The sequence below is a fragment of the Poromitra crassiceps genome, assembly GCF_964638095.1.
Source record: "Poromitra crassiceps genome assembly, chromosome: 1".
In the NCBI taxonomy this organism is placed as follows: Eukaryota; Metazoa; Chordata; class Actinopteri; order Beryciformes; family Melamphaidae; genus Poromitra; species Poromitra crassiceps.
Window position 1 is genome coordinate 67223116 of NC_139623.1, and position 144179 is coordinate 67367294.

The 144179-nt window shown below is 44.9% G+C and overlaps 1 protein-coding gene across 1 annotated transcript; it reads right to left on the reverse strand.

The window, feature by feature from the left end:
• Positions 1-2871: 2871 nt before the first annotated feature.
• On the reverse strand, positions 2872-105822 carry cmtm7 (CKLF-like MARVEL transmembrane domain containing 7). Its single transcript, XM_083636791.1, has 5 exons — positions 105693-105822; positions 53103-53279; positions 24472-24570; positions 8919-9000; positions 2872-2983 (listed from the first exon to the last, which is right to left on the reverse strand). The coding sequence occupies exons 1-5, from the start codon at positions 105807-105809 to the stop codon at positions 2970-2972; spliced, it is 489 nt and encodes a 162-aa protein (XP_083492917.1). The 5' UTR covers positions 105810-105822; the 3' UTR covers positions 2872-2969.
• Positions 105823-144179: the final 38357 nt, after the last annotated feature.

Genomic DNA, 144179 nt, shown 5'->3' on the forward strand with positions numbered 1-144179 from the left:
AGAATATTTGGTGAATATATGATGCCAGGTTATCATATTTGAAAATTACTTCTATACTAAAATCCAATATACTTTTGTCCAGTAACCCCATATGAAATGGTCTAAGTATTGAGTAAAAGCCATGGATTAACTCAATGCTCAGTGTTGGCTGACACTAGGAAGCTGGAACATATTGGTGCATCCCTGGATACTGTGTTCCTTCAGGGAAAATAAGGCCACAGTCCAAATGTGAAGACAAGTGCAATATCATAAGTGTCACATTGGAGTATTTGGCATCTGAGCAACAGCGGGGCAGTTTTCACACTTGATCTGAAGAGAAACATCTCTGGCTATTCAGTTTCACAGAACCGGGATTCCCCATCTTCTAATGCGAGTTACTGACTTCATCACTACCCACACCCACTGATGATGAGGTTGACAGCCAGGTTTAAATAGTAGATTAGAAAGTAATAATAACAACAACAACAACAACAAGGTCTGTAGATTATCTTGAGTAAATGGGTCATGATTTCTGGAAAGAGACATTGCTGTTGAGTTTTTGAGCGGTTTTTGAGCACCACAAGCTGAGTGCCATCCAGTTCCACTGTATTCGAGAGAAGGTAGACATCTCTATGGCCGATATCTCCAAAAGTCGGCAACTCGCACCCAAACAATCTAGAGATGGATAGCACTAAGTACTAAGTAACTAAGTATTTTGGGGTATTTTGAGGAAAACTTCAATGGCAAAGAAAGAAGTCTAAATTTAAATAAAAAATATAAAGGCAATGACTTTTTTCATTCTGTCATGACCATGTCATTCATGATGTTGGAAGGTCAGCAGCTAGCTAACCAGCTTACCTAGCTAGCTATAGGCTGGTTTGGCTAGTTTGAACTTGAAGGTCAGCTAGGCTAGCTAGATGACCTAGATGATAGATTGTATTGTTTCAGTTAGCAGCAGATGGCTAGGCTTCAGAATTTTCCTTCTGTCTCTCTTACCTCGTCTTTTTCACTGGTCTTCAGTAAGATGTTACTCTAGCTTGAATAATGGTGGTTCATTGGCCCTACCCACTGAGGCTCAACTCAACCAATCCGATTGTTTCTGCTTCTGAGAAATGTTTGCAGAACTAAAAATTTCATTTAAATACAGTGTGCCTCCGCAAGCTATCACTGTTCTGGCTTCTGTTCAATAGCACAGATGCACTGATTGGCTTACATCTAAACACTTTTAAATTCGACTTGAGCATCGTTTAGAACCATTTTCGGGACGTACTTTCTGACTAAATAAAATATAGACTGAGGATAAGTTCAGGTTGCCGATAGCCATGCATGACACTGCGGTTCCCCTTACCCACTCTGTTCCTGTGACATTCAAGATACATTTCTAGTTGAAAAGGGACAGTGAATCAGATCCTGTCGAATGGTAATATATATAGTTACATCTAGACAGCAAACTAATGAATGCTGCATTGTCACCTTCAATACAGAACTTCCAGCAAAATTATATTCACAGCGGATACTCTGCTGCCTTCAGGTGTTGTCAGGAATATTGTAACTAAGAATTGTTGGACCCATGAAGAGTGCAGTGAAATTGTAATAATACTGGTAAATTTCCATAATTCCTACATTGCTCAACATGATATTTACAAGGCAGGCAGGTCTTTAGGGAAATGGCAGAGTATGGAAACTGTGTCAACAATTGCTGGTACAAATGTATAGCAACTTTTGTCTCATGAATGACAAGAAATGTTAATTACATGCCTCATGCACATTGTCTTTTCCTCATTCTGATGCTGTGGCACAAATAATCTCTGTAAAGTTTTTTGTTTTTGTCACAGGGTCCATTTTGCGATTATTTCCGATGGACCCCCAAGACGTATTTACGACTTGTGAACTGGAAAGTAGGAGCTTACGAGGAGCACTTGAAGGCAGCATGAGCACAATAAATACTCTGAAAGTTGAAGGTCCCTACAGTATCTACTGCAAAGCTTATGGTGACAATGTGATGGTTTGTGGGTGCAGTGCGGCTCCATCCAGACAGATGGAGTTAAGCTTACTTAAAGGTGCGACGTGTTTCATTTGACCATCAACAAATCATTACCATATGCATTTTGGGAAATGAAATGAAAGTTATTCTAATGTGGAGAAACACTAAATCTAACAATACTACTGTGTGAGATCGAGACCAATCGTCTCCAACATGGTCTCTACTGTGTGAGATGGAGACCAATCGTCTCCAACATGGTCTCTACTGTGTGAGATGGAGACCAATCGTCTCCAACATCTCGCTGGTTTACACTCATTGATCAGACCAGGTGTGCCCAACAGGTAGATCGTGGTCTACTGGTAGATCTCAGGCAATAAGTACTGCCAAAGAAATCCAACATGTACGTATACATTTGTTATGCATAAACTAAATCCCACTCATGTATAGCTAACTCAGTATCTACAGTATATATAACATTAGTAATACTCTTAAATGAATAATACTGTTAAAATGTATGTATTTGGGGGGACAAGGAGAAAAGAAGTAGCTTGCAACTAGTTTTGTTGTTTGTATGTAGCTCTCATCCTAAAGAAGTTTGGGCACCCCTGGATTAGACCAATGTAAAAACATCCATTTGATAATGATATATTGCTGAGTAAAATGGTAAACGTAGCATCTTTAGCATAAAAACGCATGTGATGACACCGACATCCTGCAGTTTCTGACAACATTCAGTATCAAAAGAAAAAGAAAGTCTGAAGCTATGCGTACTTGTTCACAATACGGTTGCTGCCGTAACACGCTCACACATCATTAACCGAGAGAGAGGTGCTGATGCAGGATGTTCTGTACTGAGTGACTGCTACTCTGATAGGCTCACGTTACCTCTGCAGTCTGTAATAATAATCCAATCAGTAATGATCCGGACGGTTGCTAGGCAGAAAATGACTGGGACACAGCAAGCTACAAAACACAGCCATCCGCTGACTTCACGTCTGATCCATTATTACACGGCCGCACCTGGAGAGAGGGAGAGAAGGAAGGAGGGAGAGAGATAGATAGAGAGAGGGAGATATAGAGAGGGGAGAGAGAGAGGGAGAGGGAGAGAGGGAAAGGGGAGAAAGAGAGAGAAGAACACAAGGTAAAATACTGAAGTAAAAATAATGTTTGTCATGTGACTCCTGCTCACTCACATGCCTTATTATGACTTAGAGGGAAACAGCATTTTCCCGGGCAGACACTCAAGGATGTATTACCAAATGGGCCTACCAGGCCCAGGGGCCCAAGAGCTCAGGTGGCCCATAACCCAGAGCCTCTTTGCAGGTCCACCGCGTATCTTGCTCGGGACAAATTGATCCCTCAGGCCCCCAACCCTTTATTTTTGACCAAATGTTCCATAGGTTTATGAACAATTAGAGGGTTATTTGGCTTTTTTTGCGTGTACCTGCACTGTAAATCATGTGTTATTGAAACAGGGTCCAGAATTAGCAGAAGCACCAGCCAAATGCTGGTAAAATAATTATGCAAGTGGCTGGTAGATTTGCTTCACTCCATAGAAAGAAGAGGAAGTCCGCACACTGTTGAAGCTCCAGCGACCACAGGTTTAATTAAAGCTCATACAACGTTTCATACAAGATTTGCTTCACTCACCATCCCAAACAAAACCGATGGTAATCTATTGAGTGGCCGGTAAAGTTTTAACATTCACTAGCCATTTAGCTGGTGGACAAAAAACTAAAAAAAAAACTCTCGTAACGGGACAAGCCCCGTCTTTTATTGTCACACGAACACCACAACACATGCATGCGGCCACAACACACTCATGCTGACGGTGGCCGGTGAAAAGTGTCCTCTGCATTTAACCCATCCAGGCATGTCCTTTCCTCCGGGGGGCAGGCCAGGAGCAGTGGTCGCTTTCTCGTACAGCGCCCGGGGACCAACTTCGGATGTTGTCGTCACTGGTCGGATGACGATGACGATCTGATCTTCTGCATGTTTTTAGTGGGGGGGTTATATACGGAGGAACCCCGTGGGGGAGCACGGGGAGAACATGCAAACTCTGCACAACCAGAAAGGCCCTTACGACGAGATACCCCACCTGGGCAGTAGGCACTGAAGATATGGGGGGGAACACAACCACAGCGCCCACAGTGTCCCAGTTGAGAATCGAACTCAGGACCTTCTGACTGTGAGGCGACAGCTCTACCACTGAGCCACCGTGCCAAGTTAAAGACCCTGGAAACCTAAATCCACAAAAACCTTCTAACTATTGTTAGGAATGATAGGGAGGGTTATTGTCCCTCTTCTCTTTTCTTCCTTGTTTCCTTTCCTAAACACTTGTGACTGGTTTTCATTGAGAAATGAGGTGTGGTTAAGCTGTGTGTTCATGTGATGTCATTGAGGTGCGCACGCAGCCACTGAAGCAGATTTATGAATGAACACTGCCCAGGTGTGTGCGCGCGGCAGATTTGAATGAATGCTCGAGACGCGACACCACGCCAGAGGACCGACACACTCACACACGTCTCTTTGGACCGATACACTTATTTATTGAGAACCAGCTTTTTGTTTTACATTGTGGATCCTTCCTAAAACAACTTAAACTGAACTGAAACGACAAAGACGGAGCTCGCCGCTCTGGAGAGCCAAGAGGGTGCTGGCGAGGCCTTGTCGGAGGTCCGCTAACATAGTCAGCTACATGACATCAATCTATTACGGTAAGCTGACCAACCTCTAGTGACTTTCTCGTTTGCAAACCAGTCCTGTTTTGTCTATTTCTGTCTCCTCTTTTCTCCTCTTTCACACACTCCAGGTTAGGACTAGCTTCGATAGCTAAATGGTACAAACACCTCTTGTCCCCTAGACTGCTAGTCCGTAACACTATGTAATTTAGGGTCTTATGTGACTAATTGTAAGCCTCAAAAAGTTTGAGACATTAGTTTCAACCCAAATCCTAAATATCGCCATTTCAATGTTTTTTCTTGAGGCAGGTTTGAATTGGGCGGTGCTTAAAGGCTTCAAACTTCCCACCTGTTGACGTCAACGGGCCGATCCAGTCAGTAAAGTAGCTTGATCCAGTCAGTAAAGTAGCTTGATCCAGTCAGTAAATTAGCTTGATCCAGTCAGTAAAGTAGCTTGCAGTTGATCCAGTCAGTAAAGTAGCTTGCAGTTTGATCCAGTCAGTAAAGTAGCTTGCAGTTTGATCCAGTCAGTAAAGTAGCTTGCAGTTTGATCCAGTCAGTAAAGTAGCTTGCAGTTTGATCCAGTCAGTAAAGTAGCTTGCAGTTTGATCCAGTCAGTAAAGTAGCTTGATCCAGTCAGTAAAGTAGCTTGATCCAGTCAGTAAAGTAGCTTGATCCAGTCAGTAAAGTAGCTTGCAGTTTGATCCAGTCAGTAAAGTAGCTTGCAGTTTGATCCAGTCAGTAAAGTAGCTTGATCCAGTCAGTAAAGTAGCTTGCAGTTTGATCCAGTCAGTAAAGTAGCTTGCAGTTTGATCCAGTCAGTAAAGTAGCTTGATCCAGTCAGTAAAGTAGCTTGCAGTTTGATCCAGTCAGTAAAGTAGCTTGCAGTTTGATCCAGTCAGTAAAGTAGCTTGATCCAGTCAGTAAAGTAGCTTGATCCAGTCAGTAAAGTAGCTTGATCCAGTCAGTAAAGTAGCTTGATCCAGTCAGTAAAGTAGCTTGATCCAGTCAGTAAAGTAGCTTGCAGTTTGATCCAGTCAGTAAAGTAGCTTGCAGTTTGATCCAGTCAGTAAAGTAGCTTGATCCAGTCAGTAAAGTAGCTTGATCCAGTCAGTAAAGTAGCTTGCAGTTTGATCCAGTCAGTAAAGTAGCTTGCAGTTTGATCCAGTCAGTAAAGTAGCTTGATCCAGTCAGTAAAGTAGCTTGCAGTTTGACCCAGTCAGTAAAGTAGCTTGCAGTTTGATCCAGTCAGTAAAGTAGCTTGCAGTTTGATCCAGTCAGTAAAGTAGCTTGCAGTTTGATCCAGATTGAATTAACTGCAATGCAGAATGCTAACAATGCTACTAAGCTACTTGAAGGAAACTTTAAAGGTCCCAATTCGTGCAGCTGTAACCTCTTAAAAACGTGTGTCTCTGGTCCATAAAACATGATTCTGGATTAATCTGTCGAAAATATAGCAACCCCGTTTGTTGTGACGGAGTTCTCACTTCCTCATCTCGTCGCTTCCCAAGAATGGCCTGTTTCTATAATATATTCAGAACTAACAGTTCCCATTGGCCGCTGAGGGAGAGCCCGCCCCAGGCTCCCAGCGGCCAATCAGATTAGCGTCTGTGGACCAGCACGCTAGGTTGCGAGTTATCGTTAACTTAACGGTACTACGCTAAAGAGGACATCTCAAAATGCCTAGACTTACCGAATGCACCTCTGCAGTTGCTGGATCACGTACAGTTGGCGTCGCTCCAGCTAGAAGTGTTAATTTTGTGGCTATAGACTAAATGGTGCAGGTAGCTTGTGTGAGAGAGACCCGCGCAGTATGCAGGAGGAAGCTAGTGACGTCCCAATTCCCCCAGATTCCCCTCTGGGCAAACGAAGCGTTTGGGGGTGTGGCTTGGAGGAGACTGCAAGGGGACGCTGGATAGGGACAAATCCAACTGTGGCAGTTCTGAGCGTGTGACCACTCATTACAGGGAGGGCTGACAGCAGTATATATGCATTTACAAGTAAAAACAGCTTTTGCACGGAATGGGACCTTTAAAGGAAACTGTTACCATGGAGCTACTATCACTCAACATTAGGGCATTCACGACTAGTGAATTTGACTAGTCGACTAGTGGTCCCTAAAGGTAGTCGGGTCTCTCGCCCCAATAAAAAGGCTCAACTCACGTCAAAAGGTCTCAAATACAAGCAGGCAGCCGGACTATTGAGATGCAGGCATAACTAATGTAGTAGGCGGGACCAACCTGGGGGTATGTGAAAAGCAGAGCCCTCAATTGGCTCTGAGAGGTTGTTTACAAATTAACCGCGATTTGATTGGACTAAACCCAGCATGCTTGTCTGAGCTGGAGATGCTGATCGACCTTTTCTGAACAAGCTTAATCAAGTTGATTCCCAAAGCATTTGGCAATAAATTAGTATAAACCAGCATGGCTGATGGCTGTTTTCCCTAATGTTATACTTACTTTTATAATACAGACAGGTCGAGGCTTCACAGGCTAATGTTTAGTTGTTTTTACACTTTTAATTTGAAGGTGAAAAAGGGAAATGGTACGTGTGAAATGATAGAATTGACAGACCAATGTCAATTCAATCTACTATCACACCATTTCCCCTTTCGGCCTTCAAATTAAAAGCGTGAAACCCAGCTAACAAAAATGTTGCATTATTCACAAACAAATGGGTAAGTCAATGCGAGAGTCATCAGTCATTCTTCCTTTTGAGTCTCGGGTCCGGACCCCCTATATCCACTGCAAGCCCGGCTAAATGGCTGCACGCGATCTACACGTTATCAATCACAATAAAAAAGTATTCACCACCGAGACAATGTTGTTGTCCAAAATGTTGGGTGCCATGGCACTCCCAACTAGTGTGTATTTTTTTTTTTTTTTTTTTTCAATAATATTTTTATTCAATTTTAAATTTTACAAGACAAGACAACGACAAAGACAAAAAACAAAAACAAAAAGACAGGGCAGCTTAAACACTTCACAAAGACATAGATGTGGACAACAATGAAGAAAAGGATGGACAGATGAATGAGAATACGATAAAATAAATTAAATTAAATTAGATGTACAAGGCAAAAGGCAGTACTCAGGTGGCAGTATCACTTCGGTTGAGGTATCCAATAGTCAGTGTCTCTGCTAGGTTAGGGTCGATATATTTCAGGTAGGGCTCCCGCACTTTATAAAAGACATCGGTTGTTGAGTGCAGCATACATGTCATGAACTCCAGGCATAAGCTGCATAATTATCTGGTGCCAGTTCCTCTTTGTTGGAGGTTTGTCTTTAATCCAAAATAAAAGAATATTTTTTCTAGCAGCAAAAGTTAATAAATTAAATAGCCGTTTGTGATGTTTATAAACGAGTTTCTTATGGGGAAGACCAAGAATAAGGCTGACGGGGTCTGGGTCCAACTCCACACCAAAGATGACACTCAACTGCTGCACTATGTCTGACCAGTATCGTTCTATCTTAGGACATGACCATATGCAGTGAGTGTAATCTCCCACCTCTATCTTACACTTAAGGCAGAGGGGAGACAGGCTAGCATTCATTTTATGACGAAGGCTGGGTGATATTTGCAATCTATGTATAATTCTTAGCTGCATCGACCACAGTCTGTTGCACACAGAAATTCTTTTGGCATTATCAAATATATCACACCAGTCCTCGTCATCAATCTCCACCTCAAGGTCCCTCTCCCATATCTGCTTGGTGGCCAGGGTGTTCAGAGTAGAGGTAGACCTTAATAAGCTATAAAGAAAACCAATAAAACCTTTACTTGGACCAAGTGAAAGTACCCTTTCGACCTCAGAGGCTTCTATATTTGTTGTTAATGTTGTACGCCGGAGTATGAAGTCCCTCACCTGCAGAAACCGAAAGAAATTTGGTGTGACAAATTATATTTTTGCCGTAACTGGTTAAAGGACATCAGGATCGGGCCATCAAATAAATCCCCTAAAACTAGTAGCCCCCTATCCTTCCAAGTGTTAAAACCAAGGTCACTAAGACCTGGAGGGAAGTCAGGGTTCCCCTGAATTGAAGTAAGAGGTGATGTTAGTTAGTGTGTAGTTTCTAATACCTAGCCCTTATTCACATGCCAGTCCCAAAGTTTAGAGCTAAAACACAGCCTTCTTCCGCTGTGTCATTTTGGGTTTCAACTGCTCCACAGCGCCGGCTGTATCGGTTTAGTGCTCAGTGGTTGTGAGGGTGTACTGCAATTTACAATTTTGAGCATCAGCTCCGGCATGGAGGACTTTAGAGAGTGAGACGTACCGGTCTGATGGGCGCCACAGGTCACCTGGTAAGACGTCCACAAACTGACCGCCAGCAGGAATGTAGCGATGAAGCCAAACACCTGCAACAGACAGCAGGCTTCACACTCATCTCATCATGACAACTAATCACATCTACTGTTTACAAACTCACTTTAAAGTTGAGCTGAAATGGCATTTTCAGGTGATCTGATTCCTTATCATGCCATATTCCCAGTGAAACAGGGTAGAAAGGCGGGACATAACATGTGGAGGAGTTTGATTAAACCATTGGAAAGTGGACGTGTCTAGGATCGGAGACTGGAGTTGACTGACTGAGTTGACGGAGTTAGTGCAGGCGAGTGATCTGTGCCTCAGAGCAGCACGAGACAGCAGCTGTCCACAAAATAATGTATTTTACCAAATACATGAAAACTACCGGTCACGTTTCAATAACAGTCTATGTACAAACACAATATAATGTAAATACAGCCCTGTGCACTGCGTGCTCCCTGGCTGGCTCACTGTGCCAAGGCCCAGAGCAGAGGACCAGGTGGGGGGCTCCCTCCAGGTGGAGAGCATCCTCCTCCTGGAGGGAGAGTGCTGGTTACCTGCCTTGAAGCGTCCGACGAGCCGCGGTAAATAACGATATTCCTCGAATTCGAGTTAACGACCCAGTTACACGTCCTTTGCATTTTACATTAAATGAAGACATTACCATTCATTTCATTTTGTATGTTACATACTTATTGGCTAAGTATATTAACATGTTAGGAGTTTGCTGCTGAAGATCGATGAGATCCATGCGTTAGCTGTTACAGCCAAAGTGGGTGTTTTCTGTTTGTCAGAAACCTGGCTTGATGCCAGTATTAGAGACTTGGAAATTATGATCAACAACTACTCCCTTGTTAGGAAAAAGCACAATGGGCGCGGGGGCGGTGTATGTGCCTTCATCAGATCCTTGAATTTAATGTAAGAAATGATTTAAATGATGACAATCTTGAAGCTGACCTCCCGACCAGAATAACTTTGTGGAAATTCTAGAAAATGTGTGCACAAGTTGCCATATTTTTTTAAAATTGTGAAGTAATTTTGTTGGGTGACGTGAATGTTGATGTATTACATCATAATGGTCCGCTTTATAAAGCCCTATCTAACTTTCTGAAGAGGCTTGGTCTTACACAGTTGATGAATGAACCAGCACGAATCAGTGAGCATAGTCAAACCGCTATTGATCTCATTATGGTGTCTGATGAATCTGAAATTTCTAAAAGTGGGGTCATTGTGTATGGAATCAGTGATTTTTTTTTACATATGGTACAAGGAAAGTCAGGAGGTCCCCTGTAAATTGCCATCATTCAATTAAAAGCAGAAGCCTTAGAAGGTATAATATTGATAACTTCAGGGATTTGCTCAGGAATATTGAGTATGATATAGATAGCTGTGATGTCGATGTAGCCTGGAATCATTTCCAGAGTAATTTTCTCCAGGTGTTAGAAGGTAAAATAGCTCCTCTAAAGAAGGTCAGGATCAAACAGAGAACTCAGCCCTGGATGAACACTGACATCCTGGACACCATTCATCTTAGAAATAAAGCATCGAGTGATTTTAGGAGAAGCAATGTGCCAGCCAGACCTTTTTATAGAATATACATTTTTGAGAAATAAAATACAAAGAATGGTAGATAAGGCTAAGAAGCTTCATTTTAGATTGAAGATAGAGGAACATAAAAATGACTCTGTGGTCAACCCTGAAGCTTTTAGGGCAGAGGTTCTCAAATGTTTTTCAGCCAAGGACCCCTTATAACAGGGATACTCAACTTGCTTTGCCCGGGGGCCACTTTCGTGAAATGATGGAAGGCCAGTTAATAAACAATCAATATAAATGTTTCTGTAGCGGATTGTAGGTTTTTGGGGTGTCAGCCGGAGTTTAGTCTGACAATGTTGTGCACACCGGATAGTTAGTTAGGTTAAGTTAGTTAGGTTAAGTACATACATAAGTGCCTGAGTAGCGAGCAGACGGTGGTATTTGACAATTTAGCAGCTAAATCATAGATTATTGAAAGATATTCCATATTCCAGACTGAAATGCTATAACAGAAGTGTGAGTATTGGCCAGAATGACATGAACATTTGGACACTTATTCAGCAGGTATCTTGCATGTTGCGTTCAGGTGCACTGTAAAAAAAATAAAAAAATAAATATATATATATATATATATATATATATATATATATATATATATATATATATATATATATATATATATATATATCATTGACCTATATATAATGGACCAACATAGCTCATTGACTTTGACACAGCAAAATGAAGCTCACTTCCGGATATTGTTGATTTCGTTTGATTGGTTGAATGGATTAATGCTACACGGAAGTACGAGGAGAAGGGGCGGCTGCCCCTAGCGGCTGCCGGGGGAGTTTCCGAATTTGCTCTGTCTCGCTTATCGCCGTAATGCATTATGGGTAGTCAGCTACTGTGGCTAATGTAGCCGCTAACGCTACTTACTTTACATTGCAGTAAAACGGCACTGAATGACCAAATTGATTTAACTTTTAACCATTTCGAGAAACACTGTTTCCATACGGACCCCCAGCGTTGGTTAGTTGTTTATAACGTGACTCTATTTAAAATGTTATAACGTACTCCGGTTTCTGTGCTGAATCCAATGGTCTGAATACAGAGAAGGCTTAAGGCTTTATCTAACGGTATAAATAACGTTAAATGGTCCGCCATGTTATGGACGTTAGATGTATGGTATCTATATAGTTACGTGTGTCTACTAACATTATTAAAATATCATAAAGTAACGCTATTTTCTGATAATTTGCTCAACTATACTTGCTACCTGATGCCTTGCGGCACATTGCTGCCTCTACCGGTCGGAAGTATTACTGTTCTTTTTATCTGATGTTTGTCGTCAATTTTCCTCGAAATGGGGCTATCATTTGGAAAACGGAGCGCGTTAGAGCATGAAAAAGACTTGAAATTGTTTTTTCAGACCACATACACTAATTTGGAAAGTGTTTATTTAATACATAGACCGAGAGAGAAGTTGTCTCCTTTCCCATATAGTTGAATGGTGATGTTCCTGGGAGTGCTACACAAGCTGCGACCCCCACTGGCCATTTGGAAATAATGCAATTTCCGCATTGGCGTCAAAAATAGGCAGGCTGAAATGCCCACTGATATATATATATATATATATATATATATATATTTTTTTTGCAATTCCATCGCGGGCCACACAGCGGGCTGCCAGTTGAGTATCACTGCCTTATAAGATAGAAAATATACCGGGGACCCCCTCATTCTGATTTGTGATTTTGGGCTCAGCTTTTTTCCACGGTAACGTGCTTGACATTTAAATGGATAGGTTTGTCAGATTAGAATGTAATCCATGAACCATTTTAGATTTAAAGCATAACATATTTTCATTGAACTATGAAGCTTTGGCACACAATCCCCCCCACCGCGAAAACTTTTCACGGACCCCCTGGCAAAGTGCCATGGACCCCCATTTGAGAACCACTGCTTTAGGGACTAAGGGAAAAATAACTTCGTTCAACAGCTTCCTGCTGGTACTGGAGAGTTTGGGGAACGGCAGGTAAAAAAGTATTATGAGTCTAAGGGAATGGTGGAGGGGCAGTTCTCTTTTACTCCGATAACTAATGAAACCACCATTAAATTGCTCAGGACACCTGGACACCAGTAAAGCCACTGGGTTAGATGCCATTCCAGCCAAGTTTTTGCAGGACGCGGCAGAGGTCATTGCACCTTATGTCACACACATTATCAACCTGTCAATTTCCCAACCTAAAGTCCCAGAGGAACCTAAAAAGGCCAGGGTGTCTGCTCTATATAAAAAAGGCAGTACGATCGAAGCAATTACAGGCCTTTGTCTATTTTAAGTGTATTAAAGGGGCCATATTATGCATTTCTTAATTTTGTATCATATATATATGTTGTTACAATCTTGGATGGTCATATTAAACATGGGCTAAGCTTCAAATAAATAGGTGAAGGTGTTTTAATGTTACCCCCATGAACCCCCCCCCCCCCGCCCCCCCATGAAGTCTCATAGACGAGAGGACATGGATCCACAGTTCTAGTGACGTCAGGTAAGACTTGTTACCATGGTGATGCCAACTTTGCCAAGCCTAGCCCGGGCCCGCGGCGCGCGCGCCCTGCCCCTCCCTTCCCTGTTCTGACATTCCAGTAGACTGCCGCGACAGTGTAATCACAAGGGATTTCTGCATTCTGGCCTTATTTCAATCTAGTATTAAACATACTATTGGTTAGGGCTGGGACGGATCAGAAAACCCATGGATCGGATCGCGTGACGGATTTTGAGCCACGGATCACGGATTTTTCGGATCAGCAAAAAAAAAAAAAAAAGGCTATATCAGATTTTTTCTCTCAAAATTAGATTTTCGATTTGAATTTTTAATACTATTATACTTCTCTAAATTATTATCCGTGATCCGTCCCAGCCCTACTATTGGTTCATGTTGGAATAAAAACACTGCTTGTATCGATAAATATGCACCATTACTACAACAAAATGAAAAAATAAATTTGAATAAGACGGAAATAACAACTTAAATCGAGCTCTGTTTAGAGGGGGGAAATCAGCGTCAGGCTGCCTGGAGGAAAACGGCACATCAAAAAAATCGTCACTCCTCACCTTTGAGAGTAAATCTGAAAGGCTGTGAGGACGCTGTGTTTGCTGCACAGCGTCTCCTCCGTCTCCCTCTCTCTCTCCCTCTCTGCACGATTGTGATCCTCTGTCTGGGCAGAGGTTTGCAAACACAAACTTTCACCCCGCTGCCTGCCTGGAGTATTTCGGAGGGTGGGGGTTCTTAAAGGGACAGGACGTAAAACGGAGCGTTTCAGACAGAGGGTGAACTGAAGGGGGCAGTGAGCGCCAATACAAGATAAACTAGAACGACCGCAACGCGGACTTATGCCTCTGCCATTAGTTCATTCTTGAGTCCAAATCGCCATTTGAGGCAAATTGGAAGAAATTCCGTCAAGGTGCTCCTGTGATGTTGCGTTACAGAGCTTGGAAATTGGGTGTGTGAGGTCACAGTGACCTTGAACTTTGACCACCAAAATGTAATCAGTTCATCCTTGAGTCCAAGTGGACGCTTGAGGCAAATTCGAAGAAATTCCATCAAGACAATCCTGAGATATCGCGTTAACAAGCTTGAAAATGGCATTTGAGAGGTCACAGTGACCTTGACCTTTGATCACCAAAATGTAATGTAAGTCGACGTTTGAGCCAAATTGGCAGAAATTCCATCAAGCCGTTCTTGAGATATCGCTTTAACGAACTTGGGAATGGCATTCGTGAGGTCACAGTGACCTTGACCTTTGACCACGAAAATCTAATCAGTTCATCCTTGAGTCCAAGTCGATGTTTGAGGCAAATTTGATGAAATTCCATGAAGGCATTTGTGAGATATCGCGTTAACAAGCTGGAAAATGGCGTTTGAGAGGTCACAGTGACCTTGACCTTTGACCACCAACATCGAATCAGTTCATCCTTGAGTGCAAGTCGATGTTTGAGACAAGTTTGATTAAATTCCGTCAAGGCATTCCTGAGATATCGCGTTAACAAGCTTGAAAATGGCGTTCGAGAGGTCAAAATGTTGAAAAAGACGACACTTTCACATTCTTTCCCGTTTTCAACCCAATGTGAGTGTTGGAGAAAAATATAAGTTCCATGCCATTTCCTAATCAATAAGCTATATTTGCATACACATAATTATGCTATAAATTAACATGACATGACATCTCACACATTATGACATGACATCTGACACATATAGATTCACCCATGGCAGAGGACTCATGCTCCTTTTGCTGAGACCTTGGTCAGTGCGTCATGTTCCATAACAACTGATACAGACAGGAGCCTGGACGACACACACACATTTCCAAAGTTCATCCCCCCTCCTCTCTGCTCTTCCTCCTTAGAGTATAAATCTATGTTAAACTGTCAGCCATTTGCTGAATATTTGACTCTGTACATTGATCAGATGGTACATTGAGATTCAGTCTCTCCTATAACACAGTGTATAGGAGAATGTTATGGTAATAAATATACGTTCATAAGTCAACTTCCTGGACTCCTGGCTTCAATTTATTTGGTTTAGATAGGCTATCAGCTGTTATATATACATTTAGCGGATGTAGAAAGATTAAGAAATTCCATTCTCTATCAGTTGGCGTCACGAACAGGATATCTACGGCAGAGCGGGTAAGTCTGAATTAACATCAAGATTAACATCAAGCTCAACATTGTGGTAATCTACCGCCCGCCTGGTCCGCTTGGTGACTTTCTGGACAAGCTGGACACCCTCCTCTCCGTCTTTCCTGAGGATGGTACTCCACTCATCCTTCTGGGAGACTTCAACATCCAGCCAGTAACCTTACAATCTCTCCCTTTCCTTAACTTCTTCTCATCCTTTGACCTTTACCTCTCTCAATCTCCTCCTACTCACAAAGCAGGGAATGTGCTTGACCTGGTCTTCACCAGATCCTGCTCCACCTCTAATCTCACTGTGACTCATCTTCCTGTATCCGACCACCACTTTATCACCTTCTCCCTTCCCATCCCCCTCCCCTCCTCCCACCCATCTCCCCCTCACTCTACCACCACCCGACGCAACCTAAAAACTCTCTCACCCGACTCCCTCTCTTCTACCGTCCTCTCCCTGCTTCCCCCTGCCGAGCAATTTGCTCTCCTGTCCACTGACGAGGCTTCCACCACTCTTCTCTCCTCTCTCTCCTCCGCTCTTGATTCTCTTTGCCCCCTCACCACTAAGCCTGCCCGATCTTCTCCCCCTTCTCCTTGGCTGACTGAATCACTGCGAACTTATCGAACTGAGCTTCGGGCAGCTGAGAGAAAATGGAGAAAATCACATCTCCCTGAAGATCTCTCTTCCTACCACCTTATCTACTCCAACTTCACCTCTGCTGTCTCTAAAGCAAATACCTCCTTCTTCATCTCTGAAATCCAGTCCTCTGCATCCAACCCCAGTAAACTGTTCTCCACCTTCTCCACGCTCCTCAACCCTCCCTCCCCTCCTCCCTCTCTGCTGATGATTTTGTAACCTTCTTTACTAAAAAGGTGGATGACATCAGCTCCTCCTTCCATCCTCCAGGCACCCTCACTAACACTCCCGACTCCAATCCTCCTCTCTGTCCTCTGGTCTTGTTCCACCTGCTCTAAAGACTGCAAGAGTCAAGCCTCTGCTTAAGAAACCCTCCCTTGACCCTACTGCTATTCACAACTACAGACCTGTCTCTCTTCTCTCATTCCTTTCCAAAACCCTCGAACGAGCAGCGTCCCGAACAACTTTCTCTCTATCTCTCCCAAAATGACCTCCTGGACCCTCTGCAGTCCGGTTTCAAGGCTTCTCACTCCACTGAGACAGCTCTTCTTGCTGTCACAGAGGCCCTTCACACTGCTAAGGCCTCATCCCTCTCCCCTGTTCTTGTCCTCCTGGACCTGTCTGCTGCCTTCGATACAGTCAACCACCAAATCCTTCTTTCCAGTCTGTCTGACCTCGGCATTTCAGGTTCTGCACTCTCCTGGTTTGCTTCCTACCTCTCGAACCGCTCATACCAGGTCTCTCTGGGAGACTTCAACATCCAGCCAGTAACCTTACAATCTCTGCCTTTCCTTAAAGGCCGGCTTTACCGTGGGGAATATGAATATATATTAAATCTCACGCCCCTAAGGTTTTCGAATCCGTTGAAATTTTTGAAATTGGTTGTTTCCCGCCAGAGATATCACCAGAAATCCACTCTGTGTGGAGGGGGGGGGGGGGGGGGGGGGGGGGGGGGGGGGTGGAGGGGAGGGGCGGGTGCGGGGACCCGAAATACTACATTTCCCACAATGCACTGGGCTCGCGTGGCCTTCGTTTCCATGCCCACCCCTCAGGCAATTGGCTGATATCAAACTCCAGTAGGTGGCGGTAATGCACATATATGTTTGCCAACCGCCATAAACCTCAAAGAAGAAGAAGAAAGCTTTGACAATAAAACAAGAGAACAAGAAAAAATCGAAAATAAATCGAAAATAAAATTGCACCAAATTGCACCAAATTTAAACCGATGTATATATGTCGGGAGATGTCTTCATAAAAAAAAATCCATGCATTTTAAGGCATTTTCGTAGGAGTTACGCGCATCTGATGTTGTAACTATTTTCTGTAAAAATGGGTAAAAATGGGTACATTGCTCAGCGTTGATTTCGTTACTTCAACTCACCTACTACTAGATGTAAAATTTGACGAGCTTTCCAATGCCGCCAGTCCCGTGTCTTTTGGTGCTTCCGTTCCAGAGATATGGTCTCTTGGCAAGGAGCTATGGAAAGCTAACCTAGCTACAGTATGCTATGCGGTGTGAACAAGATGGCTGCCTTTTGCTTTTCGTCGAGAGCTCTGAAGGGGCGTGGAGGACCTCTAGAGGCGGGACCATGGCTCACAAGACTTGTAGTTCATAGGCGCTCGAGTTCCGCAACGGGGAGGGAGGCCGGACGACGCGTAACGCGTCATCCGGCTTCCCTAAAATATGTGAGAGATGCCTGATAGGTCAGGCAGTGAAGCTCCAATTTCAAAAATTTCAACGGATTCTAAAACCTTAGGGGCGTGAGATTTAATATATATTCATATTCCCCACGGTAAAGCCGTCCTTTAACTTCTTCTCATCCTTTGACCTTTACCTCTCTCAATCTCCTCCTACTCACAAAGCAGGGAATGTGCTTGACCTGGTCTTCACCAGATCCTGCTCCACCTCTAATCTCACTGTGACTCATCTTCCTGTATCCGACCACCACTTTATCACCTTCTCCCTTCCCATCCCCCTCCCCTCCTCCCACCCATCTCCCCCTCACTCTATGACCACCCGACGCAACCTAAAAACTCTCTCACCCGACTCCCTCTCTTCTACCGTCCTCTCCCTGCTTCCCCCTGCCGAGCAATTTGCTCTCCTGTCCACTGACGAGGCTTCCACCACTCTTCTCTCCTCTCTCTCCTCCGCTCTTGATTCTCTTTGCGCCCTCACCACTTAGCCTGCCCAATCTTCTCCCCCTTCTTCTTGGCTGACTGAATCACTGCAAACTTATCGAACTGAGCTTCGGGCAGCTGAGAGAAAATGGAGAAAATCACATCTCCCTGAAGATCTCTCTTCCTACCACCTTATCTACTCCAACTTCACCTCTGCTGTCTCTAAAGCAAAAACCTCCTTCTTCATCTCTGCAATCCAGTCCTCTGCATCCAACCCCAGTAAACTGTTCTCCACCTTCTCCACGCTCCTCAACCCTCCCTCCCCTCCTCCCTCTCTGCTGATGATTTTGTAACCTTCTTTACTAAAAAGGTGGATGACATCAGCTCCTCCTTCCATCCTCCAGGCACCCTCACTAACACTCCCGACTCCAATCCTGCTCCTCGGCACCCTGTCCCTGGATTTCCTTCCTTCTCTCCCCTCTCTCCCGATGAAGTGCTTAAACTCATCAGCTCGAACCGAGCCACTTACTGCCCCCTCGATCCTATCCCTTCCTCTCTCCTCCAAACCATCTCACCTAACATATCTCCCTTCCTCACTACCTTCATTAACTCCTCTCTGTCCTCTGGTCTTGTTCCACCTGCTCTAAAGACTGCAAGAGTCAAGCCTTTGCTTAAGAAACCCTCCCTTGACCCTACTGCTATTCACAACTACAGACCTGTCTCTCTTCTCTCATTCCTTTCCAAAACCCTCGAACGAGCAGCGTCCGAACAACTTTCTATCTCTCCCAAAATGACCTCCTGGACCCTCTGCTCAAGGCTTCTCACTCCACTGAGACAGCTCTTCTTGCTGTCACAGAGGCCCTTCACACTGCTATGGCCTCATCCCTCTCCTCTGTTCTTGTCCTCCTTGACCTGTCTGCTGCCTTCGATACAGTCAACCACCAAATCCTTCTTTCCACTCTGTCTGACCTCGGCATTTCAGGTTCTGCACTCTCCTGGTTTGCTTCCTACCTCTCGAACCGCTCATACCAGGTCTCATGGAGAGGGTCCCTCTCCAGATCCTGTCCTCTTACCACCGGTGTCCCCCAGGGCTCAGTCCTGGGCCCCTTACTTTTCCTTCTCTAAAACAGATCTCTTGCCTATGTGATCTCTTCTCATGGCTTTTCTTATCACTGCTATGCTGATGACACCCAGCTTTTCTTTTCCTCCCCCCCCTCCGACACTCAAATCGAGGCTCGCATCTCTGCATGCCTCAAAGACATTGGCGACTGGATGTCTGCCCACCACCTCAAGCTCAACCTTGGTAAAACAGAGCTACTCTTCCTCCCAGGAAAAGACTGCCCTCTCGCAGATCTCTCCATCTCCATTGACAACACCACTGTACTTCCCTCCCAAACAGCTAAGAACCTTGGGGTGCTCCTTGACAACCAGCTGTCTTGCTCAGCCAACATAGCTGCTACAGCACGCTCCTGTAGGTTCTCTCTCTACAACATCCGCAAAATCCGTCCCTTTCTCACAAGAGAAGCGACTCAAATCCTGGTCCAGTCTCTTGTCTTCTCCCGCCTGGACTACTGCAACGTGCTCCTGGCCGGCCTACCTGCCACCGACATCCGACCGCTTCAGCTCATTCAGAACGCTGCAGCCCGTCTGGTATTCAACCAACCCAAATTCTCTCACGTCACTCCCCTCTTCCAGGAGCTCCACTGGCTTCCCATCTCGGCCCGCATCAAATTCAAGACACTGGTACTGGCCTACAGGGCAGTACACCAGTCAGCTCCCCTGTACCTGCAATCTATGGTCAGGTTCCAAACCTCTCAGCGTTCCCTTCGCTCCTCCACCAGTGCAGGTCGCCTCGCCCCTCCTTCGCTACGGGGGCTCAAAAGTCGCTCATCCTGATCTCGACTCTTCTCGTCCCTGGCACCTCAATGGTGGAACGAGCTTCCACCTTCGGTCAGGATGGCTGAATCACTGCCGATCTTTCGGAAAAGACTAAAGACTCACCTTTTCAGGCTCCATCTGGGCCCTTCTTGATCTAACTTCGTTCTCTCTCTTTCTTTATAAAAAAAAAAAAAACACACCGTAGTGTAACCGCTGTGGGGTTTAATGCTGCCGGTCAGACCACAGTGCCGTCACATGACAGACAGACAGACAGACAGACATAATAACACATATACTTTTCATTATGTATTCATAATTACCCACACCTTCTTAAACATCACATTTTCAAGGACTTTCCAGGTCTAATTGCTTCTAATTCAATGAGCCAACATGGCGGAGTTTTTATGACACTGATCAAGGTTCATTACAGTGTTACAACACTGAGACCGTTTAGAATGAGAACTAGCATGCTTTAGTTTACAGAAGCTTTGTCACTTGCTGTTTAAACTGCTTCATTCAACTTCAACGACTGCACAGTGCACGCACGTGACTGCACGCACGTGACAGCACGCACCTGACTACACGCACGTGACTGCACAGTGCACGCACGTGACTGTCGCACGTGACTGCACGCACGTGACTGCACAGTGCACGCACGTGACTGTCGCACGTGACTGCACGCACGTGACTGCACGCACGTGACTGCACAGTGCACGCACGTGACTGCACGCACGTGACTGCACGCACGTGACTGCACAGTGCACGCACGTGACTGCACGCACGTGACTGCACAGTGCACGCACGTGACTGCACAGTGCACGCACGTGACTGCACAGTGCACGCACGTGACTGCACGCACGTGACTGCACAGTGCACGCACGTGACTGCACGCACGTGACTGCACAGTGCACGCACGTGACTGCACGCACGTGACTGCACAGTGCACGCACGTGACTGCACGCACGTGACTGCACGCACGTGACTGCACAGTGCACGCACGTGACTGCACGCACGTGACTGCACAGTGCACGCACGTGACTGCACGCACGTGACTGCACAGTGCACGCACGTGACTGCACGCACGTGACTGCACAGTGCACGCACGTGATTGCACGCACGTGACTGCACAGTGCACGCACGTGACTGCACGCACGTGACTGCACAGTGCACGCACGTGACTGCACGCACGTGACTGCACAGTGCACGCACGTGATTGCACGCACGTGACTGCACAGTGCACGCACGTGACTGCACGCACGTGACTGCACGCACGTGACTGCACAGTGCACGCACGTGACTGCACGCACGTGACTGCACGCACGTGACTGCACGCACGTGACTGCACAGTGCACGCACGTGACTACACGCACGTGACTGCACGCACGTGACTGCACAGTGCACGCACGTGACTGTCGCACGTGACTGCACGCACGTGACTGCACAGTGCACGCACGTGACTGCACGCACGTGACTGTACGCACGTGACTGCACAGTGCACGCACGTGACTGCACGCACGTGACTGCACAGTGCACGCACGTGACTGCACGCACGTGACTGCACAGTGCACGCACGTGACTGCACAGTGCACGCACGTGACTGCACAGTGCACGCACGTGACTGCACGCACGTGACTGCACAGTGCACGCACGTGACTGCACAGTGCACGCACGTGACTGCACAGTGCACGCACGTGACTGCACGCACGTGACTGCACAGTGCACGCACGTGACTGCACAGTGCACGCACGTGACTGCACAGTGCACGCACGTGACTGCACAGTGCACGCACGTGACTGCACGCACGTGACTGCACGCACGTGACTGCACAGTGCACGCACGTGACTGCACGCACGTGACTGCACAGTGCACGCACGTGACTGCACGCACGTGACTGCACAGTGCACGCACGTGACTGCACGCACGTGACTGCACAGTGCACGCACGTGACTGTCGCACGTGACTGCACAGTGCACGCACATGACTGCACGCACGTGACTGCACAGTGCACGCACGTGACTGCACGCACGTGACTGCACGGTGACTGCACGCACGTGACTGCACGCACATGACTGCACAGACGTGACTGCACGCACGTGACTGCACAGTGCACGCACGTGACTGCACGCACGTGACTGCACAGTGCACGCACGTGACTGCACGCACGTGACTGCACGGTGACTGCACAGTGCATGCACGTGACTGCACGCACGTGACCGTACGCACGTGACTGCAAAGTGCACGCACGTGACTGCACGCACGTGACTGCACAGTGCACGCACGTGACTGCACGCACGTGACTGCACAGTGCACGCACGTGACTGCACGCACGTGACTGCACAGTGCACGCACGTGACTGCACGCACGTGACTGCACAGTGCACGCACGTGACTGCATGCACGTGACTGCACGGTGACTGCACGCACGTGACTGCACGGACGTGACTGCACGCACATGACTGCACGGACGTGACTGCACGCACGTGACTGCACAGTGCACGCACGTGACTGCACGCACGTGACTGCACGGTGACTGCACGCACGTGACTGCACGCACGTGACTGTCGCACGTGACTGCACGCACGTGACTGCACGGACGTGACTGCACGGACGTGACTGCACGGACGTGACTGCACGCACATGACTGCACGGACGTGACTGCACGCACGTGACTGCACAGTGCACGCACGTGACTGCACGCACGTGACTGTCGCACGTGACTGCACGCACGTGACTGCACGCACGTGACTGCACACACGTGACTGTCGCACGTTCTGAGGACAGGTGGACAGGTGAAACAAGGACGCACAGATGGCGGGAGACACATGCAGACAGCGCAACGTTGCCTATTTACTAACGTTGAGGGGCGGGAATATCAAAATGACTTGTATTTCTATTCTTGCACAAAATAGATCAATTCAAGCACTTTCAATGATCCATGTCTATTTTCAAAAGCTTTCAAGGTCTTGATTTTTTCTCTCAAAATCACAAACTTTCAAGGATTTCAAGGACCCGTGTGAACCCTGTAATTAATATGTTCTCGTGTTGTCTTATGTTTATTATTAATAAACACGTGACTGCACAGTGCACGCACGTGACTGCACGCACGTGACTGCACAGTGCACGCACGTGACTGCACGCACGTGACTGCACAGTGCACGCACGTGACTGCACGTGACTGCACGCACGTGACTGCACACACGTGACTGTCGCACGTTCTGAGGACAGGTGGACAGGTGAAACAAGGACGCACAGATGGCGGGAGACACATGCAGACAGCGCAACGTTGCCTATTTACTAACGTTGAGGGGCGGGAATATCAAAATGACTTGTATTTCTATTCTTGCACAAAATAGATCAATTCAAGCACTTTCAATGATCCATGTCTATTTTCAAAAGCTTTCAAGGTCTTGATTTTTTCTCTCAAAATCACAAACTTTCAAGGATTTCAAGGACCCGTGGGAACCCTGTAATTAATATGTTCTCGTGTTGTCTTATGTTTACAGAAGCTTTGTCACTTGCTGTTTAAACTGCTTCATTCAACTTCAACGACCCGTGGGAACCCTGTAATTAATATGTTCTCGTGTTGTCTTATGTTTATTATTAATAAACACGTGACTGCACAGTGCACGCACGTGACTGCACGCACGTGACTGCACAGTGCACGCACGTGACTGCACGCACGTGACTGCACAGTGCACGCACGTGACTGCACGTGACTGCACGCACGTGACTGCACACACGTGACTGTCGCACGTTCTGAGGACAGGTGGACAGGTGAAACAAGGACGCACAGATGGCGGGAGACACATGCAGACAGCGCAACGTTGCCTATTTACTAACGTTGAGGGGCGGGAATATCAAAATGACTTGTATTTCTATTCTTGCACAAAATAGATCAATTCAAGCACTTTCAATGATCCATGTCTATTTTCAAAAGCTTTCAAGGTCTTGATTTTTTCTCTCAAAATCACAAACTTTCAAGGATTTCAAGGACCCGTGGGAACCCTGTAATTAATATGTTCTCGTGTTGTCTTATGTTTATTATTAATATGTTTATTATTAATATGTTCTCGTGTTGCCTTATGTTGATTATTTGCTATATTGTCACTTCTCTTCTGCTTGACCTCTTGTGCCTCTCTACATTGTCCTGTGCCTCTCTGCATTGTCCTGACTTCCCTCCGGATCATTAAAGGAACACGCCAACATTTTGGGAGATTCGCCTATTTGCCGTCTTCCCGATAGTAAGACGATGCCCTTCTCTTCTCTGTGTATCTGGTAGAAAAATAGCGACTAGCTATATATAGCTTAGCACAATGAATGTTATTCAATGGTACTGGCTAGCTTACCCTCGTTAACGTGAGCAAAAACGTAAAAAGAAGGGGGAAAAAATCATTATGCTCACCTGGCATAATCCAAGTCTCCACAAGCCCTGAAAAGTTGACTTAAAAATACGCCCTGCTTTTAGCGGAGATCTTCGTTGCGATCTTCACATCGGCGCTCCACGATGGTGGCCAGCGGATACTGTAGCCTGTTATTTTTCTACTACACACACAGAGAAGAGAATGGCGTCTATCTTCGCTCTACTATCAGGAAGATGGCAAATAGTTAGTAATGTTGGCGGGTTCCTTTAAAGTGTCAGGTTGTCCCAGGTGTTACATACCGAGCCGGTCACCAGCGCTGACACACCCCAGCTCTTCACCGCCGCCACAATGGAGGCAATGAACACCAGCACCGTCCCCACAGCATAGTGCATGAACTCCTGTAACACACACACACACACACACACACACACACAGGCACACACACACACACACACACACACAGGCACACACACACACACACACACACACACACACACACACACACACACACACACACACACACACACAGGCACACACACAGGCACACACACACACAGACAGATATTAAGATTTAATGTAAATATCAATATTGAATCCTATTAACTCATTGAGTGCCAATGATGACTTTAGTCGTCAATTGCTTTAGTAACGTTGAGTGCCAATGACGACTAAAGTCGTCAATTGCGTTTTTTGACGGTGGGACGTGGATCAAAGCCAGATCCCTCTCCTGTAAAATTTTGGGGCATGTTGAATGTGTATAACCTATTTTACCGACCCATTAGGTGGTGACAGTGCTCTCCAGATTACAGAAAGGTCCGGAAAACAGCAGGAAAAACCCCCGTGATCAAAGAGAAACCGCTCATGCTGCAGCCAGAGCTTTTAGCGGAGGAATACGGTAGTTGTACGGTTGGGAGAAAAAGCAGTGCCGAATGAAACTGCTGTTTTGCGGAAAAGTAAAGCGCTGAAAATTGTCAAAATAGAGCGTGCATGTACACGGATATCGATTTGTTTAGGTGGGCGTTGTTTTAGGTGTTTTAGGTGGCTAAATTACGTTTTAGTTGTTGACCCCCCGTACTTACAGAGAAAATGCTGGTTTGGGTGCTGCTCTGAGTGCCGGGTCTCGTTCCACAATGCGCCCAGCCTGCAGACCACTGTACCTACTTCAGTTAGTGTATCGAACTAGCTGATAGGACCCCACTTCAAACAAACCGGACTATCCCTTTAAGTGCAATTCCTCAATATTTTCTTAGTAACAGTCTAATTTCTTACGAACTTCGGGGCGGGAGGCAGAAATCCTCCACTTCCCACAATGCACTGGGCTCATGGCCTTCTAAGTCCATGCCCAGCCCGCAGGCTTGGCCGGTGATTTTTAACATTCTTCACACAAACTTGCTACTACTCAGCTTTACTTAGTTTGTTCATCAAACGATAATGGCAAGGGTTAAAATGTGTAGTTAGCTCGTGCATGGCGAAGAAGAGGAGAGAAGCAGAGGAAACGGGCAAAGCACTTATTTCGCATTGTTTCCCAAAAGATCCAGAGCGCTGTAAAACATCACTACGGCTACCCTGGGTAGCTAGCATTAGCATAGCTAGCATAACGAGTCCCAAACTGTTAGGATGACGTCACCATTCCTACTATGATGTCATCGATCACTGATGATGTCACGATCCACCTGTGACCCACCTGTGTCTCCACCAAGTGTCTCAATCATGCCTTCCAATGGCCTCGCTGGTGATGTCATAACACATGTGATGTCATAACACAGGTGATGTCATATTCGAGTCTATAAGGGCCTGCTCCTGCAGGCCTTGGCCAGTGATTGATAAATTCTCATCAAGGGTCATACCAATCATACCAATCATACCATCGCAATCTCTGCAACCGTTCCCAAAACCTCGAACAGTGCAGCCCCAACCATCAAGTTCCACAACACCCCAGCTTCATCAACTACCCGCGAATAGGTCCACATGTCTTCCGACGACGACCCTGACAGTATCAATCACTCAGAAATGGATCTAGCGGGCAAATTTCTCACCCCAATCAAGGAGGAGGCCCCCAATCACTCTAAAGCGGATCCAGCGGACACACTTCCGCCAGTCAAGGAGGAGGCTCCCGAGACCCCAGTTTCCCCGCCGGCCACGTCAGGTGGTCCACCAGGCGACACCTCCCTGACAGCGCTGATTTCTGCTGTTTCTGAAATGCAACGGGGACAGGCGCTCTACGCGCACGTCCTTCGGGACGTGCTCGACGGCCAGACGAAGGCCGAAGATCGGCACGCCCTCCTGGCTGGCCAGGTGGCCCGTCTCGACGGGCTACGTCCCCAGGGCGTCATTCCGCAGTCCCCCCTGCTAGATGCTGCTGAGTATGGAGACGATTTCCAGGGGAGGCTCGCCGGTTTTCTGCGGGCCGAAGGCATGGCGGAGGAGGACCTCCGAAGAGTTTCCAGGGCGCCCACGCGCCCTGCTGCGCCCATGCCTGAACCCCACATTCCCTCGCCCACTAAGTACTCTGGGGACCCCAATTCTTGCCGTCAGTTCCTAACCCAGTGCCAGTTGGCGTTTAGCGCTCAGCCTATACGATATGCCGCCGAGGGGGCGAAGATAGCGTTCCTGGCCAACCTGTTGGAGGGCCCTCCGCTCAGGTTGTTCAATGCCCTCTTCGAGCAAGGCTCCCCACTTGCCTCATCTTTTGCTGCTTGCTCTGGCGAACTCCGGAGAGTTTATGATCTCCCGATGCAAGGCCAGCAGGCCGGTCAGCGCCTTACGAGGCTCCGTCAGGGAGGACTTTCAGTCCGTGAGTTTGTCAGCCAGTTTCGTAGCTTGGCAGTGGAGTCAGGTTGGAATGATAGCGCCCTGACCACGGCTTTTCAAAATGGGTTGAACAGTGAGGTTGGGAGGGAGATGGCTCTCCGGGGTGGGTCACTCCCCTTGGACGGGGCGATAGATTTGGCCATCGCTATTGCGGACCAAATCTCCCTGTGGCGAGCCAGCGCTCCACCTCAGTTTCCAGGGCCAGAGAGTCCCGGGTTGGTGAGAGCTGTGGAGGGGCTAAACAACCCCTTTGGGCAGAGTGCCCACGTGGGGCTGAAGGTCGATTTGGGACAGGCTGGGGTTATGAGTTTGGGCCAAGTTTGGGCCGAGGTCGAAAGGCTCAGGTCCATGATCACGGCCGGGGGAGCTCGGCCGGGCCAAGAGACACCCAACCGCCCCGCAGACGCCATCCCTCACCCCGCCCCCCCCGCCACCGCGGCCCTTGCCGCTGCCCCCCCCTCTCGATCGGGCAGAGACCCCCTCTCCCCTGAGGAAAGACAACGCCGTATCCGCGACAACCTCTGCCGTTATTGTGGTTTCCCGGACCATGTGGTCGAGAACTGCCCCATCCGCTTGAGAGGACGCAGGACACCAAAAGACTAGGCTCAGTAGCCGTTGGGCAGATGCTACTGAGCCAGACCGACTGCGCCCCTCTGCCCGTATCGTCGTTTGATTGCACCCTCTCGTGGCGGGGCCGGCCACTTGCCCTCCCAGCCTTCGTCGACTCAGGGGCGGAGGGGTGCTTCTTGGACCGCGGTATTGTTACTCGACTGGGCGTGGGGACCGCCCCACTTTCCCCCGCCCTTGAGGCCATAACCCTCGGGGGCCAGCGCTTCGCCCAGATTACTGAAAGAACCATGCCAGTTGACCTTCGCTTTTCTGGGAACCATCGGGAGACAATTCACTTCCACGTGACCGACTGTCCTAACACTCCCGTGGTCCTCGGCCGCCCCTGGTTAAACCTGCACAAACCCTTCCTCCAATGGTCCCCAGGCAAGGGCAAGGTGGTCTCGTGGAGCCCCTATTGCCATGCCAATTGCCTGGTCGCCGCGCTCTCTCCGGCCTCCCCTGCACCGGTGTCTGCTGCGGCTCCCCCGGATCTGTCGTCCGTTCCCATGGTTTACCATGATTTGGCCCCGGTGTTCGGGAAGGAGCATACGCTGTCCCTCCCTCCCCACCGGCCGTTTGATTGCCCTGTTGACCTTAAGGCCGGGGCAACCTTTCCCCGGAGCCGGCTATACAACCTCTCCCGCCCTGAGCAGGAGTCCATGAGGACCTACATCCGTGATTCCTTGGCGGCGGGCATCATTAGGCCCTCGTCGTCCCCGATGGCCGCTGGGTTTTTCTTTGTGGGGAAGAAGGATGGGACCCTCAGACCATGTATCGATTTCCGAGGGCTGAACGACATCACGGTGAAGAACACATATCCCCTGCCACTCATTAGCTCTGCCTTCCCACCCCTTCATGGCTCCAAGATATTCTCCAAACTTGATCTAAGGAATGCCTACCACCTTGTCCGCATTAGGGAGGGGGACGAGTGGAAGACGGCCTTCAACACTTCCCTTGGCCATTTTGAGTACCTGGTTATGCCTTTCGGGCTTACGAACGCCCCCGCCGTCTTTCAGGCTCTCATAAATGACATTCTGAGGGATATGATCGGCCTCTTCGTTTTTGTCTACTTGGATGACATCCTCATCTTCTCTCAGGATTTTGACGACCATCAACAACATGTCCGCCTAGTGCTCCAACGGCTGTTGGAGAACAGCCTCTTCGTCAAGGCTGAGAAGTGTGAATTTCATGCTTCCACTGTGTCCTTCCTCGGATATGTGATTGCCGAAGGTGAGTTACGCATGGATCCCGCCAAGGTCGCGGCTGTGGCGGATTGGCCTGAACCCTCTACCTTGAAACAGCTTCAATGGTTCCTTGGGTTTGCCAATTTTTATCGACGATTTGTCCGCAACTACGGCAGTGTGGCTTCCCCTCTTACCGCCCTCACCTCCACCTCTACTCCGTTTCGGTGGACCCCCCTGGCCAAGACTGCTTTTAGCGAGCTCAAACGCCGTTTCTCTACAGCTCCCGTGCTCTCCCAACCTGACCCAGAACTGCAGTTCATCGTTGAGGTTGATGCCTCAGAGACTGGAATTGGGGCTGTTCTCTCTCAACGCTCCCCTGGGGATCATAAGGTCCATCCTTGCGCCTTTTTCTCGTGTAAGCTTTCACCCGCTGAAGCCAATTATAACGTCGGCGATCGTGAGCTGCTGGCAGTCAAGTCAGCTCTTGAGGAGTGGCGCCATTGGCTGGAGGGTTCCAAGCTCCCGTTCGTCGTGTGGACGGACCACAAGAACCTGGCCTACATCCAGGCCGCTAAGAGATTGAATTCTCGGCAGGCCAGGTGGACCCTGTTTTTCGGGAGGTTCAACTTCACCCTAACTTACCGACCGGGTTCTAAGAACGTCAAGCCAGACGCCCTGTCCCGCCAATTCTCTGCTGACATACGGGCTGAGCCCGAACCCGTGTTGCCTGCGGCCTGTTTTGTAGCCGCGGTAACGTGGGAGATTGAATCGCGTGTCCGTCTAGCCCAACAGGGACAGCCTGACCAAAAGGGAGTCCCGCCGGGACGTCTATTCGTTCCTGACTCCGCCCGTTCTGAGGTTCTTCTGTGGGGCCACTCGACGCGGCTTACTTGTCACCCCGGGGTTAGACGGACCCTTGCCTTCATCCGCAGGCGCTTCTGGTGGCCCGCCATGGAGGGGGATACTAGGGAGTTCGTCGCCGCTTGCCCGGTCTGTGCCCGAAACAAGACTTCGACTAAACCCTCGTCAGGCCTTCTCCGCCCCCTTCCTATACCTCGTCGCCCTTGGTCTCATATGGCCATGGACTTTATAACCGGACTCCCCCCATTAGTCCAGGCAAAGTAGCGTTTTACGACAAACTAATTGTAAAAGAATTTTTTGCAGCTTAGATCATTTCTATGAGGTGTCCAGAACAACATACTAAAAGTCCTAAGAAATCCTAGTTGAGGAAATATGTTTAATTCTCATCAATCCAAGATGTGTGCCAGTAAGGCCAGACAACAATACACCCCAATGGGGCTATTTTTTTCCTTTACTCCTATCAAAATAAAACTTTATACAATGAAAGTATCCATGAAAAGTAACATTTTTTGTATTACAAGTTTCTTTGAAAATGAATTTGAATATGCAAATGAGCTATACACTAATCGAATATAGGCTACCCAAAATATACCGGCATAGGAGTAAAGGAAAAAATGAAGCCTATCACAATCAAACCTCACACAGTGAAAGTATACATGAAACGGAACTTTTTTGTTTTACAAGTTTCTTGGAAAAATCTATTTTAAATATGCAAATGAGCTCAACACTAGGCCTAATTGACTTGTCCAATAAGCCATAAAGTCACAAGTAAAACAGGGGCCAAATAACTAACACATTCATGTCTATTCAGTAAGTTAACCTATGCATAAACAAGATAAATTTGAAGTCACTTGCCACACTTACCTGGGTCACTTGCCACAAAAAGACTTATATTGACCTTAAGAATTGATTGCACAATCTTGCCTCCAGTTGCTTTCTAAATTATTATTTTTTATTTGCAAACAAGCCTAACCTAATGACATGACAGAAAGTCAGAATAGCCATCTTAGTCATTAGTAACGTGGTGAGATTACATTTTGGGCTGGTAGATTTACAAATAATTGGTATTGTTGGTAAGATTACGAGATAACAGGCAGAAGTCATTCTTTTTTTTTCTTCTTTTTTTTTTCTTTTTTCCCCCCAATTTTTTTTATCCCATTTTATTCCCCATTAGTGCTCACTTGATTTCTCAATCCTGGTTGCTACTCCATCCTCTGCCGATCTGGGGAGAACCGAGACTGGCTCCATGCTTCCTCCGAGACATGGGCAGTCAGCCAACCGCTTCTTTTCACCTGACAGAGGAAGCTTCACCGGTAGGACATAGCACGTGGGAGGTTCACGCTATTCCAACCAGTTCCCCTCCCTCTGAACAGGCGCCCTTAACGACCAGAGGAGGAACCACATTAGCAACCAGGATATTGCATGTTTTTGTGAAGGGGGTTCCTATACGAAGGAAACCCCCGGGAGGCACGGGGAGAACATGCAAACTCCACACAGAAAGGCCCTTTTGCCGACCCCACCCGGGCGGTGGGCACTCGAGGACATGCGGACGGGCACGCATTCCTTCAGCGTTCACCTCGTCCCCAGATGGGAATCGAACCCACGACCTTCGAGCTGTGAGGCGATAGTGCTTACCACTGCACCACCGTACTTCCCTAATGGCAGAAGTCATTCTTACCAACTAAACGATTCATTCTCACACAGAAGACAGATGAAAAACCAGATAGACACACTTTCCAGACATTCCAGCTCTTTAAATCATTTTGCCAGACACCAAAACTGCTTCTCTTTTTGTAGTAAGCAAGTATTTCAGACCAGGCGGGCCACACATCAGACTTCCACCGTTTGTAAAGTAGCTTTGCAGTGTTATGAGAAGCTAGCAACAGCAATATCTAGGCTAGAAACCCAATCGGAACATTTTAAGTTACCAACTCCTTTCTAACTAGACATTTTACTGTAGACACATTTTGCTTAAGGTCAAAACTACTTTTCATCTTGAAGTAGCATCGCATTGCCTTTTTGTGGCAAGTGACCCAGGTAAGTGTGGCAAGTGACTTCAAATTTATCTTGTTTATGCATAGGTTAACTTACTGAATAGACATGAATGTGTTAGTTATTTGGCCCCTGTTTTACTTGTGACTGTATGGCTTATTGGACAAGTCAATTAGGCCTAGTGTTGAGCTCATTTGCATATTTAAAATAGATTTTTCCAAGAAACTTGTAAAACAAAAAAGTTCCGTTTCATGTATACTTTCACTGTGTGAGGTTTGATTGTGATAGGCTTCATTTTTTCCTTTACTCCTATGCGGGTATATTTTGGGTAGCCTATATTCGATTAGTGTATAGCTCATTTGCATATTCAAATTCATTTTCAAAGAAACTTGTAATACAAAAAATGTTACTTTTCATGGGTACTTTCATTGTGTAAAGTTTCATTTTGATAGGAGTAAAGGGAAAAAATAGCCCCATTGGGGTGTATTGTTGTCTGGCCTTACTGGCACACATCTTGGATTGATGAGAATTAAACATATTTCCTCAACTAGGATTTCTTAGGACTTTTAGTATGTTGTTCTGGACACCTCATAGAAATGATCTAAGCTGCAAAAAATTCTTTTACAATTAGTTTGTTTTTTGGTTCCAAAATGAGTTACTTTGCCTGGACTACATCCGATGGGAACACCGTCATCTTGACCGTCATTGACCGATTCTCTAAGTGGGCTCATTTTATTCCACTTCCTAAGCTCCCGTCCTCCAAGGAGACGGCGGACCTCTTGGTTTTACACGTGTACCGGGCACATGGCATTCCGTCTGACATTGTGTCCGATCGGGGGCCCCAGTTCATTTCTCAGGTTTGGAAGGCCTTCTGTACGGCTCTTGGCACGACTGTCAGCCTCTCGTCGGGTTATCACCCGCAGACTAATGGCCAAGCCGAGAGGGTCAACCAGGAGTTGGAGACCATGCTGCGTTGCACCACAGCTGCTGACCCCTCCCACTGGAGTGCCCAGTTGCCGTGGGTTGAGTACGCCCACAACACGCACCCCAACGCCTCTTCCGGCATGTCTCCCTTTGAATGCTGCTTCGGTTTTCAGCCGCCCTTGTTCCCCTCCCAGGAGGAGGAGGTTGCGGTGCCTTCCATGCAGACACATTTGCGCCGTTGCCGTCGCACGTGGAAGAGGGCTCGCGCATCGCTATTACGTTCCTCTGCCAAGACGCAAGTCCAGGCTAACCGCCGCCGCACACCGGCCCCTGCCTATGCAGCGGGTCAGAGAGTGTGGCTCTCGTCTCGGAACGTTCCCTTGAAGGTTGAGTCAAGGAAGCTTGCGCCCCGTTTTATCGGGCCCTTTGTTATTGAGCGGGTTGTGAACCCTGCGGCTGTCCGCTTGGTTCTACCCGCTTCTCTCCGTCGCATCAACCATACTTTCCACGTATCCCAGGTCAAGCCGGTCCACTCTAGTCCCTTGTGCCCTCCTGCGGCGGCCCTCCCGCCACCTCGGTTAATCGACGACCACCCTGCCTACACGGTCCGGCGGCTGTTGGACAGGCGACGCAGGGGTCGTGGGTTTGAATACCTGGTGGATTGGGAGGGGTACGGCCCCGAGGAACGCAGTTGGGTTCCCCGCCGGTTCATCCTTGACGCTGCGCTCATTCGGGATTTCCTTGCGGCTGATCGGGCGCCGGGTGACGCCCGTTGAGGGGAGGGTACTGTTAGGATGACGTCACCATTCCTACTATGATGTCATCGATCACTGATGATGTCACGATCCACCTGTGACCCACCTGTGTCTCCACCAAGTGTCTCAATCATGCCTTCCAATGGCCTCGCTGGTGATGTCATAACACATGTGATGTCATAACACAGGTGATGTCATATTCGAGTCTATAAGGGCCTGCTCCTGCAGGCCTTGGCCAGTGATTGATAAATTCTCATCAAGGGTCATACCAATCATACCAATCATACCATCGCAATCTCTGCAACCGTTCCCAAAACCTCGAACAGTGCAGCCCCAACCATCAAGTTCCACAACACCCCAGCTTCATCAACTACCCGCGAATAGGTCCACATGTCTTCCGACGACGACCCTGACACGACCCTGACACGACCCAAACAGGCCCGGGGCTACATTACAGCTAGCTTGGACCTGAGAGTTTGCAGTCGCCATTTCAAAGAGGAGGACTATGAACGTTCTTTTCTAGCCACGGAGACAGCTCCAGCCCAGCTCAGAGTCGGAGAAGACTGAGGGAAGACTGCTTGCAATAAAAATCTACAGCTCTATGTCAATAACTGCAATGTACATATTTTATTCATTTTGATTTCGTTTTAAAATGCTTGATTTTACCTGTCTTGTTTTCAAGGTTATGGATATACTTGAATTTTAACAAACTCGAAAAGGGCTTAATTTGCAAGATAATCTGGTGTAAGTAACCCTTACAAATATATTTCTGGCTAAATTCTCTGTATGTGACTACGTAGGATTTGCAGGGGTGAAAATAGTCACCTTTAGGTGACCGTCACCTTTTTCATCCCAAAATGTGAGCATTTCTGAGTGGTTTTATGTATGCACTTGTCACATTTTCACTAGCCTCGCTGGCCAGCCTCCCCTCCCTACCTACATTTTCACTGCCTTTCCAGGACTTGGCATAGATCATGTTCATGGCACCAGAATTTTAATTTGTGAATTATAAATTTTATTTGTATTTCTTTTTATATCACTTACCACTGTGTCCTCATCTGTGGGGTGGGGTGTGCACTATGCAATCAGACCTCAAACAGACTGGAATTGATTAGCAAGTCAAGGATTTGAAATCATTCAAGTATGTTTTCATTCAGATGTGAATTCCATCCATAAGTAACACAATGACAGAATGTAGGACTATTTTGCTCATGGGTTTCATACACTTTCTGTGATAAAACGTCTAAAGCAAAAATCTTATCAGATGGGGTGCTCTGGAACATAATCTTATCAAATGGGGGTCAGTGGACTAATTTGGTCAGTTTAGGGGTCCTTGACATGAAAGGTTTGAGAACCACTGTCTTAGAAAATGAAGTATTTTGGGGATTGTAACACGCAGTAGGATTTCTATTACAAATTGATGTGTGATTTCTACTGGCATAAATCAAGACATTTTATAGGTTGGTGTGAAAATCAACAGCTCTGCATCCAATGTGTTTATACTTTGTTTTTACAACAGTAAAACATTTGTGTTTCTCTGTTGAACACAGTAGTAAGTATTGATGCAGGTGCAGAATGAATAGATGCCAGCAATAACTGCTCAAGACCTCAAATAATCTACTGCATCTAATGTAAATATCAACCTATTGGCTACAGTTTTTACAACCCCATACCGGCATGACTGATTAAAGTGGCAAATAACCAAAAGCAACATATATTTGAAATTTGAATACAAGTTCTGACAATAAACACTATGTAAAATGAAAAATGGATGTCCAAAAAGCGTAGTTCAAAGTTCAAAAGAGTTGTTCTAATCGGCATTGTCCAAGATGTAGCCAAAATGAAAAATGAATGCTCTTCTATGTCATGGATTGTTTGCTGGAAGGCATGGTATTGTCCAAGATGTAGCCTACAGAAAATGCAAAATGTATGCCTAGCTAATTCTAAGAGTTCAAATAGTTCTTCTATGTCATGGATTGTTTGGTGGAAGCCACGGTATTGTCCATCAGGTGAAGCGTACATGGCTCTAATCGCCTGCACAACACACGCTGGCAAAACAATACGACGATGCCTCCCAGGTCTCTCGCCCTGTAGAACCCACTCGAGGAAATGTCGATAGGCTGTCGGGTGACACTAGGCTCTTTCACACACAGATCGCGCAAAAATTGCCGTTTAGGAGTCCCGCAAAGCTCGCACCCTCGCCACAGAAATTGCTTTCACACAGCGCCAAGCAGCATGGCCACTTTCCCGTGCTGTGGTGTACTTTCAGGTGAAATCCCCTGCTCCCGGATTGGCGAGCGGAGGGATTTCCAGCTCCTCCTAGCCCAAATAAATATTTTCATAGGTTAGTGTAGCCTAGGCTACTGTATGATGAACGAATTAATTCAACAACAATACTTCCCTCCCTCCTTCTCCTAGTCCGCTGAGCTGGGAGAGGATAGGTGGGCGGACTCACCAAAAACGGGCTCCGCCGCCGCACTCGCAAGGTGGGCGGGCAGATCGATATGGTGTCCTACTAAAATTGAAACGATACACGACCGCCCGCATATCAAACAGCTGCAGTCTGCATAACGTTCGTCGGGGGAATAGTATGGGCTATAAATGCACATGACTAATAACATTAGTAGTTTTTGTAAGGGAATGCACAGAGCTGATTTCGAGAGGGAATAACCTGGTCTGAGTCAGACCAACTCGCCACAGACAGCTATAGCCCTCTGAAGCTTATTATTATATCCGTTAATTGTAGCCTACCTACTAATGTCAACATCGTTTGAGCATAAAGCCTAACCGCACGGAGCATTCCTCCTGGCGTCCCTGCAGTCATGATTGTATAGGCTACTTTTTTTACTTTCACTCCTGCACTTTTCTTGATCACATGAGGTGATTTCCCCTGTAATTTTTTTATGAATGAGCTGACCATTCCCACCTTTTCCGGCTCGCTGCGACGACCTTTCAAGTGGAGGCGGGTTGCCAGGTAACCCGGCGCTGTTACTACCTCCCGTCGCGGGACAAAAGGCGTAAAACAATTGTCCACCAAAGCGCATTCACGACTTTCACATCGGAGGCGCGAATCCTATTTTCCGTGCATTTTTCGGCTTTCAAGGCCGGTGTGAAAGAGCCTACTGTCTGCAAAAAAACAAACAAAGAAAAAACAATATTAGAACGGCAAGCCTATTTTCAGTGTAACATTTGGCGTTTGACGTTACATACAAATGTTCTGCTAAATAGTATTATGCAAAAAAAGATTGGTTATCATCATAATCTACTGCTAGCTATCAGGACTAACTTTACACAGACACCAAAACAGTATAGTAACGTATTGTTAGACGTATCATATCGCTATGAAAAACATCATCACATCATTATTTAATTTATTCCCAGACGCCACTCTTCTAAGACCAAAACAGTACAGTAATGTATTGTTACACATTCTGCTATTACAATACTTACTCGATGCTGCTGGCCTTGGCTGTCTCTTCCAGTTTATTTTCGGTCTCCTCAAAAAAGTCTCTAAAACCCAACGATCCATGTGTGGTCCAAAACTTTGATGCAACCTTACACATCCCTCTCGTTCCTCGGCATATTCAGCGACTTCTTCAAGAAGTCCTCTGTGAAATTCGCTGTAGCAGAGTGACTCCTCTTCTGTCTCCATCGGAGCACATTTGTGGCAGCGGCACGATGCAGAATTTGTCCCCGGCACGGGGAGGCTCGGGGCCGGGCTCTGGTTCGTCTCGGGCGGCCTGCTCAACTGCCTCTTCTTCTTCCATACGGCGCAATTCCTCTGCACTGTATTCTGGCTCATATAGCGTTAAGTAGCCCTGAATGTCACAGTTTATTAGCACACTTTGGAAATCGTCTTCATCCATATCAAACTCTTCAATTTCATCAGGAATAATTTTCCTTCAGCCATGGTTCAGTCGTAGTAGCTTTGCTTTAGCAGTGTGAGCTAAGTTAGCTAGCAGACCGATGCGGGCAGAAAAGATGGCTGACGGAGTGTTTTGATTTGGGAGCTGTGACGCCGCTCTCTCAGCGCGTGGAGCCCCCTAGAGGCGGGCACACACACAAAAGAGTTGTAGTTCTAATCTACAGCCCATGTGTAATGCACCGCTCTGACGCGGTCGTGACGTAAAACGCGTCAGAGCGGTGCATTGTGAATGTGAATGAAAAGGCAGTACAGCCAAGAGGGTTTACTGAGGGAAGGTAAAGGCTGCCCATCTACTCATACTACTGACATTGTAAGGATACAAATCTGGTTGAAAAGCAGTAAAGCCATCCTTTAAGAAGGTTTTGTGAATCCGGCCCCAGGTCATGATTTCTGGAAAGAGACTGTTGAGCTTTTCAAATGTATTCTCTTTTGGTGCTTTGAGCACCACAAGCCGAGTGCCATCCAGTTCCATTGTATTGTAGAGAAGGCAGACATCTCTACGACCGAGTTCAAATTGGCTAAGCGGGTGGGTGGCAGTGTCTGTGCGGCAGTATCAGTCACGAATGTCATGTCATCAGTGATGTCACTTGAGCAATTGTGATGTCATCAGTGATATCATCGGTGGTGTCTGTCTGTCTGTCAGTCACGATTTTGGGAGACTGTGGAGCGGGCGATTTCCATAACCGCAGCCATGGCACATCATCTCCAGAATCTCCAACCTAGTGTCTCCAAAATTCGGCAACTACTCACACCAAAATGATCTAATGGATAAATAGCACTGCAGGTAAGAGGAAAAATATGAATTTTTGATTTTGTGGTGAACTGTCCCTTAAATTCCTATAATCCAGCAATGAAAGCATCAAGCAAGTTCATGAAATCTGAAATGAGAAGAGGAACAGATTGAGCACATGAAGAGGCTGTGTGCAGAACGTGGGGGTGTCCAGGTCATGTCAGTTTGTCTCTAAGCACTTCACAGAGCGAGCCAAAGCACATCTAATTGATTAGTAATCAATCACAGGACAAGCTGCTCCATGCAGGCTGCAGCAGACTCAAACACAAGCAGACAAAACAAAACAAAGCACAACACAAAACACAACTAAACCAACCGGACTAAAACCACCGGGCTGGCCGATATCCAAAATTGTATATTACGATAGAGCACAGTGCTCGATGGTCCGACTCCGTGCCGCTGTGTGCGCACTACGTGAACAGTTGTGCAGCACATGCATGTTCATTTGACCAGCACAGAATCTGCCGGTCGGCGGTCAGCTGAAAACCGTCCAATTCCAGTCACCTGCTGGCCAGTTGGTGCATCTCTAATCACAACAATATTTGTAATATTCCTATGATATTGCCTGCCTATAGTTTCAGACTATGGGGACTTGGAGAGTGAGAGAGAGAAGACTTGATATTGCCTGCCTATCGTTTAAGACTATGATATTGCCTGCCTATTAGGGCTGGGCGATTAATCGCTTGATTGATACCTGATGCAGCATTTGCGTGTATATCCCTCATTTGTGTGTGTATCCCTTTAAGACGGTCTTAAAGGGATACACACACAAATGCTGCATCAGGTATCAATGGGTTAAACCGGGCATGTCACTCTGAGGTGTTTTGGTTGTCAGGAGTACGGGCATGTCACTCTGAGGTGTTTTGTTGTCAGGACAACCAAAACACCTCAGAGTCATGCCCGTACTCCTGACAACCAAAACACCTCAGAGTCATGCCCGTACTCCTGACAACCAAAACACCTCAGAGTCATGCCCGTACTCCTGACAACCAAAACACCTCAGAGTCATGCCCGTACTCCTGACAACCAAAACACCTCAGAGTGACATGCCCGTACTCCTGACAACCAAAACACCTCAGAGTCATGCCCGTACTCCTGACAACCAAAACACCTCAGAGTCATGCCCGTACTCCTGACAACCAAAACACCTCAGAGTCATGCCCGTACTCCTGACAACCAAAACACCTCAGAGTGACATGTCCGTACTCCTGACAACCAAAACACCTCAGAGTGACATGCCCGTACTCCTGACAACCAAAACACCTCAGAGTCATGCCCGTACTCCTGACAACCAAAACACCTCAGAGTCATGCCCGTACTCCTGACAACCAAAACACCTCAGAGTCATGCCCGTACTCCTGACAACCAAAACACCTCAGAGTAATGCCCGTACTCCTGACAACTAAAAAAAACACCTCAGAGTGACATGTCCGTACTCCTGACAACCAAAACACCTCAGAGTCATGCCCATACTCCTGACAACCAAAACATCTCAGAGTCATGCCCGTACTCTTGACAACCAAAACACCTCAGAGTCATGCCCGTACTCCTGACAACCAAAACACCTCAGAGTGACATGCCCGTACTCCTGACAACCAAAACACCTCAGAGTGACATGTCCGTACTCCTGACAACCAAAACACCTCAGAGTCATGCCCGTACTCCTGACAACCAAAACACCTCAGAGTGACATGTCCGTACTCCTGACAACCAAAACACCTCAGAGTCATGCCCGTACTACTGACAACCAAAACACCTCAGAGTCATGCCCGTACTCCTGACAACCAAAACACCTCAGAGTCATGCCCGTACTCCTAACAACCAAAACACCTCAGAGTGACATGCCCGTACTCCTGACAACCAAAACACCTCAGAGTCATGCCCGTACTCCTGACAACCAAAACACCTCAGAGTGACATGCCCGTACTCCTGACAACCAAAACACCTCAGAGTCATGCCCGTACTCCTGACAACCAAAACACCTCAGAGTGACATGCCCGTACTCCTGACAACCAAAACACCTCAGAGTGATATGTCTGTACTCCTGACAACCAAAACACCTCAGAGTCATGCCCGTACTCCTGACAACCAAAACACCTCAGAGTCATGCCCGTACTCCTGACAACCAAAACACCTCAGAGTGACATGCCCGTACCCCTGACAACCAAAACACCTCAGAGTGACATGCCCGTACTCCTGACAACCAAAACACCTCAGAGTGACATGTCCGTACTCCTGACAACCAAAACACCTCAGAGTGATATGTCCGTACTCCTGACAACCAAAACACCTCAGAGTCATGCCCGTACTCCTGACAACCAAAACACCTCAGAGTCATGCCCGTACTCCTGACAACCAAAACACCTCAGAGTGACATGCCCGTACCCCTGACAACCAAAACACCTCAGAGTCATGCCCGTACTCCTGACAACCAAAACACCTCAGAGTGACATGCCCGTACTCCTGACAACCAAAACACCTCAGAGCCATGCCCGTACTCCTGACAACCAAAACACCTCAGAGTGACATGCCCGTACTCCTGACAACCAAAACACCTCAGAGTGACATGTCCGTACTCCTGACAACCAAAACACCTCAGAGTCATGCCCGTACTCCTGACAACCAAAACACCTCAGAGTGACATGTCCGTACTCCTGACAACCAAAACACCTCAGAGTCATGCCCGTACTCCTGACAACCAAAACACCTCAGAGTCATGCCCGTACTCCTGACAACCAAAACACCTCAGAGTCATGCCCGTACTCCTAACAACCAAAACACCTCAGAGTGACATGCCCGTACTCCTGACAACCAAAACAACTCAGAGTCATGCCCGTACTCCTGACAACCAAAACACCTCAGAGTGACATGCCCGTACTCCTGACAACCAAAACACCTCAGAGTGACATGTCCGTACTCCTGACAACCAAAACACCTCAGAGTCATGCCCGTACTCCTGACAACCAAAACACCTCAGAGTCATGCCCGTACTCCTGACAACCAAAACACCTCAGAGTCATGCCCGTACTCCTAACAACCAAAACACCTCAGAGTGACATGCCCGTACTCCTGACAACCAAAACACCTCAGAGTCATGCCCGTACTCCTGACAACCAAAACACCTCAGAGTCATGCCCGTACTCCTAACAACCAAAACACCTCAGAGTGACATGCCCGTACTCCTGACAACCAAAACACCTCAGAGTCATGCCCGTACTCCTGACAACCAAAACACCTCAGAGTGACATGCCCGTACTCCTGACAACCAAAACACCTCAGAGTCATGCCCGTACTCCTGACAACCAAAACACCTCAGAGTGACATGCCCGTACTCCTGACAACCAAAACACCTCAGAGTGACATGTCCGTACTCCTGACAACCAAAACACCTCAGAGTCATGCCCGTACTCCTGACAACCAAAACACCTCAGAGTGACATGTCCGTACTCCTGACAACCAAAACACCTCAGAGTCATGCCCGTACTCCTGACAACCAAAACACCTCAGAGTCATGCCCGTACTCCTGACAACCAAAACACCTCAGAGTCATGCCCGTACTCCTAACAACCAAAACACCTCAGAGTGACATGCCCGTACTAGGGGTCGACCGATATCAGTTTTTCAGGGCCGATACCGATATCGATTATCGGTAATCAAAATGACCGATAGCCGATATTTGGAACCGATATACATTTGCAGCAAAAATTAAAATCTTGGTGTCAAAATGTAGAATAGCACAAACTCCAACACAAAAACTTGTTGAAATGCATAAGTATCATGTTTATTAGACAACTTGAACCAAGTCAATTCTATGCTATATGCATATTGGTTGAAATAAAGAATTCTGATTCAGAACTTTTCAACTTCACATTATCTTAACAAAAAGTGCAGGGAGTTCACACAGCAGCATTTCTTATAATAAAGTTAACAGAAAATATTAATAAATAAACAAAATAGCTCCCTGAAGCTTTATTTTTTTTAAGTAAATAAAAAAACAAATTCAAGTTTGTACTTACTACTTAGTAACTATTGCAAAGTCATTTTGCTGAACCGAATAGTCAGTGACACCTTTTCAAGCAAATTGAACATCAACACACTGTGCAAACTTTACAACATGGACATGTAGAATAGACAGGCACTACTCTTAAAACAAAAAAGGCACAGAGCTCACAGCAGCATTTCTTCTACATTTAACTGAACATTTGAATAAATAAAGAAAAATTGCTCCCTGAAGTTTTTTTTTAAAGCTAATATTGCACATCAGCAGCACTGTGCTGCAAACTTAACATGTAGGCTATCTTAAAACAAAAAAGGCATGGCGCTCCCAGCAGCATTTATCAAGTTAACTGATGAAAAATGAAAAAATACGCACATCACTTTGAGGGGTGCTGGGTTACAAATACAGTAGAAATAATGATAGAACCCGCACACACTTGAGCTCTAAAGACTTGAGGTAAGATGACCTGATGAAGAGATGAGGCGCGAAATGCTGTCAGATTTTTAAGAAGTAAAGCATTCTTTAGTGCGGGTTCTATCATTATTTCTATTATCAAGTTAACTGAAGATTTGAATAAAACAAAAATAGCTCCCTGAAGTGTTATTCATTTTTAAGCAAATTACACATTAGCACTGTGCAAACTTTACAACATGTAGCCTACATGTCTTAAAACAAAAAGGGCACAGAGCTCCCAGCAGCATTTGTTGTTAACTGACAATTTTAACAAGCTCCCTGAGGATGTTTTATTTAAAACAAAGTAATATATAAAGTCAAAACTAATAATACTTTAATTTGTAGCACTTTGTGCAACTATCACAGTCATTTACTCAGCTCAATAGACTATCTTAATCTTTTACTTTTTTTAAAGCAAATTGCACATCATAACTTTGCCTTGTTGCTGTGCAGACTACAGGATTTTAGTGAAGATTAACCCCTCAGAGTTCTAGCCTAGCTACAAAAAAAATACAATAGAGTATAGGGGTGGGGGGGGGTTGAAGACATTGACACGGTCACAATCTGTCACAATCAAATATGCAAATAATCTAAATTCAGAAATGTTTTTTTCTATAAAAGAGCCAGGTGCAGAACAGGTGGAGAGGCTGAAGGAAATGTACTTTTCAGGGCAACGAATAGGGCCACCTCTCTAGTGGGTCTGGATTGAATACCTGTCCTTGAAAATGTAAGGTCACAAATGTATGTATCTGTGTGTTATATCAGTAACCAATGTTAATGTGAATGAGGGCTAAGCTCAAGTCTGAATTTTGAGTCTGAATTAATAGTCCCAATTCAGCAGCACGACATTGTGGTGCAGAAAGCAGAGTTTCTCTGCGTGCTCTCCAGTGAGACGGCTTCTGTTCTTCTCATAAATTGCAGCGACTTCACTGAAGACACGCTCACTCGGAACAGATGAGGGTGGTGCACAAAGAAACTTTCTTGCTTGTGTGGCAAGGAGCTTGAAGCGCCCTTCATTCTTTCTCCACCACTGGAGTGGATCCCCCCCCTTACGCCTGTCGATCACTGGCTCCTTGAGGTACTGATGTAACTCCTCCTCAATGCAGATGCGGGGGCTGGTCTGCGGCTCACCGATGTGGGGTGCCAGCAGAGAACTGAACATCTCATCAATCCGGCTACGATGACGAGGCGTCTGTTCTCTCCTTTGCCTTTTGGGGGTTTGCTCTTCCTCACTGGCCTCTTCTGAGGCAGCCTGCTCTCCCACACTGGCTCCCTCTGTAGCAGCTCGCTCGTCCTGCCTGGTCTCTTCTGTGGCACCTTCCACCTCCTCTTTCAGCCATTCTTTGGCCTTTGTCAGTGTAGCATCAGAGGAGAATGTATGACTCTTATATCGAGGATCTAAGAGGCATGCCAGCACCACAGTCTTCGTTTCTTCAATTTTTGAGAAACGCTTGATCAGGCTCTCCCTCATGACTTGCCTGAGCGTTCTGATGCCTTGAGTCGTGGGCCCTTCATCTTCAAGTAGCATCTTCAGCACGGTCAGACAGGGAATGATGCAGGAAGCTGATGACTCGTTATGGCTCACCTCTAGTGTCACTTCCTCGATTGGGAGGAGCGTTTCCACCAGATTGGACACAATGTCCCACTGGTGAACAGTAGGAGACGTAAATCCTTCATGGTCGCCAACGTAGATGTTAAGAGCACGTTTTTGCTCAAGAACTCTTTGCAGCATGTGGAGCGTTGAGTTCCACCTTGTCGGAACTGCCTGGATTAGTTGGTGTTGTGGCAGGCCCATGGCCTTCTGGATGTCACTCAAACGCTGCTTGGCAAGGATCGAGTGGTGGAAATGGGTGACACACTTCTTTAGTATCGCTAGGAGATCTATGACGGCTCTTTGACTTGACAGACCATCATTCACTACAAGTTGCAATGAGTGGGCTGTGCAGCTGAGGTGTGGAACTTCAGCGAGCCTCATTCCTTTCACCATATTTGCTCCACTGTCTCGAAGCACAAGTGCTACGCGGTCTTTGTTTATTTTCCAATCTTCAAGCATGGTAAGGAATGACTCACGGATATACTCCCCGGTGTGGGATCCATGCATCGCTGTTGTATTCAAAACAACCTGATTTCTGCTCCATTCATTGTCGATAAAGTGGCATGTTAGACTCATCAGCGACTCTGTTGATCCAGACCAGCAGTCTGTAGTGAAGGCGAGTGAGTGGCCAGCATTCTCTGGTCGGATGAGGGCTCTTATCTTTTCCACAACCTTGGCGTGAAGATCATACAGCTTTACAGTGCGGTAATGTTTCTCACTTTTCAGTGAATATCGTGGTTCCGCTGCAGCCATGAGGCGTTTAAAGCCAGCATCCTGGACCACTGTGAAAGGTTGGTTGTCAGTGACGATCATCTCTATAATTAGTTTATCCAAATTTATAGATCTCGCATCAGAATTTGGCCACTTTTTTTGTTTCAGAAACATCTCTTCGATTGTAGGCTGAGATGGAGGCGTCTCCTCCTGAGATTCTTTTTCCTTCTGCTGTGTGGCGGTTCCAAACAAGGCATAGTGATGAATTCTAAGATGGGACCACAGGTTTGACGTATTGGCATTTTTTAGGGCTCCTCCCATGCTGACGGCCGTTTGCAGGTATTGCAGATTGCCTTCCCTGGTGTCGGTTGGGTGTAATGGTCCCATACTGCACTTGTGGTTTTTTTCTTTCCTTTATCCATCTGCAATGAGGATTTAGAGAGAGTTACAGATGTGTCACACACACACGTCATACAGTTTGTCACTCAGTCGTTCAGACAGACAAGAGCATATAGACAGCATATAGGCTATGTCAGCCTGCCCCCACTTTTAGCTCAATTCAGTTGGCTTTATTGATATGAAGGTTTACAATGGTGTGTGTGTGTGTGTGTGTGTGTGTGTGTGTGTGTGTGTGTGTGTGTGTGTGTGTGCGTGCGTGCTTTGGCTGACATTGTAAACCTTCATATCAATAAAGCCAACTGAATTGAGCTAAAAGTGGGGGCAGGCTGACATAGCCTAATGATTATACTTCATTTAAGACAGTCTCTATTTTATATTGGTGAGAAAAGTAAAAATCAACAAATATATCCTCCAAACTGTATTTATTTGTTTATTCACGTTTCCAAAACATAAATAGCAATGTACAAGATTACACTTTCACACATCACGGTCGCCCAATTTTACAGAATGGATTTTTGTAACACATATCTCAAGTCAATGACGAGCTACAGGCTCCAAAAAATAAGTTAATCTTATCCCAGGTGACCTAACGTTACAAGCCGGGACAGAACAGGGACGAGGGTTAACGTTACGTTATTATATAATAACGTTTGCTCCGAGTTAAAACGGTGCATGTGCCTGATAGCTAGCATGTTACTAGTAAGCTAGCTAGCATGCTAATAGCAAGCTATCAGGCACACGCACCGTTTCAACTCGGAGCAAACGTTATTATATAATAACGTAACGTTAACCCTCGTCCCTGTTCTGTCCCGGCTTGTAACGTTAGGTCACCTGGGATAAGATTAACTTATTTTTTGGATTAGTTTAGGTAAAGATTAGGTTGTACTTTTCATAATGATCTGGCTAGATCTAACGTGTCTGACTGATAGCAGAGGACGTTTTTCAGCAAAGGGATTACATGTCAGGAAAACAGCCATTGGTAAGTAAAATAATGTTTCTGTTTTATTGTAATGTAACGGGAGCTCATTGTCTCCGTTGTCTAACATTAAGGGATGAAAGTAAAAACATTACCGCGGCCCGGAAAACACAAACGCTTGCGGTTGAGTGAGATTAAAAGCCAGCCGGGGCATTTAGCATTTAGCTGAGCGAGAAGCGCCCGGCTAGAGGAGTAACGTTATGGCCAGTAAAATGCCACGAACCCATAACGATAAAATACGTTACAGCTGCACTGGCACCATGTTACTCCCAAGATATAACGTTAACTATCAACCAACAAAGTGCATTGTTGGATTTTCAATGAAACTGCGCAGTGGAATGGTTTCGCGTTAACTCGTCATACAAGTAGCCTACAACATATGATTGTAGGATGTAGGGTTGTTGCAATGTTAGCGTAGAGGATTTTGATGTTTATTATTCACTTGGGCATGATCATATACCATACCTTAAAGTGCTCCGCTCGCTCTGGAGCTGTCCTTCTCTGCTGTGCAAAACGTGGTGGATGTAATGCTGTCTGTGGCTCGCTCAGTGCAGACCATGGTGCAGACTCAGAGTAGCCATTGTTGTTTCTTCCTTGTTGACTGTTCCTTGTTGAGTGTTGATAGGCTGAGCCTCCTGACGTTTAACCAATCAGAAAGTCCTATTTGCGGGAGTCAGGGCCCTGCTGCAGTGTCACTATGTTTTTGTGAAGAGGGGGAAAGAGGCTCCTCCCGGGTGGAGCAAAGCCATTTTAGCGCATTTTGAAATTAATTTATTATATCGGCAATTTGCCAATGAAAATGCCGATACAGATAATCGGCAAAATGATGAATATCGGCCATAATAATCGGCCAAACCGATAATCGGTCGACCCCTAGCCCGTACTCCTGACAACCAAAACACCTCAGAGTCATGCCCGTACTCCTGACAACCAAAACACCTCAGAGTGACATGCCCGTACTCCTGACAACCAAAACACCTCAGAGTGACATGTCCGTACTCCTGACAACCAAAACACCTCAGAGTCATGCCCGTACTCCTGACAACCAAAACACCTCAGAGTGACATGTCCGTACTCCTGACAACCAAAACACCTCAGAGTCATGCCCGTACTCCTGACAACCAAAACACCTCAGAGTCATGCCCGTACTCCTGACAACCAAAACACCTCAGAGTCATGCCCGTACTCCTAACAACCAAAACACCTCAGAGTGACATGCCCGTACTCCTGACAACCAAAACACCTCAGAGTCATGCCCGTACTCCTGACAACCAAAACACCTCAGAGTGACATGCCCGTACTCCTGACAACCAAAACACCTCAGAGTCATGCCCGTACTCCTGACAACCAAAACACCTCAGAGTGACATGCCCGTACTCCTGACAACCAAAACACCTCAGAGTGATATGTCCGTACTCCTGACAACCAAAACACCTCAGAGTCATGCCCGTACTCCTGACAACCAAAACACCTCAGAGTCATGCCCGTACTCCTGACAACCAAAACACCTCAGAGTGACATGCCCGTACCCCTGACAACCAAAACACCTCAGAGTGACATGCCCGTACTCCTGACAACCAAAACACCTCAGAGTGACATGTCCGTACTCCTGACAACCAAAACACCTCAGAGTGATATGTCCGTACTCCTGACAACCAAAACACCTCAGAGTCATGCCCGTACTCCTGACAACCAAAACACCTCAGAGTCATGCCCGTACTCCTGACAACCAAAACACCTCAGAGTGACATGCCTGTACTCCTGACAACCAAAACACCTCAGAGTCATGCCCGTACTCCTGACAACCAAAACACCTCAGAGTCATGCCCGTACTCCTGACAACCAAAACACCTCAGAGTCATGCCCGTACTCCTGACAACCAAAACACCTCAGAGTGACATGTCCGTACTCCTGACAACCAAAACACCTCAGAGTGACATGCCCGTACTCCTGACAACCAAAACACCTCAGAGTCATGCCCGTACTCCTGACAACCAAAACACCTCAGAGTCATGCCCGTACTCCTGACAACCAAAACACCTCAGTCATGCCCGTACTTCTGACAACCAAAACACCTCAGAGTCATGCCCGTACTCCTGACAACCAAAACACCTCAGAGTCATGCCCGTACTCCTGACAACCAAAACACCTCAGAGTCATGCCCGTACTCCTGACAACCAAAACACCTCAGAGTGACATGCCCGTACCCCTGACAACCAAAACACCTCAGAGTCATGCCCGTACTCCTGACAACCAAAACACCTCAGAGTGACATGCCCGTACTCCTGACAACCAAAACACCTCAGAGTCATGCCCGTACTCCTGACAACCAAAACACCTCAGAGTCATGCCCGTACTCCTGACAACCAAAACACCTCAGAGTGACATGTCCGTACTCCTGACAACCAAAACACCTCAGAGTGACATGCCCGTACTCCTGGCAACCAAAACACCTCAGAGTCATGCCCGTACTCCTGACAACCAAAACACCTCAGAGTCATGCCCGTACTCCTGACAACCAAAACACCTCAGAGTCATGCCCGTACTCCTGACAACCAAAACACCTCAGAGTCATGCCCGTACTCCTGACAACCAAAACACCTCAGAGTGACATGTCCGTACTCCTGACAACCAAAACACCTCAGAGTCATGCCCGTACTCCTGACAACCAAAACATCTCAGAGTCATGCCCGTACTCCTGACAACCAAAACACCTCAGAGTCATGCCCGTACTCCTGACAACCAAAACACCTCAGAGTCATGCCCGTACTCCTGACAACCAAAACACCTCAGAGTCATGCCCGTACTCCTAACAACCAAAACCCCTCAGAGTGACATGCCCGTACTCCTGACAACCAAAACACCTCAGAGTCATGCCCGTACTCCTGACAACCAAAACACCTCAGAGTGACATGCCCATACTCCTGACAACCAAAACACCTCAGAGTCATGCCCGTACTCCTGACAACCAAAACACCTCAGAGTGACATGCCCGTACTCCTGACAACCAAAACACCTCAGAGTGACATGCCCGTACTCCTGACAACCAAAACACCTCAGAGTCATGCCCGTACTCCTGACAACCAAAACACCTCAGAGTGACATGCCCGTACTCCTGACAACCAAAACACCTCAGAGTCATGCCCGTACTCCTGACAACCAAAACACCTCAGAGGGACTCTCTGAAAGGGCCTCACTCTGTAAGACACATAATCCATTCACACTCTCGGTGTCAACTCTACTTCAAACGTCAAACACATACTCCTACTCACCTCCTTCCTCCCGTCCCTAAATCTCATCATTCTTCTTGCCTCTCATACACCTTCCACTTCCAGAAATTCTTCAGCATCTGTATATATAAATCAGCGTCAACTACTCCTCTCTTCCTGGCTACCGACCCAAGTGGGAAACATTATTAACCGCGGTCTTCAGATTGGAAGGCAAACACCTTAGCCATCAAGCCACAAGCCCAAACCACAACTTCAGCTGAACATTTTTCATATTTATTACTTATTATGACCAACCCCTAACCCTAACCAAGTTGTTTTACTTGCCAACATCATTAAAAGAAAAACAAAAAGTCAATGGAACATGTTTGAAGAGTTGTCATGGCGATTCCTCTGTTCCCCTTCATCCCGACAGGAGCACAGCCTTCTTCAGGGCGCAAGGTATTCTGGGTATTGCCGTCACATTGGTAGACTTAGAAGCTCCCTCAGAGTGCGGGGCACTGGCGGTGATGGCCGTCATGAAATCCCCACCCTGATTGTTGACATGGTGACTTGGTGACTTGTGGCCAATCCCATTTCTTATTTTGACCCCTGGGTTTTGATGCCCCACACTTTGCCCCTTGCCCTTCAAAATGGAGCAACAAGGGGTAGGGTTTGGAATCAATTACCTAGGAAATGGGACACCATTACAATACATCATCTTTTTTGCCAAACTGGGATAATATAATAATAATAAGATAATAATGCGCGCAGAGGGCGCAGTGGAAAACTTACTGAGTGGGGCTTTAATATGAGAAGACTTTAATCTCAGATTTCTGACTTTAATCTAAACTTTTTTCTTTTTCAAAATTCTGACATTATGGAAGAATTCTGACTTTAATCTCAGAACATTGTTATCAGAGTTGTGATTCCCCCCCCCCCCCATTTCCCCCCTCCAGAATTCTGACATTAAACTCAGAATTTTAACTTTATTTTCAGAATTCTAACTTTATTCTCAGAATCCAAAGGGATGTTAACGATTAACCGATAGTCTGTTAACTGCCGTTAAGAATGTAACCGATTAAAATTAATTAACTGTTTTGACCGACGTTGTTATCACCTCAATGTCCAGAGCTTACACTGTGTTATTCCACCAGTCCAGCAGAGGGCATCTCACCCAAACAATAGAAGGAGCGGTCACGTGAGGAAGTAGTCACATGATCGGTGGACTGGAGAGATTCAGGAAACAAACAGACTGAGAGACCAGATAGCAAGATGAGCGCGCTAGTGCTAGCAACAAAAGAGAAAAACGCAGCCCAGTGTAGGGCTGGGCGATAAAACGATGTCGAAAATTTTCACGAAAAAAACGGCCACGATAACGATGATAAATTTATGAGCTGTAATTTTGATAAAAATATTTTCAGTGTTGCGTTCAAAACCCCTCAGAAACATGACCGCAGCTTAGCACAGCAATGCTTATTGTGAATAACGTGTCATTTTTGGGGGGTATTTGAAGGCAACACTGAGTGGAACCAATGGCATCAATGGAAAATAAACCATGTGATGCACGCGTTTGCGGAAGAATCCCTTCTGCTCAGAGCCTCGCAGTCGGCTGGCTGAGTTGCTGTTACTAACCAGTTAGAGCCTGGCCTGGCAAGAGTAACATAAACAGATGGATTTGTACACGCGTGAGATAAAGCTGCAGCAGACAGTAGTTCTGGTTATGGGTAGCGGTAGCTGGCTGTCATGAATGCTATCAAATTAGCATCTACATCGCGTTAGCTAACGCTAACGTTAGCTTACGCGCTAACGTTAATATCTTCATACTTGACAATCTTGCTAACGTTATGCTATCTGTTAGACCATCTATAGCAGCTATCCGAATAACATTACACATCTATGGTTTAAACAGTCTTTGCTTCCTTTATCAAACCAACAGCAGCTAACTATAGCTGCATAATCAACAGCCTTGGACCAAGACGTTCATTGCATTAATTTAATGCAATGAACGTAATTAATGCAATGAACGTAACGTTGCATTATGTTGTTTTAATGATTAAAACAACATAATGCAATACACACAACAGAATAAGCACACCAAAGACCAGTGGGATAAGGGAAAACAAGTAACAAGCATAGAACAATTATAATAAGATGAAAATGCAAATGGATCAAGTTACATTAAAAAGCCATAAGTGAATAGTATGGACAAACAGATGACTAAATAAAGGGTTATCATTTAATGACAACAATAGCCAATGAGCTGCATTGAGCCTCTCTCATGAGAATACTTTGAATTGAATTCAACTTAATTGTAACCGGTCAGAGATTAATAGAGTCGTATCTTATACATTCTATATCGCTCTGCATTGAATTTTAATTGTGCCCCTAAAATTCTTCATGTGCTTTTTATGTGCAATTAGTATTATTGATAAATTTATATCGTGATAAATATCGACATCGATCGATATAAGAAAACATATCGTGATAAAAAAAATTGCCATATCGCCCAGGCCTAGCCCAGTGTGGGAGCATTTCATGCTAACAGGCGAAAATGCCAAGTGTACCTCGTCAATGATATACCACGTTAAAACTCAGCACCCGACAATTGCATTGCCAGGCGAAGATGGAACATCGTCCTCCCAGCAAACTATCATATCTCTAATTGCCAAGAGAAGCTGTAGTGATGTCCGAGCAGAGAAAATAACACAGAAGATTTGCTTTATGGTGGAAAAGGACATGCTGCCGTGGTGGAGGGAAAGGGATTTTGCGAGCTACTTGGCTTGATTGAACCAGGCTATAGTGTCCCGTCAAGAGGCACAATAACTACCCGTATTGAGAAGCGGTACATGAAACATAAAGACGGGCTTAAGGAGCAGCTACGTTCAGCCGACAAGGTGGATATACTGTAACAACTGATTGTTGGACGGCTTTAACCACCGAGAGTTACATCACTGTAACATGCCACCACATCAACGAAAAGTGGGAATTGAAGTAAGTGAAAGAGAAGAGACGTGCTTTTTTCGGGGGTGAGGGACAACATTCATGTTTTTTTTTTACGTTAATGATTAACTGGTTAATTGATCGTTAAGGTCCGCAACTAACGGTTAAGGAAAATGCATGAAATTCCCATCCCTAGTTGCTACACCTTCTTCAACATAAAATTCAAGGACTTTTCAAGGACTTTCAAGGCCCAATTCCCCAAATTCAAGGACCCAACACAGCATAGTTTGAGACACGGTTAATTACTGTTACAAGACTGAGAATTTTTATCATGAGAACTAGCAGAAGCTCACAGACATTTAAAAGAGAGAGGCTTGAATTTGTAAACACTTCTCAACTGTGCTGTTAGTTGCAATTTTAAATAGCAGAAATCCACCGACTGCAACGGTTGTTAGAAAATAATTTGTTTTCACTTGTAGAGAGCTGGAGGCGGAGCAAAATTTGACGGAGTTGGCTCCTTCGTATGATGAAAAACCGTAAATTCAAGCACTTTCAATGACCCATCTCTATTTTTTATCTTTCAAATTCACAAACTTTCAAGGATTTCAAGGACCCGTGGGAACCCTGCACCCTACGTCTGATGCCAAAAAGAATCGGGACACCCTACCCCTACACGTGAACGCACAAAGAGAGTTAAGGGCTAAGTGGAAGGGGTGTATTTGGGATTGGGCCTTGGTGACTTGTTGAGGTGTTGACTTGTTGACATGGTGACACAGTGACTTGTTGACTCGTCGACTCACCGTCAGAGGCCAGTTGATGCAGACGATCTTGCTCTGCACCCTGAACAGGTGCATGAGGAAGAAGATGAGGAAGGCGATGAGGAACCAGAGCGTGACCACGTGGAAGAACTGGAAGGCGGCCCAGCTGGGCCAGCCGCGCACACAGGCCACACACAGGAAAGCTATGAGCAAGGCCACCTGAGACACACACACACACATGAAGGCAATGAGTAGTGCAACCTGGGAAATACACACACAGCCACACACAGCAGAAAGACTTTAAAGGAACATTTTGGGAGATTTGCCTATTTGCCATCTTCCTGATAGTAAGACGAGAAGATGATGGCCTCTTCTCTGTGTGTGCAGTAGAAAAATAATTCAATCATGAGAGACTAGTAGAAAGATTAACAAGCTTTAATGATACAACAAATTCATTTTGGCCTATGACGCCATGATATGATGACGCTCTCCTGAGTAGGTATGTCATGAGAACCGATACTTCGGTACCAAGTCGATACCAACATTCTGAAAACGTGACGGTACTCGCTTTCCTCCAATACCCAAAGTACCGACGGGAACCGAGGAGGCAAATCTGGTTGCTTCATTTGTGTTGTTTTTGGGCTGTAAATCAGCAGTTATCTGGCAACTTTTTTTTTTTTTTTTTAAGACTCGCAGCCGTGAACACGTGACTACCTACCCACACACTACACACAGGAGAACAACATGCAACATGGCGGCGGCACCCGCATCTGCTTCTTCAACAACTGCAGCGACAGCTGCCCCTCCATTAGTTGCCAAGAAAAACACCAAAAGTCGGGGATGGAAGTACTTTAGATTCGAGGCTGATGAGCATGGATTAATAATTGAACCCAATAAACCTGTATGCAAACGCTGCCGGAGCAGTTTCCAGACGAAAGGGGGAAACACATCCAACTTAGCGAAGCATCTAAAAGACCGACATCCAGACCTCTACAAAGATTTCAAGGTGAGTGCGTTTCATTTCAACGTAACGTAACGTGTTGTCATTGCCCATCTATTAATAACGTTACCTAAGCTAACGTTAAACAACCCTGAAATAATAAGATTTCAAGGTGAGTGCGTTTCATTTCAACGTAACGTAACTTGACAACGTGTTAACACATGTTGTCATTGTCCATCTATTAATAACGTTACCTAAGGTAATGTTAAACAAGCCTGAACTAATAAGTTATCAAACGTTTTGTTTGAGAAGGAAGGCTGGCATTGCTGTTTAGTTGTGTGTGTGTGTGTGCGCGGTTGGAATAGGCTACCGTTCACTCTGTCAAAAAAAACGATAAAAAAAAAACGTTTTAAATGTCACCACTCCATGTCAGTAAACTACTGCTTGCACTGTGTGTGTGTGTGTGTGTGTGTGTGTGTGTGTGTTGTTTTTATAGTCATTAAGCTGTAGCCTACCTTCTAAATTAAATATATATTTTCTTTCACAGTATGAGCCAGAGGAGGACTTGGACCAGGAGGACAGGGCCGGCCAGGGCAAAGCCAGCAACAGCCACAGCAGCAGCAACAGCCAACAATAACGGAGGCTTTTCTGAAGCTCAAAAAATATGACCATGACTCACATGAAGCACGGAAATTAGATAGGGCAGTTGCTGAATTCATATGCATGGACAAAGTTCCTATCTACACCGTAGAAAAGCATGGATTCCAGAAAATGCTTGAAAAGTTCAACCCCAGATATGAGCTACCATGTAGGAATTACTTCATGTATTACTCTACCCTAACTTTCAAAAAACATGTAAAAAAGGTTGCTAACACAATTAAGTTCAACCTTCAAAACTTTAAACAAATCAGACCTTATCTGACAGTAGGGGCCGCCAAATCTTATCTCCAATGTATGATACTATCACATATTGAGTACTGCTTCACAAACTGGTCTTGCACAGGAGTAACGATCCTCAAACCCATTGAACAGTTATATAAAAGTGCACTGAAGGTTTTTGACAGAAAACCCTACTCATATCACCACTGTAACATCCTCAGTAAGTATCATTTTCTAAGTTTTGTCAACTTTAAAGTTTTTAAACAGGTTGGTATTGTCTATAAGACCTTACATGGACTTTGCCCGCCCCCCCTGAGGGAATTCATAAAACGGAAGCCTGACACAGGACTCAACACTCGGGCTTTCGCCAGAGGGGACTGTGTAGTACCACACCGGACAACTGCCTTCGGCAAAAACACCCTCTCAGTCCAGGGCTGCCAAATCTGGAATTCGCTACCTCAAACTATAAGAAACTGTCTGTCATTCCCATCTTTCAAACACAACGTAAAAAAATGGATTTTAAATAGCCAAATCTGCGACCATGTGTAAATTGTACTGTAGTGCTCTTGTTTTGCTTGCTCTGTTATGCTTCTTGTTTTTGTTTTGTCTTGTCTTATTAACCTAGTTTAGTTCATTTTGGTTTACTTTAGTTTCTGATCCGTTTTGGTTTTGTTATTGCTCATGTTGTTTTTTGTATCGTTCTGTTTAGTTCTGTCCTGGTGCTGCCTCTGTCGTTTTTCTGTCTCTCTGTGGGGACTACGGATGTAATTTAGCATTCTTGCTAACTCCGGCTTATTTACGTTGCCTTGTGTAATGTTCATGAATATGCACTGTCCCGTCCAAATAAACAAATAAAGTAAATAAAGTAAATGTACACAGATCCCCAAACTCTACACTGAAACTAGAAACCTCATCACCACACAGTATTGTATTTTCTTTACTTTAAGGCTACATGCCACTTGTTCTGTTTAAACGCACACAGTATTGTTTGTTTTAAATAATGAAGGCTACACATCACTTCAAATGGTTCTAATAAAGGAGTGTATGTTGAACTACATGGGATTTGTCGCTTTGTTTTTATTTTTACCGTGGTATCGAAAAGAATCGAGTATCGTGGAATTTCACTGGTATCGGCATCGACTACTACATTTCTGGTATCGTGACATCCCTACTCCTGAGATGATGAGAGGGCATCGTCAGTGAAGAATAGGAAATCCCCCATAGGGAGTTCTTCAATCAGGAGTCATGACGATGGTGGTGGTCAGGGAAGGTGGGGCGAAAACAACTGCATCAGCGATGATGATCAGCAACTGAGAATGACACATGGTGGATACACAGCACATAGCAAACACAGTAAAACATGGACTCTGATATACTACGCTGATTAGGTGATTGGATCAGCAGGAAAGGAATAGCTTGGGCTGATTGGTTATTGCCACATGAGGGGAAGCAGCGTGGAAAACTGTGAATAGATGAGGAGACAGCCTAACAATGAATGGGTTATACCTCAAAGAAAGGGGGCGTGCACTGAGATATGAACTGAACTGGGCGTCAGCTGCTGAGTAGCCTTCATTATTGAAAAAAGTCCAAGACATTATTAGGCTACAGTACCCGCCGGCCACCATCGTGCAGCACCTGGCTACAGTGCAGATTTCAGCTACAAATGTGGTGTAAATGACGTCTTTTCAAACTTTGATTGCAAATGCCAGGACAGATGAAAGGATTCATCGATTCGATTCTTCAGCCAATCTCCTGCAGTGAGAAACTTTCCGACAAAGACATTTACAACACAAGGCTGGATTACGCTGCTATGTGGCCAGAATGTAAAGACATTGCTGCTATGGCTGTTAATCATGCATTAGTGTTGCTGGCCAGACTCCCCTCCCTTCAGCCTCCCCTCCCTTCCGTGAGATGAGTCTGGTGGCGCAGGTCTCCATAGTGGGATTGCGATGGGTGGTGCTTGGTGGCAGTGCCCTTGGAAAATAGTTTCCAACAATCCAACTTGCCATTTTCAGCGTGTAGCAACGAGCTAGCGTGTAGGTTTCTGCCGTTAGCTTGCTAGCTAGTTAGCATTGTTGTTTTCACTGAGGCGGCAGGGGACTATAGAGACACTGCGGAGCGTGTCATCATTCAGAAACCATGCCCAAAACGGGGGGAAACAACCCCCCCCCCCCCCCGCTCTGCCAATCCTGCCAGTCTCCTCTGTCGCGTGCAGGGTCGCGTGTTGCACACAAAAATCGTATATACGGAAGATGAACACTCCACTTACTTTCTTGACAGCTAGATCCCAGAGGTGCGAACAAGTCATTGTTTTGCAAGTCACAAGTCAGTCGCAAGTCTTTGCACACAAGTCTCGAGTCAAGTCCCAAGTCAGGACAGGCAAGTCTCGAGTCAAGTCCCAAGTCAGGACAGGCAAGTCTCGAGTCAAGTCCCAAGTCAAGACAGGCAAGTCTCGAGTCAAGTCCCAAGTCAGGACAGGCAAGTCTCGAGTCAAGTCCCAAGTCAAGACAGGCAAGTCCCGAGTCAAGTCCCAAGTCAGGACAGACAAGTCTCGAGTCAAGTCCCAAGTCAAGACAGGCAAGTCTCGAGTCAAGTCCCAAGTCAGGACAGGCAAGTCTCGAGTCAAGTCCCAAGTCAACCCACATGGAAAGAATCTATATGAACATATATGCAACTATATGCAACCTATATGCAACCTATATGCAGCATATATGAGCATATAGGCCATATATATGCCGCATATAGGTTGCATATAGGCCAGATTTAGGTGCATATATGCGCATATAGGCCACATTTATGCTGCATATAGGTTGCATATAGGCCAGATTCAGGTGCATATAAGTGCATATACCGGGCATATAGGTCTCCTATAGCTTCTTTATATCCACATATAGGTACTATATGTGCACATACTAGGGATGGGCATTTCTAGCAAAAACACTATTCGAAATTCGCTGGCCAAATTCGAATTTAATTCGAAATTCGAAAATAAAAATAAAAATGTAAAAAAAAAAAAATTTTTTTTTTTTTTTTTGTGAGTGAAATGTTGCATTGTCTCCCCTGATTCTAAGTCTACGGCTTTATTAATTAATATAAAAAGCTTCTGCTGTGGATTTTTAGCTCAAACAAGCATTGCACCACTGAAGTAAAGAACATGTTACATGACATTGACATTTTCGAAAATAAAAAACAGTTTTGATTATTAAATATATAATATATAATATAAATCATTAAATATTTAGTAGGCTCAGGTCTGAGTGCCAAAGGGGTGCCAAAGTCACCCCCTCTCCCTCTTCATGGGATTTCATCCGCCATTCATTTTTCCATAAACCTTGCTTAAAATGCTTATAAAAATTGTTTTACTTGCTCAAACCAAGCGATTTGACTATACTTAGAATCAGGGGAGACAATGCAACATTTCACTCAAAATTTTTTTTATTTTATTTTTTTCGAATTTCGAATTTCGAATTTCAATAATAAAAGTCGACCTTCACTGAAAAAAGTGTTACTTTGGATCAAAGTAAAAAAATTACGTCAACTTGTTACGGCTAAATTTTTTAGTTTTTCTCAAATTAAAAAATTAAACTCGACCAAAGCAAATATTTCTTGTAATATTAAATTAAAAATTTTTTTTTGAACCAATGAAAGTTTTCAATTTTCATGAAATCACAATTTTTACTTTCAATTTCTCCCCCGCTTTGGATCAACTTATATTTTTTACCCTGACTTGAGCCAAAATCTTACACTACTACAAAGTAATATTTCCACTTTATGAAAAATTAATGAAATTACTTTCCTCTAAATTGAAAAATTAAAGTTGGTTGAAATTATAAAAACACACACAGACAAAGCTCAATTCTGAAGATTTATTATGGCACCTTTTCACATAGAGTCAAACATACACACATTCACATGTCCTTTTTTATAACAAATGTCTCCCTTTGAGGTATTCAGAGGTTAAAGTGCTATCAGAAGCAAAACAAAAGTACAATTTTAAGTTGTATCACAAAGAGAAAAAAAGTGTTCAGTTCACACTCAAATGACGTTGTACATTTATACAGGGGTGGGCACGGTTTCCGGAGATACGGACCCCTCTAACCTCTCCCAGACCCTAACTCTAGACCTAACCTCTCCCCAGACCTAGGGCTGTGAATCTTCACTGACCTCACAATTCGATTACGATTAATCTGTCAACGATTCGATTCGATTAAACGATGCATCACGATGCATTGCGATGCATCTTAAATCGATGCATCACTTTTTCCGCAATACATGATTTATTTTTTCTTACTTTCTTTTTTCTCACTGTGTGGCTACTTTTAAAATAAAAGTGCATTTGGAATTGCATTGTATTATGATCCATAATTGAAATAAACAACTGCATGTACTTACATTCTATTTTATTTGATTAAAAAAAAATGAAAAAAATAATAATAATCGATTTTTGATATTTGTTAATCGATGCAGAATCGTGCACGTCCGCATCGCGATGCATCTTATAATCGATTATTTTTGACACCCCTACCCAGACCCTAACCTAAAATCTCTGGAAACCATGCCCACCGTTGTTTAAACGTACGTTACCATTTTATAATGTTGGAGCCGAAATTGTAACATAGCAACGTTGGTCCAAAACTTACCCCGCTAGCCGGGTGCTTCTGGCTCATACGAGCGCATTAGCGCCCGGCGAACGTCACGCATTTCCCATTTTACACTGTGCCATTTTCACGTCTAGGTCTAAATGCCGGCTCCTACCTGAGTCTTCACGTGAAGTGAAGACTCTATCCGATGCAAAACATCCTCTTCTTTTAATGACACCTAGTTGTTGCATCCAAATTGTTGCATAAAATCCACTTTTCTGTCTCTCAAAAACCGAAAAGCATTTATCTGGAGCACCTCGAGCAACCCGGAAGTCGTTGTTCCGGGTTGCTTCAGATCAGAGAAGAAGAAGAAGCGGTGCTCCAGATAAATGCTTTTCGGTTTTTGAGAGACAGAAAAGTGGATTTTATGCAACAATTTGGATGCAACAACTAGGTGTCATTAAAAGAAGAGGATGTTTTACATCGGATAGCGTCTTCACGTGAAGACTCAGGTAGGAGCCAGCATTTAGACCTAGACGTGAAAATGGCACAGTGTAAAATGGGAAATGCGTTACGTTCGCCGGGCGCTAATGCGCTCGTATGAGCCAGAAGCGCCCGGCTAGCGGGGTAAGTCCAAAACATTGCTATTTTAAAATTGTCTGTGAGACTGTTAGAACATTGCAACATCACTGCCTTTGCATTAAAGACATTTTCCACATTTTTTTCAAGGCAAAACAGCAGTGTGAGCATTTTATCAACTAGTTATCTCACGCGCTCGATTCCTGCGGCCTTGCCCTGGCTGCTCCTTAATGTCACTGATGACATCATCACTGATATCAGTCAGCCCGTGATGTCACTCATGAATTTATGACATCACTGATGATGTCATCAGTCACTCATTAAATATGACATCACTGATGATGTCATTGATGATGTCATCAATGCTGGGATTTATGACATCTTGATGATGAGACAAACAAAGAGTCCGAGCTCCCATTTATGTACTGATGATGATACTGATGACTATCATCCCCCCCCCCCACAAATTCTCCCTCTCTACTTGCTACAGATAAAACATATCTGATGTGATCAGATGTGGTCTGATCTCACTCACTCTTGCAGCTTAACACTGAGGTTCTGTAGCCTTCGGCTCATTTGTCGACTTTCAATGTCCAAGAAGAGTTTTTCGAAGGCCTCAAATGTGTACTTGAGTTCATCAGGATAGGCTACGTTGAGTGTGTAAATGAGTCCAAGCAGCATGGCACAAGCCAAGGCAACAGAGGACAACTCACTGAGGACCTCCACACCGTCGATCACAATACCGATGTCCTTTAGAGGGGAGAGCACGTCGCCATCACGGATGACAAAGATTGCCATGGGTGTGCCTTCAAGTTCTGCCTCTGCCTCTTCCCGTTGCACAGCCTGAAAGACAATTAACTTTAGTATTTTGTGTGTGTGTGTGTGTGTGTGTGTGCAGAAGAGAGGGACAGAGAAAACATGGAGTGGACAGATAGATGACATTCCTACACATTTCCAATACAAATAATTCATACCTTTTCCAGACCTTGATTAGTCTGATTTTGTCTGGTGTTCAATATGATACATGCAGATAGAAATCTTGCCCCAGCTAACAAGGTCATATCATTCCATAGATTGTTCTTCACAGCCATCAAAATGTGACAGATTATTTGCAGGGTTCCAGATTATAAACACAATATTTTTCTGGGCAGAGCCTATGTTCTTGACTGGCAGTGATGATGGTGGATATTTGATATAAAGCTTGCCGACAGCATCCCTCAGTTAAAGTTGATGCCAGTGATGTCATTTGTGCATAAATGACATCACTGGTCCACAACTTAGGAGAATTCTGTTTTTTAGACACCATGACCTTATTTCCATCTTAAAATATGATCTTAAACTCACCCAGATAACTTTGGTTTCATTCAGATCATCCGGTAAGATATTGAGCCGTGAGTAACAGGCAAAAACGGGGCATCTAGATCTAGATCAACGATCTAGCATTACCTTGCTTCACCCCTGGCTCTGCTGTCTGTCACATTCATAGCAGTTCCTCACCCTCCCACTCCATACATTATTCCAAACTGGCTCAAATAAATACACGCTGCCATTGAATTCATCGTCCATAATCTCGAGACCAGATATTATCAGCCAGCGGCGTTTCGAGATTATGGACTCACGGCTCAATATCTTCCCGGACGATCCGAATGAAACCAAAGGTATTTGGGTGAGTTTAAAGGGATAGTTCAGTTTGTTTGAAGTGGGGTCCTATAGGTACTTGCATAATGTTATGCATAATAATGGCGTAAGTGAAATGGGTAAATCACTCTGGAACCATGTCGCACAGTCTATCGAGATCCAGCACTCTCAATGCATCAGGCTGAGCCGTTGCCCTGCAGCTTTGAGGGTCAGTAAGTAAAACATAATTTAGCCACCTAAAATAACACCCACATAAACAAATCAATATCAGTGTACATGTACCCTCTATTTTGACATTTTTCTGCGTTTTAATTTACCATCAAACAGCCGTCTCCTCTCATTTGGCACTACATTTGATCTGCACCGCACAACTACCGTATTCCTATGCCTGCACAGCGCCGCGGAGTAATCCAGTCCCGCGGCGCTAAGAATGCAGTAGTTGTGCGGTGCAGAGAAAATGTAGTGCTAAATGAGAGGGGCTGTTTGACGGTAAAGTGCTGAAAAATGTCAAAATAGAGCATGCATGTACACTGATATTGATTTGTTTAGGCTGTGTGTTATTTTAGGTGGCTAAGTTACGTTTTAGTTACTGGCCCCCAAAGCTACAGGGAAACAGCTCTGAGCCTGATGCATTGAGAGTGCTGGATCTCCAAACACGGTGTGTGATGGGTCCAGAGTGCTTTACCCAGTACACTGACTGTATGCAAGTACATCATAGGACCCCACTTCAAGCAAACCCAACTATCCCTTTAACCCTAGAACACTAACGTGATTTAAAGTCACACCATCACTAACGTCGGGTGTATTTCACCCGATGCAATATACCCCATAAAACATACTTCTCATCAAAATATCTTAAAGTACAACAATACATGGCAAATTGAGGTACTCTTCTTTTGTTTTTAAATGTGAAATATCACAAAAAACACAAGAAAGTTTATTATGGGGGACACTATAAAAAATATGTCAAATTCGGGAAAAATGAGGTAATTGTTATAAATAAATAAAAAACCCAAAAAAACAGGAGCTCCCAACTTCTCCTTCGGTCCACCCATTCATGGGACTTGTGTGGTGAAAAAAAAAAAAAAGTCACCACAATACCATTGTAACTAACCCGAAGATATTTTACCCTCTATCACTAACGTCGGGTGAAAATCACCCGAACACGTAGCCGGTAGAAAAAACCATGAATGGGAGCAGGGAAACAAACCTACATTCAATGACGTCAGTGAGCATCCTGAAGGTACCTAAGGACCCGCCCACCTCAGACAGCAGCAAGACAATGAAAATCACGTGAATTCATTTGTCCGTGTGAAAATCACCCGACGTTAGTGTTCTAGGGTTAAGATCATATTTTAAGCTGGAAAAAAGTCTGGGTGTCTAAAAAACCAGAATTCTCCTTTACCTCAAATCAACTCTCAATAACTGTCAAACTCAATTAATGTCTGCAAAACTATTTACAGTTTTCAGATGTGTGAGATTATGTGCAAAATAACTGCATTGTTTTTTGTGGAGTGTCCATTTAACAGCAAACAGCCTGATCTGAGTGCATTGCCACGGTTTGCTGTCTCACCTCGTACTCTTTGATCAGTTCCTTCACGTCTTCCCCCAGGTACATCACCAGACTCTTCACTCGTCTGATGTTCATGTCGAGGCTCTATAGCAACACACACACACACACACACAGCAAAATATAAATATATCAGATGTCCACGCACCGGCGACCTAACATACAGAAATCAGAAATTGAAAACGTATGCATACCTGATCCAAAGTTTTAAGAACATCAGCGGTTTTCACCCGGAATGCTCCACCTTTGCTCCTGATCACCTGGAGAAGCTGGCTGCTCAATTTATCCAAATTGGCAAAGAAGCGTGCTTGTAGAGGTACCGTTGTGATCCGTAGGAATTCAGCGTTGATCTGAAATATATAAATTACACAACACATTTTGAGTTAGACAGCCACTCTGGAAAACACATCATACATTTACAGCACACACGGAACCCTGATTATGAGCTTCCTATTGCTAGCTACGGCCCCTTTTCCTAGCCCCGCACCATCCCGTGACCTGGTCAGCATCATCATCATCACTCAGTATCCACTGTGACATCATCCTTGATGTCATAAATCCCACTGTGACATCAGTGATGTCATAAATCTGACATCAGTGATGCTGGTCTAATTTGCCACACAGCAGCCGAGCTGTGAATGCAAGCTGCAGGGCCAGCTGAGCGAGCTGCAGGACGGGCGAGACCGTGCAGCGGGCGAGCCTAGGAATCAAATGTGTGTAGCGTGCGAGATCCCTAGTAAATGTTATTAACCTTTTTCACAGCAGCCATTTTGTGTGTAAAAGCACCAATCAAACATTCTCCAATATGGGGGGGGGGGGGGCATGGGTGTGACGTACCTTGTGAGCAGTAAAGTAGGCTGGGATAGGCGACCGGTTGAACAGTTGCAGTGTTCTTGTTACGTGCATCAGAACCGGGCTTCTACCAAAGTCCAACTGGGGATTTGAACCTGCACCGTTCAACCCTGTCCAATAGACGATAAGGCCACCTCCTTGGGGAGAGGAGAGCAGGTAGTTGGGGGTTTCAATGGGAGGATACGTGTGTGTGTGTGTGTGTGTGTGGGGGGAGGGGGCGCGCACGCGTGCCTCCGTGTGACGTACCTTGTGAGCAGTAAAGTAGGCTGGGATAGGAGACTGGTTGAGCAGTTGCAGAGTTCTTGTTACGTGCGTCAGAACCGGGCTTCTACCAAAGTCCAACTGGGGATTTGAACCTGCACCGTTGGACACTGTCCAATAGACGATAAGACCACCTCCTGAGGAGAGGAGAGCGGGTAGTTGGGGGTTTCAATGGGAGGATACGTGTGTGTGTGTGTGTGTGTGTGTGTGTGTGTGTGTGGGGGGGGAGGGGGCACGCGCGCGTGCCTCCGTGCATGGGTGTGACGTACCTTGTGAGCAGTAAAGTAGGCTGGGATAGGCGACCGGTTGAACAGTTGCAGTGTTCTTGTTAACGTGCGTCAGAACCGGGCTTCTACCAAAGTCCAACTGGGGATTTGAACCTGCACCGTTGGACCCTGTCCAATAGATGATAAGACCACCTCCTGGAGAGGAGAGCAGAGGAGAGGATTCACCAAATACCCACAACCAATACTGAAACCCATAATACCAACCTACACCATAATGCCAAAACACACAGGGCTCTATTGTCGCAAAAGCGGTAATTTAGAGTTTGCACTTGTTTTGCTGCTAGTTTAACACCAGCGCAATGCAATTTAAGAGCGTGCACAAACGCATGTGGCTTCCCCCTGCCGCACTATTAGCTCTACGCCCGTTATAAATGATTATCTAAGCAGGTGTGTCAGCGCATTCAGGACACCATTTATTTTACGCGCTGCGCAGCGCAGTCCAGGGGAATTCCTTTGGGATTTGTCATTACGCACAGAGGTGCCACACCAGGACATCCAATTCTGCTTCTAAAATTGGGTAACCAACAGATTATTCAGTGAGGCAATCAACTATAATTCACTGAAAAACAATTATCACACCGCAAAGAGGGGTTAATGGAAAATGAATTGAGGAAACGTGGATATTGTAGCTACTTGCAATATTCACCTTCACCTATCCCATAAACCCGAGGGTCATTGGGGCACCACAGACGATCAGCCCGATTTTTGTATAGCCTACAGCAGCCAATATTTTAATATCTTAAGTTGATCTCAGGGCTCTTATTTTATTTTACTGTAGATTATTTTATTTTATTCTGGTTAATTTTTGTAGACATCCCTTTAATCCTTGAAGTCCGATTTTTGTATAGCCTACAGCAGCTAATATTTTGAGGTGATCTCAACAAAGCCCGGGCGTTTATTTGATTTTACAATAGTTTGTTTTTTATTTATTTATTCTGGCTTATTTATTTGTGAAATCGCTGTAATTTATTTGATGTGATTACTTGATTATTGGATATTGGACATCATTGTTCGTTTGAATAAAAACAAAATAATTGAAGTCAGACTCCTGGCCTCTTTCTCATTGTTGCGCAGTGGGACCCCCCCCCCCCCCTTTCTCCAAACAGCAGGTGAAATTGTGTGAGGTTAACCTGGTGTAGCACGCTGTAGCATGCAGGCAGGCAGGAATGCTGGTGTTGGTCAGTCTGGCCTGCTGTTCATATGGTTGACCAAGAAAACACCTTTGAAAGTGCAACACTGGAGTCTCACTCTCCACCACAACCTCAGGTACCACACACCTATGATAAAGAGAGAGAGGGAGAGAGAGAATTAAATACATCTATTAATAATATGCTTATTCATAAATCACAATGGTAATTGCATAGCTTCATGCAACCTGAAGTCAAGCAAATCTAATTAGAACTGATTCGTAAATTTACCAAGACAGTGATTGCCATGATTTAGTCAGATTACCGTTGCCCTCCTCTGAACGATGGTGGAGGTGAAATTCAGAGCGTCTCCTCTTGTCTCACTATACTCTGTTTGCGCTCAGACCGGAAAATGTCTTACTTGTAACCAGTGCAGAGGTGCTAAGATTGAGGGTATGTTTCTTCATACAAAATACAAAAATATACAATAACTAAAACAAAAAGTTTACCAAATAGAAAGTAAAGAATCTGTTTTGGGTGTTGAAGGAATACAATAAACATGATGTACTCTTATCAGAAAATCATGTAGATCAAGTATGTGGCCCTAATGTGTAAATTAGGGGTCCTTGATATTCAAAAGATTGAGAATTGTGGCCTAGATCAGAGCTGGTTGGAGGGCCTTGGGTCAAAATCCATGTGTGAAATTACATTAAAATGTTTTTAACCTTTATTTATTCAGGGGAGTCTCACAGAGAAATGCTCTTTTTCATGAGTGCCCTGTTCACATTGACACACACATTCACACCTGGAAGCTGACCAGTTCAAACACAGTCTGATCTTCTGGCCAGTGAGCAGCTCCACTGGAGCGTTTGGGTTTAAAGGCCTTGCCAAGGGCATCTCAGTGGTGGGAATGAGGGAGGGCCAATTGCTTTATTATACAGAGACAATTTACATTCTAAATCTAAAATGTTTTTTCAAAATAAAAAAATATATACTCTTGGATCGGTTTAACAGTTGTATTAGTTAGATTTAGAGTTGGTTGAAATTATAACAAAGGCCATTTTCAAAAGGGAAGACAACTTTCTGACTGAAATGCTCCAACAGCCATGCTTTCCCCATGCCAAAATGTGGCCAAACTCTGGAGTATTTACCCACCTTGCAGACAAGCTAGTTTGACATGGTTGATAGCAATGGATTCATTCACTCCTAGTTTCAGATGATATAAGTATAATTTTGTTAGCTTTAAAAAAAAATAGCCCACTAGAGCCTTTGGAATACAGTCATCAAGCCACATTTTTCTTTGATCATAAAAGCCCGATGCCCAGGCCTATATCAGCTAAATCTAATAGCAATACAACTCACATGTGGCTACAGTTTGTATGTTCACGTTTCAAAAGAATACTAATGAAATTAGAATGTCCCACCCTGTGGTGAAAACTCGCCAACAGTCTTAACATTAGGTGCCTATTGTGTAGCTAACATGTAGGTTAGCTCAATGGCTAACTACAATGTTGCTATCAGACTGGTCTGGCGCCGTTTGTTGAACTAAACCTACGTTATCTAACAGGTTGACTAACGTTAATTTGTAACGCTAAGCCACATTAAAATCACATCTCGTTATATATCTTACCTCTGCGGATTTATCAGTGAAGTGAGGCAGATATAACTAGCTACTGCCTCGCGCTAGCCCAATAGTGAACTAGCTAGCTACAGGGAGCTACCATGCCAAAATACAATGCAAGATTATGCTATCAGACTGGTCTGGCGCCGTTTGAACTAAAGTTACGTTAGCTAACAGGTTGACTAACGTTAATTTGTAACGCTAAGCCACATTAAAATCACATTTCGTTATATATATATATCTTACCTCAGCGGATTTATCAGTGAAGTGAGGCAGATATACTAGCTACTGCCTCGCGCTAGCCCAATAGCGAACTAGCTAGCTGCAGGGAGCTACCATGCCAAAATACAATGCAACATTATGCTATCAGACTGGTCTGGCGCCGTTTGTTGAACTAAACTTACGTTAGCTAACAGGTTTACTAACGTTAATTTGTATCGCTAAGTCACATTAAAATCACATCTCGTTATATATCTTACCTGTTTATCAGTGAGGCGGATAACTGCTGCTGGCTGCTCCCAGTCTGAAGAGACGGGATGCGGGTTGTGGGCCGCAAACAAGATGGAGGACATTCTAAAAATTTCCTCCACTGTGATTGGTTAAACGTCAGTAGTCACGTGACTTTGCCAAATACTGCATGAGAGCAGAAATAGTATTTGATAGAAAGTTAGTGATGTACTTTACAGCAAGGGGGGCCTGATGTACTTTTGATAAAAGTATACACTGTACCTTAGACCAAAGAAAAGACAGAAACATAGTTATATTGGGTCAGATCAAATATAAATTACTCCTTGCATGAATGGAAGCCCATGTTCAATTATTACAGTGTTGATAATAACAACGATTATTCGAAAATTCGAAATTCGATGCCCATCCCTAGCACATACAGGGCATATATGTCTCCTATATAGCTTCTTTATATACACATAAAGGCCCTATATGTTCATAATACAGGTCATATAGGTCTCACTTCTTTATATCCACATATAGGCCATATATGTACACAATACAAGGTATATGCCTCCTATATAGGTCATTTACAAATCTGTTTGTATACACTGTGTCATAATCCATATATAGCTCATGTCATACATGAAGTCCAGGTCATATTTCTATTCTCAAGGCAACATCTACATATTTGTCCAAAGTCTCTTACAGAAAAAACTAATTTCACGCAATAACATAATAATGATAATGCATGTGAACATGTGAAATTCATGTGTTATTTTGTCACATGATAACATGAAAATAACATGAGACAGAATTTGGACATGTGGAATGTGTTAGATCAACACAATGGTAGTCAAGTTTGATCCTATATACACTTAATTGACTCATTAACACTACGGTAGCTGATTAGCACCACCTCATGTATAGCCTTTAAATAGAGGTATGTCTTCCTGTTGGTGTATGACACTGATGATGATCTTGTGATCGTAACGTTTGCCAGCACTTTATTATTTATGCACTGACAGGGCTCGACATTAACGGCTGCCCGGTTGCCCCGGGCAACCCAAAAAAAAATTGGGCAACCATTTCTTGGCCTTTGGTTGCCCCAGGGGCAACCACGTTTTAACATGCAAAAAAATATGTACAGCAACAAACAGCAAAATATACACCAAATAAATATGTTTTAATACTTGTTGTGAGTGACATATAGCCTATGTGATATTTTATTGCTGTTACAATCGGACCGATGTTACTAATTACCAGTCGGAACCTACTTGATGCATGCTGCACGTGCGGTGTGTTTAAGGAGTACTGACTTGGACAGGTGATTAACGGGATTCCTTGTCTAATTAACGTTACACGCGATGCAACAAACGCACATTTCCCAGTGTCTCTGCCACGGGATTCCTCGTCTAATTAACGTTACACGCGACGCAACAAATGCACATTTCCCAGTGTCTCTCTGCCACGGGATTCCTCGTCTAAATTAACGTTACACGCGACGCAACAAACGCACATTTCCCAGTGTCTCTGCCATCACACTGGATATCAACACTAGCGGGAGATTTCTCCCCCTCCAGCAAATATACATGAATGTTAGGGCCGTAACGAACATGAACATGAACATCTTACCGAGAGGGAGAGAGCTATAGCTAACAGCTAAGCTAAGTATAACTAGCGTGTTAGCTAGTTCTAGTCTGAAAAGCATGTAAACAGCGGTGAGATTAGTGAGAGTCTGTAAAAGGAGGAGAGACCTGCGAGTGCTTCTGCAGAACTAGTGCATGTTGTGTACAGCGGGTAATGAGCCGCTGTTATGAAGATTAAAGCGAGATTCATGGAGTTGAGAGCAGACAAACACTTGCAGCTGCATCCTCTCCAGTCCTGCACATGACGCCTTCAGGAGCCGTCGGTAAACCACGCGCGTGTGGCTTTGAGTGACTGTAATGTTTCACAACAAAATAAATAACCTGTCTCAAACAATGACTGATATCACAGGATGTAGTGACGAGTGCAATGTACATGGGTATATAATTTGTAAAGAGTGTAAAGAGAAATATTGTATTAAAGGATGGGTTTTCCGTGGGGAATATGAATATATATTAAATCTCATGCCCCTAAGGTTTTCGAATCCGTTGAAATTTTTGAAATTGGATATTCACTGCCATGCCTATCAAGCATCTATCACATTATTTCCATGTCGCTCTGACGCAAAACGCGTCAGAGCGACACCCCCCGCCTTGCGGAAGTCGTGCACCTATGAACTACAACTGTTGTTGGCCATGGTCCCGCCTCTAGAGGTCCTCCACGCCCCTTCAGAGGCCTTGACAAAAACAAAAAGGCAGCCATCTTTTTCAACCGCCTAGCCTGCTGTAGCTAATATTAGCTTCCCATAGTTCCTTGGAAAGAGACCATATCTCGGGAACGGAAGCACTAATAGACACGGGACTGGCGGCATTGGAAAGATCGTCAAATTTTACATCTAGTAGTAGGTGGGTTGAAGTAACGAAATCAATGCTGAGCAATGTACCCGTTTTTACACATTTTTACAGAAAATAGTTACAACATCAGATGCGCGTAACTCCTACGAAAATGCCTTAAAATGCATGAAAAAATTTTTATGAAGACATCTCCCGACATATATACTACCGTTTACATTTGGTGCAATTTGGAGGCAATTTTATTTTCAATTTATTTCTTCTTCTTTGTATCTTTTATTGTCGAAGCCTTCTTCTTCTTCTTCTTTGAGTTTTATGGCGGTTGGCAAACATATATGTGCATTACCGCCACCTACTGGAGTTTGATATCAGCCAAATGCCTGAGGGGTGGGCATGAAAACGAAGGCCACGCGAGCCCAGTGCATTGTGGGAAATGTAGTATTTCGAGTCCCCGCACCCGCACCTCCCCCCCACCACCCCCCCCCCCCCCCCACACACAGAGTGGATTTCGGTTGATATCTCTGTGAGTAAACCACCAATTTCAAAAATTTCAACGGATTCGAAAACCTTAGGGGCGTGAGATTTAATATATATTCATATTCCCCACGGAAAACCCATCCTTTAAGAGATACATAGAGATAGCCTACATCAGTGGTTTCCAAACTTTTCGTGTCCAAGGCACACCAAATGGCACTACAAAATCTCAAGGCACACCTATATAGCCTAAGTCTATCTGTGCAAAATAGCCTCTATTACTCTTATCACTCCAAATGTTTTTTATTTACTAATGTCAAATAAAATTTGACAAAATATATTACTCTAGGAATTCATTTGAAACTTTGCAAAATTACTACATCAAAGCAGAAACACACCCACTTTTTGCATAGTTTTACAATTTGCAATTGCAATAATGCAAAATCCCAAGGCACACCTGGACTTGTCCTAAGCCACCAGTGTGCCTAGTAGGCACACCATTTGGGAACCACTGGCCTACATTATGGTGTTGTTCTAACAGAGAGACATTCAGTTAATATGGCGTTATTCTTCTAACACAGAAACATTCAGTTAGTTATTCTTCTAATACAGAAACATTCAGTTAATATGGTGGTCTTCTAACACCAGAGAGACACATTTCAAAAGGTGTCCTTCAATCCCACAGTGACTGTTAAGGGTGTTACTAAACCTTGAATTTGTGAATGAAATTACACAAATGTATTATTATTATTATTATTATTATTATCATTATTACTACTACTACACCCGCTGCGCGCACTGAATAGGCCTATTATACTATATACTATAGACTATTATACTTACTTTTCTGTCACATCGTCATTATTAAGCCGGCTTATGACTGCATAGTATCTTAATTATTCAAAATATAAGGCGACTAAAAATGGCAACCATATTTTTATTTGGGCAACCATATTTTTATTCGGGCAACCAAAAGCTCTTGCCAGGTTGCCCCTCCGGCAACCACTTTTAAAAGTTAACGTTGAGCCCTGACTGAGCACTTTTGCACTTTTTATAGCATGGTTAAATAAAAGAAAAATATTTTTCTATCCTCTGCCTAAGGAGTTTTTCCTTCTCTTCATCTTGTGGTGTGCGAGTCTTCCCATACTCGTTCATACATTCACCCCCCACATCTACCTGAGCATTTCACTGTGGTTAATGAATTTGAAGACAAAGTCAACACACACACACACACACACACACACACACACACACACACACACACACACACACACCATGTTAATTTATAATTTTAATTTGTGGTTGTAATCTACTCATGTGAGTAGATTAGTAGTGGAAAGAGTGTCACAAAGTCTAATTTGATTGTACACATGTGAGAAACTATTCACATGTGAAAGTGCAGTGTGTCATAAAGTCACATGTGAAAGTTCATTTTCACAGGCGTACTTTTACTTATACACAGAGTGCTCTGTACTTTTTGCCCGCATACTTGCGGGCAAATTCACTTAATTCACTACTTGTACGGCAATCTAATCCCAACCTGTGAGAGGCAGCATTGTGCCGCTAGGCGTCATCTGCCGGAAATTCAACAAAAACACAGACGAAGAAGAAGTTTGACTCTGCGCGCCTACTTCCTTTATCTAACGTTAGCTAGTAGCTACATCTACAGTCTGAGTACAGCCAGTCTCAGTCTCGACATGGATATGGATCTAATTTTCGTGTCGGTAAGTCTAACTATTTTTTACTAACCTTGTCAATATAAGTTAGCGTTACTTATGGGTCAAGAGTTGGGGAGAAATCAGAAATGGACGGAAAACAAGTCATCAACACAGGCCGAACACTGTTCTGTGTTCGGGCCTTGTAATTTAGCTCTGAAAATCGGCTCTGAATTTACAGTTTTCGCCCAGCTAACCAAAATAATCCTGCCTGACTGCGTAATGTAATGATGGATATTAGCTATGGTAACCTTAGTCAGTGACAGATATGTACAAAAATGGTTAAATTATGAATTAAATGAATGCTAACGTTAGGCGCGCTAATTCGTTAGCGCGCCTAACGTTAAACTATAATTAGCTGGATAAGTTACATAAAAAAGTAGTTTTGGCACTCAATAAACATCATCAGTCATGAGCCATTGTTTGTTGGCATTCAGGGGAATGTATTGCAGCGGACACACTCATTTTTACAGCATGTATTATGTTGTAAAGATGGCGAGCTCATGTAGCTAGCTAAATAAGCTAAGTCATCAATGAATGCACACAATGAGAGCTGTAGCCTACTGTATGTATAGGGAGCCAAAGTGGTACAGTGCTATAGTACCAGAGATTTTCATCCGCCATTTATTTACCCATAGACATTTTGTAAAATGCTTATAAAAAATAGTTTGACTTGGTCAAATCAAATGGTTCAGCTATATTTAGAATTGGGGGGAGACGTACAGAACATTTCGCTCAGACAAAAAAAAAAAGACTTGAAGAAATATTAAATACAATTTTTTTTTAACGTTTTGGTCCAAGTGAAATGTGGGATTTTGCTCTTATGACCTCACTGATGACATAATCAGTGGGACTCTCATGACATGACTGATGTCACAGCTGCTTTTATGACATCACTGATGACATCATGACCACTTATGACATCACTGATTATGCCACAATGCCTCTGACATAATTGATGATGTCACAATTTATGACATCACTGATGATGTCATCAGTGGTACTACCAACATCAATATAGGTTTTGTTGTATGGTAATATGACATAAAGGTTTGTATTGAAATTTGTAAAAATTAGGGCTGTGGCGATTCACTTATCTCCCGATTCGATACTATCACGATTCTTGGGTGCCGATTCGATTTATATTGCGATTCTTAAGTATTGCGATTCTACGATTATTGCGATTCCTAAGTATTGCGATTCTACGATTATTGCGATTCGATATTACGATTTATTGCGATTTTTGTTTATTTTTTCTTTTATTTTTTTCAGTTTGTTTGCTTTTTTACACTAGATTAGAACATGGGAAAAGTTGAATCATACACTAGAGACTGTATATTATATATCATGAGTAGGGCTGGGCGATATAGTTAAAAACAGGGGCGGACTGGGATCATAATTCAGGCCGGGCATTAGATACCAAGCAGGCCAGGCCGATATGGGCCGACGCGCGTGAAATTTGGGCCGTTTGAAGCCCAATTTGGGCCGTTTGAAGCCAGATTTGGGCCGTTTGAAGTCCAATTTTACAATGAGATGCACCCACTTTAACCCTGACGTGTAATTATTACTTCAGACTAACTAATAAAGTAATAAAACCACTAGTAAACCAGTAGGTGGCGCCTGGCCTGCTGTTCAGTGAGTGGCCTGACTGCAAGCACACACAAAAAAAAAAAAAAAAAAAATTTGCGATTATCGATTCTGGAATAAAAGATTGATTAAAAAAATCGTGACATTAAAAATCGCGATACTTAGGTGAATCGATTTTTCCCCCCACCCCTAGTAAAAATGTTTCCCCTCCTAATTCTTTCTGGCCTTGCGCGGGTCTGTACAATTGTAGGGGAAACACTGGACTGTTTCAGATTCTTGATCACTTCCATATTATGTTATTGTGCTTGGTTGCTACTACTACTTTGTAGAATAATGGTTACTCGTCCCCCCAGATAATTTTGCCTTTTCTAGTCTTCTGCTTATTGTCTTATCTTATCTCTTGTCTTGTAATATTTTCCATTAGATTATTACAACATGCACTGCTGTCCTGCAATGTCTGCCCTGTATCTTGGAGATGTTGCGGAGAGTTCTTCCTCAGCTGCTCTGTAAGTAGTAGTAGCCACAATGCCTCTGACATAATTGATGTCACAATTTATGACATCACTGATGATGTCATCAGTGGTACTACCAACATCAAGTTTTGTTGTATGGTAATATGCCATAAAGGTTTGTATTGAAATTTGTAAAAACGTTTCCCCTCCTAATTTTTCTGGCCTTGCGGGGGTGCTCTTTGGCGTGGCTTGTAGGGGAAACACTGGTGTTGTTTCAGATTCTTGATCACTTCCATATTATGTTAGTGTGCTTGGTTGCTTCAACTAGGGCTAGGCCTACAGCTGCCACTACTACTTTGTAGAATAATGGTTACTCCCCCCCCCAGATAATTTTGCCTTTTCTAGTCTGCTTATTGTCTTATCTTGTCTTGTCATATTTTCCATTAGACCCAAGATATGGAACTACATTTATATCATTATTCGAGCGCTCAATCAAACATAACCACGAGCGTATTATATTGTTTCACTCGCGCAATCTGACATCCCGCGCGCACAAAGACGAGGAGAGAAAAGCACAGCGCGTATTTTGCTCTACCACGCGCGCAGACTGCTGTTGCCCTCCCTCCCTCTCCCTCTCTCTCCCCCCTCGTGGCTGAGCTCTGCGCGCGCAGACTATCTCTCTCCTCCGCCCCCGTGGTCGAGTTCTACGCGCTCGCTTGGAGTTGGTTGAATTCTACGCGCTCGTGTTGGACTTTTGACAATTGTGGGCGGAAACCAAGGCAGGCCTCTGGCCCTCTATGATTGGCCACTTTCAACGCCGACCCACCCCCTTAAAAAAAAAAAAAAAACTTTATTGCACCAAGGAGCCTTACACTGGTATTCAGAATACTTTGGCTATTAGGCTACCAGTTTAATCTAAATTTTCACAATCACAAACATGCCAGGGGGATTAATGGTTGATAATAATGACGACAAAAATAAAGAAAATTAATTGTTATCTTGCAAACACGGACCTCCTCCGGCCTTGATGACAGCTTCCATCACAGACAGGAAGCTTGGAGAGTCTGAGCATCATAGGTCAGAGAGCAACCGATTGAAGAGGGAGCTGGAGCAGCATTCATGGGGTACGCTAAGTGAACAAAATTATATTTGCGAGATGATGTTAGGTTGTTTTAACATTGCATATTGGTTTGCATGCAACTAATGTTAGGCTAGCTGTTGAAAACTGCTAACTTAATGTAGCTAACGTTAGCTAACGTTAACCATATCTCTGCTCTCGGATAAGTTAGCTAACGTTATTTTAGCTCTATAACTGGCTGATGCAAGCCAGGTTGGTTGCTTGTTATGTTCATTTTCTATATCTAAGGTTATACTAACTGTGATGCCTCCTCCATCACAGCGTGTTTCAGAGAAAAGTTATCAGTCTGGTTCTGTAGCTATAAGTTCAGCTAACGTACCAACTCGCTTCCAAGCGGCTAACCTAACTTAACGTTAAGCAACTAGCTAATGTGTTGGTGTTTGTTTCAATCAGATTTATTCCCATTGCCTATCAGCAAATAAGATGTTTACATGCATCTGTTTATGTGTTGGTTATTTGGGGTCTGACTCGCAACAGTAGCCTACTACTGTTTAGCCTTTCTGATGCTATTGCATGGTTAAATCAATTATTCTTTATGGGGGTAAAAGTTGGTAGCCGCAGTGCTAAGTGGTACTTTGGAAATTTGGTTTGATAGTGTACTTGGTCTGAAAAGTTTGGGAACCTCTGCTAGACAACATGACTGGTTTACAAGTATACATGATGTATGAAAATGTTATAAGGTGATGGGTGAACAAACTATCTAACTAACAACATACATACTTTCTCTGTCTTTGCTCGTCAGACCACTTGCCCGGTGCTCAGAGGGCAGACAGTCCAGTCGAATAACACAATTCAGGCTTATCATAATTATCACGGATTCACAGAGGGCTGGAGGGCACGGCTTCCTCTCCAGCCAACACAGAGAGCAGTCAACAGGTACCAGCTGTGCCAGGCTGATATAAAGGTACATTGATAAATCATTATGTCGAGCAGCACAGCAAGAATAAAAACTGTAGTTATAAACAGGACAGAGGAAACTCTTGTGGAAATATTTTTTAGACAAATTCATGGATAGCCTACATGTTTCGGGAGCTGCTACAGATGACAGCCTGTGTCTGCTGCGGACCCCCCTCACCCACAGGGTACCACCCTTGCAGACCTCCTGTGCCCAGACATCTTTTATACAATCCAGCATAGCTCTGCTAAATTTAATATTTTTTATCAGCAGGGTTGGTGTGAAACACTTTGGGAGCAAACATTGTATTGTATTGTATTTTGTATTATGTATTGTATATATTTTGTATGACTGCAACAGATGCAAAAATAATTTCCGAAAGGACAATAATAAATCTAATCTAATTTACCAAGCTAATAAAGGGATCTATTGCTTGTAAGATGACATACCAATATTTAGTCATGTTACCAAGAGGTTGAAACACAGCCAATCAATCGTGTTGGTAGACAGGAAAAATCTATCAATACACTACCCGGACGCCCCTAAAATATAATCTATCTAATGTAATGTAATTTCACACAACTTTTATTTTTGGCCATCCAGATCATTTTTGTGCCCTTCATAGAAAGGAATTTGGGCACCTCTGTTGTAGGCAGTGTAACATGCATCTTCAACTGGTGAAACAATAATTGATGAAAATGTTAATATAGTCCATTGCACTCTGTTCATTGCATAAAAAACATAGGTTGATATATTCATCTAATGCTGAAAGCCAAAACCTTTTGGAAGAACTGATTATGTCACGGGGTGACAAGGGAGATGTGGTGTGCTCCATGAAGCCGTGCAGTTTGAATGGGTTGTTGACTGACGACAAGCCGGACGGTGATTGTGTGTGCGCCTCTGTGCTCTTCTCCACTTAGCGTGACGGTGTCTCCACCTCCACCTGCCGTGAGGACCGTGGGAGGACAGACGAGACGAGACGGCGATGTGATACGCTCTAAAACGATAAGTAAAAGGAAGGTAACCCAGCCGTCCACATCTGTATGAATGGGTTGTTGACTGCTGACAAGCCGGACGGTGATTGTGTGTGCGCCTCTGTGCTCTCCTCCACTCAGCGTGACGGCGTCTCCACCTCCACCTGCCGTGAGGACCGTGGGCGGACTGTCATAGCCCCTGCCGGGAGGATTGTGGAAGGACAGACGGGACGACGAGACGGCGGCTTGGTACGCGCAGAGAACTGCACGGAGCGGTGGCAGCAAGCCACGGGCGGAGCTACAGGGTCACGGAGGGACCTTGCCCTTTCCCCAGACTCAGACTGGAGCGAGCCCATCGACTGTGCCTGAGGGGGAGAAACCACTCAGCTGCTCAATAGGCTTTTTAACCCTTTTTATCTTTAACTACTGACTGGCCAGTAGCAGGTTTTAATTATTGTTTTTGTACACCCTTTTAGATTATTTTGTAATAAATCATTTTATACCTTAAAGTTACCTGCCTCTTGTGTCTGTGTTGTTGTGGCCCGGGGATTCCTGATACAAACCTGTGACGTAATTTGGCGTTGGTCGGCAGGATCCCTTTACCACACTTCACAGTGCAAGATGGCAGATACTGAGCAAGAGAACGAAGGCTTAGCTGGGCCAGCTGTTGCCCCCACGATGGCCATGCCATGGTTCATGGCTTTACCTTTTATACCAAAATTTTCAGGAAAAGATGGTGATTTCAAATTTGGAGTATGGGTGGAACAAATGGAGTCTATGCTGAGGGCACAGGGCCTAGACACCCAGCAAAAAGTTGATTTTCTGCTTTGGGGATCACAAAAAGAAAAGTGATGCTACTAGAACCAAACCAGCGGGGGTCCTCTACAGCCATTTTAAAATGATTTATTACAAAATAATCTAAAAGGGTGTACAAAAACAATAATTAAAACCTGCTACTGGCCAGTCAGTAGTTAAAGATAAAAAGGGTTAAAAAGCCTATTGAGCAGCTGAGTGGTTTCTCCCCCTCAGGCACAGTCGATGGGCTCGCTCCAGTCTGAGTCTGGGGAAAGGGCAAGGTCCCTCCGTGACCCTGTAGCTCCGCCCGTGGCTCGCTGCCACCGCTCCGTGCAGTTCTCTGCGCGTACCAAGCCGCCGTCTCGTCGTCCCGTCTGTCCTTCCACAATCCTCCCGGCAGGGGCTATGACAGTCCGCCCACGGTCCTCACGGCAGGTGGAGGTGGAGACACCGTCACGCTAAGTGGAGAAGAGCACAGAGGCGCACACACAATCACCGTCCGGCTTGTCGTCAGTCAACAACCTATTCATACAGATGTGAACGGCTGGGTTACGTTCCTTTTACTTATCGTTTTAAAGCGTATCACATCGCCGTCTCCGTTCCTCCAGTGGCCGCACTAAACAGGTTTGGCGCATAGTAGAAACAAAGTCAAACTTGATAAGGCACAGCACACAATTGCCTTAAATAATACACAGCACACCATAAGATTATATGAAACAGCACACAATACAGAGTCACACAAAATAATAAACAAACTGCACGGCTTCATGGAGCACACCACATCTCCCTTGTCACCCCGTGACAATTACATCACATGATATGCTATAAATATGGAATGATGACTAAAAGTGGTATTTTACTGTCTTGTTAACTGTCAGGATATTCACGAGCCGGACATCGACTGGGGCGTTGACGTTGCAGCTGACTGGAGAAGATGGTGACGTGGAGCAACGATGGACGTTGCAGCTGACATGGTGTGCTGGTGGTCCCTGAATTTGACGGTCCATTGAACGAACACCAGCTAGCAGAGGTTTAGTTGCTGATTGAGCAAAATGATGCAGACGCTGACACCAGGAACCTTTACCTCCTATGTCGTGAATATGTGGAAGCTGCTTTGTCAGATGTTTGATGATTTGTTAAGCAAATGACCCATGTCTAATTGTCAAAAACTTTCAAGGCCTTAATTTTCTCTTCCTCAAATTCAAAAAGTTTCAAGGACCCGTGGGCCCTGAGCCATTTCTAAGTGCTACCCATCTACAAAATAAATAACATTATATACAGTATATATATATATTATCAAGGACATGTATTTTTTATTTTAATTTTGAAACACTCAGACATTTAAAAGAACAAAAATGTCCCATTAAAACTGCAATTTTTGATCCAACTGCCATTACAACATACTGTAAATCATGCAGTCTGTTATGTTGGAGTCCCATTCGGGACTCTTGAAACTATTTTACATCAGATAGTGTCATCTCTTGTTTGGCATATGGAACAAACAATCTTAAATTGCTGAGTTATAAATTTGTTTGTCTTTGAGGAAGTGTCATTTTGGTACAATACCCAACAATGACAGTAGGTGGCAGCAGGTTAGCTGTCAGCATAAACAAGAAGGCATGTCAGACTAACGTTAGTATACCCAGGCTGTGCAGTAAATGCTATGCTATGCTTCAGTTAGATTATAACATCTATGTACATAGATAACAAAGAATGTTTCCTGTGAATGCTCTATGTTTATGTATCTGTCCCTATAGAAATAAACTTTTCAATCAATCAATTTCATCTGTTGAACCATAATTTGTTCCAAAAGGAATTAAATCGTAACGTTAATTAAAATGCCACAGAAACATTAGCTAATCAACACAGAGGTGCAAAGATCGGTTCATCAGATAATTTCCCCTGTATAACACTTAACACAACAATATGTCTGACTACGGATAAATCAGATGATGACGATATGTAATGGAACACAACACAGCTCAAGAATTTCACACGTGTTGTACATCGAGACGAGCATCTTGTAGCTATCTTGCAGATAGCTATTCCTTCAAGTTTAATGATCTCTTGTCTTCATTCACAGTATTGTCTAGCCAACAAATTATATTGTGTGATACTGTAGCTCTCACAAGCATATTGTACTCGTTTCTGTATACTTCTGTCCGATATTTGGAGCTGTTACTCTAGAAATTGGCCATTATTTATTTGGGAATGTCTCTCACCTCATATTGTTGTGAACGGCATTTTTTTTTACGTGTGGCTTGCCTTCCATAGCAACTAACCAAGGGAGCAGGACTTAGCGAAGGGTGAATTGTAATGTCTAATGGCTCTCATGTATAAAAATACAAATACATTTTTCCTATGAGTCAATGCAGCAGCCTAACGTTGTCTTGTCTGTTCATTTAACTAACTTTTTTTTATCAGACAATGCAATGATGACACATCACCTGTCGCTGGATGTATATTAACCTGCTGGAACGACGACAGAACATGAACATTGCAAGTGGCTACTATCATAAATTGCTTTACTACAAACTGCCCTTAACCGTTGGCATGGTGATGGTCACATTACTGGGATCTGCAACACAGATTTGTTGATCCCAATTTTATTTGTTAGGGCAATGGTTCTCAAATTGGGGTCAGGAGGCTCCCAGGGGGTCATTAAGGATGTTCTAGGGGTCCCCAGCAAAAAAGGGGAATACTGTATTCTTAGGTTTTGAGGAGGTAGGCTACTATTGGAATGGTACTTCAGGTATTGCTAGCCTTTCAATCTAATTGGTATGCTTTTTAAGGCATAGTCACTTTAGATGAATTCATACAGAATACATATCTAAATACTTTCTAACTACTGTAGCCTACTGGATGAATTAGAAACTGTAACATGTGCTTAAGAAACTTTATAAGACTATAAAGATCAGACTCTCCAAGCTTCCTGTCTGTGATGGAAGCTGTCATCAAGGCCGGAGGAGGTCCGTGTTTACAAGATAACAATTAATTTTCTTTATTTTTGTCGTCATTATTATCAACCATTAATCCCCCTGGCATGTTTGTGATTGTGATACCAGTGTAAGGCTAACCTGACGCTGCCAGATGGATGTAAGTTCGTTCACATTTGTTTCACAAGGTGGATTGTGAATTTGTGGAACAATGCCGCCCCCGTCTGGTGGAGTCAGGCTAGTGTAAGGCTCCTTGGTGCAATAAAGTTATTTTTTTAAGGGGGTGGGTCGGCGTTGAAAGTGGCCAATCATTAGAGGGCCAGAGGCCTGCCTTGGTTTCCGCCCACAATTGTCAAAAGTCCAACGCGAGCTCGTAGAAAACAACCAGGGGGGGGGGGCAACAGCAGTCTACGCGCTCGTGTTGGAGTTTACTCCAATGCGAGCGCGTAGAACTTGACCACGGGGGCGGAGAGAGAGAGGGTCTGCGCGCGCAGAGCTCAGCAAAATACGCTCTATGCTTTTCTGTCCTCGCTCGTACAGTGTTTGTGCGCGCGGGATGTCAGATTGCGCGAGTGTGAGTATGCATTTGCGCGTGTGAAACAATATAATACGCTCGTGCCATTTTGATATAAATCTGTCTCCATACAAGACATCACCACAACACACACTGCTGTCCTGCAATGTCTGCCCTGTATCTTGGAGATGTTCCGGAGAGTTCTTCCTCAGCTGCTCTGTAAGTATAGTCATTCATAATGATCACATTATGTGCATCGTACACTGTACATCAGGACTTTGTCAGATCTCAGCTTCAGTTCAGTTTTCAGGAGCAAAAAACAGACTATCAGAAGTAATACACTGGAACACTCATTCAGTCTGCACATTTGTTACAGGTGGTGACTGACGTTTCGGCAGGTGTCTGTCTCCCTCAAATCTTTTGCTACTACTACTTTGTAGAATAATGGTTACTCGCCCCCCCCCCCCCCCCCAAGATAATTTTGCCTTTTCTAGTCTTCTACTTATTGTCTTATCTTGTCTCTTGTCTTGTCATATTCTCCATTAGACCCAAGACATCACCACAACACACACTGCTGTCCTGCAATGTCTGCCCTGTATTTTAGAGATGTTCCGGAGAGTTTTTCCTCAGCTGCTCTGTAAGTATAGTCATTCATAATGAACTCACACGGGGGGGGGGGGGGGGTTAACTCCCCGCGGGGTTGATTAACAATAAGCCATGTGACACTGGAATCTGCCATGGAATCTTTTGTTTGATTCTCTCTGTCTCAGACAAGGATCAGGCTGAAGCTGACATGGTTGAGCACAAGGAGGAACTAGTTGAGGGGGGAGAAAGGCGCTGAGGAGGGCATGGACCTGGACCACGGCCCCTCCACCGTGCCGGTACCTGCACCCGACGAGCCGCCACGGGTCAAAAGAAAATGAGGGCGACCCCCGAAGAACCCCCACAAACCTCCCCCCACCAAGTCTGGCAGGGTGACTACCGTCAAGCCCTCCACTATTCATGGTTCGTACAAAGTCTTGAAAGTTTTGAAAATGCTTAAATTTAACAGTCATGTGTTCAAGGTTAGGAATATGCTTGACTTTGAAATTGAATATGCTCCTTGAAAAGTGCTTGATATTCAACATAATCTGATGTTTCATCTACACAGTCACTCAGTGAACCAAAAATATTTTAATAGCTGAAATTAAACGATCCTGTCATCATTTTATTGTCTCCTGGCTACTCTTTGGCATAACCTTCGTTCTTTCGAATCCCACATAGGTTACGCCAAACCCCACATAGGTTACGCTAAAACCACGACCGCAAAGCGTCCTGCCTGTATTTGGCCAGTCGACAGGAAAGTATCGCGGGACTTCACGAGACTTGGTGACCTAGATCACGTTTGAGGTAATTTGATCCCTGTAGTGGATCCCTGTGCACTCCAGGAAACAGCCTGGGGTGAAATATTACTCTGCTGGATGTAGACTGATCTGATTACGGCGATATTTGGCGAAAACGGGAAGAAAAATAGCTATTTAGATGCAGGAAATACAGGCTTCCACTTGGCCCCAAATCAACTCTATTTTACGACTGACTTGGACGATATTGATCTCAAAACAACGCTAGGACGCCCAGAAACGCCGCAGACATCGCTAGGTGAGTGGCCAAATCTTAATTAATGCCAGGAAATGGCTCCAGGTTCAAAATAACCGAAATTCTCCTTTAAGACAAATTCACTTGTTTTTATTATGCTGATTGAAGAAATTGTGTCTTATTGTAAGCTTTTTTGAACTAATTATGCATCTTAGATTTAAGATAGAAATTCTCAAAGTCAGCTTAATCAAGAAACCAAAAACGCAATTTAAGGAAATATTTCTTAAATAACACAGTTTTCATGGCTTGTATTAAGCAGAACTTGCTTAAATTTAAGCATTTTTGTCTAGTTTTAAGGCCCAGTATGGTCTTTCAGTGGCTAGAATTTTTTGCTAGTTTTTAAGAATTCTAGTCAAGCAAAATTTGCTCACCCCATTGGCAGAATTTTTTGCTTGATATAAGAAAATTTTAACCTGACGCTGCCAGATGGACGGTATAGCTCCACATAGGTTTCACTAAACCAGTCGATCTGGGTTTGAAGTCACCAGACCCGCTGACGGAGGCGGGCACTTTGTCCAAGCTACTTGGCAGGTGATTGGATGACCCATCTGTCTATCACCGCTGGTGGGTGTTAACTTCAACCAATCAGATCGCGGAAGGTGCCTGTGGATGATCTCCGTGGTATTCATTGATTGAGTCCTCGCGGTCGTAAAGTCACCTTCGAAGCATTTAGTTAGATTATAACGAACTAGTTGTGTGGCTTAGCCTTCCCAAATGTTGAGGGTCGTTTTTTAGAATTTAATACATAGAATTAGGGAACATTACATTCAATTTCATTCAGACTGCCTGTCACTTCCGCGATGTTGACGAGTGAAAAGAACTACAAAGACCATGTACCCACTACTTGCCCAGACGAGCCTGCCCGCCTACGGCCGCCGCTGATTCGTCGGCCCGGCATGGCTCGACCAATCATCTTAAACTGCCTGTGCGGGTCCAGACCGTCACGGAGAACCAAATGAAATGTGAGTTCACGTGACGGGCGGTTTACCAGGCTAAGAAAATTTGTCTAGATTTAAGAATATTTTGCTTGTTTTAAGTAGGGCTGTTTTTGCAGTGTACATTTTGTGTTTTAAATTTATGTATGTAGCTATGGATTTTAGTAATGTATATAGGTGATATACTGTATAGGTAACATATAGGTTTCTTTGCATGTAGGTTTATATATATACTTATATGTCATATATGCACCTATACTATATGTTGCATACATAAAATTTGCCATTTTCCTATATTATATGTACATATATGTACATATAGGTTTCCCATATATGGTGCATACATAAAATTGGCCGATTTCCTATATTATATGTACATATAGGTACATATATGTACCTATACATATAGGTACATATATGTACATATAATATAGGAAATCGGCCAATTTTATGTATGCACCATATATGGGAAAACTATATGTGGCCCTATATTAAAACATATAGGGTACATATAGATTCTTTCCATGTGGGAAGACAGGCAAGTCTTGAGTCAAGTCCCAAGTGAGGACAGGCAAGTCTCGAGTCAAGTCCCAAGTCAGGACAGACAAGTCTTGAGTCAAGTCCCAAGTCAAGACAGGCAAGTCTCGAGTCAAGTCCCAAGTCAAGACAGGCAAGTCTCGAGTCAAGTCACAAGTCAACACTCACAAGTCACAAGTCAAGTCCAAGTCATAAACTTTTAGTTTAGAGTCTTAAACAAGTCATAATGTGCTCTTCACCAAATGCACTGCTATTTTAACAAGAGTAGCCTAATTACATTTACTCAAGTCATGAATGCTTTTAAAATTAGTATTTTTTTAAACAAGTTTGTTGACATTGCACTTTCATAGTTTCATACTTTCAGTCATTATGTTTTATGTTGAAATGAAATAAAAAGATGAATGTCAAAATATAGGATATATAATGCGCACAGCGCACGGCACCCATTCTCTTTCTTTCCCCCTTCCCCACCTCTCCTTGTCTGTTCTTTCCTCCCCCACATTTCCCATTCCCTACCCACCTCCTCCCTCTCCCTGCTCTCTCCTCCCCCACATGCCCCCGCTCTCCCTCCCCCCTCCCTTCTCCTGCTCTCTCCTATTTCCCCATTCCCCTGCTCCTTCCCCACCTCCTATACTCCCCAACATTTCCCATTCCCTCCTCACCTCATCACTTTCCTGCTCTCTCCTCTCTCACATTCCCCCTGCTCTCCCTCCCTTCTCCTGCTCTCTCCTCCACTCTATCCTATATCTCTATATTTTCTATATTTCTTTATCAATTGTTCAATGTGTTATCATTACTACTGTAATTTGCTACTGTTGTGTCAGCTAGAATTAGCTAGACATATTCTCTGTGAAGCCCTCTGGGACATGCTTGTGAATTAGGGCTATACAAATAAACTTGACTTGACTTGGCTGTAGCTAAAAAGAGAAAGAAAAGCGTCTCACAGATGAGACGACGTTCACTGCAGCACTGAAACATACTTCACTTTACTGAACCAGTGTCAAGTCAGTCAGAATGTAAGTAGGTCACCCGCTTGACCTCTTTCAAAATAAAACCCTTGTTGTAACGTTACATTAATTTTAATTGTGAGTAATGCTTTACAGCCACAGTTTCACTCCATATGTAGCCTAATCCTAACTAGGGATGGGCATTTCTAGCAAAAACACTATTCGAAATTCGCTGGCCAAATTCGAATTTAATTCGAAATTAAAAATAAAAATGTAAAAAAAAAAAAAATTTTATTTTTATTTTTTTGTGAGTGAAATGTTGCATTGTCTTCCCTGATTCTAAGTCTACGGCTTTATTAATTAATATAAAAAGCTTCTGCTGTGGATTTTTAGCTCAAACAAGCATTGCACCACTGAAGTAAAGAACATGTTACATGACATTGACATTTTCGAAAATAAAAAACAGTTTTGACAATCATGAGTGGTTCATTAAATATTTAGTAGGCTCAGGTCTGAGTGCCAAAGGGGTGCCAAAGTCACCCCCTCTCCCTCTTCATGGGATTTCATCCGCCATTCATTTTTCCATAAACCTTGCTTAAAATGCTTATAAAAATTGTTTTACTTGCTCAAACCAAGCGATTTGACTATACTTAGAATCAGGGGAGACAATGCAACATTTCACTCAAAAAAAAAAAAAAAATTCGAATTTCGAATTTCAATAATAAAAGTCGACCTTGATAATAACAACGATTATTCGAAAATTCGAAATTCGATGCCCATCCCTAATCCTAACATCTACATGTTGATACAAGGTTTGCTGCTTTGTTTGTTGAAACACACCTTTTTCCTCCAACGTGGATCAGTAAGGCTTTTTACTTGTTTAAATTACATTATTTTGAAAGTTTTATCCGGAAGTTTCTATTTCCTTTTGGCTGGCCTGACAGCCGTGGGAGAAGGGAGGGTGAAGAGAGCTCCCGCAGCTGCGGAGAAACTGAACGGGTCTACAAAAACAGGCTCACCGCAAAACTGATTTTATTCTTATGCAAATTACGAGATGCATGTAACACAATGGGCAATTATCGAGGTAAGAGAGGTTGAAAAGTTGACTCCCGCGCAGTTGTAATTAGCAACGTTCACTGTAGCCTACGTTCATTGCTCAGCTGAATGAGAACAGTAGTGGATTCCCTCCGTGGTGTCTGTATTGATTGTCTCATCTTGTGAACGGCAGGCTTGCTGTAGCGAGTGGATTATTAGTGTCTTTAATCTTTGGGTTTGGAGGAAGGTATCAAGTCTTTTCTTTTTTTTGTGATCAATTATTTTTTATTGCAGTTCAACATTTTCCATCATACAGTTACACATACATTCTTATCACCCCCCCTTTCCCGGCGGCTGTAGAGCAGGGGAGGGCTTATCCCAGTTGCCTGTTTCCGTGCAGCCAGACTCCTCTCCCAGAAGGGAGGGGAGTTCATTTTGAACTGACTGAATGGTATATTTTTACTTTATTTTTTTACTTTATTTCACTTAAGACCTAAATTGTATACATACATACAAAGATCAAATAAATGACAGATTGTTTATTTTTCTAGTCCACGGAAATTGCAAGAATATTCAATGTCAATTCTAAATCTTTAAAGCATTTTTGCTGGATATATTTTTATATTAATCATTATTACTCATATTTTTCCAAGTACAATGGCAGTAAAGTATTGCATCCATTTAACCCAGTACGCCTGGAATCTGCTTACCTACAACTTTAAGGAAAAGGTCAAGGTCCTCGGCCTAGGATCAAAATTGGCGGCGACCTCAAACTATCCTATCAGAGAAAAGATAACATTTTCTTGGAAATGGAAGGTCAGATCGCGATGCCTATAAAGGAGTGTATTTTTTCACCACGAATCCAATGCCGGAGTTACGGTTGCGGCGATATGTCTGCCCAGCCTGCAGGACTACAGGAGAGAGATAGAGGACAGGAGATACGTCCACCCTGCCTGCAGGACTACAGGAGAGAGATAGAGGACAGGAGATACGTCCACCCTGCCTGCAGGACTACAGGAGAGAGATAGAGGACAGGAGATACGTCCACCCTGCCTGCAGGACTACAGGAGAGAGATAGAGGACAGGAGATACATCCACCCTGCCTGCAGGACTACAGGAGAGAGATAGAGGACAGGAGATACGTCCTCCCTGCCTGCAGGACTACAGGAGAGAGATAGAGGACAGGAGATACGTCCACCCTGCCTGCAGGACTACAGGAGAGAGATAGAGGACAGGAGATATGTCTGCCCTGCCTGCAGGACTACAGGAGAGAGATAGAGGACAGGAGATATGTCTGCCCTGCCTGCAGGACTACAGGAGAGAGATAGAGGACAGGAGATACGTCCGCCCTGCCTGCAGGACTACAGGAGAGAGATAGAGGACAGGAGATACGTCCGCCCTGCCTGCAGGACTACAGGAGAGAGATAGAGGACAGGAGATACGTCCTCCCTGCCTGCAGGACTACAGGAGAGAGATAGAGGACAGGAGATACGTCCACCCTGCCTGCAGGACTACAGGAGAGAGATAGAGGACAGGAGATACGTCCTCCCTGCCTGCAGGACTACAGGAGAGAGATAGAGGACAGGAGATATGTCCTCCCTGCCTGCAGGACTACAGGAGAGAGATAGAGGACAGGAGATATGTCTGCCCTGCCTGCAGGACTACAGGAGAGAGATAGAGGACAGGAGATGTCTGCCCTGCCTGCAGGACTACAGGAGAGAGATAGAGGACAGGAGATATGTCTGCCCTGCCTGCAGGACTACAGGAGAGAGATAGAGGACAGGAGATATGTCTGCCCTGCCTGCAGGACTACAGGAGAGAGACAGAGGACAGTGGGGGGTGGAGGGTTTCAAGTCACTGACCAAACACTCTTATTTCGATTGCTGTCAGAATATAGAGCCATTTAACACTTATTGGAACACAAAAGCATCACTGAATGCAGCTTTAACTGTCTCAACCTCAGCTTTAACAGTCTCAGCGTAACTATCTGAGCACATTTTAACAATTCCCCCACTTTCTCTTGTTCAATGAGAGAAGTATAGCCCAGCTGGCCCAGCCTGGTAGAACCATCCTGATAACGTTATCTCACTATCAGTGGGCGGGAGTACTTGCCTTGACAGACAACTCCTTCAGCCAATCAGTGTCGCCACATGCAGTCCAAAATAATCCATCCATCTCAGAAGAACGACGAAAACATATTTTCCGGCAATAAACTCCTGGTGCATAGTGTTCGTGTTTAATTGTTGTTATTGAGTCTATTTCTGCAAGAACTGCACTTATGGCTGTGTTTACCTCATTGATCTTTCTGGAAATGGGAGACGCCATTACTGTTCTTGCAGCAGCTGAGCGGCGGCCCTGATTGGCTGAGTAGCATCACATGGGTTGCCAGTGGCGACCCTGATTGGCTGAGTAGCATCACATGCGATTATCAATGCATGCAATTGGTCTGTGAGGCTGGTGAACTAGTAACAAAGTCTAGAAATGCTGTGCCAGTTAAAATTGAAACGCTCCATCAAACTTTAATAATTCTCAATGATTTATCAGTTATAGGTCTGAGTCCGCATAGGACAGACTCTGGGTCCGGACCCGGACCGCGCTCCGCCATTTGGTGATGCCTGCCCTGCCCTAGTCTATAAGCACAGACAAAAGTACATAGAGAGCCAAAGTGAACGTCACTTCCTGCCTTTCTCTATGCCAGCGTCTGAAGAAATATGAATGGTGGTGAACGGCGAGAGACGATACTTATTTTGATCCCAGCAATAAAGTAAAAAGAAAACTGGAGCAGCTCGGACCATTTAGCTCAGGAGGTAGAGCGGGTCGGCCAATGACGCAAGGGTTGGCGGTTCGATCCCCGCTCCCTCCCAGCTGCTGTCGCTGTGTCCCTGGGCAAGACACTTAACCCTCCTTGCTCCCGATGATGTGTAGGCACCCTGCGTGGCAGCCTGCCGCCATCGGTGTATGAATGGGTGAATGTAGACTATCTACTGGTTGTAAAGCGCTTTGGATAAAAGCGCTATATAAATGCAGGCCATTTACCATTTACCAATGACTGTGTTCCACCAATAATGAGCTGTGAGGTGCAGCAATTTCACATGGGACAGCCCCACACCCCCCCCCCCCCCCCCACCATCTGCTCACATGGGACAGCCCCACACACACACCCCCACTATCTGTTCACATGGGACAGCCCCACACCCCCCCCCCCCACCATCTGTTCACATGGGACAGCCCCAGAATTCGAAATTTTGAATTTGAATTGCTCTTTTTGAATTCGAAATTTTGAATTTTGAAATTGAATTGCTCTATTTGAATTCGAATTTTTTCATTTTGAAATTGAATTGCTCTATTTGAATTTGAATTGCTCTATTTGAATTCGAATTTTTTCATTTTGAAATTGAATTGCTGTTTTTTATTTTGAAATTTTTATTTTTTAATGTGAGTTGAAAAACTGAATCTGAATAGCATAATTTTAAACTGAATTTATTTGCTTTGAAATTATTCAGTTTCCACATTCCTATTCCAAAATTCAATTCAAGATTTTCAGAATCTTGTGTTCAAAAATTTCAACATGTGTGTGCGCCATCCGGGTCCTCAAGGAGGAAGAGGAGGAAGGAGGAAGAGCAATCGAGCGCTGATTGACCTAACTCCTTTTTGGCCGAGGCACCACACACTAGGGATGTCAATTTTCGGTTAATTTCACTTTCGATTAACCGACGCTAATAATCGATTAACCTATCGGTTAATTCATAATTTTTTAATATTATTATTATTATTATTTTTTTTGTCTATTTACTCAATGAGCTCATGCCCAAACAAGGCGTGTCTATTTAGATGCTGAAATGTTAATGCTTTTTGTGTTAGAATTTCTAACACAAAAAGCATTAACAAGCATTAACAAAAAGCATCAACATTTCAACACAAATTATTTTTGTGTTAGAATTTCTAACACAAAAAGCATTAACATTTCAGCATCTAAATAGACACGCCTTGTTTGGGCATGAGCTCATTGAGTAAATAGACAAAAAAAAAAAATATTAACTGATAGACCGACAGCAATAACCGAACAACGACGTTAGCGACGGTTAATCGAAGAACGGTTAACCGTTGACATCCCTACCACACACCCACTCCCGCTAGAACTATTTGGTCTTGTTGTATTCAGGTTCGCTACAATCATAGAAGACCACTTTGAGTTGAACAAGGATGTTTATACAGTATGTGTCCCAATTCAGGTGCTGCAGTCCACCAAGGCTGCGGTCTACAAAGGTCTGTCCTCCGCGGACCAGTCAGGGGAGTGCGCAGCCTTGAGACTGAGCGAAACGAGACGGTCTAGCCTACTACTCCTGTGTCTAGCTGTTCACGCCCCCACAATGGTTTCCTTAGCAACCAGTTGACAGTGCGAGCGAATCTGGGAATCCCATCTCCCGCACCGGACTGTCTCAAAAGTTTAAGGCACGAACAGAAAGCCTAATAACATGGAGCCAGAGCAAATTGTTTTGCTAATCATTTTGTTTTATTTTATGGAAGAGTTGGAGCTTCACCGCCGCCGCATGTTTCTCAGGCTGGGAGAGGATGAGCAGGTAAAACCCTTCTAAACCGATGGGAGCGCCGGCGCTCCCAAATACCATGCCCTGTTCTCAGTACCGTAACTCCTAGACCGTTTGAGCTATCGACAAAATCTCGACGGTTCTAGAAAGAGGAGAAGCTGCGCTTTCTCCCCATATACATGACATTACGGTAATCCGTTGGGAACATACGTCAGCAGCGCGACAAACAAACAGGGAAGTGAAATCTGAAAAAAGCCGGCGCTCCCAAATACCATGCCCTGTTCACAGTACCGTAACTCCTAGACCGTTTGTGCTATCAGAGAAATCTCGACGGTTCTAGAAAGAGAAGAAGCTGCGCTTTCTCCCCATATAGACGGTTTTCACCAGAGGGCAACCCCACAGCACTTCCTTTTTCTCAGCATTCGGCAAACTGTAGAAATATTCACTCGACATCGTTACTTTTGTTTTCGCTGCTGAGCTGTATAGACGGTTTTCACGGAATGGTCAGTCCTGCACTTGAATGTTTTTTTTTCTTTTATGTCCATAGCAAACACTGCAACAGGAAGTGAGCGGGGGTTCAATTTAGAATGTTTTTGTTGTCAAGTTAAAACCGTCTATACATGACATTACAGTAATCCATTGGGAACATACGTCAGCAGCGCAACAAACAGGGAAGTGAAATCAGAAAAAGACGAGAGAGAGAAAAGAAAGTCACACGGTGTATTTTTTGGAACAACTCCCAGACATTTATCAGTTTTATTCGTTTTATTTCAGTGTTTGTCCGTTGTCTTTCAGTGTTTTGTGTAGTCTTTTTTTTAGTCTCAACATGTCGAAGCGTTCAATCAGAACGACCAAGCGACCACGGAGATTCAGTCACAGTGAAGAAGACGCCACGCCATTGTAAGTACTGTGAAATACTTTTCAGTAAATATACAGTGGATATTGACTTCACTCAAACAAAAACTTTCAACTTTATTGAAATAATACTTCTCAATATCATGACCTAGCATGAGTAATAACAATATGTATAGTAAATACAGAGGTGGATAGGCTATCCAAGGTGCGCCTTTACGCATGCACTTTCCCTCTGCAGCTCTGAATTTACTTGGGGTAACCCCCACTATATTCTTGTGTGCAACATTACCTTTTTTTTCAATATGATATGCAGTAATTATTTTATTTTCATCTAAAAGTTGTGAACATTTTTTTATGACTCCCATCACTGATCAGTGGGACAGAAATAGCTGGTGTATTTTACTAGGGATGATTGATTTATGATGATGATGTCACAGTGGGATTTAGGACATCACTGATGATGTCACAGTGGGATTTATGACATCACAGATGATTTCACAGTGGGATTTATGACATCACAGTGGGACAGAGAAACAAACAGAGCCCCAGCTCCCATCACTGATCAGTGGGACAAAAATAGCTGGTGTGGGTAGGTGGATATCATGCAGTCAATTACATTTATATTTTATCTTATCTTATGTCTATATTTTTAGGGTGCCTTGACTGCCTTCTGCTGACCAGGGGGATCCAGAGCCAGCTGATGAAGAACCAGGCCCTCCCTGGAAGTGTGATGTGTGCACTGTGGACCTGTGTCCAGGCAGGAACTGTTTCAAGGAATACCACCAAGGAAAAGGCCAGAACACATCTGGAAATTAGGAAAGACAATAAAAAGGCCAGGGAGCTCACAGACTTTGTTGGACATTGTAAATAGTTTGTATAGTTCAAATTTTCAGTTCCCAAAAAAAAAAAAAAAAAAAAAAAAAGTTTCAATTTCAGTGTACATGTACATGTGTACCTGTAAATGTGAAATCACAGTTTGTGCAAAAGAAAGCACAAAAAGTGATTGTGCCTGATGAGGAAAAAGAAGCAGAAGAACCTCTTTCCAGAAGCATGGGGGGCAAAAACTTTACTGACAGTTGGATAACAAGTTCATTTTCCAATTCAAATTGTGTAAATCTTTATATCTGTGGAATTATATTGCTTTCTATACTAAAGGCCTGTCAAATCCAATTCCGTTTTTTGTTTTTCTTCCCTCTAAACTGTTATTACACACTCAAGACATACTGTGAAATGTAAATAACTCCAGATAATGGAAGTTGAACTGATTCTGAAAAAAGGGGCAAAAGCACTTACTCCAAAAACATTTTCGGACTCTTTTACAGCCAAAACAACTAAATATTTCCAGGCGGACTTTATCAGGCTTAGCTTTAGAAGGGTTAAGCTGTGTCACTTACTTTTAGCTTTCTAAATGTTTACGTGGTTAATATGGCTAATGTCAGTTCATTTTTCATTTCATATAGCCTAAGCCTAACCTTACAGGGTTTTTGCTATAGATAGCCTAGACTAGGCCTTAGATAGATAGCTAGCCTCCCTCTCAAAGCCCATGGGAGAAAGTGACATGGCATATCGTATCTTGCTATTGTTTAACATGTTTTTCTTCTCCTTTCCCCCCAGACCAGACCCCTATATGCACCCCAAACACCACCCAAGATGATGCCCCACTAGAAGACATTTTATGCCAGATTTATTTATATGTACATATTTTATAAATTGGTTCACTTTTTCAGTATCCCCCTCCATTAGATGTGATGCATTATTTATTTCTACATGTTTGAATAACTATTTAGAGGACAAAATAAATTATTACTACCACTGTTGTCATGCTCTGTCTAGTGAAGTCTCAGGGCTTAACAGTTTGTGTTGCCCAAGTTCAGGTTATAATCATCAGATCAACTACTCATAAGGACATCAGGGAAGCATAGAGGGATCTGGACTCCTAGGACAGGATTGACAATTCTGTGAAAACAGTCTATAAAAACACTCTTATCTGCAAGACTCAAATAGAAAGAGAAAACTGTCCATACATATTCTGGAGCCAAAGCTTTTTCCAATGCACGTTTGCATTCATATGCAGTGAAGATCTAGTAACTATGACAGTATATTCAGATCTATATAAACTGTAAAACCTGCTTGACATACTTTTCCCACAGGCCTGCTATTGGAGACAGTAAATATGAATGTGTTTTCTGTTAAATGATCTCTTTGCACCATAACATTGTTGTGCCGTGTAAAAAGAAAGAAAAAAGATTTTCTTAAACAAAATATTTATTATATAACAAACTGTACATGTACGAAATAATCTATACATGGATAAAAAAAACATTCATGAAAACAGAACAAAACCTGAATGTGCAAAACCAAGGTAAACAAGCAGACATTCATGTCGCTATGATGATTCAGCAGAATAATAACAAAAAGAACAATACGAACAATAATACTAACATAAATATATATATTATTTTACTTTTCAATTAGTCTTTCTAAGAGAGCAAAGAAGCGGCCGGCTCTCTCCTTCGGAGTCTCATGTCGTCCATAGGCAGCTCCAGCATCTCGTCCTTCTTTGCTTTCTTTGGTGGCCCTGGCTCACACGCTCCTGTCTCTCCTTCCTCCTCCTCCTCTTCCTCCACTGCTGTACCTGGCCCTTTCTTTTTGGCCCAAGAAACAAACAAAAGGCAGCAGATATCAGAGTTGTCAACAAAACAAAGGTTTGTATCCCTAGTGGCTATTTCAGTTATGTGCTTTGTATAGGTAAGTAATTAAAACTGACTGATTATCCTGTAGCTCACATGTGTCAAACTCAAGGCCCGGGGGCCAAATCCAGCCCTTGTGTGTAGAAGCATCTACTGCAATTGCAAGTATCACTGCAATAAGCGATACCAATACAATACTCACATTTAAAAGTGAATTGCCCCTGGTCTGTTCTTTAATCTTGTTCTCTGCCATAATCCTTACTCTGGAGAGAGGAGAGAGGACTATTACTGTTAAGAACACACAAGCTGACAGACTATTGATTATGATGTAATGTGCTATGAGAATGCAGCAATGCATGCAGTATGAACATTTTGAATATAAGTGATAGTTCTATAATTCTTAGTATAAATATAAGATGTAGCCTATAAGATAATGGTACAGCAGCAGTACAGCCCTATACATTCAGCAGATTATTATTTACACAAGTTATTTATTTGTTTTATAAAACTTGCTTTCTTGTCTTTAAAGTCCCTGGAAACCAAAATCCACAAAAACGTTCTAACTATGTTATTTAGGGTCTTATGTTAGTAATTGTCTGCCTCCGAAATTATTATACATTACTTTCAACCCAAACCTTAAAATCGACACTTTTCTACAAGATTCTACAAGGTACTTCCTCATTGAAGAGAGCAGTGCGCGAGGTGCTAAAATGCAGGAGCTTATGACGTCATAAGCTCTATATAACCTTTGTACACGCGCGCAACCCGCCCTACTGTGTGTGTGTGTGTGTGAGTAACCTCGCGTCACCAGGCTGTGTCGAGCGCTATGCTGCTCTCTCTCTCTCTCACTAGTCGCGAGAGAGAGAGCGAGAGCGAGAGCAAGAGAGAGAGAGGCATAGCGCACACACAGCACACACAAGTGGGAGGGAGACAGAGAGCGAGCGCTGTGGGGGCAAAGAACGGACGGAGATCTCTTCTCCTCTCAGCAACGCGCGAACACACACACACACACTCTCTCTTCCTCTCTCTCTCTCTATCTAGAGAGAAATTTCCCTGCTGCAGACGGGACACACCCACACAGTCCGCGGGAGAAAATACACTCTAAAAAATAATTGATTCTCATGAGTTTTGCCACGACTGTCAAACCTAAATTTATATACTTTGCAACGTTCATCATCGTTCAAATTTGGCTGGTGGCTTATTAACATAGGGTCCTGTGATGTGATTAACTCAAAATGCTAAATAATAATAAAATATTTCTGGTTTCCAGGGACTTTAAGTATTGTATCTATACAGTAAATAGTGCAGGTCTCCATGCACTGCGCATTCCACAACAAAAGAACATCGCCAGCTCAGATTGTTCATTTGTTTTGTTTTCTCCAGATAGTCCCGTATTCTGGTTTAACACGCTTTCTCTAAATTGGCCCAGTTGGCGTTGTAGGCGCTGGTAGATGCGTTCCATAACACAGTCAGAATGTAGGCTATTCTGTTGCACACTGAATGTATTCTGTTACGCACTGTTAATGCGTTAATTGTAGCAATATAAGTTCATATCAGCTTGTAGCGTACGAATCGGGAGCTGTAACAGCGATCAAAGCGGCTGGATCAGGTGAGCTGGCGCTGCCCAATTACGCACAGGGGGGAGACCACAGCTTCAATGCGTAGATGAAATATCATCAAAGTTGCCAATTGATTTGTACTGCCACCACCCACGGCTCAACGGGCGTTTCTGCACTCCTCCAGTTTGCCCATGACATTATTCAGGTGTTTGTTGTTTTTCTTCCTTGGGAAGAACCGTGGTGGGTCCCATAATAACGCATCGCAGTAGCACTCTTCTTCATGCTGTCGTAAATAATAACGCACAAAACACCCCTTGGAGAAGTGTGGGAACGCCGCGTTTCCCCGCGTTACATTAGCTACACCTATGCCCGCCTCCACACACACACACACCCTGGAAAACTTTACACGAATTTGAATCACCAACATCGGCAAAGGCAGCATGACCGTGGTATGAAATTAAATGGGGCTTTACAGTCGCAGTGAGCAGACCCGGCGGCGCTGGATAGCCAGCTAGGGCTGTGTTACATGGACCAAGCAACCCGGGAGACAAGCCTCTTTGACGGCCGTCAGCAGCGGTTACTCCCGCTGCACGGAGAGTGACATGGCAGTCTAGTGGAATGCTCACGAGCCAAGCCCTGCAGCTCTTTACAACAGAAACACGTCACATTTTTTCACAATACTGACAAATATGAGATCTACAATAATCTAAGCGTCGGTTAATCACCTCTAAAGTTGACAGAAGTGCATTTAGTAAGGAATTTGCAAACGAGAATTGTAAGATCTTACCTGTTGCCTGTACGAAAAAATGGCGGCGATTTCAGATTGCTCTTCCTCCTTCCTCCTCTTCCTCCTTGAGGACCCGGATGGCGCACACACATGTTGAAATTTTTGAACACAAGATTCTGAAAATTTTGAATTGAATTTTGAAATAGGAATGTGGAAACTGAATAATTTCAAAGCAAATAAATTCAGTTTAAAATTATGCTATTCAGATTCAGTTTTTCAATTCACATTAAAAAATAAAAATTTCAAAATAAAAAACAGCAATTCAATTTCAAAATGAAAAAATTTGAATTCAAATAGAGCAATTCAATTTCAAAATGAAAAAATTCGAATTCAAATAGAGCAATTCAATTTCAAAATGAAAAATTTCTAATTCAAAAAGAGCAATTCAAATTCAAAATTCAAAATTTCGAATTCAAGTTGAGCAATTCGAATTCAATTTGAGGTGGCACATAAATCAGCCCATACATAACCACTATCCCAGAATATGATTGCATGTTTGATTGTCCAATAATCACTGTTTTATGGAGTTGGAGAAAGAGTTGAGAGATATGATGTTCCTTAGATCTGTGGGTATAGTGTTCCAGGTATGTGCTGCTCTGTAGCAAAAGGCTGACTGCCCAAAGCTACTTCTCCTATGTGCTATTTTACAATCCCCTCTGGTAGAGGCTCTGCTAGATTAGTTTTGGTTTTGTGTAATGAATTCATTGAGCAGAGAGGGGGGGTGCAGACCATGAAAAATGTTATACACAAATAACATATCTGCAAGTTTGATCATGTTCCCAATTTAATAAATCATGTTTAACAAAAATTGTACAGTGATGATAAATTTGACTTTTTCTCCAATGTTTTCAAAGCCTGCTTATAGAGTGTTTCCTACCCGTCTGTGTTCAGCTGGTAAATAAGTGATTCATGTGTGAGAGAATCATGGTGTTGATGTACCACTTTGAAGCCTCAGTAGTTAAATTATCCCTAATGTTTTTTTTTTGCCAGGTTAAATATGATGCAACTTTTCATACAACTTTTTTAACTTTAAATGTAAGCTGGGAGTCAATTATGATATGCCTAAATATTTTACATTATCAATTAATTTAGGGTTATTTCAGTAATACCAATTTTGCTTGTATTATGTATATGATATTAAAGAGATTGTCAGAGAACTAATGCTGTAAATTGTACAAGCAAACCTCTAACCTTGTGCATTATTAAAAATATTAATGTTTACATTAAGAATTGACCCCCAAAGCAGTTACTTAATGTACTTTTTACTTAACATGACCAACACACTACAGTCAATGCAGTGGGGAGATAAGTGCTTTGTTTAGAGCAGTGGAGAGATAAGTGCTTTCTTTAGAGCAGTGTTAGGGTTAGGGTTAGGGTTAGTGTGTGTAAACAACAACTTTAGATTTTAAATCGAGATGCATTACATTACATTACGTCATTTGGCAGACGCTTTTATCCAAAGCGACTTACAATAACACATTTTTTGTCAGCAATAGAGCAATCAACTATAGAGCACAGTCTATGACAACGACAACTTCTGAAGGAACAGTGGTACAAGTTTAGGTTAGTGGTACAAGTTTAGGTTAGGTTTTTTTTTTTTTTTTTTTTTTAAAGAAAGAGAGAGAACGAAGTTAGAACAAGAAGGGCCCAGATGGAGCCTGAAAAGGTGAGTCTTTAGTCTTTTCCGAAAGATCGGCAGTGATTCAGCCGTCCTGACCGAAGGTGGAAGCTCGTTCCACCATTGAGGTGCCAGGGACGAGAAGAGTCGAGATCGGGATGAGCGACTTTTGAGCCCCCGTAGCGAAGGAGGGGCGAGGCGACCTGCACTGGTGGAGGACTGAAGGGAGCGCTGAGAGGTTTGGAACCTGACCATAGATTGCAGGTACAGGGGAGCTGACTGGTGTACTGCCCTGTAGGCCAGTACCAGTGTCTTGAATTTGATGCGGGCCGAGATGGGAAGCCAGTGGAGCTCCTGGAAGAGGGGAGTGACGTGAGAGAATTTGGGTTGGTTGAATACCAGACGGGCTGCAGCTTTTTGAATGAGCTGAAGCGGTCGGATGTCGGTGGCAGGTAGGCCGGCCAGGAGCACGTTGCAGTAGTCCAGGCGGGAGGAGACAAGAGACTGGACCAGGAGTTGAGTCGCTTCTCTTGTGAGAAAGGGACGGATTTTGCGGATGTTGTAGAGAGAGAACCTACAGGAGCGTGCTGTAGCAGCTATGTTGGCTGAGCAAGACAGCTGGTTGTCAAGGAGCACCCCAAGGTTCTTAGCTGTTTGGGAGGGAAGTACAGTGGTGTTGTCAATGGAGATGGAGAGATCTGCGAGAGGGCAGTCTTTTCCTGGGAGGAAGAGTAGCTCTGTTTTACCAAGGTTGAGATTGAGGTGGTGGGCAGACATCCAGTCGCCAATGTCTTTGAGGCATGCAGAGATGCGAGCCTCGATTTGAGTGTCGGAGGGGGGGAAGGAAAGGAAAAGCTGGGTGTCATCAGCATAGCAGTGATAAGAAAAGCCATGAGAAGAGATCACATAGGCAAGAGATCTGATATAGAGAAGGAAAAGGGGCCCAGGACTGAGCCCTGGGGGACACCGGTGGTAAGAGGACAGGATCTGGAGAGGGACCCTCTCCATGAGACCTGGTATGAGCGGTTCGAGAGGTAGGAAGCAAACCAGGAGAGTGCAGAACCTGAAATGCCGAGGTCAGACAGAGTGGAAAGAAGGATTTGGTGGTTGACTGTATCGAAGGCAGCAGACAGGTCAAGGAGGACAAGAACAAAGGAGAGGGATGAGGCCTTAGCAGTGTGAAGGGCCTCTGTGACAGCAAGAAGAGCTGTCTCAGTGGAGTGAGAAGCCTTGAAACCGGACTGCAGAGGATCCAGGAGGTCATTTTGGGAGAGATAGCGAGAAAGTTGTTCGGATGCTGCTCGTTCGAGGGTTTTGGAAAGGAATGAGAGAAGAGAGACAGGTCTGTAGTTGTGAATAGCAGTAGGGTCAAGGGAGGGTTTCTTAAGCAGAGGCTTGACTCTTGCAGTCTTTAGAGCAGGTGGACCAAGACCAGAGGACAGAGAGGAGTTAATGAAGGTAGTGAGGAAGGGAGATATGTTAGGTGAGATGGTTTGGAGGAGAGAGGAAGGGATAGGATCGAGGGGGCAGTAAGTGGCTCGGTTCGAGCTGATGAGTTTAAGCACTTCATCGGGAGAGAGGGGAGAGAAGGAAGGAAATCCAGGGACAGGGGGCCGAGGAGCAGGATTGGAGTCGGGAGTGTTAGTGAGGGTGCCTGGAGGATGGAAGGAGGAGCTGATGTCATCCACCTTTTTAGTAAAGAAGGTTACAAAATCATCAGCAGAGAGGGAGGAGGGGGGGGGGAGAGGGAGGGTTGAGGAGCGTGGAGAAGGTGGAGAACAGTTTACTGGGGTTGGATGCAGAGGACTGGATTTCAGAGATGAAGAAGGAGGTTTTTGCTTTGGAGACAGCAGAGGTGAAGTTGGAGTGGATAAGGTGGTAGGAAGAGAGATCTTCAGGGAGATGTGATTTTCTCCATTTTCTCTCAGCTGCCCGAAGCTCAGCCAAGGAGAAGGGGGAGAAGATCGGGCAGGCTTAGTGGTGAGTGGGCAAAGAGAATCAAGAGCGGAGGAGAGAGAGGAGAGAAGAGTGGTGGAAGCCTCTGGACAGGAGAGCAAATTGCTCGGCAGGGGGAAGCAGGGAGAGGACGGTAGAAGAGAGGGAGTCGGGTGAGAGAGTTTTTAGGTTGCGTCGGGTGGTGGTAGAGTGAGGGGGAGATGGGTGGGAGGAGGGGAGGGGGATGGGAAGGGAGAAGCTGATAAAGTGGTGGTCGGATACAGGAAGAGGAGTCACAGTGAGATTAGAGGTGGAGCAGGATCTGGTGAAGACCAGGTCAAGCACATTCCCTGCTTTGTGAGTAGGAGGAGATTGAGAGAGGTAAAGGAGATGCAAGGTAAAGGAGATGCAAGACTCACAGGGTTAAAGCTTCAAGTTCAAGCATCCATGGGGGAAAAAAATAAAAGATTGATCTCGGGATTTTATGAATCGATATTGGATCATTCAAATGAACATTGATTCGATTAAAAAAAAAAAGTTTGACACCATGGAGTTTGGAATTTAAAAATCGAATTACAGTAGCTGACATACACCATGAATTGCAAAACAATTGGTGAACATGTAAACTAGATGTAGACAGAAGTAAATGAAGTGTAATTAAATGACACATTGTTAGATAGAACATGACACATAGAACATGTAATGTTCTACATTAAAGGAGCATAAAGTTGTTGTGATTTATATCGCCCTCTACAGGCAAACAGCAGGAACTACAACACTAGCTGTGTTTCCATTACAGTTTTTCGCAAAATAATTGCGATATTTCTACAACTTCGTCAAAGTACAATTGCGACTTGTAGGCGTTTCCATTGAAGTTGAGTTTGGTCTGACGGCGCGCACACCTGAATGCAATTCCCGGCCATTACCAGCAGCTGCCACAGTGATTACGCATGGGGATCTGTCCCATATCCTGTCCCCTGCATGCTCAAATCCAACCAATGGTCAATGCAAATCACAACATGAAGTTAGAACGCATATAAACGAGCCTGATTATCAATTCAAAAGAAAATGAGTGGCAACATGTTGCTGGCTGCGGTGAATGCAGTGAGCGCGACAGAGGAAAAAAGGTAGCCTAATACAACTGGTCCGATTTAGAGATGGAGGGGGGAAAAGGCTGATTTGGTGCAATAATCGGAATGTCGTGTATTCAGGGCCCGAAATTAGAGCCCGCCACCCGCCAATGGCGGGCATATTTTAGCTTTGGCGTGTTAGGTTTGGCGTCTCTCCGCCACGTGGCGGGTCGCAAAATAGTCGTCATGTAATATTAAAACTGTGTGTAGCCGCCTGTGTCCACCAAGCGTCTTTTTCCGACTGTTAAACGCTGGGAGTGCGCTGCGGAGCACTGATCCCAGCCACAATATACAAGGAAGCAGTCTGAAATTAACGTTAGTTCAGTGCAGTAGTATACTGTAACACGAGTGCTTCCTGAGGCTGTTCCATTCTGGCTCTCCCGTATAAGCTACCAAACGTGCCTCTGGAATGAAATGCAGTCTCAATTTAGCGGAGGTAAATTGACAGCCGAACGTCGGGCGAATCAATCAATCAATGAATCAATCGCACTTGTTGCCGACACTACTCGTATGATACAGTATATATGAGGAGATAATAGTTATCATGTGTGTTTTGGTGCGCAGCTGGCTAATAGGCTACCAAACATGACTGGAGTGGAATGGAATGCAGTCGTCAATTTAGCGGAGGTAAAAAGCATCTTTTAACCTCTGCTAAATTGACAGCCTACATCGGGCGAATTAATCAATGAATCAATCGCTCGCACTTGTTGCCGACACCACTCGTATGATACAGTATATATGAGGAGATAATAGTTATGTGTGTTTTGGTGCGCAGCTGGCTAATACGAGTGCTTTGTGAGGCTGTTTCATTCTGGCTCTGCCTTATATAGGCTACCAAACATGACTGGAGTGGAATGGAATGCAGTCGTCACTTTAGCGGAGGTAAAAAGCGTCTTTTAACCTCTGCCAGCCTACATCGGGCGAATTAATCAATGAATCAATCGCTCGTGCTTGTTGCCGAGCTATGATGAGGAGATGAATCAAAATGCTTACCCACCAATAAAGCCGAAGCGGAGCGGAGAACGAGTGCAGGAGAGCTAACGCAGGTGCCAGGTGTGAGTGGGAGAGAAAGGTGTGTAGCCCAAGTTGTGCGCTGTGCACTGAGACTGTCGCAGTTATTACTTTTAGCTGCGTTGTTTTTTTTACAACAATTTAAGCTCAAGATTGACTTGACATGTATTGAGTAATCAATCATCAATCAATATATTAAAATAATTTGCTTCAAATTTTACTCTGGCCTCTTATTTAAGTGTGTATTCTTCAACGTAATACCTTATCTACTTGAAATGTACTGAAATTTTTTTATATATATGGATATATGTGACACAAAAATGCGTTTTTTTTTTTGGCCGGTAAGAAATATGCTTGGCGGGTAGATGTTTTCCATCTACCCGCCACTGGCCGGTGGGTCAAAAAGTTAATTTCTGGCCCTGCGTGTATTATAATTATAACATTGCACCTGAAACGTGTGTAATGTATTACTCACAGTCACTGTATTCACTTCAGTCAGGAGCACGTACCGCACCGGTGTGTGCTTTTCATCCCCTCATCTCGCCGCTGTGCTTAATGCGCGCTCACAGGCAGCCTGTCACCATGGACCGATTTCTGCCATTAAACATTATCTATTTTCCCCGGCTCCGCTTTTGCACAACACTCGTCTTTCTGCTAGGTAACGTTGCATCAAAGTTTTCCACTTGCTGCGGAGGTTTTGCCACGGCTTATCGAACCCTTTCTCCCTCATTTTACTTTAATTTTCCGCTCCTTTTCCAAAGGAGAAGATGGGTCACATGCCGTGCAAATGCGGAAAATGTGTTTCCATTACACTTTTGCGATAAACTGCTATATCGACACATCTGAAAAACCACCTCATGAGAGCGCAAAAACTTTTTGCGATATTTGGGAGGTTTTTCGAAATTTACGTGTTTCCATTACCCAATTTCTATTGCGATATTTAGATTTTGCGCATTTCTGAGGGTAATGGAAACACGACTACAGACAGAGTGGCTGGCCTCACGTATTGTGTGTATTTGTACGTATGTACTATGTATCTGATATGACTAATCCACCATTGCATTTAGTCACCATGTTAGATGCAGGAGTTGCCGACACACATTCATTGTAAAGCACGCACGGAGAAGTTGTACTATAAATACAATTATACAATTTAATAAACAAAACTCTGGTTTACTTTTCCATATGAACAAAATAATATCAAACACAGGATCGACAAACTAGGATATTTTCTCTTATAAGTGATGCGATGCGGTCGGAAAACTGTAGCTCTCCACTGTCTAACCAACCTGTCCCACATTTCATTCATTAACTTAAGGTACTACAGAGGGGAGGAGCGTCACCAACGTCACACCCCAGTCATCATCAGGTAAGTATGTCAGGTAACTATTAATTTCAATATCAATTTCAATCCAGGTAAGTCAGTAAGTCAGCCTGTGCTGTATTGAGGACAGGAAAAGTGCCGACAGGAACCTTGGGAGTTTGAGTATTTCATGACATGTTTTACTTCCCAGGTGCGCTGGATTTGCGTTGATCACTGACAGCTGCCGTCTCCGTGTGACTGCATGTGTTGTTTGCTCGCCGCGTGCAAGCGGTGCACCATGTTAGTAAGATCAAACACACCTTGCTGTAAATTCAGTGCAGGCTGTGCAAAGACTGCTTCTAAACGGTTGTTTCACGCAAGCAGTATCATTTTAACAGCGCCAGTGTTCCGGCTAAATTACTGGCTTGAGTAGGCGGACGATCATATCTTCGGATCTGCAATCGGAGGTGGGATACGGGTAGGAGAGCTTTTTGAACAGCCTTGTCCACCTATTGAGGATTCTAACACTGTGTGGCGCCGCTTTACTGTACGAGAATATCTCGGAGTACAGTATAAAGCGGCGTCACTCACGTTAGTCAATGTTTTCTGCAGCAAGAAATCCCCATTGCCAGCTGGCAAGCCTCGTTAAGGCTCCCCATGTGCTTCTCCATGGATGCGTGCTTACAGAAAAAAAGAATCTGTAGTTCAAACAGCCACCCTCGAGCAGAACATCATTCTAACATTCAGTTTGGTCTCAAAATGACACGTTTTGCATCATTCTTACCCGGAAGTGCCTGGAATAAACTGTAGAGCGAGGAAGAGAAGGTAAACACAGACTATCTGCATATATACTGACATTGTAATGATACAAAGCAGGTTAGAAAGTCGGCAAAGCCTTCCTTTAAAGCTTCAGTAGGCAGTTTTAAACAACATCATCAATGGAATGGTAACCATAGCAACATAGCAGATAATAGAACATGAATGACCTTGTTTGTGTGCTGTGATTGTGGTTGTTGATGTTTTTTTGTCAGACCTAGAACCAATGACATAGTATTGCCTACTGCAACTTTAACTATATAGGCTATGGGAAAATCAAGCATAGGCTATTAGAAAACACAAACAACAACCATTAATTGCAGCGGTTGTCCTTAAAAGGAAACACCCTTCCTTCTGCCCCTGTCCTCATGTAACCTACATCAGCTTGACACACCCCACTCTCATCCAGTCCCAGCTAACGTTAGCCTTCAACACTGTTTACATGCCACAACTTCACCTCCCTGCAGACACAGATACGTGTTGTCCTCTGCAGCCAACGGTTAGTTAGTGAACGTTAGAGCCTGAAGTGGACCGTTAGCGGTTAGCCCCCTGCAGGCAGCCAGAGTGGACCGTTAGCTGGACCGTTAGCTCACCATCTGTCCTATCTTCAACAGCCCGGGGATGGTTCGGGTGTAGCCCAGGTTGAGGAAGCCGTCCGAGCCCGTGCCCGGGGTGGTGGTTGTTGTTGTTGTGACGACAGTGTGCGACATGGTGATGGCTGTAAACAACACCCTTTACTGATGTGTGTGTATGTGTGGTTAGGATTTACAGCAGTAACAAGTTACACTAAAACTGCAGAGCAGCAGCGTCCACGAGCTCATCTGACCAGCGTCAAGTCACACACCGTAAGCTACGAGACTTCCGGTTACTGGTTTCAAAATAAAAGCTCGCAATAGAACAGCAACTTTATGACAAGTAATGTTTCGTACAATTGAGATGGGCAGTATTTTAAATACATGTATTTAAAAGCAGTGTGCGACATGGTGATGGCTGTAAACAACACCTTTTACTGTGTTGATTTTAAATACATGTATTTAAAATACGTATTTCAAATATATTTGTGTATTTTGTAATTTCTATTTGGCTGGACCCGAGAAAAATAAGATGTAATTTGTATCAAAATACTTTCAGACCTTGTATTTTACATAAAATACTTTTTTCTTTAATTTTATGTGATTTTATTGTCAAATTGACACATTTTTAACATTGACACCGGTTTAAACTGTGGAGGAAAAAAACGCAATGTGACATGTCACTTCTACTCTGCTTCTGATTGTCTTACCTCAGAACAAACTCAACCACACATCAGAGGCCGAGTACGGTGGGTCTTGAGTCAGACTTCACATCACTTCTTCGTCTAAACTAGTATGACGCCTTGTATTGGTGGAAATTCCCCCAGAGATAAATAACGAATATAAATTGATAATTTAGATATTGCATGCACTGGCCTATCTACAAATGAAATGGTTTACTGCATATTCAAACCAGTGTATCATATTAGAGAGACACAACTAATTATCTTCTTTAATTAAAATTTGCTGTGTGTGGCGGTGTGTGGCGTCAGTGTGGGTCACGATTGTGATGTCATCAGTGATGTCACTTGAGCAATTGTGATGTCATCAGTGATTTCATTCGAGCAATTGTGATGTCATCAGTGATGTAACTTGAGCAACTTTGATGTAGTATGAGCCAATGGTGGAAAGTTGCATGATGGCGCCTAGGTAGGTGGGTGGGCGGTGTCTCTCTGTCTGTCAGTCATGATTTTGGGAGCCCGTGGAACCGGCGATTTCCATAACTGCAGCCATGGCGCATCATCTCCAGGGATACTGTTATGTCAAATATCTATTGCTAAACATGGTCAAAGTTCCAAAACTTGAGGTTAACATGTAGAAAATGCTGCCTGTAAGTCAAAAGCCCTCACAGAAGGTGATTAACAGCTGAAGTGAGGGAAAAATTAGCTGTGCTGAAAAACAGCTAAAACTGAAATTGAAGAACTGTAGTGTGTTAGGGTACAGAAAGGAGAATACTGTCACAGAGGACTAAAGAGACGATTTACCATCTAAAGAAACCAGAAAATTTCACATTTGAGAAGCTGGAATCAGAGAACTAGGACATTTTTCCTTAAAAAAATGGCTCAAAATGATTAATAGATCATCAAAATAAGCAATTAATGTAATATTTGGCAATGAATCGATCAATTGACTAATTGTTGCAGCTCTTTATCAGTTTTTATAAAATGTATTTTTATGTATTTTCAAAATACAAAATACGTATTTATATTTCAAATACATTTTTCAGACCAGTATTTTGTATTTGTATTGTGATACACTTTTTTGAGCAAGTATTTGTAATTTGTATCAAAATACTTTATGATGTATTTTTGCCCATCTCTGCGTACAAACGCTATGGTACAAACATAAAGACACAAGAGCATATTAGAGAAAACATGTATTTCATGTAAAGAATATAGAAAGAATTAAATAAAGAATACACTTTTTTTTTTTACCCGGTAAAGTCCATTTCACTTAGACATCGTTGTTGAAACATGTCATACATTGTCACAATGTGATAACATGTTTAAATGGGCCAAAAAGCTACTAACCCCCATGGATATTACTGGATACATTTCCATATGTTATAATAAGATAATTCAGGAACAATTAATAATAATCATTTAAAAAGTAATAATATAAAAGACAACCCTCATAATGCAATAATTTATGTTAATGTAATAAACTAGTCGATATCAGGTTTTTTACAGTTTCATGGATATAAGGGGACATTTTAAGTTTTCAAGTTTTTACATTATCTGTCAAGGATTACATCATTATATGACATTTATTGTCATTATTATCACATTATTATTATTATTATTATTATTATTATTATTATAGGCCTACAGGAATCTAACATAGGAGTCTCATCACAGGTCCAGTTTGGGATTATTCTAGTCACTTGAATGTGCAACAGGTTGTATGAGCAATGTCTCAAGTCAGAAGTAGGAGTTTGCAAATTGCACAGAGCGCTTGAAGGCGGCATCAGCCATCGCTTCCATTCGCTTGGTATAGATTTGTGTTACTCCACCCAATCTGGGAACCCAGAGTCTATCAGTTTGACTAAATAATTCTGGGTGCCAAGATTTTAGGGCTACTTCTCCTAAACTACAATTGTTTTGTATGGGTATAGTAGCTTTTATTTTGAAGGACAAATAATGTAACTTCTTTTCTCTTTGTGGTTCACTGACTGAGTCGATGCAACCGTTTTTCAGGAGGTGTGGTTCTGAGATTTGTCAGGAAACAGTAGCTTTCATAGAGCCTCATAGAAACAGAGACAACAGGATTGTTCAGTCATCAGTCTGCAGTCTGATACAGCAGCTTCACCACAGGCAGCACACTGTGGGAACTGGGAAGAATACAAAACACAATGTCAATGGAGTTAAAGATCTATACAATATGGGGGGGGGGGGGGGGGGGGATTGCAGTATCTTGGCCAACTACAGGACTTAGCTCAAGTCCCTACGACAAATCATATCATACTGTGTGTGTGTGTGTGTGTGTGTGTGTGTGTGTGTGTGTGTGTGTGTGTGTGTGTGTGTGTGTGTGTGTGTGTGTGTGTGGATGGGGGGGGGGGGGGGTGGCTGGTGGGGGTGTGTGTGTATGTGGGCGGGGGGGTGTATGTCAGGTATATGATAGGGTTAGGGTTAGGGTTATATATATATATATATATATATATATATACATATATATATATATATATATATATATACACATAGGGTGACTTCAGGTTGTATGGGACACTTTTTGAATTTCCGCCTTAGACGAGAGAGAGAGAGAGAGAGAGAGAGACTGTTTCTGACAGTCAAACTATGATTGACATCGGTAATAAATAATAATTAGTAATTATTATTATTATTATTATTTTATTTTATTTTTTGATAGATGACTCCATCAACATGACAGCTTTTAAAGCAGATCTCTGGCTCCACCTTGTGGGAAGAATAAAAAATATAGATTCAAGATTCAAGATTCAAGATTTTTATTGTCACTCTGTGGTACAAGTATCACGTGTGAAATTCTTGTGCTGTGGACTCCGTTTACAACATAGTACAAATATAACCGGGCATATGAGTGCAAAAACAACAAGAGACACATCAAGCAATAAAGCAGTAGAGTGATAAGACAAGTCAGAGACAGTGGCATATTCACTGCACATAGGTGCACATGTCATGTGCATACTTTAGACGTGCTTAAACATTTTAAATTCGACGTATTTGACGTACAGGTGCAAATAGCATATACCTAATTAAACATACAATTAAACATTAGACATACATAATGGTAGCAGCTACAGTACCGTACAGTACAGCTACTACACTATTTGTGTATGTTAAGGAGTCTCGTGGCCTGTGGGAAGAAACTGTCCCTCAAGCGATTTGTGCGTGCTTTTGGGACCCTGTATCTCCTCCCTGAGGGTAACAGGGAGAACAGGCTGTTGTGGGGATGGTTTGTGTCTTTGATGATCTTCAGGGACCTCCTGAGGCACCGCTGGTTATACAGTTCCTGCAGTTCTGGCAGCTCACATCCTGTTACGTGCTGGGCCGCGCGTCTCACTCTTCGTAGCGCCCTGCGGTCCATGGTGGTACAGTTCCCGTACCAGGTGGTGAAGCAGCCAGTCAGCAGGCTTTCAATGGTGCCTCTGTAGAAGTCCCTAAGGATTTCTGGCCTTAGCCCAAATTTCTTCAGGCGCCTGAGTCTGTGTAGTCGCTGTTGGGCCTTTTTGACAACAGTGGGGGTGTGACCGGCCCAAGTCAGGTCCTGGTGGATGTTGACTCCCAGGTACTTGAAGCTGTCCACCCTTTCCACCACTGTGCCGTTGATGGTGATTGGGGGGTGTGCGCCCCCCCCCCTCCTGTAGTCTACAATGATCTCCTTGGTCTTGGAGACGTTCAGAGAGAGGTGGTTGTCCTGGCACCATTGTTCCAGGGCCCCCACCTCCTCTCTGTAGGCCGTCTCGTCGCCCCCCGAGATCAGCCCCACGACTGCTGTATCGTCTGCAAACTTCACGATGGTGTTCGAAGTTTGAGTCGCCACGCAGTCGTGGGTGTAGAGGTCGTACCAGAAGGGGCTGGAGACGCACCCCTGGGGCGCTCCTATGCTGATGGTCAGTGGGGAGGAGGTGAGGTTGCCCACCCTCACCACCTGGCGGCGATCTGTCAGGAAATCCAGGATCCAGTCGCACATTGCTGTGTTTAGTCCCAGATCCTTGAGCTTGCGTACCAGCCTGGATGGTACTATGGTGTTGAATGCTGAGCTGTAGTCCACGAACAGCATTCTTACATAGGTGTCCTTCCCCTCCAGGTGGGAGAGGGCGGTGTGGAGCACATGTGCTACTGTATCCGCTGTGCTCCTGTTGGGGCGGTATGCAAATTGTAGCGGGTCGTGGTCCGGGGGGAGTGTGGGGCGGATCTGTGATATAACCAGCTTTTCAAAGCACTTGCTGGCTATTGGCGTGAGGGCTATTGGGTGCCAGTCATTGAGGCTGGTCACTTTCTGCTGCTTGGGAATGGGGATGATTGTTGCTGCTTTGAAGCAGGAGGGAACTTGTCGGAGGGAGAGAGACTGGTTGAAAATGTCTGTGAATACGCCTGCCAGCTGGTGGGCGCAGGCCTTGAGGACCCGCCTGGGGATGCCGTCCGGGCCGGCCGCCTTGCGTGGGTTGATACGCAGGAACGACCGGCGCACCTCATCCTCAGTGATGGTGAGAGGGCGGTCTGGATCTGTGGGGGGTGGGAGGTGGCAGGTGAAAGCCCATGCTTGGAGTAAGCCTTTGTTCACACCATAGGCAGAACATAGGCAGAACTGAAGCTTGAGGCAGGCTCAAGGTGAACTGACGCTTAACCGTTCACACAAGAAGCCTTCTCTCCTCGGCGCGTCTTGAACCCGCCAACTCGGCCCTGCACCGGGTGCATTGACGGAATGCCCCGTCTCCATCCATAGCTGGCAGGTGGGTCTGGGACACAGCCTTTACAGCAGGAGAGAGCTCGCTAACGCGTCCAGGAGGCGAGCATGGCACGCTACTAAACGGGCCGGGTATCGTTGCTTCGGCAATGGCTAGCAACCTAGCTTAACGTTAGCTAGCATACAGTTGGTAAGGCTAGCGTCACACGGGCCCTGCTAACAAGGGAAGCTAGGCTAACACAAGGCGAACCTCGCCCAAGCTAGTAATGTAGCTAAAACACAGTGAACACCCCAGCCAGGGGAACACAACCAAGCTAGCTAAGCTAGCGTAACAACCCAGCTAGTCAAGCCGCGTGGCCCGACTAGCACATAACTGCTAAGACTAGCAGACAAGCATGAGGAAAAGATACTCTTAGCTTTTGCAGCAGGTCCTGCCATTCTTGGCGAAGAGAAGAAACTCACACCGCAGTCTTGTCCGCCTTCTCCTGATCGTTGACGGAACAGGTAAGACGGGGGTAGCTACTGGTTAAGAGCTAACAAGCTAGCAGTGGTCTCAGAAGAGGACAGTCTACCAGGGTTGCTGGAAAGGCAAAGAGTGATACATGTTGGCTATTGGCGGGGACGTGACCCCAGTCACGGGGGCGAAGCGGGTAGCCGCGTCATAGCCAAAGCCAAGACGCCTTCAGGCATAATGGGTGGTTTTATAGTGGTCAATTTTTGAGAAAATTGACATTTTTATCCAGTGAGTTCGCTGCGAGAAGCAGCTTGGCATAGTGTGAGAATCCGAAGTTCGAAACAAAGTAAAACGCATCTGTCACCAACAATAAAACAGAAATTAATAGGAATGGTAATAGGAATTAGGAATTTGGATAAATAAACAAACTGTTATAAATTAACAGAGTAAACAATTAAGGATAACTAAAGAGAGAAAATAAGACTAACAGAATAAAACATAAGGCTTACGTGCTACTTGTGCTCTCTGGCCGCCCCATGCAAAGATGTGATTGAGGGGAGTGCAGACTCTAAATAATGAGTGAGGGAACCCAGGTGGGGCAATCAGGGAAGGGACCAACAGGTGAACATCATAACTAATCATTGAGGTGTAAAGCTAAAGAAATAAGTGAGAGAAAGGAAGTGAACCAAGTGAGGAGGGGAAGTGGAAAAGTAAAATATGTAAAGTAAAAGCTGATAATTCATAACAGCCGCCCCTGTATTTCTGATTAGAAATATAAAGAAAGAAGAAGACAACTCATAATTAGATAGTGTCCTCAGGAAGGGCCGGAAGCGGAATCAGGTGAGCCACAGGCCTGGTATAGGATTTGTCCTGAACTGTAACTTCGGCGGTCCTGATGCGGCCATCTTTACTCAGCAGGAGGCGGGTAACCTTTCCAACAGGCCAAAGGGAGCTGGGAATCAACAATCATTACGATTGTGTTCAACTGCAGGTCTGGTTTGTCCCTTTGCCATTTGTTCCTTGGTTGAAGGGATGGCAAGTAAGATTTGGTAAAATGTTTCCAAAAATGATCAGACAAGATCTGTGCATGGCGCCAGCTTCTTTGACCGAGGAGATCAGAGTCGGGGTAGGACACGAGAGGGAGCGATGCATCATGTCGTCCCATAATGAGAAGGTTTGGGGTGACTGGATCGACATCTGCAACATCGGAAGATACATAGCCAAGGGGCTTTGAATTGAGAATACCTTCAGTTTCCGTTAGCACTGTTCTCAAAACCTCTTCAGTGACCATTTGTGCACCAATGGTCGTTTTCAGAGAGTTCTTTAACGTGCGTATCTCTCGTTCCCAGATGCCGCCAAAGTGGGGTGCTTGGGGGGGATTGAAACGGAAGTTGATTTTTCGTGTTGCCAGCATTTGTTGGAGAGTGGGGCAAAGATTGTTGAAAGCATCCTGAAATTCGTTGTTTCCTCCTTTGAAGTTTGTTCCTTGATCACATAAGATCTCAGATGGCGTTCCTCTCCGAGAAGTGAAGCGTCGAAGAGCCATAAGGAAAGAGTCTGTATCCATGTTATTGAGGAGCTCAAGATGTACACATTGTGTTGTGAGACATTTGAATATTATTCCCCACCTCTTTTCAGATCTGCGTCCAATTTTGACATGGTATGGTCCAAAACAGTCAATTCCTGTGGAGTAGAAGGGAGGCTTGAGTAACCTGAGGCAAGCAGCAGGCAAATCCGCCATCTTTGGAATGATGGGCTTTGCTCTCCATTTTTGACATGTAACACAGTTATGTTGATGTTGGCATACTGCTGGTCGTCCTCTCAAGATCCAGAATTTCCGTCGAATCTCAGCAAAGAGTGTTTCTGAGCCAGGGTGGTGCAACTTGTCATCATAGTCCTGGATGATCAGTTTTACCACAGGGTGCGTTGGATCGAGCACAATTGGATGGATTGACTCAGATTCCAGCTGCTGACTTTGCCGCAATCGACCTCCAACATGAATGAGTCCAGAAGTGCTGTGTCAGGGTAAAATAATTGATTGACTGCTTATTAATTGATTGTTGATTATTGTAGACTCTGTTTAATTATGAGCTAGTTGACATGCATGGATAAATTCTGAGGCACTCAACTAATTTAGCTGGGAAGCAGTTTGTTATGTTTAAAAGGCAAACCCAGCTGGAGAGGAGTGGATAACGTAGTATATTGTCTTCCTGGTGTAGAGAAGATTTTGTTTTAGTTTGTTGTAAGAACCAGGGTTTTATTTTGTCTCCATGGGAAATATCCTGTGGGATTGAACCAGTCACCAGTCATCTGAGCCAGGGGGCTGGGCTGACTATATCTGACATGAAATGTTTATGTTCGGCGCACAATGATTTTGATGTTGTGACACTCTGCAGAGTCCTGAGGATTGAAATAAACAAATCTTTATTCATTACAAACGAGCAACTAATTTATTGGTGCATCAACAAGGCATTTCATTTTAATTTTCCACAACAACTTGGGGGCTCTGCCCGGGATTGTAATCTTTTCGCTGGACCGGGCTGTAAGCGGGGAGTCGACTGATTGATCATCTCCTGTTGTCAGGACCTCGAACCTCGACTTAGCTTACGAGTGGAGGGGTCGGCCCGCCCACGCAGCCCTGCCCGGTGACTGAGATCTACAAAAAAAAATCCGGTGAGAAGTGTGGAATGCATTGTTGTTGATTGACCAATTATGCAAAATTTTATTTAGCTGAATACTGTTATACAATTGGTTTTAAAACATAGACAATTGTAATTTCTGCTAAAAGCTACAGGTCTGGGGGATGATGTGCGGATAACGGATGTAACTTCTGCCTGGGCAATCTTTTGCCTTTGAGGGGAGTGCGATGTATCCTGGGGATGCTCGCGTGAGATAATATTAGATAAAACTCACTATTGCCGTTTCGGATATACTCACTGCCTAGAGGGTGAGGCGATGCGTTAGGTTAGAGCGCACGCGTAAGTGGAGCTTACTAGAGCCGACTCGTTTTATGCACGGTAGCGAGAGATAAACCGGCCTGTTGATCGACGGACAACAGTAAGACGCGGGTTGAAAGGTATTACTTTAGCGTCTAAAACTGCAGTATAAAGGGATAAAAAAACACATACCCAGACCTGAGTTCTGTGATAGGAGGTATAAAATTCACAAAACCTACATTTATTTGGGTTTTAAGGTTTCATAAGTGTTTGAATAAGCCGGCCGGCAAGATAAGAGGGTGTGTTTATTTGTTTTGCAAATCCATGGTGGGTCTACTGTTTGTTTTGAGCGCCGTGGTCTACCACACACACACACACACACACACACACACACACACACACACACACACACCTACACACACACCTACACACACACACACACACACACACACACACACACACACACACACACACACACACACACACACACACACACACCTACACACACACACACACACACACACACACACACCTGTACCAACATTTCCACATTTGGAGCCACATATGTAGACTGTATAACAGCTATGGTCTAACTTGTCATTAAAAAAAAAAAGAAAAAAAAGAGAGGAAACAGAAATAATAATCTTCCCTATATTGCTGTTAAAGCCAAAAGCAATACAACACGATACATACATTTATTTTGTTATTTCATTATACATTGTTGTCCTGAACACTTTCTTACTACAAAGTGTATACATCTACATACATATACATATTTCTGTGTATTGTATGAGGACAGCTAATTTCCGCTAGTGTCTTTTATTGTGTCTTTGAAGGACTCTGTCTGGACTCGGCCACGCCACACCCCAGCAGTAGCAGACCGAGATGAAGCAGTTCCCCAGGGTCAGACAGCTGCGCCGCGAGCGGAGGCAGATGCGTCGGTACAAGTCGCACAGCCACCAGTGGATGCAAAACCCCCCGGTCCACGAAAGCCAAGTCCGTTTTTTCCCTCATGATGCAGAACTCCTCTGGACAGAGGGCATGAGGCTTCAAAATGAGGAAGGTGTCAGAGACCAAGCAGAACTTCTCCAGATTATGGAGAGCATGATGAAGACGGGCATGCGACTTCTTGTTCGCCTCACTGAGACTTTCAAGCGAGTGAATGCCTTGCACGAGGAAATGTTGATATTCCTCCACAACAGCAACATGCAGCAGAGCGATGGCAGGGGCCGAGGGAGAGGCAGAGATGAACAGTTTGGTGGCAGGGGTCGACAGCAGAGAGAGCGACGTCCGCGCCTAGCACGTGACCAATGCGCTCTGTGTGGCCGCTATGGGCATTGGAAAAATGAGTGTCCCGATGCCCCGAATGGACAGTTCGAGACACCAAGGGGACAATTCCAACCTGGACAGTACCAACAGCAACAAGGAGGATTCATGCCAAACGAATCCAACTGACTGGAAGGGGGTGTGGCGCTGTGCCGGGGACAGAGAGAGGGCCTTCACTGCATGGACACAAGCAGGAAAGTGTAAACACACACACGCACACGCTTACACGCTACAGCTGTTCAAAATACAATAGATAGGCTTGAGAAAGTATACACAACACACACAGTACACTGCACAGCTGTTTAAAATACAATAGGTTGAAAAAAAAAAAAAAAAAAAAATCATGCAAACCACCAACTGACTCATACATTATGTATAAAGGCAGCGCCCACAAGGCATTGCCACAGGTGCGGCTCCTGGTGGACGGTGAGACGATACAGTTTTTGGTGGATTCAGGGGCATCCGAGAGTGTAATTTGTCATAAAGCTCTGTCTAAAAAACCAGCTCTGAGTGGGCGATGGGTGAAATCAATTACTGCTTCAGGTAATATTGTGGATGAAAATTACACTGTGCCACTGCAGTGTGTCGACGAGACTCAAGGGAAGATAAAACATTCTTTCCTGTACTCGTCCAGTTGCCCCATAAATTTGTTGGGGAGAGATCTGATAATTCGTTTGGGCATCTGTTTAATCTCCACACCTGAAGGCATACAGTTAAAAAGATTGACAGAGCTGGATTTAAATGCAAATTACACAATGGTGAAACAGGACCCTATGATTCCATTGTTCATCTACCAGTGGAAAATTGATAATTCCACCTCAGCCGGCAAAGTGAATACTGATTTAATCAGTAAGGCCAAAAGCTAGGTGTCAACCAGGAGCCCAGCTGGCGAAAACTGACAACTTGCACTGCATTGCACATGTACACACAGGTCCAGATGAAACATTTGAACTGCAAAACAGTGATGAGAAGGAGGAACTCAAGGAGGAACTCACACTGAAAACAATGTTTTGGACATCTAGTCGATGTGCGATTTCGGTTTCGTTAACGGAACCTAAGCCGCACACCGACCAAAGGAAACAGTCACACAATGATAACTGTCTTTATGATGTAAAATATTCCTTTCCCCACGTGGCCCTAGCCAAAGCGGCTGTGGTTTGCTATCAGGCCTGATAACACCAATGTTTTTAAACAAACCTTTGGTGCAGTGGTGCACGCTGATAAGGCTGTATCATTAGCAACCACAGGCGCAGGAGAAGTCATTTCAATGACAAAGGGCAAGAGTATGGTCAAATGTGACATATCGACAATTTTTGAACTTTCTGAGGTTGTGTTTCTAGGTCATGTGATCACCCAAAATGGCAAATCTTTATCGCTGTTACGACCCGGCCTAGGGGTCACCAGGCGCAACATGAAATCATGGACCCCCTCCTTCCCAGCTCCCAAACAATCAGCCAACACAGTGTTAAAGCCCAAAGAAAGGTGATTTATTGTCACACTTTGGGAAAAATACGTCAGGGAGGGCACGCAGGCCAAAACAATAAACATAAGAAATAAAATACTAATTCAATAACCTTACCAAAAATAAACCAAAGACATGAATCTTACCTGCCTATCATAAGAAAAACAGGAGAAAAGATGTCAAACAAAAGTGGCCACCCACCCCTACACTCCCAGGGCTTTTTCAATCAAAAGTATCTAAAGTCCATAACAATAAGTGAGCACCAAGCTCAGATCTACAGGGAAGCAAGTTAACCCATCATTAAACAGAGCTGATGTTGGCCGGTTGGAAGCTGGCAAGAAGGAAGACGATAGCAGCCGGTTCTCAGCAAGCTTATATAGTCCAGGTGTCGAGTCCACAGCCAATCACCAGCCAGCATACACCTAGGCCCCAACCAATCAAAAGCAGCCCACAAGCAATCAGCATTCAGCCAAGCTGGAACACATCAGTCTCATCACCAGTCATCTACCAATCATACAGGAGGAGAGACAATACAAATGTACAGGAGGAAAGACAATACAGATGATATATGACCCCAGGGTCATAACACCTCCCCTCCTAAGAATCAAACATCCCACCCCTAATGAAATGTTTGATTACCTAGGGATCATATGAACGAGACAACGCGTCGGCCATTATATTCTCCTTTCCTCGCTTGTACTGGATATCAACCCAAAAATCCTGTAATAACAGGGACCAACGCATGAGGCGCTGGTTGCTATTACGCATCTGTGACAGGAAAACCAAAGGATTGTGATCTGAAAAGATTACAATTGGCATGGCACTAGAGCCGACATAAACTTCAAAATGTTGCAGGGCAAGTAACATAGCCAAAGCTTCCTTCTCAATAGTACTATAATTCACCTGATGTACATTGAATTTTTTTGAGAAGTAGCAGACTGGATGGTCAACGCCGGCATCATCCTCTTGCAGCAACACCGCGCCCGCACCACGGGCACTCGCATCAACCTCCAGTTTGAACGGACGTGTAAAGTCTGGAGCCGCAAGTACTGGGGTGCTGCAAAGGAGAGCCTTGGCAGAGACAAAAGCATCCTGACACAACGGAGACCACACAAATTTTCTGTTGGGACTGAACAAACTAGTGAGTGGAGCTACCACATCAGCAAAATTTTTACAAAAACCACGATAGTAACCAGTCATCCCTAAAAACCTACGCAGTGCACGTCGGGTACACGGCACTGGAAAATCCAGTATTGCCTGCACTTTTGCAGTCACCGGGCGCACTTGACCTTGACCCACCTGTTTACCCAAGTAGGTGACAACCGCCTTCCCAAACTCACACTTGGCCAGATTCAGCGTGAGGGATGCCTGTTTCAAACGATCAAAGATTTCAGACAAGGTTTTAACATGCTCTGACCAGGAAGAAGAATAAACCACAACATCATCTAAGTATGCATCACAGTTTTTTACACCAGCCAGAACCTTAGCCATCAATCTCTGGAAAGTGGCAGGTGCATTTCTGAGACCAAAAGGCATAACTGTATACTGCAAAAATGCATCTGGGGTGACAAAAGCCGATATATCTGAAGCACGAGGAGTCAAGGGCACCTGCCAGTATCCCTTGAGTAAATCAAGTTTTGTTACATACTTAGCTGATCCTACGCGATCGACACAGTCATCCATCCTCGGGAGAGGGTAGGAATCAGGCTTGGTTATGGCATTCACCTTTCTGAAATCATTACAAAAACGAGATGTCCCATCAGGCTTCGGCACAAGGAGTGAAGGTGAGCTCCAGGAACTGGTGCTGGGAACTGCAAAACCATGTTTCAAGAGATACTCCACCTCTTCCTTCATAATGGCCCTTTTCCCAGGGTTAACCCGATAAGAATGCTGTTTAATGGGCAGCTGGTCACCTACATCTACATCATGACTAAGGACAGTGGTTTGAGTGGGGTTGTCACCAAATAAAGCTAAATTATTCACAATCAACTGAGTGACATCACCTCGGTCTGAAACAGGCAAGTACGACAAGTATGCATCTAAATCTGACAGAATTTCAGAATTTTTCAGACGTGCGCAGGGCACCGACCCACGGTTAATATGCAGCCCATCCACCTCAGGCTGATACAATGGTGGCACATCTGAAACAAAGACAGCAGGTCCCACCGCGACGGGACTGCCACGAGCAAAATAGCTCTTCAACATGTTAACATGACACACACGCGATTTTTTCGCACGATCAGGTGTTTTCACCTCATAATCTGTTTCACCCAATTTACGCTCCACAACATAAGGGCCATGGAACTTTGCCTGCAGACATGAACCGGGAATGGGCAGTAATACCAACACTTGATCTCCTGGCTGAAACGCTCTTACTGCCGATTTCCGATCATATCTTATTTTCATCTTGGACTGTGCAGTTGCAAGGGAGCTACGAGCCAACTCACATGCAGAATGCAACCTTTCTCTGAAGGAACTGACATAGTCCAAGATGTTGTGTGAGATGTTGGGTTTATCTGCAAGCCACTTTTCTTGCAACAGACGCAATGGGCCGCGCACCGTGTGTCCAAAAACTAATTTGCCTGGGCTGAAACCCAGCGATTCCTGTGTTGTCTCACGCACTGCAAATAGCAGGAGAGGCAAGCCCTCATCCCACTCCCGGCTGGACTCCAGACAGAATTTACGTAGCATAGACTTTAATGTCTGATGAAATCTCTCCAGTGCGCCCTGACTCTCTGGGTGGTACGCACTGGATACATTATGCTTAATGGACAGTTCCGCCATCACCTGTGAAAACACAGTAGACATAAAGTTAGATCCTTGATCACTTTGGACTCGTTTGGGCAAGCCAAAAGTGGTGAAGAATTTTACCAATGCCTTAACAATTGTGCGGGCCTTTATAGTGCGTAATGGCACAGCTTCTGGGTATCGTGTCGCGGCGCACATGATGGTGAGGATATATTGATTACCCGACTTTGTTTTCGGTAAAGGCCCGACACAGTCCACGATCACGTGCTCAAACGGCTCTCCAACAACAGGAATTGGCTTCAATGGCGCAGGCGGAATTACCTGATTGGGTTTACCGACAATTTGGCAACTATGACAAGAACGGCAAAATTTGACAACGTCGGATTTTAAACCAGGCCAAAAGAAATAACGAAGGACGCGATCGTATGTTTTCCTGATCCCCAGATGACCAGAAAGACAATGATCATGTGCCAAACTAAGCACTTGAGGACGGAACTGTACTGGCACAACAACTTGTTGAACAGACTCACTTTTCAACCCAGACACAGGAGACCAGGTGCGCATGAGGACACCATCATCCAACCAGTAAGTAACAGGGTTATCACCATCTGTGTGAGTACGGGCGGTAGACCGACAAGTAGACAGCGTGCTGTCTGTTTGCTGAGCCTGAATAAGTTGGGCTTTATCCACTGATAAATTCAACTCCACACAAGTTACTTCTGGGCTAATGGTAACACACTCCTTTAACACAGACAGACTCTCAGAATCACTTGACAACGGGGTAACGCTACTGTCTACCATGGTATTGCTTTGGTCACACAAATGAATCACTCAGATCCACTAGATTACCACATTTGCGCGTCTGCGCCCGCGTAATGGCACACGCAGGAAAGATGGGGAATGAATTTGGCACAGCCGTAACAACATCACAGACATCCATAACCGGCTTTTCTACGACCTCGGGAGGAGGGAACACCTTTCCTCCTGCCAGGTCGTTGCCAAGAATAAAATCCACCCCTTCCATAGGAAGCTGCGGGCGCACCCCAACGCGCACAGGACCCGACACTAATGCACAGGAAAGAAACACATTATGCAGCGGTACCCGCAAAACACTAATTTTAATTCCCCACACCAAAATGTCCGAACCATCATAAGTTTCAGATGAGAACGGCAACACGCCCCCACGAATGAATGAATATTTGGCACCCGTATCACGCAAAATAGTGATGGGCACCCGGTCACATTCATTCTCAGTCAGTGCAAGAAAGCCCTCCGAAAGGAATGGTTCAAAATCAGCATCTACTTTACCATGATAGGTTTTGCTCTATAGATTTGCATTGAACAAAACCCACAGCAGAAGGCCCTTTCACAGGTTCAGCTTGCTCTTTTTTTCTAATTGAGGGACAAACTTCAATCAGGTGACCAATTTCGTGGCAATAATAACACTCGCGGTCTCCAGTGGAGATGGGCGCGCTGCGCCGAGGCAGTCTGGGGGACACGCGCTTCTCTGCAAACGCTGCGTTATCACGCGCCGACGGAAAAAAACATTCCTATGAGTTAGAGCAAATTCATCGGCCAGCACCGCTGCTGCCGAGAGAGTAGTGACTCTTTGTTCATTCAAGTACAAAACAATTTTATCAGACACCCGATTTTTAAAATCCTCCAGCAAAATGAGTTCCCGCAACTGCGCATAATCTAGTGCCTTACCGGACTGGCACCATTTATCAAAAAGATTGCCCTTCTCGCGCGCAAACTCTGTATAAGTCTGGTTGGTAGATTTTTCACAACTCCTAAATTTTTGTCTATATGCCTCTGGCACTAGCTCATAGGCACGTAAGACTGTGGCTTTCAGAATGTCATAATCTAAATTTTCACTGTTTTTTTGAAGGCCAGGCCAGGCCAGGCCAGGCCAGGCCGCAGGGCCGGTTCCAGAACAAGATGACTAGGGGTGCATCCTAGATAGGAAGGGGTGCAGATGCCCGGCCCAAGGCCGGGCCCGAAAAATTTGACATGTTATTTTACTAAAAATAATGCATTTGACCATCATTTCAAGTAGAATGATACCACCCAAGCAAGAATATTTCAAGTGTTTCAAGTGCTTTACTGAAATATTTGGACCATATAATGATAATACAATTATCTCAACCTTAAAAGGTTACATATAGGTGCCAAAAAGCCATAAAATCACATCAAAGAACAAAGAAAAACAACAACTATAATTCAAGTTTAAACAGTAAGTGTGCAGCTGTAGCATTTATAAAAAAAAAATTTTTTTTTTTTTTTTTAACTTTTCAACTGAGCATGCAGACAAATAAGGGTGCAATGCATGCTTTTGCACCCCTGTAGAACCGGGCCTGCCAGGCCGCGAAGAAAAATGTGCCTTTTTTGCATGTTTGAATCGGTTTTAGCCATATTTAGTGGAATATCTCATTTTAAACACACCAATGTTATTGTCTATTGATTGAATTCCTCTCAGACTCACACCACTGACTTTATTAAATAAAGTCATTTTAAGTCACAACTGTAAAATAGCTGATAGCCCCTATATCCGAAAACACAATTTGTCACTCATTGAGCCAAGTAATATTATGTCCAAGAAAGACTACAGTGAAGCCACTTTACAGACAAGCTTGTTCTGAAGAAGAAAAATAAAAACACAGGTTGCCAGCCAGGTGGCCTGGCCTGCAAAAAAAAAAAAAAAAAAAAAAAAAAAAAAAATTTTGATGGGCCCACCTGACGAGTGGGCCCGTGGCGGCCGCACCCTCTGCCCCGGCGTACGCTCCGCTACTGATGAAGTGAGTTGGCAGAGGGCCGCTCCGTTACAATGCTCCCGAAGAACATTGCTGTGTTCCCCACTATGTGAAATTGACACATGAGTTAAATCATGTGTCAAAGAGTGGAATGCAGGGAGCTTGCTGTTAGCAGGGCTGTTTTGGGAACAGCAGGCAGCTCACTCAGCACCAGACCAGTCGTTCGATCACGTGAAGACGGACTTTGTCCAACTTTTTCCATCAGATAAGAAACTGCATTGCCTAAAAATTATGCTCAGGCAGTAGTAAAAGCCATGATCACTGAAACCATTCCAAGGTGGGGAAGACCTAGGATGATTAGCAGTGATAATGGAGCACAATTTGTCAATCAAGTAATCATTAGGGTTGTCCTACAACCCAGGTTTTACGAGTGAGAACGAGAGCTCTCACTAGTGCCTTAAACGCTGCAACGCAGCCCTATGGAAGACTGTTATTTTGCTCCAAAATTACTTTTCATTAAAACCTGACCACCCACCCGTAGGTGGCGTGGTACCCCCTGGGACTGACACGGATCCACGTGACTACGTCACGTCCTGCCAGCCCAGGGATAATCACTCTAATTTCTTCCAGCCCGCTGAGATCCGACGCACCCCGTGACGCATCGACACAGCAAGGCTGGGTAGTGAGAGCTCTCGTTCTCACTCGTAAAACCTGGGTTGTAGGACAACCCTAATGTTTTACTTCGTTTCGAACTCAAGCTCTCACTAGTGCCTCCATTCAACCGACCTTGCTGCCGGGAGCACCCCACAGGGCGACCCGAAAGGCACCGGTGAACCACGGCCATATGGCAACGTTTATGCCTAACCGTCTGACATATTAGAGTGGCAACGATACTACTTTCTTGCCACCGACAGCACCGCGTGCGTGAACTGCGAACCGGACACGTCGAGACTGTAGTACCTGACAAAAATGTGATGAGAGGACCATGAGGCCGCGGCACACATGTCCTCCACCGACACACCACGCAACAACGCAGAGGATGTCGCAACACCTCGCGTAGAATGCGCCCTGATACCCTCTGGGGGAACCTTGCCCACGGCAGAGTATGCCAACGCGATCGCCTCCACTATCCAGTGTGATAAGCGATCCTTGGAAAGGGGTCCGCCCTGGGCCCTTTGCCCAAAGCAAACCAACAGCTGATCTGTAATGCGTAAAGAACGCGTCCTGGCTACATAGGCCGAGAGCGCCCTTACGGGGCACAGCATGAGCAAACGTCTCTCCTCACCCGTCTCTAACTGAATGGCGGGGGACAGAATGCTGATAAGTCTATGACCATAGACCTAAAGCTGACATTAATAATCTTAGGTTGGTAAGCCGGGTTAGGTCGCAACGTAACCCTGCGCCTATCATTCCCAAAACCACACAGGCCTGCTGCACCGAGAGGGCAATCAGGTCACCAACTCTCTTTCCTGACGACAAGGCCAGCAGCAGCGCGGTCTTTAAAGACAGAACCCTTAAATCGGCGGAGTCCAAGGGCTCAAACGGATGACCCGTTAGCCCGTCCAGCACCGTAACCAGGTCCGATTTGGGGAAAAAACGCACCGCGACGGCGGGCGCAGTTTACGCGCCCCCTTCATGAAGCGCAAGACCAAAGGGTACGCCCCCACGGGGCTCCCTTCAATTCCCTTATGGCAAGCAGAAACGCGGCTACGTACACCTTAAACGACTGCGGGGACTGCCCCGCGTCAAGCAAGCTCTGAAGGAAACAGAGAACTGGTCTCGCACACTGCAGTTCACTGGATCCACGCCCTTACTTGCTGCATAGTGCATCCCACATTATCAGGCAAGCCCTGGGCTAGCAACTGGTCCGGTTCAGGAGCCAGACCGCTAGCTTCCACCTGCCTGGGGAGGGGTGGAACACCTCCCCCTCCGCCTGGGATAGGAGATCGGCCCGTACCGGCAATGCCCAGGGCGGATCTTGCGCCAGGGAGACCAGGTCCACAAACCATGTCTGCCTGGGCCAAACCGACTAAAAAGAGCCGGAGGCGCTGTTCCCTCACCCTGTCCAACACCTGACGGATCAGGGGGGGTCGGGGGAAACGCATAGAGCCCTTCCCTCGGCCACACGTGCGGTTTTAGCGCGTCATGACCTAACGGGGGCTGTCCTCCTGGATCGAGAACCACAGTGGGCAGTGTGTCGCGCGCCGCGACGCGAGAGATCGACGCAGGCGCGACCAACCCTGGCCCAAACCTGTTCCATCACCCGAGGGTGGAGGCACCACTCCGTATAACGGGGATTGCCTCGAGACAGCAGGCCGGTCGTAACTCTGCCGTCCCGGCAGATAGACCGCTGACACTGAAAGGAGACGGGGATACACCCACAGGTGAATCCCCGCTATGGTTCAGCGCCCCCGACCGCACGCCGCCCTGTTTTGTTCAGGTGGGCGATCGCTGCACTATTGTCCGAGCGAATCAGCACATGGTGCCCATGTGTGAGCCGCTGGAAGTGTTACCTCCGCAGGCCGGGGGGACTGCGGAGGCAACGTTCTCTTTCGAGTCTGGCCGCATGCGGACTTGTCCGGCGGTGCGGTCCCCAAGAGAGCTCCCAACCAACAATGGGCCCACAGCGCCATTGATGGTGGGCTTGTCCTGAGGCAGAGCCCGGCGAATCGCCTTCAGCTCTAGCACGTTTATGTGGTGAAGCTCCTGAGCCTCCCACCGGCCGTTCGCCGAAAAATGCCCGCAAATTGCACCCCCTCCCCAGAGGGAGGCGTCTGTGCGAATCACCATCCGGAGCGGGACAGGGCCCCACCGAGTACCTCTCGAGAGGTAACGGGGGTCCGCCCATATAGCCAGCGCCCGCCAGGCCTGACCTCTCAGAGGAACCCTGCGATGACGGTCCCCGGCCGAGTCCAGGCGAAGCCTGAGAACCATATTTGGTCCACGAGGGCATGTGTAGCCTCCCTAGCGGCAGCACATGCAATGCTGAGGCCATCAGGCCCAACATCACTGTGCACTGATGCACTGACACCGAGGGCACAGACCTAACGTCCTTGGCTTGCTGTCCGAACCGTGCGAGCCTGTCGCTCTGGCGAAAGGCTCGCAGGAAGTATAGCTCGAGCCCCAGGAAGGTCGCCGCCTGCGCTGGGACGAGGCAACTCTTCTGCCAGTTCACCAAAAACCCTAAGGTTTGCCGGTGATCGGTCACCACCTTGGTATGTTCCGCGGCACGGACCCTCGAGTCGGCCGCTAAGAGAACGTCGTCGAGATATAGGAAGACGTGGATCCCCCTCGCGCGGAGGGGAGCCACGGCTGCCTCCACGCACACCACTTGAGACGCCGAAGGTCCAATTTTTGGACGCATGAAGCCGTCTATGGCGTCCTCCTCCACGGCCAGATCGGGGGTCCCGTCGAACGTGGGTGGGCAAACTGCAGCGCGTATCCCCTCTGGAGGGTGCGCCGTAATGGGGACGGGGGACAGATGCTCCCAGGCATCGAGCCTGTTGGACAAGATGGTCTCTTGTGGCCACAGGAGCGGAACCCGTTTTTTTCTACCACTCGGATCATACTCTCTTCCTCAATGTCCCCATAGGAGACAGTGAACGGTCATCAAAAGCAGAGAGCATATGAACTGAATCAAGTCTCTCTGCCCGCTTCGCGCTCATAAAAGAGTATCACCATCTCGACATCGTGGATAGCGAGACTGAACATTTTAGAAACACATTTCTCAAGTTAGAAACTATAGAAATGATCCCTGAAAGTATAGTCATGAGCATATTGCTGGGCACCGGGACCTTTCGATCCGGTGCCCTGATGGGGGGGCGGGACGTGAGAGGCTACGCCCCCCCGCCGCATGGACAGTTCCGTAGAAGCTGTGCATGCTGGGGGAGAACTTCTTACGCAAGCTCCGCCTACTGACGCGCTGTTGTATCGAAGTAACCCCCCCCCCCCCCCTCTGCCGTGCGCCTTTCACAGGCTGGGGGGACTGCGGAGGTAACGTTCTTTCTCGAGACGCACGTGGACTTGTCCGACGGTGCGGCCCCCAGGCGAGCTCCCGACCAGCAATGAGCCGTTGGTGCCATTGATGGTGGGCTGTCCTAGGAGCCTCTAGCCGAGGCCAGGCCGTAGCCATGGACCAAGGCGAGCCTTGATGCTGGGTATGAGACCCTGGGCGAGCTCCCGACCGAACTCGGGCCTTGGGCACCGAGGACGGTGGGTCTAAAGCTACAAGCCGCAGGCTGGAACTAAGCCCAGCCTTGGTGAGCCAACCGGTGGGCTTGACCTGGGCGCTGCCAACCGAGGCCAGGCCGTGGCCATGGACCAAGGTGCGCTGTGCCCCCAGCCAGGCTCCCTGCACTTGCAGGGGGCGCCTCAACACGGGAGTGCGACCCATGGAGAACTCCCAACCACCCCGGGCCTTGGGCACCAAGGGCGGTGGGCTTGTCCTTAGAGCTACAAGCCAAAGGCTGGCACTGAGCCCAGACCGTGGCGAGCTGTAAGCCCTGCTGGACGCGTAGCGCCAGCAAGGAGCAGTATGTCTATTGTAGCGGAGGTAGCTCGCGCCCAATGTACTTAGCACACAGATACTAACTGCACGGGTGCACGCCAGCTATCTGCAAAATACTATCGTTCTGTGCTAAACAGTACTAAATATTGCTATCTGCACCTAAGCAAGGCAAGCTAGCTTTCACACTTCTTTGAGAGCGGACCTTGGTCAGCTCTCAAGAGCTTAGCTGCGGACAAGGCCGAGGGTTCAAGGCGCCTGTGCAGCGTGCTCGTGCCCAAGGCAGAACACGCACTTAACGTGCCGATTCATACTCGGCCAAAGTAGTTTTACACACGGCCCATCCCCTCCCTGACCTTCCCTGCTCCGTAGCAAGAGGAAGCAGGAAGCTAACCACTAATAGCAAGCTCCCGCAGGGCGCACCCTATCAGCGGGAGTACTGCTTAAGCCAGCTAGCAGGCTAGCGAGAAGCACAGGCTAGACAGTAAGCAACCCGGAGGCTAGCGAACGTGCGCGTGCAATGGTAACGTAAGCGGCAATAGCCCATCCCGAAGGGGGGGCAATAATACCCACAACCTGTTAACCCGAGAGAACAGACGTGGAAGCCACTAGCTAAGCTAGCATAAGCACTGAGACAAGCGTGCGCTAACACAAGCCTGCGTACAGGCCGGTGCAGCGCGTCTCTACCCTGTAACACGGGGAAGCAAGCGTGACCGCAAGCAAAGGCCAGCGGCCCGTGAAGCTAGTCAATCTCAGAAGAAACTCCTCAAAGGGAGTTGCAATCTAGTAGATGCTAATTGCACGTGGCAAGCAACACTTAGCAGACAAGCAAGCTGGCTAAAGGCCCAATTATACTCAACGTTAAAGACGGAGACGGACAGAACCCTCTGTCCGTACTCTGCGTTCATTTCGTCCGTTTTCTGTCCGTCATCTGAAAGCTTACAGATACGCATGAAACGGAGGAAATCACACACACACTCATGCATTTGACTCTCTACTGTGGTGGATGTATTACTTAACATGATACCAACGTGAAAGACGCATGGAAGCATGTGGACAGTGACGATTACACCGTTTGAAACAGACGCCCTTATTTACGGATGAAAATGGAGTATAATTGGGCCTTAAGATGGCGTAAGTACTGAGAGAAGCGGCCCACACAAGGTGCGGGGCGAGCTCACCTAGCTAGCGAATCGCCCAGCTAAAATCCCAGACGCCCGTAAAGCTACACTACATTTATGTAGGTCACAGCAACGCCTGTGCGGCGTGCTCCTGCCTTGCATGCACACACAAATTAATTGTGCTGGTCGTAACCGGCCAGCGTAGCCTCACAGCTAATACAGCACCTAGCTGTTTACAAGGTAGTCCAAGCTAGCTGCACTGAGCAAACTAGCTAACTATCTAACGCGCGCGCTTTAAAGCCGGCGCCTAAAGTACCTAGCACACGAAAACTACCCGCACGGGTGCCAAGGTAGCTATCTGCAACAACTGGGCTACTTAGCCTCTTTGTTCCTGTGCTACGTGGTACAAGCTATTTGCACGTATGCAAAGCTTAACAGTTTGAGCGCGGACCTAAATCGGCCCTCAAACGAAAACGCTGCCCCAGCCAGGGGAGCGAAGCAAAGCTACACAGCGGCAGCAATAACCACTATACGGCGATAGCAGTAGAGCCACACGGCGGTAGCAATAAACAGTTAACTAAGGAAGATACTCTTAGCTTTGATGACTTGTTCCGACGCCGCAGGGTGAAGGGTACAGGGTCGGGTCCCCGAAGCCTGCTTTATCCCGTCCACGCGACCCTCTTGAGGTGGGCAAATGAGCCGGAACGAGCCTAGTATCTAAGCTATGTAAAAAGAGCTACCTCCTAGATAACCGTGGAGCTTTCAGAAAACATGTCTTATCAGCGGCTGGAAGAAAGCGTGAGTGATTATCCCTGGGCTGGCAGGACGTGACGTAGTCACGTGGATCCGTGTCAGTCCCAGGGGGTACCACGCCACCTACGGGTGGGTGGTCAGATTTTAATGAAAAGTAATTTTGGAGCAAAATAACAGTCTTCCATAGGGCTGCGTTGCAGCGTTTAAGGCACTAGTGAGAGCTTGAGTTCGAAACGAAGTAAAACAGCCAAATAGGAGATTACTATGGTATTGATTTGAAAACCCACTGTGTTTGTCATCTGCAGAGTGGAGGAGCAGTTGAACGTGAGAACGCAGCACTGAAAAGTGAAACTGGTCAGGTGCTGCGCTGAAACAGGCTTCCCATGGACAAAGGTCTTGCCATGGTGTTATTTCAAATAAGGACAGGAGTGAGGGCCAGGTGTGGCCTGGGCCCATTTGAAATTCTCTATGGCAGACCTGCCAATACTGGCGTAGGTCCAGCCAAAGGGATCTCGTTATCAACGGATCTCTTCGATCATGATATGTTGAAGTACTGTGTGAACTTAACCAAAACTCTTCACCAGGGGCACAGGCAGGTGAAAAGAGGCCCTACCCAAACCTGCAACGGGACCACTACATAACCTGGTCCCAGGGGACTGGGTATTCATCCGAGACTGCAAGAGGAAATCGTGGAAGACAGCGCGCTGGGCTGGCCCATATCAGATCCTACTCACCACACACACAGCCATCAAGGTGGGAGAGAGAGGAACGTGGGTCCACGCCCAGCATTGCAAGAGAGGACAGCCACTAGACCTGCCTGCTGAAGGTCAGTAGGCCTGCCCATCACGGGTGGGGCCCTGCAGCTGAGAGGTTCTGAAGCAAAGAGGTTTTTCCGCCTCTTCTGAGGCAGCCTCTGGAAGCAGCTAAGAGGTTTTGAGGCAAAGAGGTTTTTCCGCCTCTTCTGAGGCAGCCACTGGAAGCAGCTAAGAGGTTTTGAGGCAAAGAGGTTTTTCCGCCTCCTCGGAGGCAGCCTCTGGGAGTAGCCGGCCTCTGGGATCGCTATTTCACCTTCCAGGAGGAGGTTTGAGGGTTTGTGCTGCCTGCTCTACTCCACAGACATTAAGCTTGAAGACCAACAGTATACACACCAATATCTTGAAGATTGGATTAAGCACGGATCAATTGCGTATAAAAAAATCGTAAAGAGAAGAAAATGTACAGGGACACGGGAGGGAGGAAAGGGTGTTTTCTATCGTGCAGGGGAACTATTTGTATTTGCTGTAATTGCCATTAACATCACTGTGCCGTTTATATGGTGGGAATCTGAGATTGTGAAGATTGTGATAGATAAGGCATATTAGAATTCTAAATAAAAGTGTTTCAAGCGAACATGTGATTTCAGTATAAAATAACCTGATTATAAAATAATTAATCCATTAAATGGACTTGACTAGATGTTCTAGAATGCAGAATATAAAATGTTTTATATTGATAACGAATTATGAATGTCATGGCTCCTGCGACCAAAGCCAACTTGTACCATACAGTAATGTTTCTAAACATACAAATGTTTTTGAAACATTGGCAGGGTGAGAGAAAATGTGTTTATGTCTCCTTCGGAACAGTCAGTGTTCCACCAAAGGGTAAGCATCGACATAACGTTGGCCAAAAATGAAAACAATTGGAATGGGACGCCAACCTAATCTGTGCGAGTGGGGGGGGGGGGGGGGGGGGGCACCTACAGGCTTACTTGTGAAAGTGGGAGTAATATCGGCTGCGATAATGATGTTTATGCTGATTATGAATTGTGTCCTGGTCCCAATGTGTCAGAGAATGTGTGTTCTAGCTACCAGGATGTACAAGGAGGAAGGGGAAGAGGTTGAGTGGATTCCACCTTATTTTGATGTAATGACTTTGAGTGAGATACAGTAGTGTAGTAACCAATAGTAGAGGAGGTGAAAACATAATAATGGATTTGATGTTTCACAGGTTGTTTTCTTATTGTTAATTGTACAGCAGTATATTCATTTTATCGTGATAAAAGTTTGTTAGCAAAATAATGATTCATTTTAGTAAGGAAGGACTAATGACAACATTTTGCTAAAAGTTTGAACAGGAAGATGTTTGATGTAACACTCTGACTTACTGAAATTGATGAAGTTGTTTTTATTAATCATTTGAGGTTTTGATAATAATTTCCGTAAGGATAAAGGTGTTAAGGTTTTTTTTTCATTATTGTTTTGTTATAAAAAGCTAATGTTCTCTTATCAATAATTTTCCCTTTTTCTAATTGATAACAATGTCTGATTCTTATCAAAAGTGAGGAATTGTCAGGGTAAAATAATTGATTGACTGCTTATTAATTGATTGTTGATTATTGTAGACTCTGTTTAATTATGAGCTAGTTGACATGCATGGATAAATTCTGAGGTACTCAACTACTTTAGCTGGGAAGCAGTTTGTTATGTTTAAAAGGCAAACCCAGCTGGAGAGGAGTGGATAACGTAGTATTTTGTCTTCCTGGTGTAGAGAAGATTTTGTTTTAGTTTGTTGTAAGAACCAGGGTTTTATTTTGTCTCCACGGGAAATATCCCGTGGGATTGAACCAGTCACCAGTCATCTGAGCCAGGGGGCTGGGCTGACTATATCTGACATGAAATGTTTATGTTCGGCGCACAATGATTTTGATGTTGTGACACTCTGCAGAGTTCTGAGAATTGAAATAAACAAATCTTTATTCATTACAAACGAGCAACTAATTTATTGGTGCATCAACAAGGCATTTCATTTTAATTTTCAACAACTGCACAGCTCTGGGGATAAGCAAAGCAAGCGACTATGTGGTGGAAGTGGTTTCTGAGATTGGAGACAAAGTAGGTCCTCACCAAAACTGTCCATCTGTGCTTGTCGAAGGGTTTCCTGTTCTGCTTCCAGATAGTCTGCTGCAGAAGGGTTTCCACTGGTCAGACTGGAGAGAGATTTGGCAGTAGCATCAATAAGATCTTGGTAGGTCTTGAAACGGTTAGCATTTGGAACGGCCTTGATGATTCCACAGAAATATGACCTTTTGAACTCTGTTTGATCCTCCTCAAGTTTAGCAGGTTGCAGTTTGGGCCAAGTGTCTGGATGCCCATACAAGAATGGTGGTCCATTGGTCCATCTGTTTGGAATAAGGATCTCTGGCAAAGGTTTTCCTCTTGTAACGTCATCAGCGGAATTATTGGCTGAATCGACGTATCTCCAATCTTGACTGTTTGTGAGATTTTGGATCTCTGATACCCTTGCTCCTACAAATACTTTGAAGCGACAGGAATCCCCTTTGAGCCAGTGGAGCACAGTTGTAGAATCAGTCCAAAGTGTAGTGCCTCGGATTGATAGGGTGAGTTCAGTTCTGATGAGGTCAAAGAGGCGTGCACCGGTTAGTGCTGCACATAACTCCAATCTTGGTATTGACAACTGGCGTTTTGGGGAACCACGTGAACGAGCTAGTATGAGGCTCAGCTCTACCTTTCCTTTGTCGTCTTCAGACCTTAAGTATGCGACAGCACCATAGGCATGCTCTGAAGCGTTACAAAAAATATGGAGGTCACGAGCTGTGTTAGGAGCATCCATCTCTTTGGAAGTATAACAGCGAGGGATGGTGATTTGAGGAAGGTACTTGAGTTCTTCTTCCCAATATTTCCAAGCTGTTAAGATGTCATGGGGAAGGAGAGGGTCATCCCATTCGCGTTCCTTTCTCCATAGTTGTTGAACCAGAATCTTGGCACGAGTTGTGAAGGGTAGGAGGTAGCCTAATGGGTCATATAGATGAGCAAGGACTTTGTAGATGTGACGCATTGTTATGGCGTGTGCTTCAAACGTTCTGTATTTATACCTGAAAATATCAGGTTTGCAGTTCCACAGTAGTCCCAGTGTTCGCTCTTGGGGCTCGGACCGGTCTTCAGAGAGCCAAAGTTCACTGCTTTCAGACCTGGCTTCAGGTGGTAAATGGCTGATCACAGTGGGATCATTGCTTGCCCATTGACGTAGGTCAAAGCCTCCTCCAGAAAGGGTAGCTCTCAGTTTGTCAAGGAGTGTGCGAGCTGCCACTGATGAGGGAAAGCTTTGCAAGCAATTGTCCACATAGAAACACTCGGTTACTGAATACTGGACATCCTCATCCTTTTGGTTGTCCTTCACATGTTTTTGCAAGGCATAAGTAGCACAACAGGGGCTACAAGTGGTACCAAAGGGAAGGACCTGCCATTGGTACACTGTAGGAGAGACATCTGTGTTCATATCACGCCATAGGAATCGAAGAAGAGGCCTGTCTTGAGGTAAGAGACAGATCTGATGAAACATGCCTCGAATGTCACCACTTATTGCTACAGCATGTTGCCTGAAGCGCAGCAGAACTCCAAGGAGAGATGGCCCAAGGACTGGACCTGTTAACAGACATTTATTGAGGCATTGCCCTTGGAAAGTGAATGAACAGTCAAACACTATGCGATCTTTGTTGTTATGCGTTACCATATGATGAGGAATGTACCAGGCTTCTTTGGTGCTGCGAACCTCTTCAGGGGTCAACTTGGCCACATGACCAACCTGCTCCAGTTTTGAAATCTGCTCACTGTATGAGATGGCTCGGATTGGGTCTTTGATTGATTTGACAGAGGATTTTTAGATGTCTTCCTTTGCAGGTGCAGACTTTCTTCAGATCACACTTAGCCGCTTGATGAGCCCGTGCACAGCGCCAACAACGTTTGTTCTCCTTTATCCAATTGACCTTTTGATCCTTGGTCATGTCAATGAACTCAGAGCATCTGTTGATATGATGTTCGTCTGAGCTGCAATATGCACAGGTTGTTCTGGACCTTGAAAAGTGTTCTGGAGATGACATTGAGTCATGTTTGTCTGTGCCGTGTAGAATTGTTGTCATGGCAGGTGCAGACTTATGTGGATATCGTGGCTGATTGGAAAATGGGATGGTAACCGTTTTTCTGGGTTGACATCGGGATTCGGTTCGCAGCCAACATGAAAGCATTGGCAAGTCATAATCCATGACTCCTTGATTCTGGTAGGCATACCGTTTAAAGCGACTGGAATGTTCGGCTGGTAGCTTTTCAAGCTCTGCTTGTCCTTGGTCGTTCATGGAGCTAAGCAGACCAACAAGTGCTTGTACACGAAGAGCAAAGTTATCTAGTGCTTGCCCATCTCCTACTCGGATAGGAGGAAGGTCCATAATGTTCCTGAGCTCCTTGTCTAGTTGTCTTGGTTGCCCATAGCGTTCGTCAAGAGCATTAATGGCTTGGGTGTAAGGGTCAGAAGCATAGGAGAAAGCAAGAGCTAGTCGCTTGGCTTGGTCCACTTTCAAATGATCAAGGAGTACATGATATTTAAAATGTTCTGTCTCATTATGGTCAAGAAGATTATTAAGTGCCATCCGTAACATTCTGTACTGCATCTCGTCTTCTCTTTTTAAGTCTGGGAAAGAAGGGCCTTCCAGCTTGTAGACGTGTGTTCGGCCAGTAGGGGGTGCCACATGTCTCTGTTGGTGGCCATAAGATCGAGTGGGTGAAGATGGAGGCACTAATGGGAAACACTGCCCCTGCTGGGAAGAAAGAACCACTAGAGGCTGGGCAGTGTTTACAACTGGAGGATTCAAGGGCTGAATATATTGACTCTGTACATTGCCATCTGGTGGTGCGGCAGGCAAACTGCCAAGTGGCAGGTTTGGAAGGCAAAGGATTGGCCTATGTAGACCAGCTGAAGGCACTGCAGCATCAAGAATGGACAGGTTGGATAGAGGTAAGCAAGGTAGGGAAGACGAAAGTATGGCAGAAGAGGACACTGCCACTGGATGACGGCTGACATCTGGTGGTGGACAAGAAGCAAGCTGTTGTAATGGTAGAACATTTGGGATACTAACAGCAGGTTGTGCTTGATGAACCACCGGCTGGGCATTAGGGGGTGCCACTTGGTTGGATGGATATATGGAGGCGGAGCGAGGAGTGCTTCTGACTGACCGTCTGGACGATGACGTGCTGCCAGATGATGTTGATGCTGACACCATGCGCTGTATGCTCCTCATGGTGTATAAAACTTCTCTCCACATTTCCATCTGGTTGGTCGGCTCAGGCCCAGCAGCCTCATTCATGTCCTCTGGTCTCCATTGCTCGTCTTCATCTGGCAACCCATGTGTGTGTGTTTGATTGGAGTGCTACGTACATTCTGTTTGGCTGGCAGCACCCCTTCCCCTTGGAAGCTCTACTTCGAAGTCTCCAAGATGGACTGGGGGTCGAGTCTCACGACTAGAGCGTCGAACATTCCCATCTAGCGAGGTCATGGCAATAGTCTTATCCGGCTCGAAGGACCATATTGTGAAGTGTGAAGTTTAGTGGTGGTGGCAGACTGTCGCCATGGGTACATCTGTTAGAATGCAGGTGCAGGATGATTGTCCAGGAAACTTCTTTGTGAGCAATTTGACAGTATTTATTTTGTTGATGGATATTTAACAGGGGGGAAACACATGGGGGGGAAACACACATGGGCTGCCTTGTCTGTAACACAAATAAACAAACATGATTAGAAAAACATAACTCTAACCCACATGAATTAGGACAACTAAAGAGTAAAAGTATAACCAACAATAAAACAGAAATTAATAGGAATGGTAATAGGAATTATGAATTTGGATAAATAAACAAACTGTTATAAATTAACAGAGTAAACAATTAAGGGTAACTAAAGAGAGAAAATAAGACTAACAGAATAAAACATAAGGCTTACCCGTGCTACTTGTGCTCTCTGGCCGCCCCATGCAAAGATGTGATTGAGGGGAGTGCAGACTCTAAATAATGAGTGAGGGAACGCAGGTGGGGCAATCAGGGAAGGGACCAACAGGTGAACATCATAACTAATCATTGAGGTGTAAAGCTAAAGAAATAAGTGAGATAAAGGAAGTGAACCAAGTGAGGAGGGGAAGTGGAAAAGTAAAATATGTAAAGTAAAAGCTGATCATTCATAACAAGATCTCTTGCCCATGTGATCTCATGGCTTTTCTTATCACTGCTATGCTGATGACACCCAGCTTTTCCTTTCCTTCCCTCCCTCCGACACTCAAATCGAGGCTCGCATCTCTGCATGCCTCAAAGACATTGGCGACTGGATGTCTGCCCACCACCTGACAGAGCTACTCTTCCTCCCAGGGAAAGACTGCCCTCTCGCTGATCTCTCCATCTCCATTGACAATACCACTGTACTTCCCTCCCAAACAGCTAAGAACCTTGGGGTGATCCTTGACAACCAGCTGTCTTGCTCAGCCAACATAGCTGCGACAGCACGCTCCTGTAGGTTCTCCCTCTACAACATCCGCAAAATCCATCCCTTTCTCACAAGAGAAGCGACTCAACTCCTGGTCCAGTCACTTATCATCTGCCACCGACATGCGACCGCTTCAGCTCATTCAGAACGCTGCAGCCTGTCTGGTATTCAACCAACCCAAATTCTCTCATGTCACTCCCCTCTTCCAGGACCTCCACTGGCTTCCCGTCTCAGGACGCATCAAATTCAAGACACTGGTACTGGCCTACAGGGCAGTACACCAGTCAGCTCCCCTGTACCTGCAATCTATGGTCAGGTTCCAAACGTCTCAGCGATCCCTTCGCTCCTCCACCAATGCAGGTCGCCTCACCCCTCCTTCACTACGGGGGCTCAAAAGTCGCTCATCCCGATCTCGACTCTTCTCGTCCCTGGCACCTCAATGGTGGAACGAGCTTCCACCTTCGGTCAGGACAGCTGAATCACTGCCGATCTTTCGGAAAAGACTAAAGACACACCTTTTCAGGCTCCATCTGGTCCCTTCTTGATCTAACTTCTTTCTCTCTCTTTCTAAAAATAATAATAATAATAATAATAATAATAATAATAATAATAATAATAATAAATATAGCCGCAAGCGGCGATGCGGGGTCCAAGCTTCCGGTGACTTGGGGGGTATATGTCAGATAGTGCACATTTATTCAGACTTGGTATATGCACAAGTAAACAAAGTTTGGTTGAGATCCGGTGACCTGACGGTTTCCAAGCAGTACTAGTAGTAGTAGTAGTAGCAGTAGTAGTAATAGTGTTGGTAGTAGTGGGAGTGGTAGCAGTAGTAGCAGCAGAAGTACTAAGAATAGTAAATGGTAAATGGTAAATGGACTGCATTTATATAGCGCTTTACAATGTGCCTACATTCACCCATTCACACACCGAAGGCGGCCAGCTGCCACGCAGGGTGCTGGCACAGCCATCGGGAGCAATTTGGGATTCAGTGTCTTGCCCAAGGACACTTCGACGTGCGGACTGGAGGAGCCGGGGAACGAACCACCAACCTTCTAATTAGTGGACAACCCACTCTACCTCCTGAGCCACAGCCGCCACTAGTAGCCAATAGTAGTAGTAGTAGTAGCAGCAGCAGCAGTAGTAGTGGTGGCTGGCTGTTATAGCACCACCATCTGGTAGATTGGTGTAATTTTTTCCTCTGAGTAGTGAGGCAAGAGGAGGGCATCTGCTTAGGCTAGGAGATCCCCCCCCCGTGGGGGATCAGGAGTCACGACTCGTTGGTGGCGGACTGGGGAGGTGGGTGGGGCAAAACAACGCTCCGGAGGAGGGCTCAAGGGAGATGGACTGCTGTGAAGCTGCTGCTGTTATGATCGGCCAGAGAGAGAGAGGTGACGTAGAACCCTTGCTATATATATGAGAATTAACTGACGTCATATCTGACGTCATTACGGACGTCATACTAAGACTTTGACTGACCACGTCATACTAGAACTTGATTGACGTCAGGGGTGATCGGATTAGATTATGCACGAATGGCCTTCTGCTTGAACTATGGTCTAGAGACCTCACTTCAATCATGAGAGGCCAGTTCGTAGGATTTAACAAACTTTATTTAGCAATCGGCATGCATGGCAAATGCTTTGGCGCATGACTCCATTAGCCATAGTGGGTGATGTCTTGAAACTTGAAGTAGTACTTGGATAGAAAGCAGTTTTTGTGTACAATATCCCTTTAAGTATCTGGACAGAAAGTGGTATTTGGGTAGAACATACTGTCAATACGACAAGTACTTCTCTGGCTCTGCAGATACATATAATATGGTCTACAAAGTTAAATACAACAGTCTGGATAGCTCACTTGGTAAAGCACATGACTTATGCTAACTAAAGACCATTGCCGCTCAAAGTTCAAACCCCACGTGGGATGAAAAACTTTCAACTTCAGACAGGTAAGTCAGTAACAGTAATTAAAACCCCACATGCTGCCTCCTTATTTTGCTGTGTTTCATGAACTTTTTCAATATCTTGGAAATGTTAGCTGGAGATTGCGTGGCTGTGTTCAAGAACGTGTTTTGCAACAGGAGAGGTTAGTTCTTGTCTCATGATGGAGCTTTTGTGTTCTGAAATCAGAATTTTCAGTTGTCATTGTGTCTTTCCCACACACACATCAAACCATAGGGCGTAGTGGCGTCCACTACAGAAGGTTGATGGGGTTTATCCCTGAAATTGCTTTTGGTGACTATAGCCAGCACCCTGCATGGCAGCTTGTCATGCAGTCCATTTACCATTAAGGACATTTTTGTATTACACACATAATGCACCACTTTACATTAAAAGTATGCCCTGAATGGAGGTGTTTGAACTAATTGGTGTGGGTTGTGCTGTTACAATGAGCACATGAGTGACAAGGATAATTCAGATTGAATTCTCTTTTTGGACCTTTCACATGTGAAGACACAATAATGTATTGGAATGTTTTTCCTCTCTCATCTGAAAGAAGGCTCCCAGCAAACACAATTACATCATGATGATGTTCTGATATCATCTTTCAGTGACGTCCAGGACTAGGCCAAATCACAGCCGATTTGAGGATCATTTAGACATCTACACAGGAATGTCAAGATGACGTCGAAATATGACATTACCATGAATAGGCATATTCAGTTATTCTGCTATGTACACAGTGTGTATTCAGCAGCGTTATACATAATTATATCCAGATTAACCTTTATTCTACATTTTCAAAAAATAAAACAGTTACCTGGCCGTGGTTTGAACCCAGGACCTCCAGCTTTGGGGTTTGCTACTTTACGCCTACACCATCCTTCCACAGCAATGACGAGGTAACCTTATTATGGCATAAACTTGTTTTTATTCAAACGTAGGCGTCAAGTCTTTGTGGATCGGGCATTACTGTGTGACATCTAAACCAACTGTGTATTATGTTACAGCAGATGCAGAACCCCAAAACACATTAACCCCACCCAAAATGCTACATTCCAACTTCCAGTAGTAGTAGTAGTAGTAGTAGTAGTAGTAATACTAGCAGAAGTAGTAATAGTAGTAGTAGTAGTGTTGGTAGTAGTGGGAGTGGTAGCAGTAGTAGCAGCAGTAGTTGTAATTGACCGGTTAATGAGTTGTGGGTAATTTAGTGTTGGCGTGTGTTTCATTAAAAGTTTCGAGATTTATCATTTCAAAACGGTTTCACGTATCCAAAACCCTTTAATAACCTTAGGTCGGGGTAGTCCATAGATGACCCAGAAAAAGTTTTGTGTGATTTGGCCAAACGGTCTAGGAGGAGCTCGCAAAAGTAGGTTTTTGATCAAATTCAAAATGGCGGAAAATCTACCACACAGAAATGGGCGTGGCCTAGTGGGTTAGATACATGATGCTCCAGGGAAACCAGTAGATGTGGAATTTTGATTCTACAGCTCGCAGTTCAGAAGTTATGGACCGACAAACGTGAAATTGGCTGTTATAGCGCCACCGTCTGGTGGATTGGTGTAATTTTTTTACTCTGAGTAGTGGGTGATGTCGTGAACCTGTGTGGAAAGTTTGGGTGATGGGGGGTGTATGGTTTCTGAGATCCACACACTTTTAGGGTAGGAAAAGAACAAAAGCAAATACACAAAAGTTTAGACATTTATCATTTCAAAACGGTTTCACGTATCCAAAATCCTTTAGTAACTTTAGGTCGGGGTAGTCCATAGATGTCCCAGAAAAATTCCCGTGTGATTTGGCCAAACGGTCTAGGAGGAGTTCGCAAAAGTAGGTTTTTGATCAAATTCAAAATGGCGGAAAATCTAGGCACACGCAAATGGGCGGGGCCTATATGGATAGATGCGTATTGATCCAAGGAATCCCTGAGAAGTGAAATTTTGAGTATAGGACACACGGTTCAAAAGATATGGACCATAACGCGAAATGGTCTGTTATAGCGCCACCATCTGGCCGATATGGGTAATTTTTTGTTTCTGAGTAGTGAGGCACATTTACAATCTATGTGCCCAGTCTGGCTACGCTGAGCATTACAGTTTCTGCTGTACATACAGTTTTACCGGAGAAGAATAAAAAATATATATATAGCCGCAAGCGGCGATGCGGGGTCCAAGCTTCCGGTGACTTGGGGGGTGTATGTCAGATAATATAGACACTGAATTGCACATTTAATCAGAGTTGGTATGTGCACAAGTGCACAAAGTTTGGTTGAGATTTGGTGACCTGACCGGGTTCAAGCAGTAGTAGCAGTAGTAATAGTAGTGTTAGTGTATATGTGTGTAAGTGTGTATATGTGTGTGTGTATATATGTGTGTGTATATGTGTGAGTATATGTGTGTGTGTGTGTGTGTGTGTGTGTGTGTATGTGTATATGTGTGTGTGTGTGTGTGTGTGTGTGTGTGTATGTGTGTGTGTGTGTGTGTGTGTGTATAGGTGTATATGTGTGTGGCAATGTGCACTGAAGCTAGCGGCTGAATTACACCAACTAAGGTACAACCTTGCTACAGTGAACATTTAAGCTAGAATCAGGGTGTAAATGACATTTTCAAGTCAACTTGGCATCTCAGGGCTTGTGGAGAGTTTGATTACACCAGGTGAGCAGTATGGAAGCATTCTATGTTTTTGCTCATGGTCAACTTCACTCAGCAGACAGCTCTGTGCCTGTTGTGGTTAGAGTAGTAGTAGTACTTTATTGGCATATAGCAGTCCGTAGGCTGAATTAATTACCAATTTACAGGTTAAAAAGCAGACATCGACACAAGTTAAAAATTCAAAACAGCACATAACTAAAATGGGACTTCAGGCATAAACAAGAGCAAACTAAATCAACAGGACATGTTATGGGATAATATGTTGGTTCAGGAGTCTAGTCAGATATGGTATGGGAGAGTTCTGATGGCGGCGTGTTTTTGTGAGGGGATTGTTCAGTTTATGACAGTTCCGGGTTATACGGCCAGAGATCTGCAGACGTGTTGGGGGTAGCCAGTTGGCGAATTGGGAGGTTTGGAGGTTTTGGGCAAATGACAGACAGATCTGCTCACGTCGGGAAGCCAGGTCAGTGAGCCCTAGCTTTAACAGGGCGGTTGAGTAGTGGTCATAGTTGGGGCCGAGGATGATGCGACAGGCCCTCTTCTGTACCCGCTCCAATTGGGATGAAAGAGCTTGTGTGATGCCAGCATTCCAGATGGGGGCAGCATACTCCAGTAAAGGTCGTACATATCCAAGGTATATGGTTAGAAGGTCATCAGTGGAGACAGAAAAACGCCTGAGGCGCTTCAAGAAGAACAATTTCCTATTTGCATTTGATGTTATGGCATCCACCTGGCTGTTCCAGCGAAGGTCATTCTGAATGATGAGGCCAAGGATTTTGAGTTTAGGGACAGCTTTAAGAACAGTGTTGTTGATGGAGAGCGGTGGAGGTGAAGGTGGGTTTCTGCTGAATGTTATATGCATGACCAGACATTTCTTCTCATTGAGAAGCATGTCATTGGAGGTTGTCCATGTATGGAGATTGTCAAGTTGGCTTTGTAATTGTGATGGTTGCATGTGTTTTCTAGCTTCCAGCAGGTTCATGTCGTCTACATACTTCCATACAGGGCAGGTGGAGTCCTGGGCAGCATCGTCAATAAGCGCCAGGAAGAGTACTGCTCCGAGCAATGTCCCTTGGACAACACCACATGAAAGTACAGAGTACAGTTCTATCTCTGTGTGTGATGCGTCCAGAGTGCTTTACCCAGTACACCGACTGCATGCAAGTACCGCATAGTACCCCACTTCAAATAAACCAAACTATACCTTTCACAAATCAACTCAATAAGTGTCAAACTAAATGAATGCCTGCTAAACTGTTTTCGGATGTGCGAGATGTGCAAAATAAATAAGCATTGTTTCCGTTGGAGTGTCCCTTTAAGGCCAAAACTAACATCTCAGTTGGCTTTAATTAAAACACAAGATAGGAATACATTTCAAATCACAACACATTGCCGTCACTTCAAATTACCTTCATACCTCCCTTTACATAACATTGAAAATATATTTCAGATTGTGTAAACCTCCCTTTAAACTCACGGATTTGGCTTTTGGAGGTTTCATTCAGCAGGTTTCAAAGATAAGTTGAATTGGATGTTAAAAAACGTTCCCTCTATACTGCCAACTGTCTTGCACCATCTCCATTCATCAGTGATTCAGTGCACCTGGTACAGAGCCTGACCACAGCCCAACTCTGATTGGCTCAGAGTGATGTCAGTCACACTGCAGGATTACAAGCCCGCCAACTTCTGTTTCATGTAAAATACATTGGTGATACATTTTGCAGTGTAAACATTGGTGAACTGGGTTTACAATTATCAAATGATGTGTTCTTAAGTTAAAGCAACTCTGCTCAACATGTGGTAAAATATCAGCCAGGATGAGCGGTTAATGAGTGTCACACCTATGAACAGGTGAGGGCAATGTGACCCCTCAGCACTGGACCCAGATAAAACCACAAGGAAAGATGGCAGGCACACAGCAGGACAAGGTGCAGGGTGATTTTATTTTCCCAACATCAAAAGTGACAGTGAGGCAATCAGCATGTTGTCTGTGGATAAGAACACAAACAGAATTATTTACCCAAATACACAATGTTAACAAGCAATCCAAATGACATCAAATTAGCAATAAACAAACAATGTAACAATCAATTAAAGCAACAATAAACAATATATTTGAACCATGCTAAAGAAAAAAACATATGCAATTCACCTTTAAGGTCAGCATGAGTTGGACTGGCTCACAGCACCTCTGTAGCAGCAGACTGGGGTTTGGGGCAAGTTTTGCACTTCTTTTATAGCCATAGCTCCACCCATCTCCCCACCCACGTGGCACAATCCACAAGTGAGTGAGTGAGGCACTCTGGGAGATGAAGTACACCAGTGGTGGCCATTTTAGTGTGCGTGTGCGTGTGCGTGTGCGCGTGTGCGTGTGCAAACAGACAAAATAGTCATAGGAAGTAGTATGTTTAGCAATAAAAAACAATATAACAATCAAACAAACAATAAACAATATATTTTAACCATGGCTAAAGAGAAAAACATATGCAATTCACCTTTAAGATCAGGATGGCTTGGAATGGCAATTCAACAATGGCTAACAAAACTACAACTTACTTAATAATGCATCTGAAGGGTGGATAAACACCAAAGGACTGAAACACCAACACAGCCTCTACTGCAGTAACGGACACACACTGAGTGTAGAGGCTGATTAGCGTCTTACGTGCAGGTGTGTGGTGATCAGTCCAGAATTAGGTGCAGGTGTGGTGTATATTAGAGCTGGGCTCGGGCTGAATTTTCCTTACCGAACCCGACCGAGCCCGTCACATTATTAGCCGAGCCCGGCCCGGCCCGACAGGTGTCAATTGATAATCTGTCCGAGCCCGGCCCGAACCCCCTCCCTGATTTTTTTTTCCCCTCGGAGCGCAGTGAGCGCATAATTCAATGAGTCTGTCCAGCCTATAAACAGCCCTATATAATCCCAAACCAAAATCAGTCCTCGTAATTCAAAGCAGTCAATGATTAATACGTAATGTACAAAGCAAAGCACCAAACAGCCTAATTCGTGCGTGCCGTGCACTGCCCACACAGTCCCACATCGCTGAAAGAAGTACTGCACGGTGTCTGCGACACCAGCGCTGATGAGCCTACACGCAGCTGACTCCGGGCAGAGCAGCAGAGTGCATGTCTGGGCGTGTTTCATTCGATGCCTTCAGGTGCTTTCATTAACGTAG

What these genes read in the sequence shown, in the direction of transcription:
- cmtm7 (XM_083636791.1), bottom strand. Translation starts at nt 105,809, where the DNA reads ATGTCGCACACTGTCGTCACAACAACAACAACCACCACCCCGGGCACG. An exon ending in TGTTGAAGATAGGACAGATG is followed by an intron (nt 53,280 to 105,692) that starts GTGAGCTAACGG and finishes TGTGTGTCTCAG; the next exon opens with GTGGCCTTGCTCATAGCTTT. An exon ending in CAGCGCTGGTGACCGGCTCG is followed by an intron (nt 9,001 to 24,471) that starts GTATGTAACACC and finishes TGTCTGTTGCAG; the next exon opens with GTGTTTGGCTTCATCGCTAC.